Source organism: Bos grunniens, chromosome 23 (genome assembly GCF_055505025.1).
Source record: "Bos grunniens cultivar Pamir isolate PY7600 chromosome 23, Bosgru_T2T1.0, whole genome shotgun sequence".
NCBI classification, from domain to species: Eukaryota; Metazoa; Chordata; class Mammalia; order Artiodactyla; family Bovidae; genus Bos; species Bos grunniens.
The window spans coordinates 19,093,215-19,237,012 of NC_141187.1; the positions used below are offsets into that span (position 1 = coordinate 19,093,215).

General features: G+C 43.7%; 2 protein-coding genes across 18 annotated transcripts; both read left to right on the forward strand.

Moving 5' to 3' along the window:
* Positions 1-22,932: 22,932 nt before the first annotated feature.
* On the forward strand, positions 22,933-45,941 carry SPATS1 (spermatogenesis associated serine rich 1). Of its 17 annotated transcripts, none has more exons than XM_086371901.1 (9): positions 22,933-23,030; positions 23,359-23,481; positions 31,830-31,974; positions 34,966-35,090; positions 36,439-36,600; positions 40,644-40,764; positions 41,795-41,857; positions 45,446-45,561; positions 45,804-45,941. In XM_086371901.1, the coding sequence occupies exons 2-9, from the start codon at positions 23,367-23,369 to the stop codon at positions 45,830-45,832; spliced, it is 876 nt and encodes a 291-aa protein (XP_086228027.1). In that variant the 5' UTR covers positions 22,933-23,030; positions 23,359-23,366; the 3' UTR covers positions 45,833-45,941. The 17 variants fall into 17 exon arrangements, with proteins under 17 accessions (XP_086228027.1, XP_086228028.1, XP_086228031.1 ...); XM_086371902.1 differs by having other exon boundaries at positions 22,933-23,026; XM_086371905.1 differs by lacking the exon at positions 41,795-41,857.
* A 4,781-nt stretch (positions 45,942-50,722) lies between these two features.
* Positions 50,723-91,188, forward strand: CDC5L (cell division cycle 5 like). Its single transcript, XM_086371898.1, has 16 exons — positions 50,723-50,888; positions 53,172-53,275; positions 54,686-54,847; positions 55,433-55,560; positions 56,933-57,032; positions 61,244-61,462; positions 62,859-63,003; positions 64,079-64,267; positions 67,426-67,574; positions 69,461-69,623; positions 71,812-71,976; positions 73,340-73,420; positions 74,227-74,469; positions 77,064-77,261; positions 89,812-90,024; positions 90,767-91,188. Exons 1-16 carry the CDS (start codon positions 50,844-50,846, stop codon positions 90,869-90,871), a joined length of 2,409 nt encoding a protein of 802 aa, XP_086228024.1. The 5' UTR covers positions 50,723-50,843; the 3' UTR covers positions 90,872-91,188.
* The last annotated feature ends 52,610 nt before the right edge of the window (positions 91,189-143,798 follow it).

Here is a 143,798-nt window from a genome sequence, read left to right on the forward strand (position 1 = left end):
TTGGACTTGAGTTTCTATAGTGACAGTGAGTTCTCAACTTTGTATTCTAATGGAATCCAAGACATCTATCCTGTTTCTTCCCTTGCCCCCTGTTTCCTTGCCCACGCAGATGAAAGGTGTTGTTTTGAAAGTGTGTTTTGCCTATGTTGGTTTTTCCAGTGTTTTTGGAACAGGAACCTAAAGCCAGATGGGGATTTCTGTGAGATTCATGATCTTGAGACAAGCCTGTGAAATTCTTCCCCAAATTGAAATGGGAATATTTTGCTAGAGAAATCTAGCTAGGGCTTCTCCTCAGGACTGACGTCAACTTTTTTTTTTTCCCTTCAGATTTTGCCCAGAAAGTCTGCGTTATAGTAGGAACTCCTTATTTTTAGACTATTGTGGATCTAGAGTGGAGCCGCAGATTTTTTTTTTCCAAACAGCTTTAATGAAATATAGTTCACATACCATACAAGTCACCTACTTAAAGTGTACAATTCAAATGGCTTTTAGTACATTCACAGTTGTTAGCTGTTTATATTTTAGAATATCTAGATCATTTTCATCACTTCCAAAAGAAACCCCATACCTTTTACCTGTTAACCCCCAATTACCCCATCCCTCCCAGCCCTAGGCAATCACTAATTACTTTCTGTCTCTAACGATTTGCCTATTCTGAACATTTCCTATAAATTGAATCATACAAAATACATGGTCTTTGTGACTGACTTCTTGCACTTAGCATAATGTTTTCAAGGCTTATCCATGTTGTAGTATGTATCATGGATTTTATTTTGGGTTGTTTTCTGTTTGAAAAACAGTTTTCTCCCCATCTTGTTGTTTTGTCCTTGCCATTAAAAATGCTTTTTTTGAATATCGTATCCTCTGGTAAATCGGTCTCTTTTTAATATTTCCCAATTAAGCCACATGGTTCTTGTAGGATTGGGCTGTGCTTATTCTGATTTGCCACTGTCATCAGATGAGGAAGTTAAATTTATGGTCTGCAGTTTCTCAGGATAGATGAATACGGGAGAGAATGTGCCAGACAGGGAAGTTACTGACCCGGGAACTTCTCTCAGGAGTTCTCATCCACTGCCTTAATACTCATAGGAATTTCACTTCAGGTTTAGAATACAAACGATGTCTGTTTCCTGGGAGCTATTTAGCTGGGTTTGGGTATGGTCTTCCCTGGGGTAGGGATTGCCCTTATGTTTCTGTCTGACTGACCTCGGCAAGGCCAAGGGCGCCTATGTTTGAACCTTCTCTTTCCGCCTTATTCAGGAGAAGCAACGCCCTTATTCTGGGAATGGAAATTGTCCTTCCCGATCTCCCCATTGACCTCGAGAGCAGGAACCTGAGGTCAGTGATGCATTCCATCCTAGACCGATGGTCAGAGGAGACACGAGGGGATTTTCACCCTTACTAAGCATAAGGAACTCGGCTCTGGGAACTTCTGCTTGTAAATCGTAAAGGCTGTGTTTTAGTGTCTAGATTAAAAGTTCAGTTTATAAGAGGTGTTCCTATGTTGATGTATTTTTTTATGGCTTTGCCTTATCTAGATTGTGAAAGCAACACTTCAAACGTTAATATGTGTAGGGATCTCCTGGGATCTTGTTCAACCTGTAGATAATGATTCGGTAGGTCTAGGATGACGTTGAAATTCTGTATTTCTGACAGGTTCCTAAGTAGTGCTATTGCTACCCATGGTCTCCTAGACCACACTTCGAGTAACAGGGGTGTGGTAGAGGACTTGTGGGAATAGTCAGGACAAAGACTTGCTTGGGACTGGGCGTTCTGGGGATCTCCCCTTTCTTCCAAAGCAGGGTGTGTGAGGCTGGCAGCTCTATGTGCGCATACATGCTCGCTCCCCGCCGCCCCTCCGGGAGTCCTAGCGAGGATGAAGTTGTGTCTGCCTGTTGCTAGGAGACGCGGAGGCGGCGCGGACCAGAGGCTGCGGATCTCCGCGGCCACTCAAGGCTCTGGGGAGCTGGCTAGGGCTGGGGTCGCTGATGGCGGGGCTGGAAGGGTCGGAGCCGCCTGGGATCGGGAATCCAAGCTTTCGTGGCGTCCGAATGCTCGCGCTTGTTACGTAAAATGGTTACGTTTTAGATGGTGACGTAAGGACCTTCATAATCTCCGTGATTTTGCCTCTTGGCCAGCAAACTCTAAAAGACTGCCTGGCTCTTTGAAAAAAGTTTGCCAACCCCAGACATTTCTTACCCCAGTCTTGGCATCAGCCGCTTCCAAAACTCATAGTTACTTTTAGTGAGAAATGATAGTTCCGCACTACTAATTAGGTGCTGGGGATGCTCATTGCTACTGGATTGGTCTTTGTTTCTAGGTTTTTTTTATAGAGGACAGAAATGGGGAGAATATATATATATATGTACAGATTAAATGTTCTGTGAGACAGTTTTTAAGCAGAGGAGCAACATGATCTGATTCACACTTAAAAAAAATTATTTGGATGTGTAGGGTCTTAGTTGGGGCAGGAGGCATCTTCGTTGAGTCATGTGGGAACTTCGTGGTGGTGCTCGGACTCTGGTTGTGGCTCGGCTGGCTTGGTTGCCCTGCAGCATGTGGTATCTTAGTTCCCGCACCAGGAATCGAACCTGGGTTCCCTGTGCTGCAAGGTGGACTCTCTACAACTGGACCAGCAGGGAAGTCCCTGATTTACACTTTTGAAAGATCATTGTAATGGGAGAGAATGAACTGTGGGGGCAAAAGAGGAAGCAGGGATACCTGTTAGAATCTTGTTGTTCAGGAAAGAAGTGATGGACAGGAGCTCAAAAGTGGTTGGATTCAGGCTATATGTGGAGATTTTACATATATATATATATATATATTTCTTTTTTCTTTTTTTTTGTTTAGTCGCTAAGTCACTGCCAGGCTCCTCCATCCATGGGATTTCCCAGGCAAGAATACTGGAGTGGGTTGCCATTTTCTCCTCCAGGGGATCTTCCTCATTGAGCCACCAGGGAAAGAAAAGACTAACTTCTAAGTTTCTGACCTGCTGCTAGGTAGCTAGTGTTGCCAATTCACTGACCTCCGAAAGCCTGAGGAAGAAGCAGGTCTGTGGAAGGGAAGTCAAGAGTTTGCTTTGGACATAATAAATTTAAGTTTAGACATCCAAGTAGAGATGTAACTCAGTGGATATAAAAGTCAGAAGTGCAGAAGGAAGATCGGGGCTGTGGCTATAGATTTGGGAGTCATTGGTACGCTGGTGCTCCTGGATAAGTTAAGATCGCCTATTGGAAGAGCAGGATGGAGGAGAAGAGAGGAGAGTCATGTCCTGGCCCTGTATTCCGAGATGCTGGAGGGAAACTTGAGAAAGTGATGAGAGTCAGGAGGAAAACTGGAAGGAGTGAGGTCATACCGAAGCCTGGAGAAGAGAAGATGATATTCCAGTAGGAGGGAGTGGCCGGTTGCATCAAGTGCTGCTGATGGCTGAGCAAGATGAGAGCAGAGACCTAATGAATGGACTGGGCAAAGTGGGAGAACTTTCAGTGGGATGGAGGGATGGAAGGGCCAATTGGAGTGAGTGAGAAGGGGAGACGAGAAGGCAGAGAAAGGAAATAGAGACAACTTGGGAGTGAGTTTGCAGAAAAAGAGAAGCAGAAAAAAAGAGTCTGGAAGGGGTTGTGGGCTCTAGGAATTGTATTTATTTTTAAGAGCAGCAACATTAAGTCTTTGTATGCACATGGGTGTGATCCAGTACAGAGAAGAAACTGACAAAGCAAGAGAATGAGGGTATTATTGTAGCAGCCAAGTTTTTAAGTACTAGAGGGGATTGAAAAGTTCAGTGCAAAGTGTAGCCACAAGCAAGGACACTCCTTCCATCACAGTAAGATGAGGAGATGTGGATACAAATGCAGTGCGTCAGAGGATCTAGGGCTGGAAAGTCTAGAGACGACTCATCCTCAGACATCTATTTCCTCATCAGTATGCAGTGAGGTGAAGAGGTGAAATTGCCACCTGGAAAGAGAGAAGATTTACTAAGGAAGTGTGGTAGGATTAGCTGCAGTGTTGGCTGCTCATTTAAGATTTGAGGTCTTTGATTTAAACGGAGACTGATCAGCACAATGGGATTTTCTCCATCCATGCTTAGCTTCTCAGGTGCGTGCACAGAGCACATAGATTACTGGATGTAGTTAGGGTTGGGATTCTGCCGTCTGAGCGTGATGGAGGGAGGGGGCTGGCATGAGTAAGGTCATTTGCAGGGAAATGGTTGAAATCCTGAAACTTGGGCTGTATTTGAGTTCTAAAGGCAATCCATATAGACCCTTATCTCATCTAATAGTCTTAGTTAGTCTCATGTCTCAAATCTTAAAACACAAACCTTAAACAAAAACATAATGATGTATACATGTGGCCCCCCCTCCGTCCTTTGGAAGCTTGGTATTTTAAGGTGGAGAAAAGAGACAAGAGACCGTTAGCTTGTTGTTTTTCAGTCGCTAAGTCATGTCCGACTCTTTGTGACTCCATGGTCTGTAGCATGCCAGGCTCCTCTGTTCGCCACTATTTCCTGGAGTTTGCTTAAATTCACATCCATTGAGTTGGTGTCTATAATATTTTAAAATTATGTTAGATAGCCACAATAGAAGCCAGAAGACAGTGGAAAGGCATTTTTAAAGTGCTTAAAAAGCAAAACAAAACACCTTGTCAATCCGGAATTCCATATACAACCAGTAAAAATCTTTTTTTCTTTTTTTGATGGAACAGTATTTCAAATAAATATCTTCTAAGGATAAAGACAAAAAGAGAGTGTGGGAATTCCCTGGTGGTCCAGTAGTTAGGACTTGACACTTTAACTGTCAGACTTGATCCCTGGTCCAACTGAGATCCCAAAAGCCATGTGGTTTGGCCAAAAAAAAAAAAAAATTAAAAAAAAAAAAGAACTTCCTTGGTGGTCCAGTGGTTAAGAATCTGTCTGCCAATGCAGGGGACATGGGTTGCATTCCTGGTCCGGAAATATCCCAACTACTGAAGCCCACACTCCCTCGAGCCTGTGCTCAACAACAGAAGCCACTGCAATGAGAAGCCTGCACGAGAGTAGCAGAGAGTAGCCCCCAATCGCCACAACTAGAGAAAGCCTGTGCACGATAATGAAGAGCCAGTGCAGCCGTAAATCAATAAACATCATAAAAATAAGTAAATATGAGTGGCTCACTGTGCCCAGATCATGCTAGCCCTCTTCACACGTGATTAGTACACAAACCAGAATGAGGAGACTTGAAAGTGCCAGATGGATCAGACACTCAGCTGTTGCATTCTGTCTCCCAGAATCATGAGAAACAAATGTCTTCGAAGTGTCTTTGATGAGCAGAACAAGGTAACAAGGGGAGTGTGTGGCTGACATCACTGACTTAGGGTGGCAGATGCATGCCTGCAAACCCAACTGGAATGTTCACCTTGGCCAGGCTTAGCATATACTCTCCCCTGGACAGGGCTGAAGACACACTCTTGCGTTCTTGATCCTTGGTCTTCTCCTTTGCAGACCCCATGCTTCTAGAGTCCATGTGTCTTCTGCTGACAGATCTTTTCTTCATATGACACAATGAATTAGGTTGTGACATCTTGAGTCAGTTTTCCCATGGCTATTTTCCATGACTTCCTATTTTTTAAAAAAATTATTTATTTTTGGCTGTGCTGGGTTTTTGTTGCTGCACAGGCTTTTCTCAAGTTGCAGCGAGCAGGGGTTACTCTCTAGTTTGGTGCTGAGGCTTCTCATTGAAGTGGCTTCTCTTGTTGCAGAGCATCGGATCTAGGGCACTCGGGCTTCAGTAGTTGTGGGTCCCAGGCCCTAGAGTACAGGCTCAGAAGTTGTTGCACAGGGGCTTAGTTGCTCTGCGGCATGTGGGATCTTCCCTGACCAGGGATCAAGCCCGTGTCTCCTGCACTGGCAGACAGATTCTTCACCACTGAGCTACCAGGGAAGCCCTTCCATGACTTCTTAGCCACACCTTTGCATGCCACCTGTAGCAAGAGTCAGAGGTACATAAAATGACCTGTGCTTGGGGGCAGGAGGTGCTAAGAAAGTAGAAAAGGTGATGGTAGAGGTAAACAGCCAGTTAAGCACTCAGACTTTAATTCAGACCCTTTTCAGGGTTTCTGGTTTCTGCGGGTCTGTTTGGGTTTTAATCCTGGGAGTTTTCCACGTCTCCCGTTTGCCCTTCCCAGCTGGACTTCTGATAGCTCAGGGCGTGGCATTTTTCTGTGCACTCTGTCCTACGGTGCATCCTTAAGTGAAAGCAAGACCTCTGATGTTGAGTCTTATGGGCTCTTTGCTCACCGTCTCAGCTGCAGCCCCTAGCAGAGCAGTCTTCACCTGATTGGCGTGTAGAAAAGAGTACAACATCACTATCTTGGCTTACTGAAGTATAGTAAGTGTTTGTCAAAACTCAGGTCAAAACATTTCACGGTGAACAGAAACAGACTCACAGACACAGAGAACACACTTGTGGTTGCATAGAGGGAGGGGGTTAAGGGAGGGGTGGATTGGGGAGGTTGGAATTAGCAGACGCCAACTACTGTATAGAGAATGGATAAACTACATGGCCTTACTGTATAGCACAGGGAACTATATTCAGCATCCTGTGATGAATCGTGATGGAAAAGAATATGAAAAAGAATATATATATGTACAACTGAATCACGTTGCTGTAGAGCAGGAGTTAGCACAACATTGTAAATCGATTTAACTGTGCTTCAGTTAAAAAGTGTATGGTTTATAATAAAAAAAACGAAAGCAATTTGAATCTAGTTGATATGAATACTGAACTGTTGGGGTAAAGTGTTATGATATCTGCAACTGACGGTGAAATGCATCAGAAATAGGATGAGGGAAGTCCCTGGTGGTCCAGTGGTAAGGACTCCATGCTTTCACTGCTAAGGACATGGGTTCAATTGCTGGTCGGGGAAATAAGACCCAGTAAACTGTGAAGCCTGGCAAAAAATAAAAAAAGAATGAATTTAGAGGCATTTATTTTAGACAGTGGGGAAAAGGACTCAAAAGTTGCAGGTCATGTGTAACAGAACACCATCACTGAGATATTGATTTTTTAAAAAGCAGTATTTATTACAGGCTTCTCAGGTGATGCTAGTGGTAAAGAACCTGCCTGCCAATGCAGGAGACATAGAGATGTAGGTTTCATCCCTAGGTCGGGAAGATCCCCTGGAGGAGGACATGGCAACCTACTCCAGTATTCTTGCCTGGAGAATCCCATGGACAGAGGAGCCTGGTGGGCTGCAGTTCATGGGGTCGCAAAGAGGTGGACACAATTGAAGTGACTCAGCAGCAGCAGCAGTATTTAATACACATTTCTCTAATTTTAGAAGAAGAGCATGTATATTGCAAAGCACCTGAAGATTAAGCAGTTTCATTTAAGCGTGGTTATGAATGATAGGGTTGTGTCATGGGCCTGAGATGCCTTGGTGCTCTGTGCAGAGGGAAGAGCAGGTAAGTCATACAGGGAGCATATCAAGGAGCCCAGTCCTGTGACTCGGCAGTGTGCTTGACTAGCCAACAGTGCTTACTGAAGGGAGTGTCTAGGGAGCTTTCCTAAGGGCTGCTCAATTAAGAATCCATTCTCAAGCCAGTCATCTTATGATGGGCACTTGGATTGCTTCCATGTCTTGGCTATTCTAAATATTGCTGCTATGAACATTGGGATGCATGTATCTTTTTGAGTTAGAGTTTTGATCTTTTAGAAGATGTGGTATAGGGACTTCCCTGGTGGTCCAGCAGTTAAGACTCCTCGCTCCTGATGCAGGGGACCTTGGTTCAATCCTTGGTCAGGGAACTAGATCCCACGTGTTGCAACTAAGAGTTCTCAGGCTGCAACTAAAAAAAAATCAAACATGCTGCAAGGAAGATGGAAGATCCCATGCAACACAGCTAAGACCCAGCACAATCAAGAAATAAGGTGTGGTATGTGTACATGAAATGTTATCCATACAAATAATGAAAAATTGCCATTTGCAGTAACATAAGTAGTCCTTGATGGCACCCCACTCCAGTACTCTTGCCTGGAAAATCCCATGGATGGAGGAACCTGGTGGGCTGCAGTCCATGGGGTCGCTGAGGGTCGGACACAACTTAGCAACTTCACTTTCACGCATTGGAGAAGGAAATGGCAACCCACTCCAGTGTTCTTGCCTGGAGAATCCCAGGGATGGGGGAGCCTTGTGGGCTGCCGTCTGTGGGGTCGCACAGAGTTGGACACGACTGAAGTGACTTAGCAGCAGCAGCAGCAGGTAGTCCTTGAGAATATTATACTTAGTGAAGTTAAGTCAGACAAAGAAGGACAAATAATATGTGATATCACTTATGTGGAATCTAAAATATAATACAAATGACTGTAATTTACATACAAAAATAATAATACAAAACAGACACAGACTCACAGAGAAAGCAAACTTAGATAATTACCTTTATAGTTACCAAATGAGAAAGCGGGGGAGGGATTAATAGGAGTATGGGCTTAAAAAAGCTATTATACATAAAATAGATAAACAATAAAGATTTACTGTATAGCACAGGAACTGTATTCAATGTCTTATAATCACCTATAATGGAAAATAATCTAAAAAATACATGTATAACTGAATCACTTTGCTGTACGCCTGAAACTAGCACAATATTGTAAATCAACTGTACTTTGATTTTTTAAAAAAAAGAATCCATTCTCCTATCAGAGTTGACCAAGGCCAGGGGCTCGTGTGTAGTGTTTTTTCCTTCCTTGAGAGAACCTGGAATAAAGAAATTCTGTATGAAATGCTATGAAAAGATCTCCAAAATTGAAAAGAATAGTGTGAGTGTATGCTGTTGCTGTGTACAACAGACGGGAAAGAAACACACATCTGTATTTGCTTGTAGCACTCAGAAAGGGATACAAAAGTAAGAACAGTAGTTTTGCCAGACCAGGTGAGGTGGGCCCGTTCCAGTCATGGGTACAGTGGGAAGGAGGCTTTCCTTGTCTACTTTTAAAATGTATTTATTTTTTTACTTTTGCATGTGCTGAGTCTTTGTCTCTGCACTCGGGCTTTCTCTAGTTGCAACAAGCCCTGTCCAGGGGGGGAGTATATGCTAAGCCTGGCCAAGGTGAACATTCCAGTTGGATTTGCAGGCATGCATCTGCCACCCTAAGTCAGTGATGTCAGCCACACACTCCCCTTGTTACCTTGTTCTGCTCATCAAAGACGCTTCGAAGACATTTGTTTCTCATGATTCTGGGAGACAGAATGCAACAGCTGAGTGTCTGATCCATCTGGCACTTTCAAGTCTCCTCATTCTGGTTTGTGTACTAATCACGTGTGAAGAGGGCTAGCATGATCTGGGCACAGTGGGCCACTCATATTTACTTATTTTTGCAGTGGCTTCTCTTGTTGAGGAGCACGGGCTCTAGAGTGTGGGCTTAGTAGTCGTGGCCCACGGGCTTAGTTGCCCCGTCACATGTGGAATCTTTTTGGATCAGGATCGAACCCATGTCCCCTGCATTAGCAGGCCGATTCTTAACCGCTGGGCCCCCAGGAAAGCCCCTCTTTGTATACTTTTTCAGAGTTCTGATTTGGCAAGCTGTGTGTGCTTAGTTGCACATCGTGTCCGACTCTTTGAGACCCCACGGACTGCAGCCCGCCAGGCTCCTCTGTCCATGGGGATTCTCCAGACAAGAATACTGGAGTGGATTGCCATGCCGTCCTCCAGGGGATCTTCCCAACCTAGGGACTGAACCCAGGTCTCCCACATTGCAAGCGGATTCCTTCCCCATCTGAGCCACCAGGGAAGCCCAAGAATACTGGAGTGGGTAGCCTATCCCACCCAGGAATCAAACTGGGGTCTCCCACTTTGCAGGTGGATTCTTTACCAGCTGAGCTATCTTTTTATGGTGTTTGCAAGTGGTGTAAGTGCATTTCTTACTGAAAAATTAATAACTAAAATGCAAAATAAGAAGCTATAAGATAATATGAGACAATTCAGTCCAGTTCCTTGGAACACATCAAAACAGGAAATTTTAAGGCATTGGCATTCCCTGATTAATCAGAATTTCAAAGACTAGCACTATGCTGTGACAGTTAGAACTCTGTGTCTTAAAAATGCACATGTGTTTTATCACGCACATGACTCTGCCATCAGGGTGCTTTATTCTGATACTACTTTTACTTCTCTTTGCTTTTTAAATTTTATTTAAAATTTTTATTTTGGCTGCCAACTCACAGCTTGCAGGATCTCATTGCCCTGATCGGGGATTGAACCCTGGGCCACAGCAGTGAAAGCACTGAGTCCTAAGCACTAGACTGCCAGAAAACACCTCTCTTTGCTTTGTTTTGTGTTTTATGTGTATTCTAAGGGCTTCCCAGGTGGCGGTAGTGGTAAAGAACCTGCTGGCCAATGCCGGAGACGTAAGAGATGTGGGCTTGATCCCTGGGTCTGGAGGATCCTCTGGAGTAGGAAATGGCAACCCACTGCAGTATTCCTGCCTGGAGAATCCCATGGAGAGAGAAGCCTGGCAGGCTACAGTCCATGGGGTCTCAAAGAGTCGGACACGACTGGAGTGACTTAGCATGCACGGACGTGTGCACATGTATTCTACAGTTAAGTTTGTCATCTTATCTTTCCCCTTTCACAAAGGTATTTGGGTAGACCCTGCCTATGTGTGGGATTTGGGGATGCAAAAGTACGTTGTCTTCAAGAACACATCCTAAAAGACTGGCATCCGTAATGGCTGTGGCTCCTGGCTGCAACGCCACTCATTCACCAGAGCGTCTCAGTGCCCTGTGGCTTCCTTGCTTCTTGTCGTTCAGGCTTTTAGGGACAGAGTTGGTCACTCTGGCTTTGGTCTAGAGACATATGATGAGAAGCCCTTTATGCAATAAGTGTTTAATAAATTAGAACACAGGTTTCCATTATCCCTTCCTGAAATGGGGCCAGCCACTGTCTGTCTGTAAGGATGTCTGCAGAGTGAAAAAGTAAACACAGAATTGGGAATCTTATCGTTAATGCAATTTGCCTTTGCTCTTGGCTTCCTGTGCTCGTCTTTGAGACGCCATTAAAAATGCATGCAGGATGTGAGTGAGATAAAACATATCAAAATTCAAGTTGATTCCAGTTCACCATGACACTCCATTTCTCTGGCCCTCTGGCTTCCAGCGGCTTTAGCCCAGATCCTGGGGATGAGGGACGAGAGCCTCTGAGCAGTGAAAGGTACTGCCCTAAAGCTCATAAAGCTTACTTCAACGGAGAGTTGGGAATTCCCTGGTGGTTTGGGGATTCCCTGGTGGTCTAGTGGTTATTAGGACTTGATGCATTCACTTCAGGGGCCTGCAAGCCAAGCGGCATGACCCAAAAAGAAATAAAAGCAAAAACACCACCACCAACAACAAAGAAACCAAACGAGTGTCTTTGCCACTCGACCTGTGGAATCAGTAACTTACTTCATATTAATAATGATAGCTGTCCCTTCTTGGGCATATGCTGTATACCAGGTAAGCTACTTTATATATAAAAACTTATTTAGTCCTCATAACAGCCCAGTGAAGTAAGTTACTATTGTTATTCCCATTTTACAGATGAAAAAACTGAGAGAGGTTAGGTGACTTGCTTGAGATCACAATGTGAATGGTAGGTCAGGAATCCAAACCCACACGACTGGGCTCCAAGGCCCATCTTACTAACCACATCTGCTCACCTCCCATCTGATGTGTGTGTATGTGTTTAGCACATATAATTCTAAACAGTTGCGGTGGTTGGTTTTCTAACTCTTAGCAGATCAAGAATTAGGGCCACTAGAAGCATGTGTATAATATTGGGAGACAGACTAGGGACCTAGTAGGGTCTGAGGAACCAGTCACCTCCAGCAGTCTGGTCTTTGGTAATGAGTCTTTCTTGCACATTTCAGCTGTCATTTCAGGAACCACAAAGCACAATAGAGGAGCATGATTCCATTTACCAAGATGGTTGTGGCAGACACCGTCCCTAACATTCAATTTCCCCTTCTCTTAGAAATGGAATCCCCAGGTTTTCTATGGACCACACCACTGGGTCTCATACTTCGAGGCTTGGCTGTTGTAGCCCTTGGACTAGGAGCAGAAGTGGGATGTACCAGATCAGCAAGCTCTGCCATTTTGCTGCTCTTCTCATGGGCTGGGATACAGTCTCAGGGGACAGGGAATCACCTAGCGGTTACAGCAAAGGATGTAAAGAGTTTTGATCCCCGACCCTATGGAGTCACCGAGGGCATCCTGGACTATTCATTCCTGCATTGTCACATCGGAGAGAAACCAGCTTTCTTGTTGAAGCTCTTAGTGCAGGCAAACTCACAGCTGATGAATACACCCAGGACATCAAGGAGAGGTTACATTATGTTTGCTGTATTTTGTTAATAAAGCAAGGAAATATTCAGAGCATTTTAGAAATAATTCGATAACAAGTTTTGAGGCCTAATGGGAGCAACTTTAATTATTTGGAAACATCCCCAGAAACTTTCGAAATGCTGGCAGAAAAAAGAACACACTCCTCTTGGTTGATGTGATAAAGAGAGGATGTAAATTCAGTTCAGTTCCACAAATATTTATGGAAAAGCTACTTCATGCCAGGCAAGGCTGATGGCGCCCTTGTCCTCAGGGAGCTGACAGTTGGGCTTGGGGATCAGGGGGCTCGGGAACACGGACCGATGAGTAAGTGGATATAAAAGTGATCAAGCTGATGGGCACACACCCTGCCCTGACTTGAGCATCAGGGAAGGCTCTTAGGAGGAGCAATCAGAAGGTTTGCTGGCTGCTGTTCCAGCTCTTGGCAGGGTTAAGTTTTCCTTAAAGAGACAAGTACTTGTGTCTTATGGAGGTTGGACCTGAAAAGCTTGTTCAAAACTTCTCTGCCTTGAGAGATGTGAGCCAAGAAACTGACACCTTGAGTTTCCCCCTTTCATCTTTTCTTCTTGTTCCAAGCTCCTCGCATCTTTGGGAGAGACTCCAGATAACCTTGGGTGGTCATGGTGCCCTCTTGGGATGTGGATTAGAAAATACTCCCTAGGATATACTTTCCAGGAATCAGAGAGTTTCAGCTGAATGCCTTTTCTTTCATCTTTATTTTTTTCAAATTTTATTTCTAAAAGAGCAAAGACATCCCTTTGCTGGCAAAGATCCGTAAAGTCAAAGCTATGGTCTTTCCAGGAGTCAAGTAGAGATGTGGGAGTTGGACCATAAAGAAGGCTGAGCACTGAAGAATTGATGCTTTCAAACTGTGGTGCTGGAGAAGACTCTTGAGAATCCCCTGGACTGCAAGGAGATCAAACCAGTGAATCCTAAAGGAAACCAACCCTGAATATTCATTGGAAGAACTGATGCTGATGCTGAAGCTCCAATACTTTGGCCACCTGATGGGAACAGCTAACTCATTGGAAAAGACCCTAATGCTGGGAAAGATTGAAGGCAAAAGAGAAGAGGGTGGCAGAGGATGAGATGGTTGGAATTGTATCACCAATTCAATGGACATGAACTTGGGCAAACTCTGGGAGACAGAGAGGGACAGGGAGGTCTGATGTGCTGCAGTCCATGGGATTGCAAAGAGTCAGAGATGACTTAGCTACTAAACAACAACATTTGTTTATTTTTGGCTGTGCTGGGTCTTCATTGCTGCGAGGGCTTTTCTCTAGTTCCGGTGAGTGGGGGCCACACTCTCGTTGCGATCCATGGTCTTCTTAATGCAATGGCCTCTCTTGTTGCAGAGCACGGGCTCTAAAGCATGTGGGCTTTAGCAGTTGCAGCACCTGGGCTCAGTGGTTGCAGCTCCCAGACTTAGTCATTCTGCAGTACGTGGATCTTCCCAGACCAGGGATCGAACCTGTGTCTCCTGCATTGGCAGGCGGTTTCTTCACCACTGAGCCACCAGGGAAGTCCTATTTTTAATGTTTTACTAAAAATTGTATATGGGAGTATAGTCGATTAACATTATTGTGTTACTTTCAGGTGTGCAGCACAGTGATTCAGCTATACCTATACAAGTATCTGTTCTTTCTCAAATTCTTTTCTTTCATCTGCAAATAGTGGTAAAAGCAGAAGTAGCCAGGAGCCTGAGAAGTTGAAACAGTGCCCACAGGAAGCAGGGTCAGCGCCCTGCCCCTCTCTTTCTCTCTCTATCTCTTCCTCATCCTCAGTGACAGGCTGATGGATGATGGGCTAATTATCGAAGTCTGGCTGTCAGTTCTGTGGATGGTGATGTTACTCTTACCCTAGCAAGGGACTGTGAGGATGATAAATTGGAGGTATTAGATGGCACTTGGCAGACAGAGAGAGTCAGTAATTAAAGACTTTGGAGCAGTCTTGCAGAAATATTGATGCCTGACAGACAGCTGATGCTTTCTTTTCCCCAGAGAGTAGAACTGCAGAAAATAGTCCAGATTATGGTAGTTGGGGTGACTAGTAGAACACAGAGGAGAAGCAAGGAAAGGTCGAGCAGGGTGGTCACGAGAACTTTCCCCAAATGGTGGTTTGAAGCTGGCTTCCTCGGAGTCTCACTCCAAACATTTTCCTTACCTCTTCAGTCCCCAAAGTTAAGACCTGGCTTTAATTTTAGCTGATTTTAGTCAAAGCCAAAATCCAGAAGTTTATTCTTATAGAGTTAAAAACATTGTCTTTAATTTTGTTAAGGAAAATTATTTTCTTTCACACACGTGCATACACATACAGAGACATTTATAAATGTATATACACACATATGTACACACACACACACACACATATACATGTGCTGTGCTGTGCTTAGTCTCTTACTCGTGTCTGACACTTTTCAACCCCATGTACTATAGCCCACCAGGCTCCCCTGTCCATGGGATTCTCCAGGCAAGGATACTGAAGTGGGTTGCCATGCCCTCCTCCAGGGGATCTTCCCAACCCAGGGATTGAACCCAGGTATCCTGCATTGCAGCCAGATTCTTTACCGTCTGAGCCACCAGGGAAGCCCAATATATATACATATCAGTATTTTATTTGATTTTTAACAAAGATTGATTGCATTTGTTTTTTATGCAAAACTTTGTGACCAGATTAAAAAAAATACTAACGATGGAATAAATAAAATACCAAAACAAAAATCTCTTGAATTTTGCTAAAATTTTGAATTTCAGTTATAAATGAGAAGGCTCTGATTTATCCTGGATGAGTTAACACTGTCCTCTTTGAAATAATAAATAAATATGTTAAGTAGTAACTATTTGTCATGCTGTAGTAAGTACCTGAATTTTAATCTAATCTCTCCCTAAAATAAAGGTATAAAATTGCTTCCTGAGGTTAATAGGGAATGAAATCCACAGCATAGCCTAGCAGGTGCCATGTCCTGAGCTCTGCCTCGCCCTCCTTCACGCTCTTTTGTTTTACTTGATTTAATTGTCTTTGCAGCACTTCTTCTTTTTTTTTTTTTTTAAACTTTATTTTGTATGAGGCGTCTCTGGTGACTCAGGTGGTAAAAAATCTGCTTGCATTGCAGGATACCCTAGTTTGATCCCTGGGACAGGAAGATCCCCTGGAGAAGGGAATGACTACCCACTCAGTATTCTTGCCTGGAGAATACCATGGACAGAGGAGCCTGGTAGGCTGCAGTCCACGGGGTTGCACAGACTCGACTGAGAGACTAACAGTACTATAGCCAGTTAACAATGTTCTGATGGTTTCAGGTGAACATCGAAGGGACTCAGCCCTACATATACATGGGTCCATCCTCCCCCAAATTACCCTCCCATCCAGGCTGCCACTGAGCAGAGTTTCCTGTGTTATACTGTAGGTCCTTGTTGGTTATCCATTTTAAATACAGCAGTGCCTACAGGCAACTGTAAGTTCGCACAGCACTTATTTCTGTCTCTCATTTCGTAGTTATTTCTTTGTTGTTTAAAAAGGTCATTGAAGGGAATTCCTTTGCAATCCAGTGGTTAGGAGTTGACACCTCCATTGCTGTGGTGTGGGTTCAATTCCTGGTCGGGGATCCAAGATCCCATGAGCTGTGCAGTGCAGCCTTTGAAGATATAGACTCTAAACTAGTGGTTACCAGTGAGGAGGTAGAAGAGGGGCAATATGGGGGTGGGGGAGTAGAAGGTACAAAAGGGTATAAGATAGGCTCAAGGATGCATTGTGCAACGTGGAGAATATAGCCAGTATTTTGTAGTAACTGTAAATTAACCTTTACAAATTGTGTCGACAATTAAAAAAAATTTTTAAGTCATTGAAATACAACATAGGTGTAGAAAAGTCCACTTAGGTGAACTGCTAGGTAGATTTTTCCGGTGGTCACCAACTTTAAAAACATGTTTATTGTAAAATATACATAACATTTGTTATTTTAGCCATTCTTAAGTATAGTATATGATTCACTGGCATTAAGTTCAGTTACATTGTTGTGCAACCATCACCCCTGTCTGTCTCCAGAACTTTTCCATCATCCCAAACTGAAACTCTGTACCCATTAAAGAACAACGCCCTGTCCCCCACTCCAGTCCTGGTGACCACCGTTCTTCCTTCTGTCTCTATAAACTTGGCCACTCCAGGGACCTCCTGTATGGCTGTGGACTTTCAATATGAAGTGGACTGGCTGTGGTCCCGAGACCAGACACCACGTGTCACCCATTCCTTTTTATGCAGGGTAAGTTTATTAATGTCCACCTGTGTGATGGCAGTCCCCAGCTAGCCATGGTGCCTTGAAGACTGTTCTCATGGATTTTTCTCTTATTTTCTGTCATCCCCATGAGAAGCTGCTAGGCAACTAATGTCTCAGTGTCAGACCACAGCCTCCAGTGTGAGTAACAGGAGCTGCCAAGTTCACAGTTAACTTCCCGTGCCCGTCACAGTAATAAGTGGGTTGCTTCCCCCTAAGTGCATTCGGTTAAGTGCTCAGCGGTGATGCAAATGCCATCTTTTAGAATAAATCTAAGCCCTGTTTGAAGGATGCTGCTTCCAATCATGATGATTTCTGAACGTTTCTTCCTCTGCTCTGAAAGACTCTTTTGAATCTGAGGGCTTTGTATCCAACAGTGTCTGTTTAAAATCAAAATGTGTTAAGTATGCAGTCCTGCCTCTTTCTGACCTGACCCCTTCCCTGAATCTGAGTCCTGTCTAGATGAGGAAGGAACATCTGGAAGTCATCAAGGCCTGTTTCATCCAGGAGAAAGGCACATCTAATTTAGAATATTTCTGGTAAATGAAAAAGCCGAATAGGAATTTGAAAAGATTGGAGTGTGCTGGAAGGACATGTCCATGCCTTACTCTAGAGCATGAACATCACAAGGCCGTTTGGTGTGGAGGAAGCAGGGAGTCCTGCAGCCAAGGCCTTACTCTTGCCAAAGCCCCATTTCATGAACCAGTGAGCAGTGCAGGCATCAGAAAAATGGACTACGGTTTGTTATAGGAGCTGGAGATGACTGAAGAGGAAGATATTGTGTACGGTAACGAGGACAAATAGCCTCCTACCCCCATGGATGTTTTGGAGGAACGGTTGATGCACATGAAACTCATTGGATGAAATGATTGTTCTCAGTTCACCAGGCTCTCCCTGTACTTGGATTACACATCCACACCCTGTACCATAGGACTCTGTATTATCCCCCACTGGATGTGGATGGAGTACACGTCCTCAATTCAATGATTTTGAGTTTCCCCACATAATTTGCTTTGGCCAAGAGAATATGGGTGGAAGGGGCGGTGTGCTAATTCATACCCCCTCTCGTGCTTATGCCATTTCATACGAGAAGAACATGTCTTGTGTGGACTTCCCTGGTGGTCCCGTGGCTCGGACTCCAAGCTCCCAATGCAGGGGACCTGGGTTCAATCCCTAGTCAGGGAACTAGTTCCCACAAGCCACCGCTAAGAGTTCGACTGCTGCAGCTGAAGATTCTGCACGCCACAGTGAAGATCTCGCATGCTGCAACCATGACCCAGTATAGCCAAATAAATAAGTTAAAAATAAATACTAAAAAAACAAGAACATTATTTGGGGAGCTACGGGCCCCAGGAGAGTGACACAAAACCTGAGGAATGAAGCTGAATCTCAGGGACACCCTGGAGCCAGTCTGACCTGCAGCCTGAAGAAGATTGATGTTAGCTTACCTCTAGACTCATGAGTGATAAGAATATACGCTTGTCGTAGGTCACTGAGTTTGGGGGAAGTTTGTTACAGAACAGTACTGTGGCAATAGCTGACTCATACAAAGACCAAAATGTGGAAGCAGAGAGAAAAAGGGCAAGTGAAGTAGGTGGCTGACATATGAGTAAGGAAGGAAGTGGTGGTGGGGTCTGAGGAGAGAGCAGGTAGGGAAAGGCCCCTGAGAAGAAGAATGAGTGGACAAGAGGTAAAGGCATGCGGCAGCTGCAGTGCCCTCGGGTGCTGGGATACAGGCGGTGGGACAGCAGGAGTGCATGCACGCACGTGTGCACACATGCACACGCATATCCCCTGTGCCTCTGATGAGCACTGCACCTTTTTGCTGTCTTTGCTCATTGTTGCCAAAGTCTGAGAGGTTTCCAGGGAGTACTGGTTTGATTCCTAACCTGTCTAGACTTCCAGTTTGGGGCTCTACCTTGGCTTATGGTCACATTGTGTCAATGGAGCAATAAATGAATCTAAAAAGTACCAACTAGTGAATATAAAAAAAAGAAGCAGACTCACAGATAGAGACAGCAAACTAGTGGTTACCAGCGGTGAGAGACGGGGAGGTACAAGCTCTTGGGTGTAAGATAAGCTACAAGGGTGTACTGTAATCTCCGGGGAGTATAGCCAGTAGTAATGTAATAACACCAAATGGAGTGTAGCCTTTAAAAACTGTATAAAAAATAAAACCAGCAAAAAAGAATAATAAAAATATGAGTGATCTAAGGACAGAACGTTCCTGAGTACGTCTTTAAAAAAAGAATTATTTATATATTTGGCTATGACAGGTCCTAGTTGAGGCACTCAGGATCTTTGATCTTCACTGTGGAATGATGTTTTAGTTTCGGCATGCAAACTCTTAGCTGTGGCATGTGAAGTCTTTAGTTTCGATATGTGAGATCGTTTCCTGACCAGGGACCAAACCCCGCACCCCTTGCATTGGGAGCTCAGAGTCTTAGCCACTGGACCACCAGGGAAGCTCTTCAACAACTTGCAAAAGTGAAAATCACATCTACTGTTTTCTCTCTTCGCCCTTCTCTAACAAAACAGGCCAGATGCTGTTCAGCTCCCCTTGCTCCAGATTTGAGTTGGCGCTTAGAGAAAGCAGTCACAGAAGGAAGTGCTCTTAACAAAAGTGCACTTATTGGCTTCTTACCCTGTGCAGGGTGTGCTAAGTGCTTTACATGTGTTTATTCATTAATCCTCTTAATCACCTTGTGAGAGCACACACAAAGAAGGACCTGGGGACTTCCTGGTGGTCCCATGGCTAAGACTTCACGATCCCAATGTAGGGGATCTGGCTTAGATCCCAGGTCAGGAACTAGATTCCACATACTGCAGCAAAGATCCTAGATCCCACATGAGGCAACTAAGAACTGGAGCAGCCAAATAAATACATAAATACATTTTTTTTTTAGAAAGAAGGTTCACAGTAGTGAGGGCCCCAGCTCTGAATCTAGACAGACCTGGTTTAAACTCCAATTTTGCCAGTTACTAGTGGGCTTCCCAGATGGCGCTAGTGGTAAGGAACCTGCCTGCCAATGTAGGAGACTTGAGACATGGATTCGATCCCTGGATCAGGAAGATCGCCTGGAGGAGGTCATGGCAACCCACGTTAATATTCTTGCCTGGAGAATCCCATGGACTGAGGAGCCTGATGGGCCACAGTCCATAGGGTCGCAGAGTCGGACGCAACTGCAGTGACTTAGCATGCATGCAGTGGGACTAGTATTTTACCCCCCTGAGTCTGTTTTTCATCATCTGTAAAATGGGGATGATTCTTATAGCGCTTTGCCATTGTGAGAGTTAAGTGGGATAATGAATGTAAAGAGATGGGCACATCATAGGCGCTCAGTTGGAGAAGGGACTGGGTTTTACTCACTTTTGAATTCCTGTCCCCAGCACAGTGCCTTGCACACGGGAGGTGCTTGGAAGCTGTTTCCTGACCTGACCTGATGGGAAGTCCTTGAGGCTTTGGGAGCTGCTGGTGGTAGCAGGTTCTGAGGTACAAATGCTCCCTCCCGGCCACCTTTGCCAGGCCCCCTCTGTTTACCACTGAAAGTTTTCAAAGGCAACGGTGCATCAGTAATCCACCCCACACCCATTTCCCCAGCGCCCTCTTTGTAGGAGGCTCTGTGATTTTTTTTCTCATGTCCTGGTTTACACTGCCCTCTGGTGTGTGTTTATGGGACATGCATGTCAGGTGGGTTTGTGGTGACTTTTTCTTGACATTGGAGAAAAGAGGTTCCCGTATATGCACTGTTTGCCATGCAGCTGCGGGGAGAGTTAATGATTAAGGACCCCTCCCCAATTTAGATGGAAACTCTTGAGGTTTACCAGACACGAGAAGCATTTTACCATGTCTCTGACCGCTTGACTAGCACACAATGCCATCCTTCTGGAATCAGGCTTCTTCCCTGTGTTCTGCTAAAGACCCCAGAGGAGCAGGGGTAGAGTTTATTTGATTCCCCCTCTGCTGTCTGGCTTCCTGTAATTCCCTAGGCACCTAGTTCTTGGGCTGCCCAGGTGGCACTAGTGGTAAAGAACTCGCCTGCCAATGCAGGAGATGTAAGAGATGAGGGTTCAATCCCTAGGTCAGGAAGATCCCCTGGAGGAGGACATGGCAACCCACTCCAGTATTCTTGCCTGGAGAATCCCATGGACAGAGGAGTGTGGCGGGCCACAGTCCATAGAGTTGCAAAGAGTCAGACATGACTGAAGTGACTTAGTATGCACCCACCTAGTTCTTATCACTGCCTCACTATTTGTTCTAGAGGGTCTGGATTCAGAGCAGGCCAAGCAAAAGCCAGAACTGGCCCTCCCTAACCAGTGTCTAAACATCTGCCCGGTTTACCTCTTCCCACCAACTGCCTCGCTCTGCTGTCTCCTCTCAGAGCTGAGCCCCCAGTGAGTGACTGTAAAGTGAGGTTCTGCGGGGCAGAGGGGTTGGTGGAGCTAAGGTCTAGCTCACCTTCCTTCCACCTTGCCATGTAACCTCCCAGAAGCATTTGCCTTTTATGGTTAGGCTGGATCATGAAAATGTTGATATACAACAACTTATGACCCACAAAAACATGGATTAAAAAAAAACCTTATTTAGGCACTAGACCCTATATGTGCTAGTGATGGCCCTGGGATCCCAACCCCACGCATTTGGGACCCCTCCTCCCTCCCCCAGCTCATGGCATGGCAGGATCCCAGACTGCAGAGCTGCAAGGAGGGCCCTACAGCCCTCGAGAAGGTTGATTTCAGGGCCCAAGATCAGCCCGCTTTCTGCATCAACCCTCTGTTTCCATGTGGGTTCTGCGGTGACCTCTGTGCCAGGCTTGGTTTGGGGGGATGCAGCCAAGAGAGAGGATAAGCCCTTTTTGCTGGATGGCCTATACACACAGACTTTTCTGGGAGCTTCAGGAGGCCTTGGGCTTCTTGATACACCGAGCGTCCAAACCCTCACCTCTACTGCTGAATCGAGGCAGTCAGGCAGCTTCTGGAGCTCCACTGCCCCCAGGAACTCCTTAGGGTGACTCCCATGCCCTGCCAGACCTCAGCCCAGGGTGAGGGGCATCTAAAACTTGCCCAGGGGATGACCGCAAAGTGGCCCAGGAGGCTTTAAAGCTGCAGAGTAAGGGAAAGTTTAGGAGTTACAGTACGCAGGGCTTGTCTAGGATGAGAGTTTTGGCTGCTGTCTGTCCTGATGTCTTGAAACTTGATGGTGCAGGTTAGAGACTTGGTCTCTTTCCAGAAGGATGAAAACAGAAGAGGGAGTAGCTCAGCTCGGGCCATTTAAATCCATAATCCATTCACCCATTTATTTGTTAAACAGTGATTATTGAGTGCCTATATGTGCTAGGCACTGTGCTAAGTGCTTGGTGTATAGCAGTGAACAAAACAGACGAAAATCTCTGCCTTCCTGGCATCGCAGCATCTTAATGTTAGCTGGGCAACAATACTTTTAAATTTTTTTTCAAGGTTTCTAGAATGACTACTTTTTTGTTTTATAATCGGTAAAAATTTTATTAAAATAAAAACACAGTCTAATTTTTTTCCACTTCACCAAGGGAAAAAATGCATCAGAATTTGAACTGAGGGACTTAAACTAGAGTCGGAGAGAAGGTTTCCTTGCAAAATTGACTAGTTGCTGATAAGAGTTAAGTAAGATAATTTAAGTTGGTATGATGGACAGAGTGGTAGATTTGGAGTGAGAAAGCTTGGAAATGAATCTCAGTTTTCTGGGTGACCTTGAGCAAGCCCTTGCTCAAACTCAGCTTTCTATTTTGAAAAATGCAGCTGGCTGCTTAAGGAAGATAACATCCACCAGGCGCCTGGCCCAGAAAATACGCTCTGAAGTGTTAGGTGATCTTGTCCAATCAATGCCAGTTATAAGACAGCATCTGCAAGCTTTGTGGAGGGCTCATCATTCACTGCCACCAGAGGCTACAGTCCTGATAATGAAAATTGCCTGGAGAAGAATCACAATTAAAAAAAAGTATTTGTTTACTTGGCTGCACCGGCTTTTAGTTGCCTCTCACAGGGTAGTTCCCTGATCAGGGATGGAACCCAGGCTCCCTGCATTGGGAGCGCGGGAGTGAGTCAGCCATTCGACCACCAGGGAAGTCCCCACAGTTCTTGAAAAAAAAGAAAAAAAAATCAGGAACACAAAGCCACTTTTCCATTGGTCCTTGCCCACATTGGTTTTGCTCCTTCAAAAGACTCCATCACGTGCGGCGGCCCAGAAGTCGGGGGAAGCCTAGAGGGCCCGGAAGCACCGCCTGGTGGGAGGCGGCGGCTCGCGTTGCTGGGCTGGTGTCCTGGCAACCCCGGAACGCGCCTCCGCGGGTGAAGCAGGTGGCCGCGGCGTCCCTCTTGCCCTTGGCTCCCGGATCCTCGGCCTGCAGTTCGGCAGTTCGGCTGCCGGTTGAGGTTGGTGAGTTGATGTCGGCCGTATCCTCCTTGGAGGCCTCGGAGCGTAGAGCCAGGCCTCCCTTGGGGGAAGAGGTGGACCACCCAGCGGAGGAAGGGAAGGAGCATCTCAGTGGGCGGGTGAGGGCCCAGGGAGCTCGGCGGGCATCCGAACCCGGAAACGCCCAATCAGAGAAAGCGAGGGAAGCTTTGATCAAGAGGCCAGCCCTGCCCTCTAGACTTTCCGTGGCCCCTGAAGTTTCTGTTTCCTTTGATTGATGCCTTTTTTTTAAACAAAGGTCTTTTCTTTGTCTCCGGCTCGCTTTTTAATATTTAAATCAACATCTGCATAGCTGAGTCCATGGACGCTGGAAGCGGTCCTCCGGGCTCTCATCTCCGCCTCCTCTACAGCAGAGACCTGAAGAAGGTTCAAGAGAAAGGAGACTCTGACATCACCACGGGAGAGAAGAGATACAGTTGAGTTTAAAAAAATCAGGAGGGCTGACTGAGATTTGGTTGCCCCAGCCAAGTACACTGAACCAGAAGGCATCTTTTGACGTTTAAAAGAAGGCTAGTTTGGGACCCCGTAATAGGGACTATTTGTATTGATACTGTCTGTATTAATCCAAGGTCTGGTAAGGCAGAGAGCAGCATCGAGGCAGGCGTTCTCATAAATGACCTCCCTGGATCTCCTAATATATCTCACGGAGAGGTATATTACAAAGAATGAAGGAGGACATAGGTTTGACCTGCCCAGTGCGTCAGTCAATAAATGATAAAGCTGGGATTTGACATGAGTCTTCCAGTCTCCAAACCCAGGCCCCCACTTCTTTTTTCTCTGTGCTAATATATCAGATTTGTGGCACTGTTCATCGGATGGGACAGCTCAGGTAGAAATTAGGAACACTTTAGTGAAAGGTTTAAATTAAACAGTGGATGGGAGCTCTGTGATTGATTTTTATGGCTGAAGAGAATGTTTAGGGGTACATTTGCCTTTAGAGAACAGTGCTGTGGAGAACAGCTACAGTCTCTCAGAAAACCCCCAAGTGAGTACATGTAAGTGGGTAGCCTTCATGCCACAAAAAGAGATTGTAGAACGTTCCATCTCTGCCCATTAGAGCTTGGTCTTTGGTCTTCTGCATTCCAGGTGCATTTACAAGTGCAGGGAGAGGGTGGAGGTATGATTTACTACCTACCTACAACTGGGGCTTCCCTGGTGGGTTTGACAGTAAAGAATTTGCCCTCAATGACTGGGGTTCAATCCCTAGGTCAGGAAGATCTCCTGGAGAAGAGAATGACAACACACTCCAGTATTCTTGCCTGGAGAATCCCATGGACAGAGGAGCTTGGCGTGCTACAATCCATGGGGTCGCAAAGAGTCGGACACCACTGAGTGACTCAGACTTTCACTTTTCCTTACAAGCAGGGGCCAGTGGAGCAATAGAAATTAGAGCCACTAATTGCCCAAGGTGGCTAGTTCAGCAAGCAGAAAAAGGTTCTGGGACTCTAGCTTTAAGCTCCAGAATGTTCTGCAGTTTTCAGGTTGATCAGGCCTAAAGAAGGGTGCTGCTGTTTTAAGGGTGGGTCGGAGAAGGCGATGGCACCCCACTCCAGTACTCTTGCCTGGAAAATCCCAGGGACGGAGGAGCCTGGTAGGCTGCAGTCCATGGGGTCGCGAAGAGTTGGACATGACTAATCGACTTCACTTTGACTTTTCACTTTCATGCATTGGAGAAGGAAATGGCAACCCACTCCAGTGTTCTTGCCTGGAGAATCCCAGGGACGGGGGAGCCTGGTGGGCTGCCGTCTTTGGGGTCGCACAGAGTCGGACACGACTGAAGTGACTTAGCAGCAGCAGCAAAAGGGTTTCAGGTTTCTAGGTTAGGGCTCCTGGAAGAACACCAGACCCTGAGATTGCCACGCCACATTAACCAAAGACCCATGGCTTCCTTTTCTGCTGGAGAGGTGTATCCACTCAGGAGACCACATCTGAGCTCAGCTTCATATGGAGTCCACAGGTTTCAGTAAGGAAAGGAGCTCCATGAACCAGCAAAGGCTGAGTGCACAACTCTGGATGTGTATGCATTTTTTCCAGCAGAGAGGACCCAGGACTTTCTTTATTTCTTGGAGGGAGTCTGTGATTCAAAAAAGGGTTAAAAACCACTGTCCTAGATCTTTTGTTTGTTTGCTGAGCAGATAAACAGGGATTGGAAACCAAGTGTTTGGTTAAAGAGTATCCACAAGAAGCTAACTTGGCTTGCTGTACTATTTTCTCCCCGCCAGACAGTGCTATTGTGTAACTCAGCTGAGATGACAGCATGTGAAAGTGCCTTGGTTATGTAAGGTGTTATTCCTGCCTAACGGAAATGGAAATAATTATTGTGAATTTCACAGATGGTACCAGAGAAACAGACTTTCTTCTGAAACAGATTTTCCCCCCCTCAATTCCTTTCTAGTCATCAGAACTTTCTCTTAGGTTGGACCATCTTTTTTTTTGTCTCGAAGTGTTTTGATTTAGGATTTTCAAGATCATGGCTCACTGGATATCTTTTGCATTTGCGTAACAATGAACATGATAATGGTGACCCTTTCAAGAAGGATGTTCCTTAACTTAGCATGTCTTGCCTCAGGCTACAGTGCTAGATAGAGAGGTGGGGCAGGCATTGTGAGCTGGGCAAAACAGGTCACTGACTTGCTGAAAGTAACTTGATGTTACTCTACGCAGTGGAGGCATCAATATCAGAATGTTAGAGTTTGGACTTGGATTTCCAGCCCTTTTCTCCCACCTGAGGAGACGTGGAGAGGCAGCCTGGGGTCAGGCTTAAGTGTCTCCAGAGCATGTTTGAAGCTGAGTTTCTTTTAGGAATTCCCGGAACTCAGCCGAGTCTGGAGAAAGTGCCAGTTGAGCAGGCAGACCCCTCTTCCAGCCCTTGCTGGTCAATCTGCAGAGTCTGCTGTTACGGCAGCTGCAGGCTGCTGTCTAGAATGTTGCCATCACAAAACTTCTTAAGTAAACAGGGAAATAGGCTAAATTTGTAGATGTGATTTCACTGGCTCGTTGCTTAGGGCTGCATAATATATTTACATTTTACCTCTCAAAAAAAAAAAAAAAAGAAACCCCAAAACTTGTGAGGGGGGCCCCCTCTGATACCATCCTTAGCAAACAATCCTTGCTTTGGTGAATTCGCCAGTCCCCCTAGTGGCCGAATACAATATACAATGTGAACTATTTAGAAAAGGCAGTCCCTGTTAAAACCTATGGGCAAGTATTGTCATAAGTAAATGCTATGATAAGTAACTCAGAACTGACGTTGAGTCTCAACCCAGAAGACATCTCTGCTCTTAATTTTATTTTTTTCTTTACATATGTGGGTCCTTTCTGCATCTTTGTATATACATTTCATACCCTTTTCATAGATGTTACTGAAAGTAGGGCCTTGGAATGAAAGAGCATTTCTCATAGGTTTTGGAGGACATAAATGGCCAAATTACTCTTCAGTAAGATGGAGGTTTTTTTCAGCAGCAGTGTACAAAAATGTCATTCCTCCAAGCTGTGCCAGCCTTAGGTATTTGTAAACGGATAGCAAATAATATCTTATTTTAAGTTCAACTCTTTCACTAATGTAAGGATGAATTTTTTTCCCCAAACATATATTGCCTATATATGTGTGTTTAGTGAATTACCTAATCATGTCTTTTGCTCATTTATTTTCCTTTGGGTATAAGATTTTCATCTTATAAATTTTTAAAAACTCATGCTTTGTCATGATTATTAGCTCTTTTTAATTTATTTTTTATTTTTTTTTCAGTGTTACAGCTCTATTTTATTTAGAAGATAGCAGGAGAGAGAGTGAGAGAGAGAGAGAGAAAGAAAAGAGCGCACGCACGCGGGAGAGAGAGTCCGTGAGAAAGCGCTTTGGCTCCTCCTTTTATATGTTTTTTCCTCCACCTGGGCCTGCCCTATGCAAATTGGGCTTAGCCAGGAGTGCTGTTTGTTCTGCCTGAAGTCTTCACTCTGGTCCTCGGACCTTCTTTGACCTTCCTTGTCTTCTAGTCACCGCCATTTGGACTCCTTTTCTCTATTCTACCTACCTAACATTCCCCCCTCAAGAGATGGGAGGCCCAATTCTTTGGGAATAGGGGCGTCGAGGTCTTTCTGGCTACTTCCTGCTGAACTGGGACGGCGAGGGGTATTGGGCCTCCCCCTCTTGCTAGTCTCAATCCTCAGAGTCCTTATAGCGGTGTCCAAGGGTGTGTGATATTTTCCGTGGTCAGCTGTAGTTTTATATCTTTGTTGAACTGGCACTGCATGTTGTAGCTGGTTGACCTTAACTGGAGGTCTTCTGGAATCTGAGACTGGGCTGCGTGAGCTTTCTGCTAAGTTCGTTTTTCGCTGTCCCGGTTTCCAGCACAATGGGCCTTCCCCTGCACTGGGTTTCTTCGCCTTCCGCTTCTAGCGTGGGAGCTTCGCTGAGTTGGGCTCCTGCTGTGCTTGGCCTCTTCCGCACGGAGGTTGTTTCAGCCAGGTTATATCTGAGTCACGGCACCATAGATATCACGCGAGTGTATGTTCCTCGGTTCTTTGTCTTGTCACAACAAAGATTTGGAGCGACGGACATTAAAGCCCTTGGCACATCACAGCTCTTGGGTCCTAGACAAACCGTGCTACAGCTCTTAGGCAAATCAGTGTTACAGCTCTATTTTATTTAGAAGATAGCAGGAGAGTCCAAGACTTGAAGAGAAGAGAGTGGAGGAGTGCATGGGGAGGGAGGGAGGGAGGGAGAGTGAGAGAGAGAGAGAGTGAAAGAGAGAAAGAGAGAGAGAGCGCATGCACGAGGGAGAGAGAGTCCCTATTAGCTCTCTTTTAAATCCTGTATGTTATGAATCTATTTATAGTTTGCTATGAAAGTTTCAAGTGTGTGTGTATTCAAATCTACGCCTCTTTTCTTTTGCTTGTATTTTATACCTTTCTTAGAAATAACTTCCCCACTCTAACATTATTTAAACATTCACTTGTTATTTTTTCAGATACATCTTTTAATTTTTGCATTCACATTTGTAATTCATTTGAAATTTATTTGGGGATAAGGGAGGTTTAATTTTATTTTCATTCCAAATGGTTAATTAGCTGTTCCAGAAATATTTTTTTGAATGATCCAGTCTTTCTTCACTGCGATAAAATGCCGCTATTATCACATAACATTTTATTCTAGCTACATTTGCTGTTTTGTTCTGTTGATTTATCTGTCAGGGTTTGTGTCAGTTCCATCATAATTATTGTAACATTAAATTACATTTTTTGTTGTTTTGTTTTTTTGGCTGCACTGTGTAGTATGTGGGGATCTTGGTTCCCCAACCAAGAATCAAACCCACGCCCCTTGCAATGGAAGCTCAGAGTCTTAACTACTGGACTGCCAGGGAAGACCCTAAACTACATGCTATGAGTTATACTCCATTGCTCTGTAACCTCGTACAAGTTATTTGATATTTCTAGTACTCGGTTTCTTTATGGGTAAGATTACTTCTGTTTTATTTGTAATTGTGGCCTCTTTTCCATTTCTTATACTGTTTACTTACATTAAAATTTTTTTCTTGAACTCTATCTACATTTTTAATTTTTTCCATGAACCGCTAATTCTGTTAATCATCTTTATTTCATTCATTTCTGCTTTTATTTTATGATTTCTTATCATTTTGAGGCATTTGTCTTTTTCCTCTTATATCTTGAATTGAAAGTTTAGGTCATTAATTTTAGAATCTTTGTTTTCTGACACTATAGCCTGTCACTTGTAAGATGGACATTTTTCACAGTTTGGGTCTCTGAAGTTGGATGGGTCTTACCAGTACCATGGGCCCACTAACCCCTGTGAAGTAGTTGATATAACTTTGCTGGATGAGCACTGAATAACGCAGAGGTGTGTCTGTGGTTTGGAAGAAAATTCCAGAGGCACTTAAGAAATGCTCCGTCACCTACATTCTTGTTGCATTGAGATCAATTTTGGTGGAAAATGTGGGCATCAGGGATTGAGGTGAAAAGTGATTCAATAATCAGACTTTTGAATGTGTGTAAGGTTTAAGAATGCCTCGTGCTCAGTCGCTCAATCTTGTCCGACTCCTTTCCTCTGTCCATGGATTTTTCCAGGTAAGGATACTGGAGTGGGTTGCCACTTCCTACTCCAGGGAATCTTCCTGACCTAGGGATCAAACTCGAGTCTCTTGCGTATCCTGTGTTGACAGGCAATTTTTTACCACTAGCACCACCTGGAAAGCCCCACGAGTGCCTTTAGCCATTTAATTTTGCTTTTATTTTCCTTCTTTAAATACGTACAGGATTAAAATCTATATCTAAGTAAGTCTAAAAGGATTCTTCAATGAATATAAAAGTCCAAAATGATAAAGCACGTGTCATAATTTAATTGGCCTCCTCTGTTCTTTGTGGTCCATAAAATAATGTTTTTACAACTGATGGTGTCTTACATTCAGTAAAATACAGTGTATGCATTTAAGGCTCTAGGTTCTAGTCACTGCTTTATTTGAATCCACAAGTTTTGATATATTGTATTTATGTCATTGATCATTAAGTACCTCATGAGTCACATTATGCTTTCTTCTATTATGTGAAATGTTTGGAGATGTGGTTTGAGTTTCCAAGCTTATGGGTGTTTTTTGGCTGTCTTTTTATTATTGATTTTTAATAGTATTGTGTGTGGTCAGAGAGTGTGGTCTGTATTATGTTCTTGATACCACATTTGCGGTTCCATATCTGGCGCTGCTGGAGACCTGTGCTCTTTCTTCACAGCTCTGCCCTCCACTGGGTTCCACTCCATCCCAATTACTCACTCCTCAAGCAAATAGTTGGCCCTTGTGTATGGAGGGCTGCCCTAGGCTGCATGACATGTTGTGCTTAGTCGCTCAGTCATGTCCGACTCTTTGCGACCCTGTGGACTGCAGCCTGCCAGGCTCCTCTGTTCGTTGGGATTCTCCCGGCAAGAATACTGGAGTGGGCTGCCATGCCCTCCTCGAAGGCGTGGCTCAGGGCCTTGTGCCAAAACAGCTCTTCCCACACTTGGCTGGCTCTGAGAATCACCCGAGGTGCTTCTTAAACATACAGATTTCCGGGTTGCTGCCCCCTCCCTGTAAGTTGGCTTGGAGCCCTGGAATCTGCATGTTGAACAAGTGTCCCATGGTGATTCTCATCACTGGATGCGTGTGGAGAATCAGGAGGAGGGGCAGGATAGAATGAGTGCAGTGATGGAACTGGGCTTGAAGAGGAGGAATTTCACTGCCAAGCATGAGCCTAAGAACTACTGAGGGAGTGAGGCTTCTGCAAAATGTGGATTCCCAGGCTTCACTGACCAAGATTCCAGTTTGATGGATCTGTAATGGGATTTGGGAATCGGTATTTTTGAATTATTTCTTATTTTTTAATGTTTTATGTTGTTTTTTCTTCCACCACCCCATTTAATTTTTTTTTTTATTTTATATTGGCGTGTAGTTGATGAACAGTGTTGTATTAGTTTCAGGTGTACAGCAAAGTGATTCAGTTATACGCAGACACGTCTTTACTCTTTTTGAAATTCTTCTCCCATTTCAGTTATTACAGAGTATTGAGCAGAGTTCCCTGTACTTTACAGCAGGTCCTTGTTGGTTATCTATTTTAGCACCCTCTTTTTTCCATTGATTCTGGTAAGCTGTATTTTTTTTCTTTTTTGAAAAAACTTTTAATTTTATATTGCAGTAGGGCCAATTAACAATGTGATATTTCCAGGTGGACAGCAAAGGGACTCAGCCATACAAATATATGTATCTATTCTAAACTCACCTCCCATCCCAGGCTGCCACATATCATTGAGCAGTGTTTCCTGTGCTATACAGTAGGTCCTTGTTGGTTATCCATTTTAAATATAGCAGTGTCCATCCCAAACTCCCTAATGATCCCATCCCCCATCTTGCCCTGCTGCTGCTGCTGCTAAGTCACTTCAGTCGTGTCCGACTCTGTGCGACCCCAGAGACTGCAGCCTACCAGGCTCCCCCGTCCCTGGGATTTTCCAGGCAAGAACACTGGAGTGGGTTGCCATTTCCTTCTCCATAGCAACCATAAATTTGTTCTCTAAGTCTGTACGTCTGTTTCTGTTTTGTAAATAAGTTCATTTGTATCATTCTTTTTTTAGATTCCACATTTTTATAAGGGATGTCTGACTTCACTCATATGACCATCTCCAGGCCCATCCATGTTGCTGCAAATGATGTTGTTTCATTTTTTCTAATGGCTTGAGTAATATTCCATTGTGTATATGTATCACATCTTCTTCATCCTGGGAATCTGTATTTTTAACAGGCCTCTCAGGTAACTCTGATGCAACAGTTCTTACCCTGAGAAACCCCAGGATGAGGGTATTGTGAGAGGACAGATTAGGTAGAATTTAAAAACTTTGTAGAGTCACAGGCAAGTCCTCTTAAGAGTCAAGTGTTTGGTAATAGAGTTGGGTCTTGACAGGTGTGGGAAGGATATGATTCACCTGATAGATGAATTTGAGAGGGAGTTGATAGGAAATGAATAAAACCTGGCTAAGGGGTAGTCCCATTGATGGATGGTGGGAATTTGCAGAGGTGCCCAGGAGATGCCACACACATGTGAATCATTAAATGGTAGGTGGAACAGCAGTCATTCTAAAAATGTACTCCAGCGTCAGAGAAGTCTGACTCTTATTTCTGAGAATTTTCTTATAGTTTTTTAAAAAGAAATTATTTACCATCTGGGAAAAAGATCAAGTGGGAGGTATTTTCATGAATGTAACCCAGTGGTGATATCTATGTGTTGCAGGTACCAAGCGCAAAGATCTTCTGGAATCTAAGGGATGCTTTGCCAGCGTAATATCACCTGGCAGAAGGGTCAGCCCCTCATCTACTGAAACAGGTCTAAGTGTCGGTGGGCCTCTCAGCCCTGGCAGAGGCTTTGTCCACCTAGAGTAAGTAAGGGTCCAGGGAAGAGCCGTAAACATTGGGGTCAATTCTAAGCAGGGGACCAACAGTCTGAGAGGGAGTGTGACATGTTTACAAGACCATGGATTCCGGAGCCAGACTGGGTTCAAATCTCACTCTGTCACTCGGTATCTGTGTGAATTTGGGCAAATTACTTCACCTCCCTGGGCCTCAGCTTTCTTATCTGCAAAAAGTGGGGGCAGGTGGTGGTAATACTTCAGGAGATTGTTGTGAGGATGAAATGAGGTAATGCATATAAAGTGATTCGAAGACTCCTTGGCATAAAACACAGGCTGTGCAAGGGCTCGCTATTATGAAGGTGAAATTAAACTATGTATTTTTGGGAATACAAATATACACACACAGGTGGTAAATCTTTTAAAAAATATTCATTTATGTCTTTTTTGGTTTTGGCTGCACTGTGTCTCAGTTGTGGCACATGGGTGTTCGTTGTGGCGTGTGGGATCTTAGTTTCCTGACCAGGGATCAAACCTGTGTTCCCTGCGTTGGAAGGCAGGTTCTTAACCCCTGGACCACCAAGGAAGTCCTGGTGGTAGACTCGTAAAGAACAGCAAAGAAATGGTTGCCATGACACTCAGAGTCAGGATTGTAGTTCCCTCTCTGGGAAAGGGACACAGATGGTTTCTGGGGAGTGGGAGGAAAGGGCTGGCCATGTGTTATTTCTTGTCTTGGATGTTGGCTTTATAAGTATTTGTAAAACTGCACTGTTTTATATACTTTGCTCTGTTTGATTTCTTATGATAAAAAGTCTTAAAAAGCTTTTTCTAACAGTTTTTGTTGTAATGAAAGTAATTTAGCGGTTTCCATGGTGGCTCAGTGGTGAAGAATCCTCCTATCAATGCAAGGGACATGGGTTCAATCCCTGGTCCAGGAAGATCCTACATACCAGGGAGTGACTAAACCCTTGCACTATAACTTTTGAGTCCACGTGCTCTAGAGCCCGGGAACTGCAAGTACTGAGCCCTTGAGCCTGTGCTGTGCAACAAGAGAAGTCACCTCAATGAAGAAGCCACAGCTAGAGAAAAACATGTGTAGCAGCGAATACCCAGCACAGCCATAAATACATAATTGAATTAAAAAATAAAGTTATTTAAGTTCATTATAGGAATTTTGAAAATATAAAAAACAACCACCATGGTAATCTTATCTCTTAGAGAATTGGTGTTAACTTTTTTTATATGCATGAAAGAAAATCTATTTCTTATGCATGGAAATATGTAATTATTTTTCACAATTAAGATCATAGGGTCACTAAGAGTCGGACACGACTGAGCGACTTCACTTTCAGTTTTCACTTTCATGCATTGGAGAAGGAAATGGAACCCACTCCAGTGTTCTTGCCTGGAGAATCCCAGGGGCGGGGGAGCCTGGTGGGCTGCCATCTATGGGTCTCTCAGGGTCGGACACGACTGAACCGACTTAGCAGCAGCAGCAGCTGCAGCATACTACTTTTTTGCAAAACCTGCTTTTTCCAACTTTGCATTTACCCACTCTTTCACAGTCACCTGTTTATCTGTCCATGTCCTCTTCCCCTTGACCCTAAGCTCCTGAGAGCAGGGACTGTTTGGATCCCCAGTGTCTAGACCAATGCTTTCCACAAAATGTACTCAGATATGTATTTGTTGAGTGAAGCAAGTAGGTAGATGGTCCTAAAGTTTTTTTGGAACATTTCCTTTATCTTGGCAATGTTTTCTATGCAGTTAATTCAGCAAACACAAATATATAAAAAGTATTTAGGAGAGACATATATCACCCAGTGTCAAAGTTATCATACATTTGGAACTGGGAGGGTGGACTCTGAGTTGTTGGCTTTTTTGCTTTATCTGCACACTACGGAAGTTCAAAGACATTAGTATGGGTATCTTTACTTAAAACTGATGTTGGGCTATGCAAGACTGTGAGTTATGGACCCAGGGTTCTTTATGATTTTTAGGTAACATAGTCTAGAGTTAACCTGCAGATCCAGCTCGGCCCCTCTCTAGGGTGTGTGTTGTTAGTTTCTTTGAGGGCTCATTTCCTTTGCAAATGGAAATGATTCTACTGGCCCCACCTATAATAACAGGATTTTTTGTCAGGAGCAAACAAAATGATCAACATGAAGTTGGTTTGAAATGATTCCAATATCAGGGTGGCATAATATTTTGAAAAAAGATCCTATGACTTGATAACAGATAACTCTACCTGAAAGCATTGTCCAAGGCCATCTATCAAATGCTAGACCACTAAGACCAGAAGTGATGGCTTTTTCTGTTGATGCCCACAATAGCTCATTGCAGGCATTTGTAACTACCAGGAAGTTCTGTACTAAACATAGTGCTCTGTTATTATAGCCATTTCAGTCGAGGCTTGTTTTTGATTATTTCTTTCTCTTTTCTTTATACTGATTGATTTTTTATTTCCGTTTAATGATTTTATTGAACATGCATTTTCTGGGTAGCAGTTTTAGTTGAAGCATAATTCATATACCATGTAATTCACCAGTTTAATAATGCAACCATTATCACAATCCATTTTAGGACATTTTTATTGCCTCCTTAAAGAAACCTGTCACCCTCATGTCCCCTATCCCTCCAGCCCTGGATAACCATTAATTTTATCTCTATGGATTTACCTGTTCTGGATATTTCATATAAATGGAATTACCAATATTTGGTCTTTGGTGTCTGGCTTATTTTATTCAGCCTGATGTTTAGATGTATGCCAGGAGTAGAATTGCTGGCTTATATGATAATTCTATATTTAACTTTTGCACACCAAACTGCCTTTAAGCATGCATCTTTTGAATATATTTCAATCCCCTCAATTACAAATAAATAAATTATATGCTCATGGACTTTTATTGAAGAGTAGTCCTAGTTTTCATACGTGAGGGCAATTCTAGTGTAAGAGATGTAAGATCAGGTTGTAACTTCCAATTTAAGCACATCGACATTTTCATCCTTCTGCTTCCTTTCCAGCCCTGCTGCAGAGTTGGATCTGAAATCCTCCTCCTCACATTCTGATCACTCCTCTGAAACTTCACTGCCTGAAGTCCAAAAGGATAAATATCCCCAGGAATTCAGCCTGCTCAAGTTGCAGACAAGTGAGTAGGTTACAGGTCCTCCTCCATGTGCCTCCATGCCCAGGGTCTTTGCAGAAGGCTGCCATACTGTTGGGTGCCATTCGCTGAAGACCCACTAGGTGCCTGGCATTCAACATGCTTCATATCTAATTCTCACAACTCTGTGGGGTAGCTACTGTTATATGTTTTTCAAAATTAAAATGCCTTATAAACATAAAAGTACTATAATAAAATATTAAAATAATAAAGAAGCATGTAGAATATGAAAACCCCTTCCCCAATATTTTCTAATCATCCCCCTATTCTGCTCCATAGCTGTGAAGAGTTTGATATCTATTCTTCGAGAATTTTGAACTGTAAATGTATATGTATTTGAAATATATATGTATATGTATAAACATATATATGCTTAATATATGTATGTTTAGATATATATATATATTTATGGATTGTAATATACCACCATATTTTCACTGATAGAAAATAGTACAAAATTATTTTCAAAGTATTGTTTTCACTCAAAGTATAAGTAGATCATGGATTCTTTCTGTGTCAATACATATAGACCTGTGTGGCTGATACAGACCTACCTGTTTTACACAGATGGAAACTGAGGCTGGAGAGATTCATTCACCCACACAAGCACACATAGTTAGGAAGTGAAGGGATGGGATTACAATTCAAACACGCCTGCCTCCAAAGCCTCTGGTCGTTCACAGCCACCAAGGAGACAAGAGTTTCTTAAGCAACCCTAGAGCTGTCAGACCTTTCACCATTCAAAATCACTTGAGCAGTTTTATAGGAAAAGGGTCAGATGAAGAAACAGAGACCCTGAGAAGTCCATCAACTAGCCTAAGGTCTCAGAGCAGCCCTTCTCCTTGGTCCTAATCACATTGCATCTCTCTTTGTTTCTGCAGCCTGAGCATGTGCCACTGTTGGCTGCCAACACCATATGCCATCTGGTTAAGATGCCATGGGTGTTCTAGCCCTTCCTCTGATGGGCTTTCTATTCCTATACATTTATTAGAGTGAAGATTGGCTCACAGATGCTTGTAAAGCTGTCTCTGAGCTTCCTAACCCATACATCACTTCCAACCATAAAACTGGCTTTATTTTTGAAAGAGAGGGTAAAAAGGAAAAAGAGAAGAGCCCTCTTAGATAGCTTTCTTTCTACTTCCCTTCTTTTGTGCCTAGTCCCATAGAGGTTAACACTGCCCCTGATGTAGAATTACGGAAATACACACATTGATAACAGGTCATACAGCCAGATGGTGCCGGGGGTGGGGGTGGGGCTTCACACCATTTTGTTATCCAGCTCCACTGTGAGGCTGGGAGCAGTGCTGATGGAAGCATTTCTGATGTCTTGCAGAAGATGGGCAGCGTCCTGAGTGGACATTTTACCCAAGGTTTAGCAGCAACATCCACACCTACCATGTTGGAAAGCAGTGTTTCTTTAACGGGGTCTTCCTCGGCAATAGGAGGTCTCTATCAGAGAGGATAGTGGACAAGAGCCTTGGGAGAAAGAAATGTGGTAATGTTTTCCTCCTGAATGTTCATTGTGCAATGCCCCAGAATACTCGTGAGTTGTCATTCCAGCGGCCCAGCCTTGTGTGGCTGGGGCAGACCTAGGGGGTCACTGTGTCATCCAGGTGCAGCCAGAAAAATAGGAAAGACAAGGGGATGGTTGGCAGGCTGCACTTTTTGGCAAAGAACTCACACCATATGCTGATCCACATTTTTGTTTTTCTCTGAGTTTCATAAAATGCTAATGTGATATTTAAGTCATCAGATAAGATCTATCAGATACTTATTAATAGAAATCTCCATTGAAGTCCGAGGAAAAGAATTCATGTTTCAATTAGATGTTGCTTGTCATATGCGTTTAAATCGTGCTTTTGATTCTTTACAAGGAAAACATCCTTTAAACCTTAGCTTCAGTGTGTGTTGTTGTTTTGTAGCTGATTTAATGAAAGGTAGATGTGATGAGGAAGTGTATATATGTATCTCCTCAGCTTGTGACTTGGTGAGTTCTCTGTTCCAACTTAGCCATCATAAATTTATTGAAAGACCCTAAAGAGTTTCTGAATACCAAGGGGACCATTTATGGCACACGCTTCCATAGAAGTACCTGTATAGGAGTCAGCAAGTGCTTCAGGGAAGAATAAGATGGCTGTAGTAGGAATACAGGGCTTCCCTGGTAGCTCAGTTGGTAAAGAATCTGCATGCAATGCAGGAGACCCCAGTTCAGTTCCTGGGAAGATCCGCTGGAGAAGGGACAGGCTACCCACTCCAGTATTCTTGGCCTTCCCTGGTGGCTCAGCTGGTAAAGAATCCACCTGCAGTGCGGGAGACCTGGGTTTGATCCCTGGGTTGGGAAGAGCCCCTGGAGAAGGGAAAGGCTACGCACGCCAGTATACAGAGAGAAAGAAATAGAAACTTCTACTCAGAGCAGAGACAGGTAGTTTTGAAAACCAAGGCTTTTCCTTGGGTAGGTTAGTTGCTAAGTCATGTCAAACTCTTGTCCAACCCTATGGACTGTAGCTCTCTAGTCTCCTCTGTCCATGGATTTTTTAGGCAAGAATACTGGAGTGGGTTGCCATTTCCTCCTCCAGGGGATCTTCCTGACCCAGGGATCGAACGCATGTCTCCTGCATTGACAGATTCTTTACCACTGAGCCACCAGGGAAGCCCTTGCATGGATAGAGAATACACCAAAAGCCAGACTAGAGGAGGTGAGAAAGTAGTCACTGATATGGGGACTTTGAGGAGTCCTGTGTCCTACCCAACTCCTGAGATCAAAATCTAGTGGCTGAGGGGACGTGAGTCTAGCCGGGGCTTCTGCCTCACAGGGTGGCTGGGGGAAGACCTTGAGCTTCCAGATGAAGTGGCATCTCACCGGACTGTGCACAGAGAGCAATGATAACTCTGGGCAGTGTTTGGGGAGAAAGCCCGCTGAGGGTCTCATCCACCCAGGAGATGTGGACGAATAGCAGCATTTCTGTGCCTTGTAAAGACTGTGGAGCTTAGGACAGAGAGAAAGAGAGAGAGAGAGAGAGAGCAAGCGAGCAAGCCAGGGGAGCTGGTTGTACGGCTGGAATGCTGGCAGGGCACCGTATGGTGTACTGTTGACCACCAAGCCAGGGGTCATATGGGAATAAATGTGTGTTTCACCTGATACACGGCAGACAGGGATAGCTTCAGAGGATCAGACTAGATGGCCCATTTTAGTAGACAACAGAAAATAGATACCAGCTCTCAGAGAGCAGCAGGTACCTGTGTGGTTTGCAGATGGTGACCCAGGACCCAAAGCCTTCTCATAGATCCTGATGTCATGTAAGCCTGCTGTACACACTCTTGACTTCTAACTCCTGAGATGCAGTCCTAGGGAGGAAGAGCAAGTATTTATTTAACTGGTTTAAATCTGGAACAACTGAGAAAAACAAAGAAGGGACTAAGTTTAGCTGTCTATTACTTAGGCATGCTTTTGGCCACAAGTAAGAGAAAAATCAAATTATCAGAGACTTAAATTGTAAGATATTTATTAAGTAATTAACAAGAAGCTTTGGTGTCTAAGTGACCTATATGGTCTGGTTGCCCAATGATCTCATCAAAGACAGGCTCATTTTGGGTTTTTTGATGTATTACCATTCTTCATAATGTTGGATTTTTTTGGTCTAGATGCTTGTCCCCTTATGGTTATAAGATAACTGTTGTAGTTTTAAGCATCATATTTGTATTCAAGACATAAAAAAGGAAAATCTCCTGTTGCCTTCCCCTTTTAGAAGGAAGGAAAGTTTTCCCATATGGTCCTTGGGGGACTTCCTTGTCTCACTGGCCAGAACAGGGACAACTGCAAGTATATATTAAAAGTAAATGAGGAGGACTTCCTTGGTCGCTTAGTGGTAAAGAATCCGCCTACTAATGCAGGAGACATGGGTTCCATCCCTGGCCTGGGAAGATCCCACATGCTGCGGAGCAACTTAGCGACTAAGCCCGTGTGCCACAGCTATTGAGCTGCAGAGCCCAGGAGCTGAAACAACAGAAGCCCGAGCACTGTAACTAGAGAAAAGCCTGCACAGCCACCAAGACCCAGCACAGCCAAAAAGCAAAGTAAATGAGGGACTTTCCTCGTGTTCCCAAAGCAGGAGCTGGGGTTCAATCCCTGGTCAGGAAACTAGATCACACATTCTGCAAAAAAGAGTGAAGATTCCCAAGTGCCATGGCCAAGACCTGGCCCAGCCAAATAAATACAAACATAAAGAAAAAACTTTTAAAATAAGTAAAACATTTAAAAAGAGTCCTGTCTGTTGGGTGTGAGCAAAGAAGGAGGTTGTGTCCCCAGCTGCATGTCCCTGCTTCTAGTCCCAAGGTACTCTTGCAAGCCAGGATTATTTCCTTGGGAGAGGCATCCGGCGTTGGAGGTGCAGGTTTAAATGGCCATCCTGTGCCAGCCTCACTCCATGGGAACTCATGTGGTTGGTTTCTTGTTCCTGGGGCATTGGAAGGGGCTGGGTCGGGTGTCAGAGCCTGGGCTGAGTAAGCAGTGTTTACTCAGCATCAGTAGACTTTTTCCTGACTCCTCTTCACCATGAAGGCCACCTCCCACTGCTGCGCCACCTCATTCTTCTTCTTTTTTTTTTTTTAATTAATTTATTTATTTTTGGCTGTGCTGGGTCTTTATTGCTGCATGAGCTTATCCCTAGTTTCAGTGAGAAGGGGCTACTCTCTAGTTGCAGTGCCCAGGCTTCTCATTCGGGTGGCTTCTCTTGTGGAGTATGGGCTCTAGGGCTTAAACAGTTGTAGCACATGGGCTCAGTAGTTGTGGCCCCCAGGCTCTAGAGCACAGAATCAATAGTTGTGGCACACGGATTTGGTTGCTCCACAGCACGTGGAATCTTCCTGGACCATAGATCGAACCTATGTCCCCTGCATTGGTAGGCAGATTTTATCCACTGCGCCACCAGGGAAACCCCTGTCCCGGTCTTTGAGACAGAAGGAGGAGCCAGAACCCTTATTAGTTGAGATCCAATCAGAGAGGCAGAGCCCCAATTAAAATGGCCTCTAATCCCTGAGGAATTCAGGGATTCAAAGTGCACTAATGCTTAGGAATGAAAAGATTTCAAGTCAGAGTTTATGCTCATGATTGCAGATAACTTTTGATTGACCATTCATTTTAAACCAAACCATCCCATCAAACCTCAGTTATTGTTCTTTCTCAGGGTAAAGTAATCATAACACCTTTTAAAAAATGTGTCAAACATAGGCTCACACTTTAAAAAAGTTTTTTAATCTGTTTTTTAAATTTATTTTTTACTTTCATTTTATTTCAGGCTCACACTTTTCATCTCCTCAAGGTGAAACAATCATAAACAGAACATTTAAGAAACCTATATGTACCTAATGATAAAACACTGAATTATCCTATTTCCATTGTCATGTCCATGACATGACATGACAAAACCACTAATTTGAAAACATTCATGCGCCCCGATGTTTATAGCAGCATTATTTAGAGCAAATCTGTGGACCATCTTCAGCTCTTTTTATGATTTCGTTTTTAAACACCATTCACAGTTCTTGACCCCAGGAATGGCATCCCAAAGTTAACTCCAGGAGATAATCCATATATGTATCCAGAACAGAGTAAAGGCTTCCACAAAGCAGGATCAACTCTCCCTCCGGTGAATTTTTCAATGTAAGTGTATGTTAATACTAGCATTATTTAGTGAACTTTAAAGGAATTATATTTCTCTCTGTTACATATAAATTATATTTTGCAAGGGGTGAATCTCAACAAGACATAGTTGGTGAAAATTTCTAAAAAAGTCCACGTCTTTCCTTAGTGTATGTATATATGCCTGTGTGTAACTGAGATCATACACAGGATCTTGACTACTAAAAGGTAGTTGCTAATTTTGTTCCTGTTATTATTACTACAAATATCAAGGCTTCCATTTTCATTCTGAATCACATTGTTGGATAGTAGGGTTGACTTACACTCGGAACTAAGCATTGATGAGAAAGGGAGTGTCACTAAATTAAAAGAAAAATAGTTGATGTGGTACATTAAAAATATTTTAGAAAATTAATCACGTTCTGAAGAAAACAAAACCACTAATTTGAAAACATTCATGCACCCCAATGTTTATAGCAGCATTATTTACAATAGCCAAGATACGGAAACAACCTCAGCAGATGAATAGATAAACAAGATGTGTGTGTGTGTGTGTGTGTGTATATCTTCCCTGGTGGCTCAGATGGTAAAGCGTCTGCCTATAATACAGGAGACCTGGGTTCAATCCTTGGGTCAGGAAGATCTCCTGGAGAAGGAAATAGCAACCCACTCCAGTACTCTTGCCTAGAAAATCTCATGGACGGAGGAGCCTGGTAGGCTGCAGTCCTTGGGGTCACTAAGAGTCGGACACGACTGAGCGACTTCATTTTGACTTTTCACTTTCATGCATTGGAGAAGGAAATGGCAACCCACTCCAGTGTTCTTGCCTGGAGAATCCCAGGGACGGTGGAGCCTGGTGGGCTGCTGTCTATGGGGTCGCACAGAGTCGGACACGGCTAAAGCGACTTAGCAGCATGGCCCTTAATGGTTTTGAAGCCCATACATGGCAATTAAAACAAGAAAATAAGACATTGTATTGAACACAATGAAGTATTGATATCTTTGCCATAGAAGCCATACCAATCTGATGGTTGTCTTTTCTGATTTTCAGAGTGCCTTATGAAAAGAAATTTGATACATTTATTCCACTTGAGCCTCTTCCACAAATCCCCAAGTGAGTTATCTCAACATATTTCATATTATCCTACCTTTATGAAAATATCAATTATTTATTTTCTCCTATGGAAGAGCTCATAGACACCTGAGGCATAGGGACCTTTTGAATCCCGGCAGTTGGGTGAGGCAGTTTGAATGGAAGGTTCCTGGTTTTGAAGGTCAAGTGTCTATGGAGTCTAGCTGCTGGGCTGCTTACATCTTCAGCAGATATAATTGACAGACTGCCAGATGCCACATGTTATTATAGGCATGCACCATGACAGGTTTTATGTGGAGAAACAGTCAGGGTCCTTGCTTTCCAAAACACAAGAGTTTGTTGGGAAAGAAAGACATATACTTGAATAAATGCAGCCAGGGAGGATGGTTAGAGTTTGAAGAGGCAGAGTAAGTTTGAAGAGGCAGAGTAAGCTAGTACTTCTGTATTTCAGGAAAGTATTATTCCTCTGATCTTTTCTTTTCTTTTTAAAAAATATTTGTTTTTATTTATTTGGCTGTGCTGAATCTTTTAGTTACAGCACGCGGGATCTTTAGTTGCTACATGCAAACTCTTAGTTCCAGTTTGTGAAATCTAGTTCCCGGAATCCCTGGTTCAATTCCCAGGGACTGAACCTGGGATCCCCTGCATTCAGAAGGTGGAGTCCCAGTCACTGGACCACCAGGGAAGTTCTCATTCTTCTGACCTAATAGTTTAGCTCTGCTCCATTCTGAACCAAAATATTTTGATATGTGGGTTATCTTTATTTTTTGAAGAATTCTGTCGTTCCCACTGATAGTTCTCTTTTGACTAAAAAATTCCTTAATAGGGAGATTTTCTAGATAGGAGAGCTTTTTGGCTTTTATTGTGTAATTCATTCTTACTTGTATTACCTTGTGATCAGAAAATATTGTTTTTATTATTTTTATTTTATGGAACTTATCAAAGTTTTCTTGTGAGCTAATATATATTCAGTTTTGGGACTCTTTCCATTTGCATTTGAAAGTGCATTCTAGGGACTTTCTGGGTGGTCCACTGGTTAAGAATCCACCTTGCAGTGTAGGAGATGTGGGTTTGATGTCTGGTTGGGGAACTAAGATCCCGTGTAATGTGGAGCAGCTAAGCCCATGAGCTGCAACTAAGACTCAATTCAGCCAAATAAATAAATAAGTAAATATATATTAAAAAAAAGAAAGTACATTCTATTTTATCAGGATGAAAATTTAGATACATACCCAGAAGATTTATCTTATTGTTTATTGTTTAGTCCCTATTTTTTCTTACCCATTTTTGTCCCCTTGACCGCTCATTTGGTCCACTTGGACTAAGAGTTGGTGTGTTAAAATGTCCAAATGTTAGTGTGTTTCTCTTTATTACTAGTAGCTTTTAGCATTGCAAAAATATCTTTCTTTTTTCTCATTTAATGCATTTTGTCCTGTGTTATACCGAGCCAGATATTAAGATTACAACTCTTACTTTGCTTTGTTTGCATTTGACTAATATGCTTTTGCCCATTCTTAGACTTTCAAATTACTGTGTTTTACGTCTTTCTCTCAGAAATAGAACTGGATTTTTCTCCATGAGTCAATTTGAAAAGTAGTTTCTCTAAGAGGTGATTTAGGGTCACTTGCATTTATTGATTTGACAGATTTGATTTAAATTCTGTCAGAATAGTTTGTTGCATGTGTTATGTACATTATATTTACCCTGAGTCTTTCACCATTTTATTTCAACAAAAGTTAAACAATTATTTCTTTGGATGTTTAGGAATGCTTGTGTTTTTTGTTCTATTGGTTCTTTATGCTGATATCTTCCTATATTGCTTTTTGCCCTGATTTTTTTAGCTGGGCTTCTAGTGGGTTGGCCAAAAAGTTTGTTTGGATTTTTACACAAGATGCTATGAAAAACCTGAACAAACTTTTTGGCCAACCCAATATTATTGTGTTGTCAGCTTTAAATGATATCCCGTCTATTCCTGACTTCCCTGGTGGCTCAGACGGTAAAGCGTCTGCCTACAGTGCGGGAGACCCGGGTTCAATTCCTGGGTCAGGAAGATCTCCTGGAGAAGGGAATGGCAACCCATTCCAGTATTCATGCCCCATCCCAAAAAAGGGGCTCAAAGAAATATAAAAAGCTTTCCTCATAGCTCAGTGGGTAAAGAATCCACCTGCGATGCAGGAGACCCTGGTTCGATTCCTGGGTTGGGAAGACCAGCTGGAGAAGGGATAGGCTGCCCATTCCAGTGTTCTTGGGCTTCCCTTGTGACTCAGCTGGTGAAGAATCCACCTGCAATGTGGGAGACCTGGATTCGATCCCTGGGTTGGGAATATCCCCTGGAGAAGGAAATGGCAACCCACTCCAGTATTCTTGCCTGGAGAATCCCATGGACAGAGGAGCCTAACAGGCTATAGTCCGTGGGATTGCAAGAGTCAGACACGACATAGCGACTAAACCACCACCACCATCTATTCCCACGTGTGGTAATCCTCCTGTCTTCTTACAGGGGCTTCCTTACCTTCAGCAGGTTTATCAGGGTGTTTTCTCAATCATAATGCATTTCTCCCCCCAAGTATGAAAATTCTAGCGGCCAAAAGATGAAAGCATTCTTCATCTTCCTGTTCTGACTCATCCCAGGAGCCAGACTTCCCAAGACCTCTTGGATCACACACAGCACAGCCCAACATGTGCCCTTTCAAATCTCAACAGACCTGGGAGGATGCCAGGTGTCTGTATTAGCTGAGGTCTCAGGAGAAAGCAGAAGGCATACTTTTCTGTGATTCTGAAGACAGTTTAATGAAACGACTGTTTACCAATGAGTGAGCAGGTTGAGGGAACTCACATGGGAGGGTGAAGCACCCAGGGACTCCCACCAGTGGGAAGCTCTTAATAACGTCTAGGTCTGAACAGCAGAAGAACTCCTGGTTCACAGGGCAGTGAGAGAATGGAGAAGGGCTGTTGTAAAGGAGCTGTGGCCGTGGACAATACAGCCACTCCAGAACTGGGGTACCTCAGGAGACAGGGTGGGAGTCAAGGAGCTCAATAAGACACAGCTCAGTCTCTGTCTTGGCACCTTCTGATCTCCTGTGGGTGCTTCCCACTAGCCAAGCCCAACTCAAAGGTGGGGGCAGGGAGGAGCCAAGGTGCTGCAGGGTACAGGGCTCAGATTCCTGGGCAAAGAGGGACACAAAAGAGACATGGGTTTGGGGAAGGGACAATGACGACAACTAATATGATGGGTTTTTAAAAAAGTATTAATTTGGCTGCATCAGATCTTAGTTGCGGCATGCAAGATCTTTTATTGCGGAGCTCAAGCTTCCCTCCAGTTATGGCACGCAGCTTCCAGAGCACACAGGCTCAGTAGTTGTGGCTCGCTAGCTTAGCTGCAAGGCAGCTTAGTTCTCTGACCTGGATTAGCCCACGTCCCACGTATTGGAAGACAGATTCTTAACTGCCGGACCACCAGGGAAGTCCCAATACGGTGACTTTACGTTGACACCTGGTCTCCAGCATTGGAGGCCTTCTTACTTTTGGAAGATGGAGTACCTTGTCTCCTGAAGGTGTTCGCAAATTTTGCGTCAGGCGGACTGAAATGGTGTTGTTCTCTTCCCACAGCTTGCCTTTCTGGGTGAAGGAAAAGGCCAACATGCTGAAGAGCGAGATAAGAGAAGTTGAAGAGCTTGACGACTGGCAGCCAGCGGTCTCCTTGCTGCACAGTTTGCTACCTGCTGGTGGGTCAAAGGACTTGCAAAAAATAGCATAACAGCTGGAGGCAAGCCCGGAAGAGCAGACATTTGAGAGGCTTCACAATGGAGAGGAGAGAGGCAGAGCCTCTCCCAGAGTGGATGGTATCCTTTGCCCCGAGGTGGCCCCTGGGCAGATGTCACGGCTGTGGGTCGCTGTTAAGTGTATGCTCGAGAACTGGTAGTCTTGAGATGGAGCACAGCCTTTAACTCTGCGCCTCTATCCGCAGGTTCTTTGGACTTTCCAAGACAGTCCTGAACAGAAGGTCCAGGAAGCAGGCCCTGACTGGCCCCTGGAGAGCCTTTTCCTGTTGAGTGCTTTTGTTAGTGCAACTGTTCTAAATCAAATGCTTGACTTGGACGCAAAATCACTGTGTCTTGCCTTTTTAAACGTTGTTATTATTTTTTGGCCGTGCCATGCCATTCGTGGGATCTTAGTTCCCCGACCAGGGACTGAACTCCGGCCCTCGGCAGTGAAAGCTCAGAGTTCTAACCACTGGACCACCAGGGAATTCCCTTCACTGTATTTTGAAAACTTTACTGATAGAAAAGTTTCGAGAATCGTACAACAAACATCTACATATTCTTTACTTAGAATCTACAGTAGTTAACATTTGTCCAAAGGTGTACACATTCTTTTTCTCATATTATTCCTATTGTTATTTTGCTCAGTTATCTGAAAGTAACAGGGATCATAACTCTTTACTCCTACATACCTATTATACTTTAGTATGGTCAATGGTAATTGACTTCTTAATGCTTCTCCTAAGGTCAAGGGTAATCTGGTGGTTCACAAGAACCAGCTAACTGTGCAGGGGTGACGTCTGGGAGCAGCCTCTGAGTGCAGGGCACCCAAGTCCTGGGCCAAGCCCCTGAGAAGAGCAGGGCTGCTGCCTCCATGGAATCTTTGGAGGCAGGCTCACTCCTCTCTCCCTTGACCTTCTCCCTTGACTCATCCCTTCTCCCTTTGTTCCCCTGCCTTGGCCCCTCTCACATCTTTTTGTCCTGAGACCTTTCTTCCCATTTGGGCCTGAAATGCACTCAAGGAACCCCCTGGCCCCCACATCCCTTGTAGTTAGAAGTTCTGAGGCTGATTTAGTGCATCTACTGGCCAAGTTCGAGTGGACTCTGGGGAAAGACTGGGAGCCCACTTGAGATGTCTCATGTTCTTCCAACACCAGGGAATTCCACAGGGGTTATGGCCTGAGCCTCCCCAGGGGGTGGGGTGGCCACTACTGACTTGAGGCTCCCAAGTCTGGACTTTGTAAGAAATCCATGGAAACTAAACATTTTGTGGTGCACATGGAGAGAGCCAGCCTCATATCAAATAAGAAGCCCCAAATCCCAATGGCTTGTTTTCTGAAGAAATGTGTCTGAGTCCAGCAAATACAGAGAGGGTGTGGGAACAGCTTCTAGTGGTGATGGTGTGAGCATGGGTGTGACCATCTGGCTAGAAATGTGTTCTCTTGGCTGAGCGGAGTGTGGGCTGGAGGAAAAAGCTAAGGTTCTCTTGGAAAGAGAGGACAGAAGGAAGGCATGGGGCATAATTATACTAAAAATCACTTACTGTCTATTTGAAATTCAAATTTAACTGGGAACTCTGTATTTTTATTTGCTCTATCTGGAAACACAGAGCAGAGGTGGCACATAGGAGAGGAACTGGAGGGCTGCCTAGAAGATGAAAATGGCAAGACTCTGCGATGACTTGGATACGAGTGGGAGGAAAGTATGACAGAAGGGAAAGTGGCAACAGGTAGATGGTGGTGCTGTTGCCAGGGCAACGTGTGGTGTTCTGACCATATAGTGTCTTCACTCACCTAGAGAGAGATGCTCTCCTGATGGACACGGTCCCGTGGATGCACTACTCGGTGGGCAGTGTGCAAATTAGATTTTAGCCTCTATGTGTCCCTTATGCAATGAACCACTAACACGACCATACATGCCAGCCCTGTGCTATCTCCTAAAATAAGGAATACTGGAGAAGTATAGGTTTTCTAGAAGGAGCTCAATTTTTTTTTTTTTTTTTTTGGCTCCACCATGCAGCTTGCGGGATCTTAGTTCCTGGATTGAACCCAGGCCCTCGGCAGTGAAAGCAGGGAGTCCTAACCACTGGACCACCAGGGCTTTCACAGGAGCTCAGTTTTTGGAAGTTGAATTTGAGAAACCTGTGGAAACCTGTGAATTTGAGAAACGCCCAAGTAGAACTGTTCAGGATGTAATTGGGCATATGAGTTTGGGATCTGGTATATGAGTGTGGGGAAAAAAAACAGTCTCCTGTGAGACATGTAAATCTGAAGCCTATGCCTTGTGGATGCAGGGTTAGATGTAAATTATCTGATTGGAATATTAATCCCAAACTGGGAAATGAGCTCAAAAAGACTCTTGAACCTCTGGGGACTGAGAATGAGAGTATTCTCTTTGGGAACATTTCCCCACCCCAGGGCACCCCAGAAATAACAATCATGAAGATGGGTAGCTGAGAAAAAAATTACAAGCTACAACTGATACACCACAAGGGAGTATTGGTAGGTGAAACTCAAGCCAATTTAGATTATTAACCATGGTTAACATTATGGTATGGATTACTAGCATTTGGGGTGCATGGAATTCCATTTTGTAGTAAGTGGACACCCAGGGAGGAGCTTATGGGTGGCAATCTGGTAGATGGAGGGCAGGGCTGGAGGACCTGTCTTGAAATTACATTTGCAAAGCATCAGAGTATTTCTACTTAAATTCCATGTCCTTATTTGGGGAGATGATGAAGATGATGAGGGTGGCTACCCCTAGCCTCTTGCCATGCCTTGGTGTTGTCACAGGCTTTTGACCCTAATTTTAGCCCTTTCTTACACAGTTTCTTGATGGTAAAAAAGGGGGTATTAGAATTTCACTGGGACATACATGCACTCAAGGGTGAGTTGGGGAACTTTTAATAGGGCTTCTCTGTCCTGGTGGGCAGGTTGTACAACACATGTCCCTAAGGGGGTACAATTTGTGTCACAGACGTGGACGATCTAATTTTCTTATCGAAAGTGTCCTGTTCTCCAAACATCAGTAGTTTGTTGACAGTTTTCCACCAGGTGTCAATTAAAGTGCCTGCAGGAAGGGGAACCTTTTTCTAGTTGGTAAAAAGCTGACATAGAGGGTAAAGGTGGTCCTGAGTGGGAAGGAGAAGGCTCTTGTGATGTTAGATCTGAAATGGCTTTTGAGAGAGGATAGGTTCAACTCTGGATATGCTAGGAATCTGGCTTATAAATAACAGAAACCCAACTATAACTGGCTAAAGCCAAAAGGGGTAGTAATCATTAGAAGTCAAGGGCAGGGATGCACCGCGGACTAAGGGACAGGTTGCACCCAGGAACAGCAGCCCAGCCAAGACCTACCTCTGTCTTTCTGTACTCTCCTCTCTGCTTCTCTCAATGCACCTGGGACCCACTTTCCCCCCTTCTTAGTCTACATTGTACAAAACATGGTGGCAGACAACTCCAGGGTATCACATGTTAGAGGTTCATTGGCCAGCAGCGAGACCCGGCTCTTCTAGGTTCATGTGGAAATTCCTTGGGGAGGAGACTTAACTGGCTCGGCTTTGATCAAACCAATCGGCCAATGTGTCTGTGTGAGAGAGAGACAAACTGTAACCACTGCAACTGAGTGGATATTGGGGCTGGGGTGGGCAGGAAGTAATGGTCACGCATCCTACAGAAGAGCCCTGCAAACAGAGGTCTAGAGGCAGAAAATGGTTTGTCACCACACAGCCAGCTGACAGCAGAGACAGGAGTGGACTGACATCTTACACCGCAAACAGCAAAGTCTGTGTGTTCTTCATAATCTGACACTGTGTCCTCTTAACAAAGTAGTGATTTTATTAATACAATTTCCCATTTCATGGCAAAAAAATATAATCAGAAAGTTCTGTGGCTTTTTCAGAAGAGGCAAAGGGAAAAATGAAGAAATATAAAGAGAAACACGTTAGTTAAATACTTAGGGTGTACCCCAGTCCCCTGAATATTTTCGTCCCTTCCAGGACTAGCTCCAAAGAGATGTTTTTGAATGGAGAAGGAAACCAAGTGAGTTGGAATTGCAGTCTGGCAATCCCTATCTTACTGGGTTTTTGGTCTCAACTAATTTTCCCTTCAGATTTATGAGATACGAACTGTTAACTCCACTTTTCAAATCAGAATACTGAGATTCAGTATGATTATTACTCAAGCTGATGAGGGAACCAAGATTTCAACCCCGATCAAGTTTGCCTAATATCAGCGCCTATCAACAGTAGCTCTCTGCTATTAATATTAACCCACGTAGACTTAAGACCAATAAATGGAAAACTCTGACATGACTGTTTCTGGGACAATCTCTGATCACTTGGGCTTGCGCTTCTCGTAGTAACAGTTGCCATTTTTGTGAGCACTTCTTTTGTATCAGATACTACGATGGATTTACTATCTCTTTTAATCCTTGGTAGTTGCTCAGTCGTGTTCCACTCTGAGACCCCATGGACTATACCCCACCAGGCTCCTCTGTCTACGGAATTCTCCAGCCAAGAATACTGGAGTGGGTGGCCATTTCCTTCTCCACAGGATCTTTTCCTTTCAGGGATCGAACCCGGGTCTCCCGCATTGCAGGCAGATTCTTTCACCATCTGAGCCTGCAGGGAAACCCCTATTTAAATCCTTAGGACAACTCTATGAAGTTGGGACTATTATTATCTCTATTTTGCAGGTTAGGATATTTAGGCTTAAATAAGCTATTGCCTTTCCCTGAATATTTTTGAATAAATTCCTGTTCGTTAAATGCTTAATAAAGTGCTAAATTAATAAATTATCAACGCTATTTTTAGACCAGCTGAGCTTAAACCCCACAGGCGAGACGTTCCCATTCTTTGCCACACGTGACGTCACGACCAATCCCATGACTGCATTCCCAGTCAAGAGCCTCCGCCGATATCTCGCGAAAGCCGTGGCTTCTTCCAACCTATTTTGGGCATGCGCGCGGCTTCGAGTACTTCGGCTAGAGTGGTTTGATGGTTTTCCGTCAGTCTTCCTAGAGTAGAGCTTTACCATTGAGGCACTTACTTCCTTCCAGTCACTCCAGTTCTCGCGAGACTTGCTACTCCTGCTCTTTCCCCACCCCGCCCCTGCGCTTGCGCAGAGATCTTCAAAGCAGAAGGTCGCGCTTGGAGGAAGTGGCGGCTTTGGGTCCCGTGGCCGCTGCGCCGTTACTACTTCTCGGAAGCTCCGCTCGGCCGCTTGCCGAGACACCCCGCCGCCAAGATGCCTCGAATTATGATCAAGGGGGGCGTGTGGAGGAATACCGAGGTAAGTCCCCTTTTCCCGCCGTCCGCTGCCCTCCGCCCCTCCGGCTGCGGGTGCGCACGCGCGCAGAGGTCCGGGAGGCGGAGAGGATGCCTTCGGGGTTTGCGTGGGGGTTGGTGCGGGGCCTTTACCGTGTGCCTGGTCCTCAGTTATCTGACCATCTCAAGGACAGGGACCGTGATTTAACCGCTTGATTACCTGCTGGGCACTCGTTAGGCCCTCAGTGAACATTTGTTGAACTGACGCGTCCTCCGCCGTGGTGGAACTCACAGTGGGAGGGGGACACAGGACAATCGCGATAGTCGGTCTTCTCAACCACCCGCCCCCCGCCCCCGTTCCTCATCCCAGGCACCGCGAGTCTCTCTGCTATTCAAAAATGAAGAGGTGCTGTGGCCACAACTTTGTTCTTTCCTTGACTTCCTTGCAAAGGGGAAGCAGTTTGAGTGCCAGGTTGTGTCCGCGTCCCCGCGGTCATCTGTTACCACGGCGTAACTTGTCCGCCCTCCCGTCACCCAAGGCCTGTCTCTTCCGCTTCATCTTGGATAGAAGCCAGATAGGCCTACCGTAGTCTCTTTTGCTTCCAGAAATGTAGTGGATCGTGCCTTTGGCGAACCAAGGAACAGTAGAGGAGTGAAATAGAAACAAGGTTTTAGTGCAGTTTCTGTTTATAGTGCACTGAACTTGTCAGTTTCCCTAGCACACTCTGTCTTTTTACATCTTACACCTTCTTGGAATATCCTCCTCCTGCTTTGCATCTTTCTGACCTTCCTTCAAAAACAGTTTAGAAACTTCTGGAATTTTTGCCTGGTCGTCCGGTAAAAAGTAGTTGCACCCTCAGTGGTCCCTGGACACCTCTTTCATCCATTTGTTATGGTTTGCTTTTTTTTTGCAAGCATCACATCCTGTGTGATGCTGGGATTGTTAACGTCTCAGAGACTCAGTTTTCTAATGGGGATGATAATACTACTTATCTCTCGGAATTAAATGAGTCACTACATTTGGAATATTTAGAACAGAGTCTGGCACATAGTAATCTTTCCGAAAGTACTAGCTGTTGTTTCTTTTCCCCAGTAGACAGCACTGCAAGTGGGCAGGATCAGATATTGCTATCTTTAGAACCCCGGACAGTGCCAAAGTTTGCTTGGGAAATTTCGCTGAATGGATCTAGCAGGTTGGATAACTGTAGTGTATACTTAGTTGAAGATGTGATTAAGTATAGCAGTACTGCAACAAAGTTACAAATTAAGTGAGTGAGAACCTTGCCTCACAGCTTGCATAGAGGGGACCAGGATGTTTCAGTTGGAGAAGAGATGACTTCTGAGGGAGAGACAGATGTACCAAATCAAGTAACAGCAGGATTCTTATGCTGTGGCCAAAGCCCTGCAGTCCTTGAGTCTCAGATGTTAGGGGTGTGGAGTGGCGGGGAGTGGCTAACATATGAGGCATATAGCTCAAGTTCATTGTGGGGAAAAAAGCCTAAAAGTAAAATGCTCTGAGTGTATGGCTCTGATATCCCTGGTGTCTTTGGTTTAGCCTGACAGGCTCCCTTGAGATTGGCGAATTCCTTATTGGAATGGGTGCCCTGGTGAAATATGAAATAGTATCTAGAGACTGGGGGAAACTAGAGGCAGAGTTGATTGGTGACTTAGGGGAGACATACTTAATTCTTAGGTTAGACCTGAGATATGGATTCTTAGGTCAGAGTGGGGCCTGTGGGACTGGAAAGAAAATGCTGTTCATAAAGTGGGAAGCCTGAATTGGAAATTGGATTCACTTGAGTCTTGACTTTTTGAGGGCTGAATGTGTCCTGTTTTATCTTGTTTCCTCAAGTATTGATACACAAGACCTGATACAAGGCTGGTGTTTGGGCAGTATTTTTTGAGTGAATCAGTAAATGAATGAGCCATAATCTTTTTAAGAGACTAACATCCACACAGAGGAGAATCCTTTTAAAAATCTCTTTCAAGTAGGGTTTCTCACATTGGGCTGTACCACTTTTTGGACGGGATTGGTGGAGGGGTTGTGTGTAAGGGAGGGTAGGATGTCCTTCTAAGGGAGTTCTTAATTTCTTTCATTTTGTTGATTCTGGGTTGCTGTTTTTTTTTTTTTTTTTTTAATTTTTATTATTGTAATGAAGTTTTATACTTTCGTTTTAAATTTAGGATATATGTGCCTGTTTATATCTCTTTCTCCCTAGCACAACCCAGTTAGAGTTAATTTAAATCTTGTCTTTTCTCACTTGGAGTTTTGTGAATGAATACATTGTTTTTCTTTGAAAAATTTTAGGATGAAATTCTGAAAGCAGCGGTGATGAAATATGGGAAAAACCAGTGGTCTAGGATTGCCTCACTGCTGCATAGAAAGTCAGCAAAGCAGTGCAAAGCCAGATGGTATGTATCAGCTAATGAGTGGAAAACACAAAATGACCTTCATTATGATGAGGAAAATGTCATTTCTTTGAACCTTACCAAAGGAAAGCAGGCACTGTGATGTAACAGAAAGTAGGGAGTGGGAGTTGGGAATTTCAGTGTAAGAATTAGCTGTCTTTTGCTTCCTGTGTGGTCTTAGGCAAGCCATTTTCTGTCCCCTCTCTCCTGCCATTATTGTCTTCCAGTGGTATGACTCTTGGCCCTAACTCATGGAGATGTGAGGCTCAAATGAGTTAATGTTGTTTGAGAATGCTTTGTGAAGCATGAAATACAACTAATTTTGGGTACAGATGGACCCCAGCTTATAAAAGGATTGTATTCCAAAACTTTGTAAATTTATTGTCTTAGAACTTTCTTTCCCAAAGAAATACATGAGAAATGTTGGTTATTTTTCTAGGCAAGCTTTCAGTAGTTGAGTTTCCTCATTAATGGTTGAAATATTACATATTTGGTTCCCCAGAATATAATATACCCCAACATTACATCTGTGGTTAAAGGGCAGTGGACACATTAAGTTCTTTACATGTGTTTTTGGCATGAGTGACCTGGCCTCAGCACTGACCCATGTGGTACTAGGATCATATTTTGGATTGTATAAGGTGACCTAATTTCCTGGGCACCTGCGTAGGGGAAAGGATCAGAACATAGAGATTGGCCCACAATGAGGAAGATGGTCCTTAGCCTGTGTAAGTGGTTCTGATTTTTGCTTCTCTTAAGTGGAGCTAAGCTCCAGCTCCTACCCCCATGTTTGGTGGGTATATATATTGTTTGCAGGCTTATATATTGTTTGCAGGCTTCTCCAGCTAAGTAGACTGGATGGAAATGTTGGGTAAGGGGGGGCATTGGGAAAGACAGCTATGACAATAGTGGTTTTACTTAAACTCACCACACAAAAACATACAGTGTTGAAAAGTGTTTAGTGAGTATAAGTCAAATGCTTCAGAAATAAGCGAAGGTGTTGTGAGAAATCAAAACATGAGAAAGTACTATAAACACTGGAAGCACTATGAAAATATGAGGTAATTTTATCTTATTTGCAAATAATTTCAATACCTCTAATAAAGTGTAAGGTGAATGACAGCAGTTGATAATTGAGAAGGAAGGCATATTATCATGTTTCAGTCAGGTTACCTTTTTAAAGCATTACTGACCTTGCATAGTTAAAATATAGTAGAATTTAGTGAAATAGGGTATTTGGAATGGAATAAGTTTAACCAAATAGGGAATAGTCTGTTGTAAATAAGAACAGCTTTTGTGATTGAAGGATGAGCGTTAGCTTGCATTTTTTGAATGCCAGAAGTTAGTATGCCTAAAATGTAAATATTCATGCTGGGTGACTGATTAAGGTATGAGGTGATGTTTTTTAAATAGGTATGAGTGGCTGGATCCAAGCATTAAGAAAACAGAATGGTCCAGAGAAGAAGAGGAAAAACTCTTGCACTTGGCCAAGTTGATGCCGACTCAGTGGAGGACCATCGCTCCAATCATTGGCAGAACAGCCGCCCAGTGTTTGGAACACTATGAATTTCTTCTGTAAGTGAACCTCCAAAAATGGTACTAAAATGTGTATATCTTCTGAATGAGGCTGAATAAACTTTTAGCATTTTCTATCTTTAAACATTAGCTGAAGATCTGAATAAAGCCAGAGGAGCTAAAGCTATTGGATAGTATATTCCAGATCTCATGTGGTTGGTCAAGATTATGTCTCCAGTTATATACTTTTTAAAAGAATAATTTAAACATATTACACAAATCATACATGTTCATAGAAAATAGGGGAAAAAAATAAAAAAGCAAATAAAAATCACCCATAATTACACTGCTGAGAGTTAACCATTGGAACATGTGAGTTGTTCTACTAAAAGCTTTTTTGTGTAGCTCTGCTGCATTTGTGATTTAGGAAACCTCTTTGAAACAGCTATTTCATGGTGAATGGAACCACTGAAATTAGAAATTTAAAACCATCTCTTTTAGGTGAAGCAACAGTAAGAAATGCTTTATTTTGTTATGCCTATCCATTGGGTTTTTGAAAGAAAGAGTGCTAGCACTAGGGAACCTGGTATTTCTAAGACTGAAATGGTGTGGTGGTGTGGTTAATTACTCTGGGTTCACTTCTAGGGATAAAGCTGCCCAGAGAGACAATGAAGAGGAAACAACAGATGATCCACGAAAGCTTAAGCCTGGAGAAATAGATCCAAATCCAGAAACAAAGCCAGCACGGCCTGATCCGATTGACATGGATGAGGGCAAGTGTACTTTTGTGAGGAATTTATTTCTTTGGTAACTATAGACTCCTTGGGCTTTCTTTTACCTCGAGTTCTTTTCCAAACTTCTCTGACTTTTTAGAACTGAGGTTCTGTCTGCAGTTGTTACTCTCAGTCTCCTTCCAAATGCGTCCAGCCTTCTGTTGTAGGGTAATTGCTTTTTTTGGACGCTGTCCCTTTATCTTTAATGTTTCAGTTCACTTAGTTAAGCAGTGTGGTATTCCTGGACATTTCCTGGTGGCCAGAGGTGAACTCTTTAGGACTGCGTTGTCTTTCCTCTTCTGAGGGATGAGAAGTCTGGATTCGGGGATCCAGTGCTCCTATTAACTGCTTTTTTGACTTTGGACAAGTAGTTTGAGTTTCGTGAAAAGGCAGCACTGTAGTGCCATGAGGGAGACTTAAGATGACTTTTTGAGACATTGAATCAGGAATCAGAGAAACTAGACTTTAGCTTAGTGCTATGTCTGCCAAGTATTAAGCTGTTTGGGTGAGTCATATAATCTCTCTGAACTTTGGTTCTGTTTCCTGTCAGATGTAGAGTAATAGTGTCTATCTTACTTCCCAGGGTAGTTGTGAGCGTTCAGTGAATATTTGTTGAGTTTTTAATTTAAAAACTTGAAGGTGGTGGTTCCCAAAGGTAGACTGGGGCTGGGCTGGCTGCATCACTGTCAGATGGTGAACATTAAAAAATGCAGGTACCAGGGCCTCCCCAGGAGATCTGACTCAGTAAACTGGGGAAGGGGAATGGAGGGTAGGGTAATCCTGGAATCTGAGATTTTCTTTTTTTTAAAGTTCCCTTGTGATTTCATTGGACACCCTTGTATAGGAATTGCTCCAAGGGATCAGTAATGAACTCTATTCTACTCTGGGGAACTATGGAAAATGTACTGGAGAAGAGAAATAGTTCTGAGGGAGAAAAATCAAGGAAAAATGATAATGAAGATTATCAGTCTCCTTGAAATTAAATAATAGCTCTTATAATATTTCACGATTTGTGCTGTGCCAGATAGTTGATGATAATGAAGGACATGATAATTATAGCCATTATTCGATGAATATTTGCTGGATGCTTTACCTAGTTCATTTTGGTTAGTTCTTCTCAACATCTCTGTGAAGCAGGAATTGTTATTCCCATTTTGTAAATGGTGAGATGTTGTTATCTCAGAGTCACATAACCATGAGTCATGGGCATGATTTTTAACTTAGATACCTCTGACTTCAAAACCCAAGCTGTTTCCTTTATGCTGCACCATATAATGATTATATTGCTGGGTTTTCTCATCTTAAGCACTAGGCTACATCTCTCACCTTGCTTCTGTTGGAGAAGAAGTTAATTTTCTCTTTATTTTTGCAGATGAATTGGAGATGCTTTCTGAAGCTAGAGCCCGCCTGGCTAACACTCAGGGAAAGAAAGCCAAGAGGAAAGCAAGAGAGAAACAGCTGGAAGAAGCAAGGTATGGTTGTTTCCATCCATAGTTGTCCAGTCAGTCTGTGCCTCCTTAGGTCCAGTGAAACTTCATCAGCCCTGTTTGGTGAATGGCAATTGGAGTTGTCTCATTCCAGTTTTGGTAATAGTGCTTAACTTCCTTATTACTTTGGAAGAGTCTTTTATATCTTTCTAACCATTTGAGAGTAGTTATAGAAAAAATACATTTAAAAAATCAGTTATTTTTAATTTTGGCTGCTCTGGGTCTTCGCTGCTGCGAGGGCTTTTCTCTAGTTGTGGTGAGCGGGGGCTACTCTAGTTGCCGCGCACAGGCTTCTCATTGCAGTGGCTTCTGTTGTGGAGCACAGGCTCTAGGGCGTGTGGGCTTCAGGAGCTGTGGCTCCCAGGCTCTAAAGCACAGGTTCAGTACTTGTGGCACATGGGCTTAGTTGCTCCGTGGCATGTGGAGTCCTGCCGGACCAGGGATCATACCTGTGTCTCCTGCATTGGCAGGCAGATTCTTTACTACTGAGCCCCCAGGGAAGCCCCAAAATACATGTTTAAAAAAAATTTTATAAGATGTGGCAGAAGTAATGCCCAGGTATAGACATACATATATGTCTTGTGGTGGTGTATTCTGTTAGCATAAGAGAGCTTCATTTGTTGTAGCCATCTTGGTGTCAGATGGCTGGCGGTCACACTGTGCTCTGTGACTTTGGCATGACTGCCGTTAGTTACTCTCATTGATTAGTGTTGGGAAGGCACCGGCTGTGAAATAGGAAGCCCATCTGAACATGGAGGGAGTAAATGAGCCTTGAACCACGTTTTAGGCTGTCATAGGAATTTTTATGTAAAAAATGAGTGAAATTAAATACTGCCCTCTGCTAAAGGTTTTCTCCACTTTCCTCTTCTTTTTGGTTAGATCCATTATTGACTTCATTCCTAATGGTCTAGAAGCCAAGATGAAGTGGTTAAAGGGAAAAACCTGAACTTTATGGAAGCGTATTAGATTTGGGAATTCAGGCATTGAAGTAACCTCCCCAGCCTCCATACTGCCTTTTTGGTCCTTAAGCTGGGAACTACTTCCTGACCTGGTGACTAGCATTGTGCTGATGGTTTCCTTAGCAATGACCGTGAAGTATCGGGTCCTGGGATGAAGGATTCTTTCCTGCCAGAGGATGCTTTTTGGCATAGCTGACCAAGCACTGGCCCAGAGTAGTGATTTGTGATGGGAGTATGATTGACCTGGGACAGTAAACGGAAAATGAGAGGAGGTGCTACGTTTTCTGCCCAGTCTCAGTCACCTTTCTATTTTGCTTACCATTTAGGGATGAGTAATGTGAGTGAGGTTACAAAAAATTAATTTTCTGTTTTTGTCCGTGGTGGTCTGGGGACTAAGTTTTTTAAGCCTTTTAACCTTGTGAGTTCGACCACCATGTGAGTTGGATCACCTTGTGAATTGTCCACTGGACAACCAGCAAAAGGCACCCCCCACCCCCATCCACTCTCGTGACTACTTGTTTACTCATTAGTGACTAGCAGGCAGGTGTATTGTAGGGAAGTCTGTTCTCCCCTTTCCTCCCCCAGAAATGTGAAGCCTTTGATGGTGGTCTTTGTGGGGGCAGTCTTGGGTGTGGCCATAGTCGCCTGGGGGTGAGGTGATTTTGACCAGACTTGCTTTGACAGTTTTCCCTGGGTACACCCAGCTGTTAGACTGTACTGACTGCCAGCTTATTGCTGTATTGTTTTCAGCAATGTCTTGAGGCATAAATTGCTCCACAAACTGATCCAAGTAAACTTTGGCTCCTTTGAAGGGATGGTTTCTGAGGTCAGTGTTTGATATTTGTTCTCATCCCAGGAAGGCTTCTCCTACTTTTCAAAAGGGATTGATTCTGGCAGACTATAGTAGGCCTGCAGTACAGCTGTATCTCCAAAGAATCTATCAGATATCAGTTGCCTTTTCATCACAACTTGTACTGTTTTTGAGAGTGCCCTGAGGCCTGAGCCTCTCCATTTCCTGTTGCAAATGAAAGGCAGTTTCTTTGGGGAGAGCTTGGAATTCTCTATTCTGTCCCATAGGCTCTGATGTACTTGTTCCTGCATGACGCCCACTTTAGAAGCTGGGTGCTCAGTGTCAGGGGTGGGGTGGGCAGCCGCCCCAGATCTCCTTGGCTTGCCTCCCCTGTCGTGGAACCCTCATGCCACAGGCCCAGGCAAGGACTCTTGTGGCGCCAGTATTCTCAGCAACGCTGGGCCCAAGGTAGAGCCTGTGGGCAGAAGGAAGCCTCTCCTTGTCAGTGACTGTGTCTGGACTTAGCCTCTGCAGTGGTTCCCTGGAGGCAGGGAACACTTAGTGACTGAATAACAACAATTTATTAGGTATGCAGAAATGGTACTTGATTTAATTTGATTCTTTAATTTTTAAAGTACACTTTGTCATTTTCAGTTCAGTCCAGTCGCTCAGTCGTGTGCGACTCTTTGTGATCCCATGAACCACAGCACGGCAGGCCTCCCTGTCCATCACAAACTCTGGGAATCCACCTAAACCCATGTCCATTGAGTTGGTGATGCCATCCAACCATCTCATCCTGTGTCGTCCCCTTCTCCTCCTGCCCCCAATCTTTCCCAGCATCAGGGTCTTTTCAAATAAGTCAGCTCTTTGCCTCAGGTGGCCACAGTATTGGAGTTTCAGCTTCAACATCAGTCCTTCCAGTGAACACCCAGGACTGATCTCCTTTAGGATGGACTGGACTGGTTTGATCTCCTTGCAGTCCAAGAGACTCTCAAGAGTCTTCTCCAACACCACAGTTCAAAAGCGCCAATTCTTTGGCGCTCAGCTTTCTTTATAGTCTAATTCTCACATCCATACATGACCACTGGAAAAACCATAGCCTTGACTAGATGGACCTTTGTCAGCAAAGTAATGTCTCTGCTTTTTAATATGCTGTCCAGGTTGGTCATAACTTTCCTCCAAGGAGTAAGTGTCTTTTAATTTCATGGGTGCAATCACCATCTGCAGCGATTTTGGAGCCCAGAAAAAAAAAAGTCAGCCACTGTTTCCCCATCTATTTGCCATGAAGTGATGGGACTGGATGCCGTGATCTTAGTTTTCTGAATGTTGAGCTTTAAGCCAACTTTTTCATTCTCCTCTTTCACTTTCATCAAGAGGCTCTTTAGTTCTTCTTCACTTTCTGCCATAAGAGTGGTATCATCTGCATATCTGAGGTTATTGATATTTCTCCCCGCAATCTTGATTCCAGCTTGTGCTTCCTCCAGCCCAGCGTTTCTCATGATGTACTCTGCATAGAAGTTAAATAAGCAGGGTGACAACATACAGCCTTGACGTACTCCTTTTCCTATTTGGAACCAGTCCATTGTTCCATGTCCAGTTCTAACTGTTGCTTCCTGACCTGCATACAGGTTTCTCAAGAGGCAGGTCAGGTGGTCTGGTATTCCCATCTCTTTCAGAATTTTCCACAGTTTATTGTGATCCACACAGTCAGAGGCTTTGGCATAGTCAATAAAGCAGAAATAGTTGTTTTTCTGAAACTCTTGCTTTTTCGATGATCCAGCGGATGTTGGCAATCTGATCTCTGGTTCTTCTGCCTTTTCTAAAACCAGCTTGAGCATCTGGAAGTTCACGGTTCATGTATTGCTGAAGCCTGGCTTGGAGAATTTTGAGCATTACTTTACTAGCGTGTGAGATGAGTGCAATTGTGCGGTAGTTTGAGCATTTGTTATTTTAGCTGTTTGCATTTTTTCCTTAGTGAACTGTCTTTCCTTCTGCTTTATTCCCTTGAGATGCATTTTAAAAAAACTTGCCTGGATTCTTTATATCTAACCATTCCTAATACTAATTGCAAATTTTTTTCCTACTATTTACCTTTTGATACTGTTTTATGATTTTAAAAATGGTGCTACAGAGATATAAAATTTAAAATTCAAAGCTATTGATTTTTTTCTTTGCCCATCATTTCATTGATATTAAGTGAGTATATTCCCATCCAGAGATTAGATACATATTTACTTATAGTTCTTTCTGGTTTTTCTCTTTGCTCTAGTATATATATGTACCTTTAAATCAAAACTGGAGTTGATTTTGGTGCATGGTGTGAGGTGAGGATTTAAGTAAATATTTCTTCCCCAAATGACTGGACAGCTTTCTTAGCTCTGTTGGATGAGCCATCCCTTCCCCATGGTGTATGATTTTCAAGGTGATCTTTTGTTCTTTTGCTTCAGGCGTCTTGCTGCCCTCCAAAAGAGAAGAGAACTTCGAGCAGCCGGCATAGAAATTCAGAAGAAAAGAAAAAAGAAAAGAGGAGTTGATTATAATGCTGAAATTCCATTTGAAAAAAAGCCTGCTCTTGGTTTCTATGATACTTCTGAGGAAAACTACCAGACTCTCGATGCTGATTTCAGAAAGTTAAGACAACAGGATCTTGATGGGGAGCTGAGATCGTAAGTTGCCTTTCTGGTTTTTTTTTTCCTTTCTGGTTTTAAAAATGGAAAAGTGTAGTAGGAATTTTATGGAGGGCCAGATATTATCCTTGTCAGAGCCAGATTTTTCTTAGTCAGCACAATGTGGCTTACATAATGCTTTTACTTATTTAATGGATTCACCTTTCTGAGAAAACCAGTGACCCTCGCTGTAATGTTTTTAGCACAGAATACTGTTTGCATTTCTTGAAATGTCAGCATTTGGCTGTTAGTGAACTGTCTATTCATTGAATCACAGACTTAACATTTGGAAACAAGTTAGTTATTTCACTAATGGCCTGAAGGATTATGTCAAAAATTTGGTCTGCTTTTTTTTTTCCTTAGTGAAAATTTTATCTTGTTTTTCTTAAAATGAAATTAAAAGGAAGAAATGACCATTACCAGTTCATTCTTAAATCTTTTCATCTAATGGGGATCAGTGTGTATTTTTATCAGATGCCTTAGGATGCAAAGGTTTTTGCTTATTTATAGGGATTTTTAGAGTTTCTTTAAATCTTATATCTGAATGTTGTGGAAAAAACCTTTTATGCTTATCAAAGATTTTTAGTTTTCCACTCCCCCAGTGGCCTTCTATATTTCTGTTGACATGAATTGTTAGTAAACAACAGATGTCAGCCAGTGTGGATCAGCATTTTCTTGAATGTACTCCGTTGTATTTGTTTTTCAGATTAGAACCTTGTTTTAGGTAGCCTCTACAGATAAAAAGATTGAAGAAAAAAAAAGTCATTTGGATGGAGTACACTAGGTAGAGGAGAAGGGTGACATGCAGAGGGGAAGGAAGCATTCCTGGTCCTTTAGAAAATGACCTTGGGCCTGGCACTAGAGCCTAACAACTCTGGGATGTCATTCATGAGAACTTAACTATCCTTAAAAAAAAATGATGTCAAACAATTGAAGATTAGTTTTAAAGGAAAATTTAAAACCAGTGTTTTAATTTTGTTCCCTTCGTTTGTTTCCCTTTTTGTATACTTTATCATTTTCCTAGTACGGACACGTATTTTTGTATGAATGTAGTCATGATATAGGAGTAGTTTTATGGTTTTCTTTTCATGTTATATGTAACATTTTGCTTCTCATCGTAGTCTTTATAGTTACATAGTTTTAATACTTAGTACTTAAATTACTTAGTGTATCTTATTTTCTTAATAATTCTATTGCTATTCTATATTCCTTTTGAACATAGTAGTTAATGTATAGGAAAAGGAAACAGCTTAATGTATATAGTTTTGTCTTTTTATTAGTACTTTTCTTAAGAAGGGATTATTTTGTTCAGAGTATATGACTATTTATATGGCTTTTAACGTTATTGCCTATAAGTAACTTTGAAAAATTTGTTCTCCACCTTGATTCATGACAGTGAAAAAGAAGGACGAGATAGGAAAAAAGACAAGCAGCATTTGAAAAGGAAAAAAGAATCTGATTTACCATCAGCTATTCTTCAAACTAGTGGTGTTTCTGAATTTACTAAAAAGAGGAGCAAACTAGTACTTCCTGCCCCTCAGGTAATCTGATGAAAGTAGGTTTTTCACTGTGTGAACTCACATGCTTTTATACATTTTTTCAGCAAATGTTTGCGGGTCTATGTGCCAGGCTTTCTTTTAGGTGCTTGGTACTCCTAAGAAATATTAGGCCTTGAACTTCTCATGTGATGGTTTAGTAATTAATTGCAGCAATTTGTCAGTAGACTGGGGCTCCAGGCCTCTTTTTTTTGTAGCTGGTAGTGGTGGTATTTGGCCTTGTGGACTTCAGGTGACTGTCTTTTAGGGAATGTTTGGTGGTGTCGTTCTTCTATTTTTGAGACAGTAACTGTGAGAATCAATGTGGGAGTTGTGGAGAAGAAAAAATTCATTCAGCTCATTGTAGGCTCTGTTCCTATGGCTGAATTGTGGTTGGTCAGAAACATGGGGATTTTGAATAAGCTTCTCTTGCATTTTGATGAGTACAGCTCTGTAGAATTGGACAGTTTAATGGAGCAGAGGGACTGGATTTAGGAGGTTTGAACAACTTTAGCCAAATGAATGCCCTGGCTACATTAATATAAAATTCTTGGGTATAAACATAAAATAGTTTTGTCAGATGCTATCATTTGTACTGGTGATATTTCTTAAATTGGAATTTTGCCTGTAACTTTTTTTTTTTTTTAATAGTTCTTAGGATATTTATTTTGGTAAAATTACAAAAATAACACCTTTTGATTTTCTTAGGGATTTTTGTGGCTCAGTGGACTCTGTGATATTTTAATTTATTTTTAGTATGCCCCCCCAATTGATAAATGGTTTTGTACAAACACTATTAATTTATAGTCTTGATTTATTAATATATTGTTTTGAGACAATTTCAGTATGGAAATAGAAGAATACAGTTTGATACTGTATCATGTATGGAATTTCCCCCGTACTTTATATAGGGAATGCTTTAAAAAACTATTAATATTATGGAAATTTTCAAACCCACAAAATAAAGAGTAGTACAGTGAACCTCTGTGTACCCAAGCAGTTCATCTTTCTAGAATGTGGACGTTTTAAGCTGTGTTATTCTCTGGTTAAATATTGCTACTATGATAACTGTTATCTTCAGATTTCAGATGCAGAACTCCAAGAAGTTGTAAAAGTAGGCCAAGCAAGTGAAATTGCACGTCAGACTGCTGAGGAATCTGGCATAACAAACTCTGCTTCCAGTACTCTCTTGTCTGAGTACAATGTCACCAACAACAGCATTGCTCTGAGAACACCGCGGACGCCAGCTTCCCAGGACAGAATTCTGCAGGTAGGCTGCCATGGGGCAGAATGAGCCTTTCACTTTGCCTCCTGTCCTTGAAAGTGGTATAAAGGAGAAGACTAAATGGTTTGGTTTTGTGTCTCTTAGCATAAGCAGTTTAAAACAGTCCTGAATGCATAGCTGCTAGAGATTTCCATGGTAGGGAAGCTAAATCTTGTCAGTAAAGCACAGCATTTAAAAATTACACATCGCCTAGCAGTCCTGGAAAAAAAAATCATACGTGTGTAGTTAGTAATTGTATTTATTTGGCTGTGCTTGGGTCCTGCTTGCAGCACACAGGATCTTTCATTGCAGCACACCGATTGTCTAGTTGTGTCCATGGGCTCCGTAGTTGGGGTGAGCAGGCTTGCTTGCTCTCTGGCCCATGGGATCCTAGTTCCCCCAACCAGGGATTAAACCTGTGTACTCTGCATTGCAAGGTGGATTCTTAACCACTGGGCCACCAGGAGAGTTCCCTGTAGTCAGTAATTTTTTTTTTTTTACAGTGATTTTTAAAACTTCCTTGTGATTCTATACTTAGCATGGCATAGACGGCCTTCAGTACTATTTCCTTCTCGCTCCTTAGCGTATAAGGTGTACAGCTCTGAGTGTTCCTAGGGTGTTAGCATGCTAGGTAATAGACAGACCTCACAGAATACTATTGAGTCTTTCAGCACTCCTTACATCTCAGTTTTCTAAGAGTCAAATATAATTTTAAGGTCTTGATTCAGGAGTCAAACAGTCCTATAAGGCTTTGTAAGAAAACAGTGCCCCTCACTGTCTGCTTTCTAGAGTTATGAGTGACAGCTCTTTGTTTTCACCACTGTAATGCTAAGACACTTGTTTCATGATGGTTTTATTTTCAGTTTAAAGCATTTTTTTTTCCACTTAGAATTTAAACATTTGGCTCTCTCGTGCCCTCTGCCTCTACTGTGCATCCACACTCTTTCCATTTTCCCGTCTTCCACTGTAGTTAATCATAATTTTGGTTAGCTCTATATTTATGGTTTACTTTATGACTCTGTGGGGCTTCCCTGGTGGCTCATATGGTAAAGAATCTGCCTGCAATGCAGGAGACTCAGATTCTGTCCCTGGGCCAGGAAGATCCCCTGGAGGAGGGCATAGCAACTCACTCCAGGATTCTTGCCTGGAGAATCCCATGGACAGAGGAGTCTGGCTGGCTACAGTCCATGGGGTTGCAGAGAGTCAGATACGACTGAGCAACTGTCACAATCACTTGTGACTATGCAAACTGCGTTCACTGCTGACCTACAAGTACCTTATGATTATTCTACTGCACAGTGTTTTGTTGTTCTTTGGATTAATACTTGTCTTACTTAGTTGCTAAGATTTTTGATTACTTGGCACAAATTCATTTCTGGATCTGGACTTTATAAACTGTCAGTCTCCTGTAATCTGGTCAAATTTTAGGTATTCTTATCTTTTTCAGCACTTGAAGTCTTTCCCAGAATTTCTGAATGTTCTAGTCTGGACTGGATTACTCCTTAGATCTTGTTTATGGCTTGTTCTCTTGCTCTCCCTTCACTGTCACCCTGGAAAGTTTTCCCTTGGGTCTCCTCTTTGCTGGCTCCCATGTCTCTTGCTTTTTTGGTTGGCTCCCTAAAGTGAGGCATATCTGTCGGTAGCTTTCTGAGGAAGGTTTCGTGGGAGATGGAATTTTTAAGTCTTGAATATCTGTAAATTACTGTTTTACTCTCTTAATTTGCTTGTACAACTGGGTATAGAATTCCAGATTGAAAGGGTTTTTGTTGATAGCTTTGAAGGCGGTGTTCCAGGGGCTTCTGACTTGTGCATTTAAGGTTAATAGGAAACCTGGTTTTTTCCTTTGGAAGCTTATATGACCTCTTTTTCACATGCATATTTCTTGATGTGGGTTTATTTTTAACCACTGTACTAGGTACTTGGTGAGTTTTTTCATTCTGTAGACTCATGACCTTCAATTCTGGGAAGTTATTCTGAAAATTAGAAAAATTTCCTCCCCTTCATTGCTTTATTTCGCTATTCCTCTCTGGTTTTCTGTCTTAAGTGACTTTTTTGATTCACTGCTAGATTTTCTGAATTTTACCTTCATACAGTTTTTAAATTTCTACTGTCATATTTTAAATTTCTGAGCTCTCTCTTTTTTAATTAGACGGGTATATGCATGCTAAGTCTCTTCAGTTGTGTCTGACTCTTTGCAAACCCATGGACTGTAGCCCACCAGGCTCCTCTGTCCATGGAATTTACCAGGCAGAAATACTGGAGTGGGTTGCCATTTCCTTCTCCAGGAAATCTTCTCAACCCAGGGATAGAACCCATGTCTCCTGCATTGTAGGCAGTTTCTTTACTGTCTGAGGCACCAGGGAAGCATGTGTGTGTGTGTGTGTGTGTGTGTGTGTATATAAATATATATATATATTTTTAAGATGCAATTTATCCTTTTATAATGTACAGTTCAGTGGTTGGAGTATCAGTGTTGGATTGTAAGAAGAGCATGTGAGATGAGAATTACTTGGCTGTGACTCTATGGAAAATGTAGCCTGCCACAGACCCTGAATTGGGGATTAGAAGTTGTGGGTGCTGTGTTAGTAATGAGTGCAGGGTTATAGTAGAGGGTTATACTATAAAGAGAGCATGTCAGTCCAACCTGAAAAGGTCAAGCAAGACTTCAGAAAGTAATCTGTCTTCTTGAGTTTTCTTATGAAGTAGATAGACCAGTTGGTAATACCTTAACCTCACAGTGGAAGAAACTGAGACTCAGAGAGTCTAATGAAGATTGGATCAAGAATTCGTGATAAAGCCAGACTGGGTGTTCTGATGTTTAGCTTAAGCTCATGTTGGGAAAGTTGAATTCTTAGTTCTTCATGTAAAGAGGCTTGGCATGGGAAATAGGAAAAGTTCTTGGGTAATGGTTTTCGTATTTGAGGCCACAATCACATATACATTTCTTGACATATAAAACTATTTCAAAACTTCTGACATGTTAATGTCAGAAAGAATGGAAGTATTGAATTCTTCCATGGTTCAATGTTCTTTTTCTCTCTTGGTTTTCATTGAGAAAATATGTAAGAATTGTGCCTGCTTTTTGTGTAGTAGGGCGATAAGAGAGGGGTTTGCTAAGCTGTCTAAACTATTAAAACATGCTTGTTTACTATCTTTTTAATCAGGAAGCGCAAAACCTCATGGCTCTGACCAATGTGGACACCCCATTAAAAGGTGGACTCAACACCCCTTTGCATGAGAGCGACTTCTCAGGTGTGACACCACAGCGGCAGGTTGTACAGACTCCAAACACAGTTCTTTCTACCCCATTCAGGTATTGTAAATAAACAACTGATTTCTGCTTTAGAAAAACCTGAATCCGAGGACTTGGACAATGTGTTTGCTTTAGAAATGTTGACAGAAAATGGAAATTAGTGTTTAACTTGCTTTTAGAGTTCCCCTCATTCATAGAAGCAAATAACATTATAGTATTTAGGAACTAGTCAAATACTACATGAACCTTCCTTCTTTTTTTAGAGTTTCTGGTGCTGTCACCCTGTTTGTGAATACTTTTAATCTGATTTAAGAAGTAGATCCATCCATTATTAATGATGATTGGTGACTTTTATAAAAATTGTAATCCCTTTTATGCATGTATTACTGTTGCTTGTTCCCCAACATTTTATCATGAAAATGTATAACATTTAAAGAGGTTGAAAGAATGGTAAAGCAAACATCCATATACTCACTACTTGATTCCATGGTTTAGGTTTTATTGTGTTTGCTTTATCATGTATCCATCCAGCCATCAGCCTATCTTACATTTAAATACATATCAAAGCAAGTTGCAGGTATTAGTACATTTCACTCTAAACACTTCTTTGTCATATAAATCATTGACTGGAGTTCAGTATTTGTTTATACTTCTTTTTTTTTTAAACTTCTTTTGTTTTAAGCTACTGTTTTTAAAGAATTTTTAAGATACAAATATTATAGAAACAACGTGTATTAAAATAGAATTTGAGCTTTTAAGGTTAGAAATAGTTGGGGTTTACTATTAATTTTAAAATTTGTCCTCTTACTGGTTAAGTATGTGAAGCATTTCTGACTGTTATAGCTGTGCATGACAGCAGGATCAAGAACATTGGCAGCGAAAACCTTATGTGACATAATACTTAGGCAAGGCTTGCAAGAGAGCCTAATCCCTCTTTCTCCCGTGTATGTCTTGTTTCTCAACTAGATTGTGAGCTCCTTGGGGGCAGGAATCACGTCTTATATGGTAGCACCTCACCTCTGGGAACGCTCTCTGGCAGCATCACCTGTCTGGAACACAGCCAGGATTCAGGAAGTAATCAAAAAAAAAAAGTCTTTGAACATATAAAAAGAAAATTATTTATTTTTGGCTACATTGGGTCTTCATTGATATGCGAGGGCTTTCTCTAGTTGTGGCAGTTGGGGCTTCTCTCTAATTGTGGTGCACGGGCTTCTCACTGTGGTAGCTTCTCTTGTGGTGGTGCACGGGCTCAGTGACCCCAAGCATGTGGGATTCTCCTGGACCAGGGATGGACCAGGGATTGCACCTGTGTCCCCTGCCTTGGCAGGCAGATTCTGAACTACTGGAATACCAGAGAAGCCCGAAGCTTTGGACGTTTAAACTGTATGGTATGAAGTTTAGGGCTTTTATTTCTGAGAGTTTCTAGGACCTAACTCAGAACAATTCATATTTAGATGTGATCCTAAAAGTCTGGTGTTTGGTTTCCAAACAAACTTGAAGTATGCATACCTGTGATGAGAATGTGATGGCCAACAGCTATAGGCAGGGAGGAGACAAATGATAAGTTGAAGATACTGAACTCAATGAGAGTCGTTTGGGGTCTTAAGTGTGGTGGCCAACCTCCCTGACTACTGTGTGTTCTTAGCCACCCTGATGTGTTAAGAAAAGGTTGAAAAATGTTTTATGGACCTAGTTAATAAGGTGAAAAAATACTAGCTATCATGACTTTATTTCAAGTATTAAAATAAATACACTGCGTGTAAATGCTGAGTTAGCTGAACCAAACCTTTATTTTAACCGAGAGGTCTAACTTAAAACCAGATAGGGAGACAAAATTTTAGGAATCTTTATTTCTTTTCTTATAAAATAATTTATGTGAAAAATATTTGGAAGCACAATTCAAATAAAGTTGGCACTTTCATTAACTAGAATTTCTGTCTTTCTAGGACTCCTTCTCATGGATCTGAAGGGCTGACTCCCCGGAGTGGGACGACTCCCAAACCAGTTATTAACTCCACCCCGGGTAGAACTCCTCTTCGAGACAAGTTAAACATTAATCCTGAGGATGGAATGGCAGACTACAGTGATCCCTCTTATGTGAAGCAGATGGTCTGTGTCAATTCTCTTTTAGTACTTTTTAAAAAAAGTTAAAACCTCAAGGGTACCAAAATAAAAATTTTCCCCTTGTCAGTGCGTATTTCATATGCCTTCAGATTCTGTAACCTGCAGACACTAGAAAAGGAACATGATTTGTAGGACTTGAGAAGGGAAACCTTTTGGTCTTATTAGCCTACTTTTTCTTATTCTTATTTTTCAGTATTGATTATGCTGATAGTAACGCTCCTTGTATCTTTTGTGATTTTTAATTTTTATTATTTACTAATTAATAGTTTAGCTTCTTGAATGGTACACTGATTTTTTTTCCTATTAAAATAAGGTATGAATTTCAAATGCCTCATAAATTAGATTTTGAACTTTGATTCCTCTGTTTGCCTCTGTACTTTTAGAAGGACAAAGTATCAGAGCCAAGTTAATTTGATGTTCATTGCCGACCTTAATGAAGTTTTTCTTCTGTATGTTTTGCAAGGTGATATAGAAAGCTAATTATAAAAGTTACAGTTTTATTTTTGATCATGTTATTGCTTTTATTACATTACTACTGAGCCTTTTATTTATACCATGAAAGATCATTGTGAGATTTTAAAAAATGAATTAAAAGACGCTTACTCCTTGGAAGGAAAGTTATGACCAACCTAGATAGCATATTCAAAAGCAGAGACGTTACTTTGCCAACAAAGGTTCGTCTAGTCAAGGCTATGGTTTTTCCAGTGGTCATGTATGGATGTGAGAGTTGGACTGTGAAGAAAGCTGAGCGCCGAAGAATTGATGCTTTAACCGTGGTGTTGGGAGAAGACTCTTGAGAGTCCCTTGGACTGCAAGGAGATCCAACCAGTCCATTCTGAAGGAGATCAGCCCTGGGTGTTCATTGGAAGGACTGATGCTAAAGCTGAAACTCCAGTACTTTGGCCACCTCATGTGAAGAGTTGACTCATTGGAGAAGACTCTGATGCTGGGAGGGATTGGGGGCAGGAGGAGAAGGGGACGACAGAGGATGAGATGGCTGGATGGCATCACTGACTCGATGGACATGAGTCTGAGTGAACTCCAGGAGTTGGTGATGGACAGGGAGGCCTGGCATACTGCGATTCATGGGGTCACAAAGAGTTGGACACGACTGAGTGACTGGACTGAACTGAACTGAATGGTGGTTTGCATCTATTTTACAAATTAATTCTAACTTCATGTATAGATTTGGTTAGTTGAGAATTTTTTTAAATGTTTGGATTGATACCATGTAATGCTGACTCTGAATGGCTACATAGGGATTAAACAAGTGAAGAATCTAATGTGTGTAAAAGCACAGATCTGGACACTTCATGGGATTGAAAGTTGAGTAAAGATGTCCCTTGTCTTAAAGAATAGTTTATGCTCTGGAGAGATTGGCAGTACTAAACCAAATCCAAAAATAATTATAATATAAGAACAAAATAAAGCCCTTTGAGTAAAACCAACATGCTAAGGGTGGCCAAAGAAAGGAATAAATCACATTTGCTGGGTGGGTACTAGGAACGCCTTCCTTGAAGGAGGTATGCTCGGAAGTAGGGTGGGGGGCTGTCCCATGTGGAGATCACAACATGAGTAAGCATGGAGCATGTTCTGGACGTAGCAGCTCACCTGGTCTTCCCTTCTTGCATATATGTGACGGACCAGTAGGGAATGAGACAGACAGGTGAGCTGAGGATGGACTGGGGAAGACTTTGGGTACTAGGCACTTTGAGGAAGTATGAGCTGTTTTCTTTGGCTTGCATATGACCTGTTTTGCATGAAAAAGAATCATACACACAAATTCAGCTGCCTTTTCAGATTAGGTTTTATTTATCCAAGGACAAATTTACTTTTGAATTTGTTCTTTCATTTCCCATTAAATTTCAGAAATCCTTAAAAGGAAATCCTAAAGGACTTCTTGTTTTTTTGCCCTCCAGAGGTATAATTCTCAAACCTGCTATTAGACTATCCCAGAGTAAATTCATTGACCACAAATCTAAGTTTTTATGATTGGTCTTAATGTAGGGAAGAAGTAGAGATAAAAATTAAACAAAATTTTGTCTTAACCCTTAAGTTAGGGATCATTTTTCTAGAATTAAAATTAGGCTAATTGTGTTTTAGAAACTCTTACACAATATTAGTTGAGTATTTTAATGTGTATAAATTGAGAAAGACTAATTTTTTTCTACAGGAAAGAGAATCTCGTGAACACCTACGTTTAGGATTGTTGGGTCTTCCTGCTCCTAAGAATGACTTTGAAATTGTTCTACCAGAAAATGCTGAGAAGGAACTGGAAGAGCGTGAAATAGATGATACTTACATTGAAGATGCTGCTGATGTGGATGCACGGAAGCAGGTGGGTGACGACTGTTAACATGTCCCAGGATCTCTACTTAGTGTTTTTTTCAGTATTGAAAAAAATTGCACTAAAGGAAAGTACTTAGATCAATCTTGATAGGTGTTCTTAAAATGTATAATCATACACGTTGCAGTTTAAATATCCTCTGTCAAATTCATTATGCTCCTTTAAAATATGTGTAAGTAGTCTATTAGATATTGCTTTCACTCTTGCCAAGACCAGTCTTAAAACAAGTACATCTTATTGATTGATTTGTTGGTTGGTTGATTTTTCTTCGTCAGTGTAAACTAATGGGAAGTTTCGGGTAACACAGGGAGCTCAACACGGTGCTCTGTGACAAGCTAGAGGGGTGGTATGGGCTGGGAGGTGGGGGGGCGGTTCCAGAGGGAGGGAACATATGTGTATTTATGGCTGATTCAAGTTGTATGGCAGACGCCAACACAGTATTGTAAAGCAGTTATCCTCCAATGAAAAAGAAAATTTAAAAAATGTGGATTTGGAAATTCAGAGTGCATCAGAATAAAATTAGTAACACCTTGTACTAATATAGTTTCTAGTTAATTATTTTTCGTATGTACATAACGACCAGGTGATATAAGTAGGATAGGTATCAGGTTTATTTTAGGAATGAGGAAACTCAGGTGAATTAAGTTAACTGTCCCAGGTCTTATGTCTTGAAAGTGGTAAAACGAGCTAAAACTGAGATCATGTGATCCCCTTCAGGACTTCTTGTTGCAGCCTATTTTGGGATATTTTTAGAAATTGAATCACTTCTAGGGATTGGAGTGATGGAAGTCGTGCTTTAGAGAGAAACCACATGAATGTGCTTTTTGGTGGGGGATGTATGATAATACTTTATGAATTTAGTTCTCTTCCCTATTTTGAGCTACATTTATTCTAAAAAATGGTTTAAAGTTTTCTTGTGTCAACCCACATTATTCATAATTTAAGAGTCATAAAACTGCACCCTTGCTGGCTGGGTTTTTAAATAAAAAATCAATAGCTTCTGAGGTGGAAGGGAAAGGTTGTATTGCAGGAGGGATAATTGGAAGCATCCCCTCTAAGTTTAGGACTTGGTCTTTTAGACAAGAAAAGAATGATTATCTGATTAAGGGAGCCATGCAAATCTGGAGAATGCTTCTAGTAGCTGTTGGAAGTTCTTAGTTTGTGCTGTAACATGAGAATGAATAGACTGGCTAATTTCAGTGGCGTTATATTGCCTTTCTACAAACTTACACAGATTACTACAGCTTTAGTTCTTGAACATACATGTTCTTATAGATGAAAGTGTTTTCACCTTTACTGAAATGTGTCAGATACTGTATAGCTGTAAAAATGGTTATAAAAATAATTTTTCTAGGCCATACGAGATGCAGAGCGTGTAAAGGAAATGAAACGAATGCACAAAGCTGTCCAGAAGGATCTGCCAAGACCATCAGAAGTAAGTATTAGAATTTCTGCCTTAGGAAGTTTTAAGTTTCTTTTTATGTGATTGATGTATTTTATATTATTCATAAAGTCTGTAAAACAACATTTCATCTACTTTCTGGAATATAGTAAAGCAGTTCCCAGATCCAGTCTTTTAAATGCTTCACTGGTACAAATAAGAATTTTGAAAGAAAAAAATAATTTCTTTTGAAAATGTTAAACTGCTTTAGGTATACCTTGGAGATACTGCAGCTGGGTTCCAGGCTACTGCAGTGAAATGCACGTCACTCAGTCAAGTGCGGATTGTTCTGTTTCCTTGTGTGTATAGAAGTTACATTTATACTAAATGATAGTTTTTTAAGTGTGCAGTAGTGGTATGTCTAAAAAAAGTACATACCTTAATGTACTTAATGTACATAACTTGATTAAAAGCTACTTTATAGCTAAAAAAGTGCTAATTATCGTCTAAGCTTCTGACCCTGAGTCATAATCTTTTTGCAGTAGTAGCATTAATGATCACAGCTCACCATAGCAGATAGAGTAGTAATGAAAAAAATGTTTGAAATATTGCAAGAATTGCCAGTGTGACATAGACAAAATGAGCAGATGTTGTTGAAAAAATGGTGCCAATAGATTTGCTCAATTCAGGGTTGCCACGAACTTTCAGTTTGTGAAAAAAAACACCTTGTCTGCAAATTGCAGTTACGGGAAGCACAGTAAAACAAGGTGTGCTTGTATTTAATTCATTGCTGGAAGAAGTAGTAATAGTAGTATGTTGCAGTACTATGTTTAATAATTGTACTTGTTTTAAAATTTTAGGTAAATGAAACAATTCTAAGACCGTTAAATGTAGAACCACCTCTAACAGATTTACAGAAAAGTGAAGAACTGATCAAAAAGGAAATGATCACAATGCTTCATTATGACCTTCTACATCACCCTTATGAGCCATCTGGAAATAAAAAAGGAAAAACTGTAGGATTTGGTACCAATAATGCAGAGCACATTGCCTATCTGGAACATAACCCTTATGAAAAATTCTCCAAGGAAGAGCTGAAAAAGGTATCATTGAGTATTTTTGTCTCAGGATTTAAGTATTTGTTAGATACTGTGTATCATGGACAAACATGAACATATTTTCCTATATGGATGTTCATAAACAACAGAAATATATGGTTAAGAGAGAAATTTCATGTTAAATGTTATGCAGACATCCTCCCTTCTCCCCTCCCCTCTCCACAATGTTCAATGATAGACCTTTATCAGAGAGACACTGGCTTTGATGACAGGGTGTTTTTGTCTCATGGGTGTGTGCCTCATTTATCGTTCCTACAGTTGTCATTTTCTGGGTTTAATTTTGCTGTCTCTGAATAGGGTGGGATTGCCTTTAATACTTAAACCTCACTTACCTAGAATACTATGAAAAAACAAGAATGTATTAAAATATTTACAGATTAAACCTTTCATCCATTCACAGAAAGGAAATACCGTTTACTGCATGTATTTCCCTGACATGGTTTCCCCCTGCCCTTGTGGATAAGGAAATAAAGAAATGTTTTCTGTATGATATAACGTCTGTCCTGCCTCTTCCTCCATATGCATTTTATTCTTTCTGCTTTGACAGAGCAAACAGCTGTGATTGTGCCTAGAAATCTGTACAGTGATACAGGAAAAGAGAGTTGGTGTCATGGTTGGAAGAGGAGTGGTCTTTTGCTGAAGTCTTCTTTCTTTAGTCTTTCATTCTGCGGGGCAGTGAAGTACCTGTCCATTAGAATGGGCGGACTTAGGAGGAAACCAGATTCTTCTCTTTTCCCTCTTGTACTCGCCTTCTCTCTTTCCTACTTTCCCTTTTTCGTACTGTATAAGTGATACATGTCTATTATAGAATATTTAGAAAATAGAGGAAGAAGGGTTTAGATTTCTGTTTCAGTTTGCTTCTGAGTAACTGAGTTGCTGTCTTCTAGTAAGTGCCATGGAAGCTACCCTCTGTTAAGAATGAGATAATGACCTCATTGCTTGAACAGTTTCCTCTTGTTAGAGTGAAAATATGAGAAGATGGATTTGAGGAAATCAGGCTTCCTGAATTTATTGTATATATGGAAACCTGAAACAAAGATCACATTGTTACTAATAGAAGTTCTGTAAGGGACAGATTCTAATGCATGCTTTGAAAATAATTATAAGTAGTGCTTTAGAATTTTATATGAAACCATTACAAAGTAGTTCATCCTCCTGTATTTTATGACCTGTTTGTAGTCCCCTGTGTTCTGAAAAATTTGAAGCACCTATTTACTTAGCAGATTCTTTAGGCACAGTTTCAGTGGAACTTAGCTGTACTTTCTCCTAATCATTGTAAGAGCTAAATTTGTCAATTTTTACCATGTACCGTTTCAGAGTTAAATACCATTTCACTGATAATAAAGAGCCCAGTTGTCATTAAGTGTGTTAAAATTGGTTTGTTTCCATTATTTCCTCTAAGAGGTATCATTTAAAAGGATCCATTCTTTATATTCTGTAGACTTGATCCACCTCTTTTTTTTTTTGTTTAAATTTTTTCATATGCTTGTTATTTATCTTGATTTTTCTTATGTTTTGGTCTGTGTTTATTTTCTGATGTTCCTGGAATGATTGAGAGCTTTCTATAAAGCACAAAAAGTAATTGTTGGTTTTTCATGAGCCATGAAGCAAAGGGCTGGAAAGAGTTCATGTGGTATGCTGATGGAGTCTGTGTGTCTGCTGCTGGGCTGGCTCTTTGTGTCTTGCTGTATCACTTAATCCTCATAACAAACATGTTAGGTATTATCTCCCCTCTCCAGATGAGAAACGGGCTCACAGAAGTTCAGCAAGTTCAGATAGCTATTTAAATGCTAAAACTGTGATTGGACTCCACTTGTCCAATTCCATCCTCATTCTATCATCTTAAACCGAATCTTTTCTAGTGACCAGCAATTGGTCTGTGATCTGTCATTATTTGATCTGTGCTTCCAGTCCTATTCTCTGGTAATGTCAGGGACATTCTTTCAGATGAAAAAAAAAAGGCATGTGTCAAAAAAAAAAACCCTGCCTAATTCCCCTTCACTGCACTGGGAAGTCGGAAGTGTCGGGGTTGGTGGTAAGCGGAAGGAGCACCCCCACGCACTGGTCACCTTTGGTTGGGGTGTGAGCCTGTCTCTTCTGCTTCCTAGTGTTGTGTTTTTGAACAAATTGTTTAACCTCTCTGAGCCTTTGCTTCGTGAACTGTAATGAGGTTAATGACCTTAATGAGCTTCATGAACTTCAGTGAGGTTAATGTTGACTGCTCTGTAAGAGTGGTATGCTGTTTGGAGATAAAATAGGTAAAACTTTTCAGTCCAGTTCCTGGCACATAGTAGACGCCTGAGAAATGGTAGCTGCTGTTTTAATGAGTGAAGGCGAAGAATGTTTATATTATTGGGCGTAATACATGGATGCTTGACTCTTCAGATCAATCTGCATTGACTTCTAGGCTTCTTAATTTGTTTCACTTAGATATTTATAACCCCCTTCCAAAAAACCGTCAGTCAACCAAAGCTCATTGCTTTTGCCCAGGGAGGGAAAGACCAGTCTTTTAAAACTTTCTATTGATGGCAAGTGTCTCTCTCTAGTCCTCAAGCTTACTGAAATTATTATTGTGACAGGCTCAGGATGTTCTGGTACAGGAGATGGAAGTGGTCAAACAAGGTATGAGCCACGGAGAACTCTCAAGTGAAGCTTATAACCAGGTGTGGGAAGAGTGCTACAGTCAAGTTTTGTATCTTCCCGGGCAGAGCCGCTACACCCGGGCCAACCTGGCTAGCAAAAAGGACAGAATTGAGTCGCTGGAAAAGAGGCTTGAGGTTGGTATCCTTTTAATATTCAACCTTAAATGTGTACTTTGATTGAAATGATGAATCAAACTCATACCTCTGATGAATGAAACTCATACAACTTCAGAAAAATAGATGTAATTGTTTTTGAATTTCTTGAGAAAAACTGCACTGCACTGAAGTGTTTGATCTGCATTGGTTTTTCAGGATGGCTGGGCTTTGTGATAAAGAGAGCTCTAAGTTGACCACAGGTCAATCAGAACCTTCTACACGTGGGAGCAAGGAGCCAAAAAGTGAACACTGGTCGCTCAGAACAGTGTAGATGCGTGCTGAAATAGCAATTTTCTCTAAGGAGGGAGATCAGTGGACCAGGGAGCTTTCTTTCTGTAACCAAGAGGGCACACTTAAAAAACTTCAGTACCTTTCTGCTCACTCTCTGATTCCTGTGAGTTTGCTACAGGGAGAGCGCTGAGCTGGATTACCTAGACAGTGGCTTCCATGATTTTTCACGTCTGTGAAAACATTGAAAGGTACTCGATGGGAATTTCATAGCATGTGGTTTCTTAATATAGTCTGCATGTTTTGAATTCCAGAATCTGTGTAGGAATTTTGCCAGTGGTATGTAAATTGTGGTTCATGGACTGCTAGGCTGCCTTGTGAATTCTTAACGGTGGTCTTCAGGGGTGTTTCTGAGGCCAAGGTATCTTGGGATGGGAAGTATAAAGGGGTGCTTCAGGCAGTCACGTGCAGAAAGTGGCTTCAAGTTCCTCTTACGTGATTACCATAAGTAAAGTAGATTTGAATATATTTTATTTAGGGTTAAAATAAAAAACAGTGAAGTCATTTGGAGTGGTTGGGGCTGTGTGGAGCTAGGGAAATGAGCTGGAAAAAGCAGTAAACTTTAGTTAATTTTTAATTTTACCTTTAAGGTCACATGTCTAGGCACCTAATGGTAATGCTCGTGAACTTCTTTTCTCATTTGGTGGGAAATCAGAGTTTCTTCCTGAAGTGATTTTCATCTTGGGTAAAATTTTAACAGTCCATTGCTACTGGTTACTCTAGCTGTGTTACTGACTTCCAGCAGGGTGTGCTGTTGCTCCGTGTTTTAACTCACAAGTCAGGGAAAGTAAAAAGAACATCAGTGGTTAAATTTAAGTTATATTTTCTGTTGTGTAGGCTTCATTTCTGATAAGTGGTAGTTAGCAGTGTAATTCTGTTCTAAGGTCAGCATCATAATTGATTGGAAAGCTATTTGGAAAGCTTCCTTGTAACCTTTATATATAAATGCTTAGGTCTCTCACTTGGTTTGAAAATCTCATTTGAGGTGGGCAAACTCTTTATTGCTCAAATGGTAAGGACATTTTGTGCTGTTTAAAATATAAAAAAAAGTTTTTCCCCCAAATCTCATTTACTTTGTTGAGGCACTAACTTTCATGACAGCAAATAAATGTGTCACAAAGTGAGTGGTGCCATAAAGTACAGTAATTTTTATTTCTATGTTGAATTGGTCTTGTGAGTTTTGAAGGGAAAAATACAGAGAGAACCACTGCTGTTCTTTTGGAGATTTATTTGGGTCGTTTATGAGCAACCATTAGAAACATGTGGTTCTCTTTGTTCAGTTCAGTACCAGGAACCGAAATCTTCCGTTGAACTATTTTTGCTGAAGGATTGGTGATTTTGGAAGAATATTCATAAAACAGTCTGAAGTAATTTTTCTTTTCTTGACTCCTGGATAACTTGCTTTAATGTTTACTCAGCTAGTTACTTTTAAAGAACACGTAATCAAATCCTTTAATTTAGTAAACTCTGCTTATTTCAAATGAAAGTTCATTAAATCTTTAAAAAGAAGAAAAGAGACTCAAAAACACAAATAAACAAATCCCTCATTTTATTTGTATCCATCCCTAATTCAGAACTAGATTTGTCTTAGCTTATTTGAGTTTTTGAAGACACAGTTCTCCTGATTTGAAATACATAAATATTTTATTTCAATTGTGGTAATTCTTTCATCATTTCAGTTGATTGCTAAATTATAAACATTATTCAGAGTTTGTTGTGGGGAAGGAACTCTAGTTGTATTATATAAACTTAAGGCTGTACTGAAATTATCCGTGCACTCTTAGGTTCAGGGAGACGTGCCGTGCTGTACTGAGCACAGTTCCCGACTGCCAGTGTGCTTGAGTTCTGCTGCGTGAGCTCTGGAACAGTGAATCTAAATTAGGGCCCCATCACACCGTATCAAGCAAGATGAAATCCAGCTTTGTCGTGCTTGGTGTCTCCTAAATGGATTAAAAAAATATGCCCTGAGGTTTATTTTGGAGCTAGTCTTCAAGCCATTACTCATGATTAGTATTTGAAACTTAGAACTTAAATTAAAATCCTTAGGATTCTCATTTAAAACTAGTTAGAACCATCTCAGGTTTTATGTAGAATGTTTTGGCTGGTACAAGGAGTCCTTTAAGTAAATAGAATCAGAAGATAGTCACAGGTCAGAAGCAAGTGGGAAAGACTAACCAAGTCCACATACTTTATTCTGCTTAGGAGATAGAATTAATTTTGGAACCTTACCAGACATCTGTGTGTAAACAGTGGCAGCACCTGCAAGCAGAAGTGACGGCTAATATCAGGAAAGGAAAAGTTATGAAAACACAGCATGTTGAGGCCATTTAAATATGGTGGCAAAAGGCCATGTTATTTGAATAGCTTCTGAGGGCATTATAGGTGTCTTAGGTAGGAGTGTAGCATGTTTGCCGTTCATGAGGATACTCCAATTAATAAGAAAAACTTAATTTCTGTTCAGTGTCATGTTTTTATAAAACAGAAAAAGAAGGATGGCCATTGTAGAAGAATTTTCATCAAATGGTTGAAACCGTAGGCCTTTATTTAATCACACATTCAGTGTGTTACTGAGCATCAGCTGTGACCAGCCCCTGCTCTAGGCCCTGGGGACACAGCAGGGACTCAGGCGGATGAGCTTTCTGCTCCTCCAGACTTCATTTATCTGGAAAACACCTAACGTGGAGAACCTTCTTTTCCGATGATGCCAGATAAATGAGTCATTACTGTATTTGGGAAGTGCAAATAGAATTTGAAGTGTTCTAATTTGTTTCCACTTTAAGTGGAAATAGGAAATCGTCTGAAGACATAATTATTTTGAGTGAAATAATTTCCAGTAGGTGCAAAAGTGAAATGAGAAGTCTGAATTTAGGCCTGCCATTAAATTTAATAGTATTTGAAATTGTATCTAAACTGCTGTGTTGAGGAAGTTTGGCTGAAAAGTAGATTTTGTCATGTTAGCTGTAAAAATGGAAAGGCTTTCCTTAGAGGTGGGAACTAGGTCCAGAAGTAATACTTCTCCCTGTGTTTTACTGGCACAGCCAATTTAGTCAAGAAATACCGTGTGACATTGACTTCTTGGAAATAAAGTAACTTAACACAGATAACACATTTAAAATCCTTCTCAGTGTGTTTGTAGAACTCATTTGGGGACCCCTGACTTTTTTGGATGGTTATATTTCAGCAAAATTAGCTGCACGATGGATCCTGTTTTCTCAGTGATCATCATTTATTTTTACACAAGATAAAACTTCCCTTAAAACCTAGGGTAAGGATTAAGTTGGTGTGCACTTGAGGGTGGAGGGATGGTATGTTGTTGTATCTCAGCAGGTTTACACTTGGGCTCTTGTGTGGGTGGGAGGGTATGTGTGGGGTGGTGTGCGGTGACAGGCGAGAAGTCCTCAGTACTTGGAACATTCTCAGTTCTCAAGTTCTGCTCTCTGCCATCACCCTTAAAGGCATTAACAGATTTCTTGGTTGTTTCTAGTAGCAACTCTGGAAGCTAGACCAGAGATCTCTTGTGATAACAACAGTGTTGCTTTCGTTATTCCTCAGCGTTAAGTTGAATTTGTTTCTTGTAGTTGTTGGGTTTCATTTCCTAACTTATGCAAAAGTAAAATGCTCTTGGCATTGTATTATTGGTACTTTTCTGTTCTTGGAACTGCGTCTAGTAAGGTTTTGCCTTATTGCTTTAGCTTGCTTTTTAGGGAGGCAGTCTGATGGTTGCTAACTGATAGATGCTGGCTAATAATCACTTAATTGGACCTGCATCTCATCAATATTGAGATGGCTCACTGCTAAAACAATGCTAATGAGCAGTATAGAGATTAAAGGAGTATCACTCATGGGCTCTTGTTTGCAAACATTTCGATGGTTGAATCACATCTTTACTACTATAGGATCATGTTGACTAGGAAGTGGAGCTGCCGTTAACTTTATATTTATTTTAGGTATTCTGAAACCTGTTTTTCCAGGGGTATAAGGTTATTATCTGGGTCCCCGAGCAAGAATTTCAGTGAGGGATGCTCTTAATGTTTCTGAACCTCACTGTAACAGACTTTAACTGAGGACAGTATTGGAGACCCAAGGATAATGTGTTTATTTTGGAATTACTTAAGCTTAGTAACTTTAACAAACTTAGTGAGTTTGAGAGTAACAATTACACTTTTATAAGTCCCATACAGCTCCCTTTTGTAATGACCCGAGGAAACACTTACGGTTCCACTGATTCATCTCCTGGGGACCATCAGTTTTCCATTGGTCTCTGGCCAGTCTTTTTTAGACAGTTTCTCTTCTATGCATTTAAAAAATAACATTTGTAGGCGTTTTTTCTAAAAATAATACCAGTAGTTTGTAGAAAATTTTAAATTAAAAAAAATAGAAAAGCCTACCATTCAAGTGTAATCACATTAAACATCTTGGGATGTGTATATATAAGATTAAATATGATAGAAAAAGATTTAATATATGTACAGCCACACATATCAGTGTGTGGATAAAGGTCTTTAAAACTAAATTGGGATCACCATGTACTACTCCATTTGTTTAATAGTATATTATAAGTACCATTCAACAAAACAAAAGAAAACCCTGATCACTTGTACTCTTTCAAAGCCTGTGGCAAAAGATTAGCTTTGGTGAAGTCTCTGATAATTCTAGTTATATTCTGCCCAGCTTCTCAAAAAGTTGTTAAAATAAACTTTTTTTTTCCCATAAAATTCTTCTGAGAGATGTTTTTCCTATAGTTTTGTAGCTTGTTAAGAATAAAAGAACTTGGAATTAAAAAATGTAAGCTGGGGAAATTGAAAGCTTTTTTCCAGTGTCAAATAAAATTCTTACAAGTAGCTACGTACAGGTTAATGCCTAAATCAGGGAAGGAGTGATGGGCAAGTTCATTAATTGAGATCTTGTTTGTGTGTGTCTGGAATGATTTTTCAGTGAACTGTCTGGTGGCATTAAGCCATCCAGCGCCGCAGCTTGAATTTCTTCAGGCAAGTTTGCATGTCACGGGCTGAGGCCGGGAGGACATCTGGCTGAGCTGCAGTGTGCCCTAGTGTTGGACTCCAAGTAGACGCAGTGGCAGAACTTCATCTCTTGGTGACTGTGTGTGTAGCCTAGGGCAAGTTACTTAACGTCTCTGAGTCTCAGATGTTTCTTACTTGTAAAATTTGGGTGGTAGTTTTTATCTCATGGAAGTGAGAGCTTGAAATAATGTAAGATGAAATAAGATAGTGTGTGCCTTACAGTTGGTAAGTTTTACTGGATAGGAATCCTCTCCCAGGTCTCTCAGGTTCATATCATCACTCTTTTTCAGTCGCTACCTTGTGTCGGACTCTTGTGACCTCATGGACTGTAGCCCACAAGGCTGCTCTGTCCATGGATTTCTCAGGCAGGAACACTGGAGTGGGTTGCCATGTCCTCCAGGGGATCTTCCTGACAGGGACTGAACCCAGGTCTCCTGCATGGCAGGTGGATTCTTTACTGCTGAGCCACCAGGCAAAGTGGCTCATTATCACTCTTGGTGTTAGCTTAATTAGATTTGATAGTGTAAGGTACCAAGAAGTAACTACCTTGAGTAAGACGGTGGCTAAGTTTTTGCTGTTTAAATTTTGATGAATGTCTGAAATACGAGACATGGGTCAATTTTAGGAGAGAGATTTGAATAATACTTAAAGGCTCAGATTTTGTTTCGTAGAAATGAATTTTACATAACTGGATTTTAACATTTCATTTGTACATTTTGGCATGTTGAGACAGTTGACATACTTTTACATTTTAATGTTTACATTATATTGATGTTTCATGGTTTGTGGTGTATAGTCTTAACAAAATAGTTATCCTTTGGAGTAGACACTGAATTTTAAAAAAACTTTTATTATGGGAATTTTTAAATACACCCTCAAGTAGACTGGAGTAATGAGTCCTAGTGTGTCGTCACCCAGCTGTGACAGCCATCAGCTCGTAGCCACTCTTATTTCATGTCATTTCCCCTTCCCCGCTGTTTGAAACAAATTCCAGACATCATATCGTAAAACAGAATTATGATGCATGAAATTCGTCAGCTTGGTCCCCCTATACATTTATATGTAGATATATATTCATTCATCTCTTCTTGAATTGAATTTTACACTTTCATTTTGGATGTAGTCAGCTTTAATTATATCCAGTGTTGTCTTACTTTAAAATGCTAATAGTTATAGTGAACTTTATGTAAAATCATTAGAAATTTTGTGCTGATACATATTTAAGCACAAACTTCCATTATAACCATATTTGGGAGGCTTGTCTGGTGACAAGTGAACAAAGCATTTAATCCTAATTCCGTTACTAAGTTTGTTAGTTGTTTTAAGAAGACTTTAAAGTATGTCTCTAAGTGCAGTTAAGGATTTGAAAAAAAACTTTTGACAACTTTTGGTAAATGAACTGTAAATGCAGTGGTTTGAAATCAGATTTTGGAAGAACTTTTGGTAAATCACCTATAGGAAGTAATATAAGCTCCCTGAACCAGTACTTTTCTGTTGAAAATAAGTTGTCCTTCAGGGCAGTTGCTAGCGCTTAGTTGTATTTTTTAAAAGGGCTTAAAATATTAATCTGGTTAAGTCAGAGCCTGGTTCTTCTTGATTCTGTGTAATTTTTAAAAAAGTTTTTATGCTCTGTTGGACTTTAATGTTGTTTCTGTGTATGAGTGTGGGGTGAGGGAGCTGGGGCTGATTCAAGGTAGATGTGTTCCATGTATGCGTGTGTGGTTCATGCTTGAGATTTACTGGCTAGAAAAAGGCCAGACTTTATAGGTTAGTTTTTTTCCCCTCCTAAAATGTATTGAGCAGTCATAGGTCGAGCATTTTATGATATGTGGATATCATCCTTTACATTTTAATGATCAGATGGCAGATGTAAGATAAGCTAGAATTGAATATTAAAAGCTATATTCCTTTCTTTACATTTAAGGTATATTTACATATACTTTATATATTTCTTCTTTATATTTTTGTACTAACATATAATTATTTGGGGTTTCCATGGTGGCTCAGACAGTAAAGAATCTGCATGCACTGCAGGAGACCCGGGTTCCATCTCTGGGTCAGGAAGATCCCTGGAGAAAGGAATGGCTACCCACTCCAGCATTTTTGCCTGGAGAATTCCATGGACAAAGGAGCCTGAAGGGTACAGTCCATAGGGCTGCAAACTGATGCGACTGACACTTTCATATAGTTAATTGACTAAATTTTTTTTTCTGTACTTTAATTTTTTGTATAATTTATTTCCATATTTGCTTGAAATCTTAGCACAGTATTTGAGCCAGAAGACTTTAATAAAGTTTGAGCTAAATTAAATAAAATTGTTCACATTAAATGGAAGCTTTGCAGTTTTAAAATCTTTGGTATTTTGGGAATAATAAATGACTCAACTGTGTGAGGTGAGGTAATTCCCAGATGTAAGTCATACTAAATGTGCCTTGATGACTAATTAAACACTTTCTGAGCCTAAGTGTTATGTTGTTACACCAAATTGGAAATTGAATTTCCATGGCGTGCAGTGTATAGCTAATTGAATTATCTTAGCCGATGAAAATGATAATTTGTGTGACTAATTTTTTTAAAAAGCACTGCATATATTAATTTGAAATTCTTTGCTGTTAAGGTTTTTGGAATGTGTATTTGAATCCACATGTGACTGGAGTGTCTAATGTTGCTATGTTTGGAACACACTGAATTATAGTATCAGGAACTTGCTGCAACTAACTTATGGATTTAGTTCACTTATTATTGGAAATGAGGACATTTTGGTAGGCCTAGCTAAGAGAAAACAGCTGACACCTAGCTTCAGTAATGACATTGGCTGAAACAGAATTCTCCATCCTGATTGCCTCCTGCCATCTAGGGGCTTTAAAAATACAGTAGTCTGAGACCATATAAATAAGAGTCTCTGCAGTGATAGATTTTTAAAACTCTACAGTTAACTTCTTAAATTTACATACATACATATGTCACTCAGTCATGTCTGGCTCTGCAGTCGTGTGGATTATACAGTCCATGGAATTGTCCAGGTCCGAATACTGGAGTGGGTAGTCTTTCCCTTCTTTAGGGGATCTTCCCAACCCAGGGATCAAACCCAGGTCTCCCGCTTTGTAGGCTGATTCTTCACCAGCTGAGCCACCCGGGAAGCCCAAGAATACTGGAGTGGGTAGCCTATCCCTTCCCCAGGGGATCTTCCTGGCCCAGGAATTGAACTGGGGTCTCCTGCATTGTCAGCAGATTCTTAACCAGCAGAGCTATCAGGGAAGCCCCTTTTAAGTTTAGCTGGGGTTGAAGAGCATTGGCTTAAAAAGATGTACTCTAGTACCTGTTACTTGGTGTGGTGGTCCTAAAGAGGCAGACTGCTCACTTAAGAAACAGCTGTCTTTTCCTTGCTTTATTTCCAGGAAGAGATCTCTGTCATTTTTAAAATTAAAGTTGAAATTTAAAAGAGGGTTTTAAACTGTCATCCATAGTCCCTTGGTCCATTAGAGAGGAGAGCAAAATGGTTAACCTCTTAGTACCTATAATAATTGGAATCAGAGCTAACATTTGTTGACTGCTTGCTTTGTGCCAGATATTACTGGGTGGCTAACGGCTTTTCTGTACTTTATATAGTAACTTTTAGTGATAACTGCCATTTTATTGATGGAGAAGTGGAAATACAGAGGTTAAATAACCTACATTAACTCAAAACAGCTGAGTGACTCACTTCACTCCACGGCACTACTGACTTGTTCCAGTATTTCCTGACTCTTAGTAGATGTATCTTTGCTGTGGAACTCACTTTAATTTGTTTATCTGTTTGAGGAAAATGGCTCTTTTATAAAGGACATTATTTATTAATGGATTTAGTCTTTAAGTGCATTGCAGAGGAATAAAAGCTTATTTTAACTTTTATAAAATGTTGAAGATAGGAATGGCTTTAAATAAGCTTTATGTTAATTTTCGATCCATCTCATATTCTTAAGGGACACATAAAACATGTCCCTTCCCTGCCACCCCCTGTGCCCTGGGCTTATTTGACTTTGGCTTCAATAAAGTAACCTGGAGATGGATAGGTATGAAGTACTACTTTTCCAGTAGAAGTGTACTTTATATTTTGGGGAACATGGCATTTTTTGCTCTTCTTACATATTCTAAAAAAAAAGAAAGCATTGAGATTGACATGTTTATTTTTATATCAGACGTAATGCTTTGAAGTGAATGTTTAATGGAAAGCTATATATTTGTTTTGGTGATTATATCGTTTCTAAGTATTGAAGGAAACATCCTATGAACAATTTTCTAATCAGTGTTGTCTATTTGACAGTGTTTTCCCATGGTACCACTTCTACTTATTTACCGCCTCTCACCCTCACATTTAGTATTTCAGAAAAAAAATTGTCACACTGTCTCCCTTGTTACAGGGCACTCTCAATTATATTATTGTGAATTACAGAGTGTCATTTGGGTATATGTTATCCGGAAACTACTTGGCTTTGATTGCTTTTAGAAGTCACTTGATGGAATCAGTTTGGAGGGTGGTAGGAGAGAGGAAAGAAGTTGCAAGGAGAAATGGACACAAAGAAATTTATACAGATTTAATAATTATTCCTGAGGCTTTGACCTCACAGTTACAAGTGTTGTTTGTTGGAAACAAGTGTTTGCAGATCATGGTGAAGTGAGGACATTGTTGGATGTAGAATGTACACCCAGAGAAGGCGTTATACTGATGGAATTCTGCGTCACAGCCTGCTGCCTCTCAACTTTTCCTTGTACCCTCTAAACTGAGGCTTTCTTGTAGCAGCTCTAGAATTTTGTTGAAACCTTCTGCTAAGTGTCCCTCTCCAGTTCTTTTTGAATGTATATATTAAAAATTTTTTTCACCTAATTTTAGAATCATCTGAGAGGCAACTCACTTGTGCTCACTGTACATATTTAATAGGAAAATTGTTATTTCTCTTAATTTTATGGAGTCTTTTTGCTCCTCAAAAGTTAAAAACATTTTTGTTGTTGTTGCCAAATGTGATATTCTCTCCTTTATGGGTTTTATGCCAAGTTTACGATTATAACTTTATAAAAATAATCTAGTAATTTTGTACTTTTGAGGGGATTGTTTTGATCACAGCTGTGGTATATTAATTGAGTATTATTCAGTTATTTTAAATGTGCTTGATGTATAATATATAGAAGTGCATTTTTGAGATACAGATGGTGGAGATATATCGCTGCCAGCCCCCAAAACTGCCAGCCTCAGGATTAATGATACCAGGAGTTATTTTTGGAGGTAGAAATTAGTTTTCCCCATACTGTGAAATTCAAGCCTGCTTTGAGTTTGGATCATGGGTGAAGTTATTATGAATGACTTATTTGGGATTAAACTGTAAAACTGTTCAAGTGTAAGAGAAACCCTTCCTTAAGCCTAATTTTGTATTATGGTAGTTGAAGTATAAGAATAATGTACTTTTTTTTTTCCTTTTCCATTGTGGTTTATAACAGGTATTGAATATAGCTCCCTGTGCTATAGAGTATGATCTTGTTGTTTGTCCATTCTATACATAGTATTTCATATCTGCTAACCCGACACTCCCAGTCCGTCCTTCTTCTACCCCCTCCCCCTTGGCAGCCACACGTCTGTTCTTTATGTCTGTGAGTCTGTTTCTCTTTCATAGGTAAGTTCATGTGTGTCATATTTTAGATTCCACCTAAAAGTGGGATCATATGAAAGCGGTATTCTTTGCTCACTGTGATAGTCTCTAGGTCCGTGCATGTTGCTGCAGATGGCATCATTTCACTCTTTAGTGGCTGAGGGGTACTGCGTCGTGTGTGTGTGTGTGTGTGTATAGATACAGATGTACGATATTGTCTTATCCGTTGATGTGTCAGTGGACATTTGGGTTGCTCCCACGTCTTGGTTGCTGTGCATCGTGCTGCTGTGAGCGTAAGGGTGCGTGTGTCTTTTTGAATCCGGATTCTGTCACGGATGTGTGCCCGGGAGTGGGGTTGCTAGATCGCATGGCGCCTCTGTGTTCAGCTTTTGCAGAACCTTCATCCTGTTTCCATAGCGCTGCATCAGCGTGCATTCCCACGAACAGTGTAGGAGGAGGGCTCTCTTCCTCCACACCCTCTTCAGCATGTTATTTGTAGACATTTTAGTGATGGCCATTTTGACCAGCTGGTACCTCATTGTAGGTTTGATTTGCATTTCTTTAATAATTAGTGATGATGAGTGTTTTTATGTGCCCCTCAGCCACCTGTAAGTCTGTTTTGGAGAAATGTCTGTTTGGGTCTTCTGCTTATTTTTTAATTTTTTATTTGTTTTGCTATTAAGTTATGTGAGCCGCTTGCATATTTTGGAAATTAAGCCCTTGACAGTCACATCATTTGCAAATATTTTCTCCCAGTCCTTAGTTTGTCTTTTCATTTTGCTTATGGTTTCTTTTGCTCTATAAAGGCTTAAAAGTTTGATTTGGTCCCATTTGCTTATTTTTGCTTTTGTTTCTATTGCCTTGGGAGACTGACCTAAGAAAACATTGGTATGATTTATGTCAGAGAGTGTTTTACCTGTGTTCTCTTCTAGGAGTTTTATGGTATCATGTCTTATCTTTAAGTCTTTTAAGCTATTTCGAGCTTATTTTTGTATAAGGCATGAGGGTGTTTTCTGATTTCACTCAGAAAACTTACTTGTGGCTGACTTACTTGTGGCTGTGCAACTTTCCCAGGACCGCTTGCCAAAGCGACCATCTTTGCCTTATTGTATATTCTTGCCACCTTTGTCGAAGGTTAACTGTAGGTGTTTGGGCTTGTTTCTGGGCTCTCTGTTCTGTTTCATTGATCCATTTGTGTTTTTGTGCCAATACCAGTGCTCTTTTGGTTATTGTAGCTTTCTAATATTGCCAAGTCTGAGAGGGTCATGCCTCCTGCTTTGTTCTTTATCCTCAGGATTGCTTTGGCATTCTGGGTCTGGCATATATGGTTCCATATAGATTTTAGGATTCTTTGCTCTGTGTGCATGCTAAGTTGCTTCAGTCATGTCCGACTCTTTGCAACTCTATGGACTGTAGCCCTTCAAGCTCCTGGGAAGGCCAGGTGGCTTTGCTCTGGTTGTGTGAAAAATGTCATAGGTGATAAGATGGGGATCGCATCTGCTGTACTTTTGCTTTGAGGCAGTAGATGAGCGGTCGTGCCTTTTTTGTGCTGTTATTGAGCCTGCTTTTCTCATGATACGATCTCCCCCTGGCCCCCAGATAAACAGGGGCCACATGACAACAGAAGCCAAGAGAGCCGCGAAGATGGAAAAGAAGATGAAAATTCTGCTTGGGGGTTACCAGTCTCGCGCGATGGGGCTCATGAAACAGTTGAATGACTTATGGGACCAGATTGAGCAGGCTTACTTGGAGTTACGCACTTTTGAAGAACTCAAGAAACATGAAGATTCTGCTATTCCCCGGAGGCTAGAGGTACCATTATTGCCTTGCAGCCCTACTTAGCTCTGAAGAATAATCAGGGTTTCCCTCTTTTCCCTGCCTGTGGAGGCTATCGTTTGCATGTGACATTGTCTGGCTTTTTTTCAACGAAAGCCTACAATTTTTGACTTATCTAGAGTGACCTGTGTGTAGATGGATAGGCCAGGCCATTGTGGATACAGAGGCTTTTCCTTTACTAATTTTTTGTTTTCCATGTAGAAACACTATGAAATAAGTAACCCTATGATTTCCCCCCCTGAAACTTAATTGCATCCCATTCATACAGCTCTCTGAGGTAATTAAACCGATGTCTTTTTGTTTTGTAATTTAGAATGCTGAGAATATAATATGGCTAGTCATCCCAAAGCATCAAATTCCTTTGGCCGGATTTGGTTTAACTTTATTTGCCAAATGTGCATGAAAGTCCATGCCCAGATAAATGGCAGCCAGGGCTTATTTAAGTGCATGGTGGGTGTTATAGGACAGTGATGGCTTATTTATTTGAGATAGCAGAGATTTTACAAATGCTGGTACATGTATGACCAAATCAAAGAGTGGCCACAGCACTGGGTTTTTTAGCAAAAGTAGTTGCTATTTTTATTTCTCTTTGGGGAATACTTAACTGTTGAGAGTGTTGACCTAACTCAGCTGTTTGTAAGATTATAAAGTACCATAAGATATTTTTAATTTTCAGTGCGCTTACCTATGAAATAATTAATGTTTTTATTTCTTCAAGTGTCTAAAAGAAGATGTTCAGCGACAGCAGGAAAGAGAAAAGGAACTTCAGCATAGATATGCTGATTTGCTGTTGGAAAAAGAGACTTTAAAGGCCAAATTCTGAAGCATATTCTCTCACAAGCTGAATTAATTGCTGGTGTTCAGACCCTGGAAGGCTGAAACTGCTGTTTATCTTCATTGACAAATTTGCCCACCATCTGTGGTTTTTTGATTGTTTATTTTAAATGATACCAATCTTATGCATTTATGTGTAAAAACTTTAACTCCACAGGACATTTTAGGGTTTAAATTATTAAGACGATCATTCTTTTAGCAGTGTCTTATTTGCAAATTTTTTTAGTTTTGACCTTTAATTTTAAAAGCCTGATTTTAAAGTGCTGCCTGTGAGTAAACTCTTGAATAAAAACAAAATATAAACAATTGAGAATGTAGCCTTTGTTTGAAGTAGATACTTTGAGTGCCCACAAAGCAGCAGATACATACTATGTGTCATAATTAAGGAGTAACTCTTGGATAATAAAAATGGCAGTCCAGTGTCTTAATTTAAATCCGTAAGAGGCAGTCCTTTTGTGGCTTTATTAGTTTTGACCATTTTTGCATAGGATGATCATTTCTCTATACACTGACAAGAAAGGTTAACTTTTTAATACCTCAGTTTTGTTTTTTCCCCCAGTATAACTATCGGCAGGTCTCTTCTCTGTCCAGCTACTTACACAGAAAGGACTAGATTAGGACTCAAAAGATTTAATTTTTCTTGACTTGTTATTGTCTTGTAAATAGTTTTTTTGACAAAGGTATTTTAAAGATTAATTCCAACCATACTATCAAATTTTATTAAAGCTCAATGTATATCTTAACAAGTCAATCACACAAGTGTAGAGTTTGGGGAGTGTGTAGAGGTAGAAAGATCTAACTAATAATTCATATGAAATCATTATTTGGCTACAAGTTCAAAATAAACCAGTGATATCTTGGACTCACCAAAAAAGTTTGCTTAATCTTAGACTGCTAGGGATTAAAGGGAGCAGATGAGGGATTCATTCATCAGATATTGTTAACTGTCTAGCCAGTGTCTGAGTCCTGGAGATAGCCTTCCGGTTTTGTGGAGTTTACAGTCTATTGAGAATGACTGACAGTGAAAATGCAGGGAAGAAGAATGCTCTTCTTACACACCAGGACTTTTTTAGAGATGACGTGTTATTAAGACAGAGTTCTTGCTCTCACAGAGGTGACGTTAATGGCAATAAGTACCAAACGGGCAAGTATCAAATCATGAACTTTAGATTCAATGGAGAGAGTTAAAATAGGGTGACGGGACACAGTGACTGAGTGGCTACTCTAGGAAGATCAAATGAGCTGTATTTGGCATCTTAAAAGGAGCCATCTTTGTGAGGTTCCAGGGAAGAGCGATACCAGCAGAGTGAAGCGCCCGCACAAAGCGCCTTTGGTGTGTTTGAGGAGCAGAAAGGAAGACAGTGAGACTTGAGTGTTAACAATGGCATTTGTATGGGATACCTGGCTGGATAGGGCCACTCAGGAGGCAGTGGTAAGGAACTTGGATCTTACTCCGTGATGAGAAGCTAGGAGAAGATTCTATGCAAAGGAACGACACAATCAGGTTTATTCTGTGGATATACGATATGTCTCACCAGGCTGGAGATAAGGAAGCTGGTTAAACATAGGAGCCTGGTGCAGTAATCCAGGCAAACAACAATAGGGACTCAAACTAGGGTGGGGCCCGTCCTGATGGAGACAGGTTGGAAGAATTTGAGCAGTAATGATTCTGTAGTCTTTATAAATATATTTGTATTTTCTTCATATCTAGTCACTTCTTTGACTTTTTTTAGTTACCTCATATTCTAGTGCTTTTTTCAAGAACTTCACGTTTTGTTTTAGGAAATATTTTGACATCTTCTATGGATAATGATAATGTTGTTTCTTCTAATAGTTCTAATTTTTATTGCACGTTTTGGTGGCTGAAATGTTCAATAATCATGATGATGGTGGTGGTAGACATTATATTTCTGGTTTTAATGGGTATGTCCATGGTGTTTTACCTTTAGGTTGGCTGTTTTGAGTCAGATATTATTTTCTTTAGAAAGGAAACACCCTCTTTTTAGATTTTAAAGAATTAGAAATAGCTCTGAAATTTTGTCAAATACACATTTTAGGTATCTCTTAAGATCATACAGTTGAGTTTTTTTTTTTTTTTTCCATTTGATTTGTTGATGATGCTTTGATAGATTTTCTAACCATCTTTGAACTCCTGGACTTAGGTCAGTTAAGTAAAGAAGATTTTTTTTTTAAAGATTAGTTTACTTCTTACGTGAGCTTGAGTTACATGGTTTAAAAATAACTGATCAAATAATAGTTACTTTGTTCTCAAAATTTGAAGTAATGCACGTACTTGTACCCTAAAAAGTGACCAAGAATTGCATCATTTCGAAGCTGGCAGTTCAGCTCTGTCGGCTGCTCATGGTTTTGGCCCTTAGCAGTGCAGCCTTGGCTGTTCATAGTAAGCAGACGCGCCGGTGTCTTTTGTTACTGTCCCATAATGCCTGGGATTCTTTACCAACATCTCTGAGGGCAGTGTTGGGTGGCTGTTTTAACATTCACTTTTATTGTATTCTCTTAAACATGCGATCATTTGGTGGTGGTGTTAAAACTAGTGATCAAAAGCATGTTCAAGTTTCAGTAACTTTGGCACAGAAATGAAAGTGATGAAGACCCAAAAGAAACCACCACTATGAGTGAGAGCCCTCTTTGAAATATTAGAAATAATGGTGAGATAAGAAAAAGCAGTCTCAAAGAAAAAAAATTACACTACAGTGATTGTAGACTTACACTCACCAACCATGCATCCTCTATCTTTACATTAGTTTCCCTGGGAAGACTAGCGTTGAAATATGGGATGTCCTTCAGAATCCATTTCTTCTAAAATGTGACTGCCCTATTGCTACTATAGAATTTGATTGGCTAATATTTTATTTAGGAAAATTGCCTTTTTACATGAGAGTTTGGGCTTTTGGGCTAGCGTCTAGGTTTTGAGTTAGGCATTTTGCTAGCTCCATAAAGTGAATAGGATACCTGTATATATTTTACTGTATATTAAGCTGTTACATTATAGCATGAGAGTGATTTGTTTCATGAAAAATTGAAGGACTGTGCTTATAAAACTTTTGAGTTCAGACATTTTTTAGGAAATAAATTATTCATAACTCCAGTTTCTTTTGTGGCTATTAGTATGTTTTTAAAATTAAAAAAGTTTTTTGTTTTAAAATGTATTTCTTCTTTTGCATTTATTAATCTACTAAATTTAAGTATTTTATACTTTCCCAGAAAACTTTTCATTTTGTTGAAATTTAACACATTCGATACTTTTAATAGAGAATAAAAAAGTCTCTTTTCTATTAAACTTGATACTTGTAAGAAATTTATCTTTTCTTAGTTCTACCATTTTCTTTTCCTTGATTAGACTTTCTAAAGGTATCTTTTTTCTCTTAAAAAAGAAAACTGGATTTGTTTATCAATTATGACTTTGTTTTAAAATGTATTACTTTCTCATTTTGTGTTTATTATTTCCTTTGTTTGCTCTAGATTTTTTTCCCTGTAACTTTTTAAGTCTGGTACTTTTTTGTTTATATACAGTTGAATATGTTCAAAGCTTTTCCTTATCTCCAATTTCAAGTATGTTCACATCCCAGCTATAATTATGTGTTTTGCTTTCTAAGTAGTTTATCTTTGTGTTTTGGTTTAATAGCTAAGAGTATTTTAAAATTTCTATGTGATTTGCCTTTTTAAAAAAAAAAAAAATTTTTTTTTGCTACTTGTAGAATATTTACCTTGACAGTAAATATGGCTTATTTGGTTTCATTTTTAAAGAATTTATTGAGACTTGGGGCCTAGCATTTTTGAAGAGTGTTCTGTGGGTGTCTTGAATGAAAGTTTATTCAATTTGTGTGTGACAGAGGTGAATGTGTATCTGTTCAACTACTTTAAGTCAATTTTCATTTTCTTATTTTTTTAATAAACTACCATAGACTAATAATATTGTCTTAGAGTCTCCTATTACAGTTATTTCTCTGTTTCGTCTTGTCTAGCTTTTGCTTTGTGTATTTTGATAACTGTTACTTAGTATATAAATACCTGTGTCTGTTAGGTACAATTCATAGGGAAGACTTACTAATGTTATTCTTTGTGTCCTACTTAAGCTTTTTGTCTCGACTTTTACTTTCTTTGATATTAGAATATTTATCCTCTTTGCTTATATTTGCTTGATAAATTGTTACCTATCCTCTTATATTTAGCTTTCATATAATTTCTAGTTGTGTCTTAAACAACGTGTCTTATTGGATTTTATATTTCAACTCATTTGTAGAGTCTCTGCATTTTAATAGGAAATCTAATCCATTTGCTTTTATGTTAGTTACTGACTTGGGTGTTCTGTGATCCTATTTTGTGCTTTCTCACTGATTCCTTTAATTTCCTAAATGAGCTGTAATTTCCTGGTTTTAATTTTCTTAGCAATTTAAAAAATATATATCCTCCAAAAAAAAAGAAAAAGAATTTACATCCTCTTGTAAATTTTACTGATGATTGTGTTATCATTTAAGGTTCAGGATCATTCAGAAGAAGGAAATACCAGTAATTTGAAATACCAATAATTTGAACAGGGAACATTCAATGTGAAGAATTATTAACTACAGGTGGCTCAGTGGTGAAGAATCCACCTGCCAATGCAGGAGACGTGGGCTCAGTCCCTGGGTTGAGAAGATCCCCTGGAGGAGGAAAGGGCTGTCCACTTCAGTATTTTTGCCTAGAACGTCCCATGGATGGAGAAGCCTAGCAGGCTCCAGTCCATGGGGTTGCAAAGAGTTGACACGACTGAACACAGCCTGCAGCACAGCTAATGGGATTACCCACTAAGAGAGGCTGATATCTCTAAAGAATCCCTGAATAGCAGATGTAGGGAGCAGCCATTACTGGTAGACTGAGAGAGCCCCCGAGGAAGGAACAGACTTGTGAAAGAGCCCTTTCCCTCCTCCCCCAAAGCTGAGATTCAGAAGACAGTGTGGTGTGGCTCACTGGGTAGAGAAATTTGCTTGAAGTGCCACAGTTTAAAATGGCAGGCAGGGTGTTGGGGAAACTCGCTAGGAAGTCACTTGCTGGGATGCCTGTGATGATTGGAGCGAGGCTGCCTCTTGAGTGGCTGGCTGAATTCTGGAGAGTGTGTGCCACTGGCCAAGAAGCCTCCTGCTGGCAAGAAAGCCACATGCTGACAATGATAGGAACAAGGAGGAAAAGCAGCAGAACCGGGGTGAAGCCACTTGCACTTCCAGCACCCCGCCGGTGTCGCTGCTGAAGGAGGAATGTTCATAGGCCGCAACTCCAGTGTCACACTCAGTGCAAACGGGTGGATTTGGAGCTGGCTCAATAGCCCATTGTTTTTCAGGCTTTTCTACTCAAGCCTGTATTTATCTTAGCAGCTGAGTAAAGAGTGAAGCTGTTGTCTGAACCACTTTTAATTCCATTAACAACATCTTTATGTCTCTGGGGAATCTCGTGTATGTGTCCTATTTCACTATTCAGAGCTATTTTATTTCATCTTCTTGTCCCTGATGGATAATCTTTAGATTTGAATCCAAGATTTTTATCTCTGCCTGGCCCCTTGGGTTTAGGGTATTTGTTCGAAGTGTTACCTTGATTCCTTCTTCTTCCTCCTTCACTCCTGCATCCTTTTTTGTCCTCTTTACTCCACATTTGCAAACCTAGACAGCATATTAAAAAGCAGAGACATTATTTTGCCAACAAAGGTTCATCTAGTCAAAGCTATGGTTTTTCCCATAGTCATGTATGGATGTGAGAGTTGGACCGTAAAGAAAGCTGAGTGCCGAAGAATTGATGCTTTTGAACTGTGGTGTTGGAGAGGACTTGAGAGTCCAAGGAGATCAAACAAGTCAGTCCTAAAGGAAATCAGTCCTAAAAATTCATTACAAGGACTGATGCTGAAGCTGAAGCTCCAATACTTTGGCCACCTGATGTGAAGAACTGACTCATTGATAAAGACCCTGATCCTGGGCAGGCCTGAAGGCAGGAGGAGAACGGGACAACAGAGGATGAGTTGGTTGGATGGCATCACTGACTCGATGGACGTGAGTTTGAGCAAGCTCTGGGAGTTGGTAATGGACAGGGAAGCCTGGCGTGCTGCAGTCCATGGGGTCACAAAGAATTGGGCACGACTGAACTGAACTCTACATTTGCACCCGGAAATGAAGCCAAGAGAGGAGTTCAGACAATACTCTATCCTTAAAATTTTTGTTTTTATCGGTAATAGATGCATGTGTTTAGAATATCACATTCTGGAATGGTGGATTATTTTTTATATTTTTGAATTGTTTTACTCTCCACATAAAAATGTAGCAGCCCCAAGCCTCTGGATAACACTTTCAATATGACGAGATGACAAGCTATCCCAATGGACTCCAGACTGTGAGTGGGTGGAGTTAAACCACCAGGAGGCAAATGACCTGTTTGCTTTGTGTCTGTGCAGGGAAAATAAAAGGGAGGCAGTGGGGCATCTGACAGACCTAAGAACAGGAGAACCCCAAAGTAGCCAACCAGGTATTCAAGGAATGAATGGTGGATCAATCTGAGATTGACGGCTGAAATTGGGAGGCGTTTTGCCCACTGGGGTAGTGGGTGAGTGAGACAGTAAAAGTTTAAAGACAAATTGGCAACCTCAATGATTGATGTGTTACTATTGTTAAGATAGGCCTAAATGCCGAAGAATTGATGCTTTTGAACTGTGGTGTTGGAGAAGACTCTTGAGAGTCCCTTGGACTGCAAGGAGATCCAACCAGTCCATCCTAAAGGAAATCAGCCCTGGGTGTTCTTTGGAAGGACTGATGCTGAAGCTGAAACTCCGATACTTTGGCCACCTCATGCGAAGAGTTGACTCATTGGAAAAGACTCTGATGCTGGGAGGCATTGGGGGCAGGAGGAGAAGGGGACGACAGAGGATGAGATGGCTGGATGGCATCACCGACTCGATGGACATGAGTTTGAGTGAACTCCGGGAGTTGGTGATGGACAGGGAGGCCTGATGTGCTGCGATTCATGGGGTTGCAAAGAGTTGAACAGGACTGAGCAACTGAACTGAACTGAAATGTTTCAAGAGTCTGTTTCAAGGCAAGATTTTTTTCCTTTGGGTATGGGGGCGTAGGGGAGGAGTACAGTAACATTATGGGGCTTCCCAGGTGGTGCTAGTGGTAAAGAACCTGCCTGCCAATCCAGGAAAGACAGATTTCAAGCCCTGGGTCGGGAAGATCCTCTGGAGGAGGGCATGGCAAGCCACTCCAGTATTCTTGCCTGGAGAATGCCGTGGACAATAACTTACTACAGATGGGTATTAAAATTACCAGCCCTGGGTCTTCCCTGGTGGTTACGACTTGCCCTTCCAGTGTAGGGGGTACAGGTTTGATTCCTGGTCGGGGAGCTAAGATTCTACATGCTTGATGGCCAAAAACCAAAACATAAAACAGAAACAATACTGCAACAAATTCACTAAAGACTTTAAAAATGGTCTGCATTAAAAAAAGTCTTTTTAAAAAATTATAATACCAGCTCTAATATATTTGTTAACTTACCCTGTAGAGTTGTGCTGTCTAGTATGGTAGCCACTAGCCAAATGTGACTTGAGTACTTGAGATGTGCCTGGTTTAAATTGAGTTGTGCTCTAAGTAACTTACTGGATTTTGAACACTTAGTATGGAAAAAATATAAACTATCTCAACTTTTAAATATTGCTTACATGTTGAAATGCGAATATTTTTGATAGAGTGGGTTAAATAAAACATTATTAGAATTAAGTCCACCTGTTTTTACTTTTTAAAATGTGGCTAGTAGAAAATTTAAAATTACATGTGTGGCTTGCATTATATTTCTACTGCTAAGCACTGTTCTAATTCTTTTGTTATTGATTTATAATTTAATTCCATTGTGGTTTGAGAACATACTCTGAATGATTTCAATCCTTTTAGATTTATTAAAGCTTGTTTTATAGCCCACCACATGGTCTGGGTGAATGTTCCCTGTTCACTTGAAAATAATGTGTATTCTGCAGGCTGTAATGTTCTATAAATGCCAGTTAGGTCGCGTTCATCGGTGGAGCTCAAGTTTCCTAAATCCTTAATTGCTTTTTTCTCTCCACTTCTTCTATAAGTTGCTGAGAGAGATATGTTGAAATCGCAACTATAATTGTGGGTTTGCGCCTCCTTTTAGTTGCGTCCGTTTTTGCCTTTTTCTGCATTCACATTTAGGATTATTATGTCTTGTTGAATTGTCTCTCTTGAATTGTCATTGTGAAATGTCCTTTATATGGGGCAGCGTTGTCCTGGAGCCTGTTTTGTCAGATACTGTGTCATTGTGTGTCTTTTCCTGTCTTTTTGCCTTTAACCTCTCTATCCTTACAGTTGGAGAAGGCAATGGCACCCCACTCCAGTACCTCTTGCTTGGAAAATTCCATGGACAGAGGAGCCTGGTAGGCTGCAGTCCAGGGGGTCGCTAAGAGTCGGACATGACTGAGCGACTTCACTTTCACTTTTCACTTTCATGCATTGGAGAAGGAAATGGCAACCCACTCCAGTGTTCTTGCCTGGAGAATCCCAGGGACGGGGGAGCCTGGTGGGCTGCCGTCTATGGGGTCACACAGAGTCGGACACAACTGAAGTGACTTAGCTTAGCATCCTTACAGTTAGGGTAGTTTCCAACATGTTGGTTGTGGCAGGCATGTCTCTCAGACGTCTTGGTACTCCACAGATCACTGAGGTTCTGTTCTTTTTAAAAACTTCTTTTCTTCTCTGTTCTTCCTCTTATATAAATCATATTGCTGTTTTTCAAGTTCACTGATCTTTTTTCTGCAGTATTTTTTTTTTTAATTAATATTCCTTTCCAGTTAATTTTCATTTCAGATATTTCATTTGTCTTTAGTGGTTTTATTTTGTTCTTTATGTCCTTTCTCTCACAGTATTTGTATTTCCTTTACATTCTTTAGCATAAAGAGCATGTTTATAATAGCTTTTATTTATTTATTTTTTTATAAAGTTTTATTAAAGTATAAAGGAGATAGAGAAAGCTTCTGACATAGGCATCAGAAGGGGGCAGAAAGAGTACCCTATAATAGCTTTTAGTTTAAAAATTTTTAATATATGTGATTCTCATTGACGTACAGTTGATTTACTATATTAGTTTCAGCTGTACAGCATAGTAAGTCAATATTTTTGTAGCTTATACTCCATTAAAAATTTATAATAGCTTTTTTGTGTGTTGGGAGATGCATCATTAATTTATTATTTTTATTTTTCATTGAAGGATAATTGATTTACAGTGTTGTGTTAATTTTTGCTGTACAGCAAAGTGACTCAGTTACACATTCTTTTTTATAATCCTTTCCATTATGGTTTATCTCAGGACACTGAATACGGTTTCCTGTCTATACAGTAGGGCCTTGTCCATCCATTCTGTATGTAATTGTTTACTATAAATAGCTTTCAAAATGTCCTTATCTACTAATTCCATCATTTGTCATTTCTGGGTCAACTTCTACTCAATGATTTTTCTCTTAGAAGGCCATTTTCCAATTCTTTGTAGGTCTAGTACCTACTACAAAGGATGGCATACATTTTGAATGTTATATTGCTGGCTTTTGCTTTCTTTATTTTGGCCTTTATTCTAGCAGATAGTTAATATACTTTCAGATCAGTTTAATCCTTTGAGGCTTGTTTTTAAAGCAGACTATGGCCCATACCTGTTTTTGTAAATAAAATTTTATTGGAACACATGAATCTACCTTTTAAAAATTATATTCACTTATTTATTTTGGCTGTGCTGGGTCTTTGTTGCTACGTGCGGGCTCTCTCTAGTCGCGGCAAGTCAGGGCTGCTGTCTAGTAGTACGTTGGCTTCCCACTGTGGTGGCTTCTCTTGCTGCAGAGCATGATCTCGAGGACACGTCAGCTCAGTCGTGGTGCACAAGTTCAGTGGCCCCACAGCCTGTGAAATCTTCCTGAACCAGGGGTCAAACCCATGTGCCCTGCATTGGCAGGAGCTGAATCTACCTTTTTGATTCATGAATAATTCTAGAGGTTCTTTCTATGTCTTGGGAGTATATCTTGTACTGATACCCTTTGAAATCAAATTCATGGAAAAGCAGTTTTCATCCTTTTCTACCAGAAATCACTTGATGTTCTGTCTCTGCCCAACCCCGCTCCCCCTGAGAATGTTCGGTTGAATGCACTCAAAGATTGTCGTGCAGTAATGACGTGGTTAAAAAGCAGAAGCTGGACCCGATTTTAAAAGCCAAGCATGTGGCTTGCCTCTAGGAGGTGTATGATGGATTATTGGAAGACTAAACATTTAGTTTTAATCTTTAATCATGCCCCCTGGAGAAGGGCATGGCAACCCACTTCAGTTGTTCTTGCCTGGAGAATTCCATGGACAGAGGAGCCTGACAGGCTACAGTCTATGGGGTCACAAAGAGTCGGACACGACTGAGTAACTAACAAACATATAATTTACTTTCTGCTTCCAGAGTAGCCATTGCAGAGAAACTTAATATCTGACTGAGAGTAGAACTGTTGAAAATATGTGGGTGTGGACTTTCCCAGTGGTCCAGTGGCTGGGAGTCTGCCTGCCAATGCAGGGGACATAGGTTCGATCTCTGGTCCGGGAAGATCCCACATGCCATGGAGCAACTAAGCCTCCATGTCCTGAAGCCTGCGCTCCACAACAAGAGCAACCACTGCACTGAGAAGCCCACACGCTCAGTGAAGGGCAGCCCCCGCTGTCTGTAACTAGAGAAGTCCGTGCACATCAACGAAGACCCGGCACAGCCAAAACGAAACACATGTATTTAAAAAACAAAACCAAAAAAATGTGGGTGATGGTTATTCAATTAGCCCGAAAGAGAACTTCAAACAGAAATGGTCAGGCTTGCTAACTGTAGTTCTGTGGTTCAAACCTTTTACCTGAGGAAGGAGAAGTGCAGAAAACCTGTCCAGGTGTAGCACTTGCTTGCTTGAGAAATCTAGACTAGAAGTTGTTAACCTCTGTAGAGGTGTTCAGTGTCTGCCCCCAAAGTTCAGAATTGATCGGTAAGATTGTGGGGGAGGAGAGTGGCAGCCATGTTTGACTCGGCTTTGGTCTGGCAGGAGTGAGCTGTTTCTCTGCTTGGTGGGTTAGGCGGAACCTCCATGGATGAACTTGCTTTGATTGCACTTTGGAGAATTGAGCTTGGAGGGGAGATGGGGATCTTAGCAGTGGTGAGCCTGCAGATACAAACAGGCAATAAACTAGAGGGCTTTGGGGACATTTAGCCTGGCAGAAGCCATCATTTTCAGAAGAGGATGGGATGGGACTAGAGAATGAGTCTAGGGGAATCATGACTTATTAGACTCTTGGGTGGACTCATTTTCCTAGTCACCTGTTTGGTTTTATTTTCCACTGTTGCCTTGATGGTTAATCAAGTATTGGGTTGACCAAAAGATTCATTCATTTTTTCCCATAGTATCTTATGGAAAAACCCGAAAGAACTTTTGGGCCAACCCAATATTTTGTTCTTGCCTTTAATAGGAATCAGTCCTGAAGTGACATGCGGTTATGGTTGGTTAAGGAAGTGGTGGCATACCTCTTCCAAATTCCAACTGACTCTGTCAGGGCCCATGGAGTGTGGTCTGAAATTTGAGCTGGTTGGCTCAGCATGCCAGGGGCCAAATGCCATCTACTGGTTAAATGGAGGAGTTGCTTATAACTGAGGGACCATCAAATCTGAGAAATAGAACACGTTCATTCTCAGATGTCATCATGATTTTCAAGTGCACTTGCTTCTTTGAGAATCCTTGCTTTGAACCAGCCTGTATGAGCTCTGTCCTGTCCGACTCTTTGTGACCCTGCTTGTCAGGCTCCTTTTGTCAATGGGATTCTCCAGGCAAAAATACTGGAGTGGGTTGCCATGCCCTCCTTCAGGGGATCTTCAGGACCCAGGGATTGAACCTATGTCTCCTGCATTGCAGGCGGATTCTTTAACTGCTGAACTTGGAACTAGATGGATTCCAAGATAATACTAGGTCCTAACATTCCTATTGGGACTTCCCTAGTAACTCAGTGGTAAAGAATCCACCTGCAATACAGAAGACAAGGAGATGTGGGTTTGATCCCTGGGTTGGGAAGATCCCCTGGAGAAGAAAATGGCAACCCACTCCAGTATTCTTGCCTGGAGAATCCCACAGACAAGGGAGCCTGGTGGGCTATAATCCATGGGGGTCCCAAAAGAGTAGGACAAGACTTAGTGACTAAACAACAACATCCCTAGCTGATAATGAGGAAATAATAGCAACAGTTTTGCCTAATGACAAAACCACAGCAAACACGTAGAGGAAAAACCCTGAACAAAACCAGTGCTCTTTGAGAAATAGGTTCATCCACCCTGAGACTGAAATCTCCCTCGATAGACTGAGCAGCTATAGGACGCTCCCCGAGAGTGGATGAGGAAGTGAAGATCGGCGTCTCTAACTACCTGTGATGTGGCTGTAAAGTACCACAGTGATTGTGGAACAATTTCATCAACATCAGGATATGTGTGAGGCCTTTCCCCAAGTATTTGCCTAAGAAGTCATGCCCCTTTTCCAACAGTGCTGCCACTGCTTAAAACAGTTCCTGGAACTGCTTATTGGGGTTGTTGTGAAACCTCCGTCGTTGGTTTGGAAAGACCGACTTGGAGACAGTTCACGTCATGGGGCTGGAAAGGACAGAGGCAAAGGCAGAAAGATTGATGAGAAGATATTGATGGCAGGAGTCCAAGAACAGGTGACAAGGTATGAGCAGTGGAGACAGAAGAGGGTGGATTCAGAGGCTTTGAGAAGTCAGAACTGAAAGGTGTAATGCTTGGATATGGAGGCAAAGAATGGTGGTGGGTCAGTTGTCTCTGAGAGGGACAAGTTGTCTCTGATGACATGGCAAATGAATTTTCTCCAATATTTGAAGAAAAGATGAAAGGGTTGCTTCTGGTGGAGATGTCAAGCGGGCATTGGGTCTGGAGGTTGAGAAGGAGATTGTTACTGGAGACCGATCGTTACTTATTCATGGAACAAACATCATAAAATACCTATAGTAACAGCTGGTGGTTAGTAAGCACCTGTCGTGCTGTGGACAGTGCTGAACCCCTCTGTGTGCTAACTTATCCTCACAAAACTGGAAAGTGTGCGTGCTTTCATCACCTGCATGTTGTAGATGGAGATAAATGGTTTGAAAGGGCAGATTGTACCAATCTTCATCCCCAGTTAAGGCTGAATTAAGCGAACGATAGTAGGGAGCAAGAAGAAATAAATGAAAACATCAATGTTATTATCGATGAAACCAGAATGCAATATGGAGGTTAGATTTGGGCTCACAGGTGCTCCCCTGACCCTCAGGCCTTAGAGCAGTGTCTCTCATGGGCTGGTCTGAATTTGTGGAGCAGTCACATTCACCTAGACTGCTGCCTCCCACTGGTTTCTCAGGGCTCTGGTCCTAATACGTTTGGTCCTGTATGATGGCTTCTGACGACTTTGAAAAGGTCTTTTGATCTCTGGTTGCCGAAGGTGAGTTTACAAAGCAGGATTGAATTCCTCGGAGACAGGCTCCAAGCCGATCATTTCAAGAGAAACAAGCCCTTGGCAGGCAGGAGTGGGCTGGGAGTCAGGGTTCTGGCGGCCAACTGCCAGATGTTCGGAGTGGACCTCAGGAGCTTCGAGACCTAGAGGCTCCCTGTGCAAAGTGTGGTCTCTGCACCCACATCTTCAGTATCACCGGCACCCCCTCCCCCTGCTGCTAAGTGTGAACCTGCATTTTAACAGGGCTCCCCACGTGGTGGCCTGCATGCACATTAAAGTTTGGGAAGCGCTGCTGGAACTGTACCCAGGGGCTGCCTTATACATGAAGGAGAAGCTTGTTTTTCTCCTGGTTGCCCCCTGGTCTCGGGAAACGTTGATTAATATTCTCCTCCCTGCAGAGGCCTTCCTGCTCTAAAGGCTGCCAACCAGCCCTTCCTTCGATCACTCATTATATCAACAATTTGTCCGTTATTTGGGAGCCGGGAGAAAAAAACCTTCTCAAAACATGCCCTGAAGCTCATGGGGCATATGTGATAACTTACTTAAACCAACCTGATACTTATTTCATTTCCCTGCATCATCCACTCCAAAGAGTTTTTTTAAAAGTAATTTCTGAAACCTTTGGATAGGCCATTTGTTTTGCTCTAAGACTTTCTCCCCAGAGAGATCTGTGATTATAACTGGAGTGAGAGAACTCTGTTATTAGAAATAATATTTGGTCCTGGAAGCCCCTAGAGGACTTGGGTGGAAGGGGGAATGGTAGCAAGGGCAGAGGGAGTTAGGGGTGAGCATGGGGAGAACAAGGGCTCTTGCTGTATCCTTAGTTCCCAAGTTGGTACTTTGAGAAAGAGGTAGACAAATCCAAGGAAGAATGAAGGTTCAGAATGTGCTCGTTCTCCTAGAACCGTGCTGTCTGACATGGACACTTGCTACATACAGCAGTTAAAACGAACATTTTGATCAAATTTACATAAATCTAAGCAAAATTATGTGAATTTACATTCACTTGCCCTAGCTACATTTCAGGTGTTCAGTAGCTACATTTCCACCATCAGGAGAGTTCTGTTGTGCCATGCTATACTTGAAAGTCATGTGGACTTGAAAGGCATGTCAGCTGCTAAGATGCAGTAATTTATTTTTAATTCACAACTGAACTGCACAGGAAGGGGCCTGAGGGTATGCATGGTTTTCCCTAAGCCTAGGTGGTTGTACCTTTTGACTCTGTGATGCTTTAAAAGATAGAAAGTAAAACAAGGGTTGGACTTCCCCAGTGGTCCAGTGATTAAGACTCTGGACCAGTGCAGGGAGCGTGGGTTCGATCCCTGATCAGGGAACTAAAATTCCACATGCTGTGCGGTGCAGCCGAAAAAAAAAAAAAAGGCAAAAAAGAAAGTGAACAAAGATATCTGTGTCCATTTCCTCTTGAAGTGGCAAGAAGCTGCGGGCCATGTACTGAGTCTGGGGCCAGAAGACCCAGTATCGCTGTCTGCTCTGTGTCCTACGGGACAAGTGCTAACACGACATACTGGAGAAGTGCTAACACCAGTGGTCTCTTTATGCAAGGACGGTGTCTGTCTCTGACCGGCAGGCAGTGTGCTTGTGTGTTGGAAAGGGCGACAGTGAATTCCGAATTGCATATGGGACTTGGAAGACGGAACACTTCATGACTGCTCATTTAGTTAAAGCAGCGACAAAATTAAACAACAACATCGACAGCAAAAAATGCACTCATCTCCCTGCACTTCCCATAATCTGTGTATTATTCCCTTTAGAAGAGGACTCAGGGGTGAACATGGCATCAGTGAGCTTTTTTAATGGTATCAAAATATGATGCCATAAAGTTTAGTGTTGCTAAACTTAAAAGTATTGCTTTTTAACAGGTCTGAAATAAACCCTGATGCTGGCTGTTTTGCATAACAAAACCTTAGTTTGGCAATTCAGCAAAATGATATTTTAAGACACAATGGTATTTGCATTCTTGTATAGCTCAACATTTAATGTAAGGATTTGCACATATAAAGTGTGTCTGATTTCCTGCCTAAAATTCAAAGCACCTTGTCCTGTGGTTTTTCTCTGTCACTAAGGGGAAGTTTTTTCTTGTTACTTGTTAGTCAGCACTGTTGATTGGTTCTCCTTGTGTGTAAGTAAAACAGTGTCTAAGAAATAACCCTATGTCCGTGGGCTGGTCTTTTTAATATACATAACACAAAATTTATCATTTCAACCATTTTCAAGTGTACGGTTCAGTAGTGTTTGGTGTGTATTCATGTTGCGCAATATGCAAGATGAACTTTTAAAAAAAATCCTCACTTTACATTTTTTTTTAAGTATGTATTTTTGGCTGTTCTCGTCTTCATTGCTGCACATGGGCTCTCCCTAGTTGTGGCGAGCAGGGCCATTCTCTAGTTGCAGCGTGCAGGCTTCCCGTTGCGGTGGCTTCTCTTGCTGGGGAGCACAGGCTTTAGGGTGCCCGGGCTTCAGCAGTTGTAGCGCTCGGGTTTAGTTGCTCTGCATGTGGAATCTTTCTGGACCAGGGATCAAACCTGTGGCCCCTGCATTGGCAGGCAAATTCTTATCCGCTGTACCATCAGGAAAGTTCGATGAACTTCATTTTGCAAAACTGTAGCTCTAAAACCAATAAACAACAACTCCCCAATCCCCACTCCTCCCAGCTCCTGGAAACAATGATTCCTCGATTAATCTGGCCACTTTGATGCCTCGGGTAAGTGGAATCATATGGTGTTTGCTTTTTGGTGACTGGCATATTTCACTTTACAAAATGTCTTCAAGGTTCATACATGTAGCATGTGTCAGAATTTTATTCCTTTTCCAAGGCTGAATAATATTCCACCTGGGAGTAGTTTTTGTCTAATTTTGAACTTTGTTCAGTTTCTGTTTCTGCTGTTACTTTCTAGTTCTAATGCATTGTGATTAGAGTTACCTGTACTCATTCTGCTTTTTGAAATGTATTGAGTTTTGTTTGTTTTTGTGGCCTTACCTCTGGTCATTTAAAAAATTAATGTACATTGGCTTTTAATAGCCTATCTCAATGTACTTCAAACTCAGCTGAGCTCACATTTTGTAGATGCTGTGAACACAGGTACACACTTCTGAGTGACACTGAAGTAGATGAGAAAAGGGATGCACAAGTCAGGCTCAACAGTGAAAGGTTAGGATTGCAATACGTTTAAGAGGCAGTCACAATCCAGCCCCCATCTGTGACTTATCAGTTCCCAGTCTGACACCTGCTTAACCCCCTTAGGCCTGGGGAGGTGGAGGTCACTTCTGGAGGACAGTGTCTTCCCATACCCTTCTAAGTAAGCCCTGCAAATACCGATCCATCTGAAAACCTGGATGTTTTCCCAAAGCACATACAGGAGAGAGTGGTTGTTCACTATAGTTGAGTCAGTGTGGAATTTACAGCTCTGGTTCACTTTGAAAGCTTAGAATATGCTTATAAACCTTCATTTCCCTACATTTCCTCAAATACACGATCAGGGTACAAATGACCTTGTCCCTGAGCTGGGGAGAAGCAGAAGAGCAGCTCTGAAGCTGTCTTCCTTCTGGGAAGCCCCTGTCTTCCTAGGAGGTTTATATGACAATGCAACGGAAATCTACTACATATTGCTCAAGTGAAAGACCGGGAACAACCTAGACGTCCATCCACGGATTCTATCCATCCTGGCAACACCTACGCCTTGGGGTACGGTGTGCCCCGCACCCAGCGTGGAGGGTCCTCCCCTGCTCACCCTGCTGCAGGCTGGTCGTCCGTCCATCTTCCTACCAGGCTCCGTCCAAACCCAGCCAGGCCGGCTCCAGCCTACCCTCCCCACTCAGCCCTCCTCTGTCACCCACGGTGCCGATGTGTGCTTGGTCTCATGTATTTTCCACCTCCTTGCCGATTTCTTCCTGTGTCTTGTTTTTGCCCCTTAGCCAGAATCTAGACTTCTTGAACCATGTCTTCCGCCCAGAATGAAGACTGCTTCCTCAATCTGTTTCTGTCTCTCTCTGTGTTTCTCTCTTCCCCTCTCATCTCTAGCTGCCTGTGGACCACAAACCCCAGCTCCCCACGCCTGGCACCCACACCGGCAGGATGAGCCTTCACTCTGGAAATGACCGCCTGATAGCCGGGTATGGGAAAGGGGAGGCATTGGGGAGGACCTTCCAGGGAACAGGATCACACCCTGTTCTCAGAATCCAAAGTTCTGGGTTTAAGTCTTGCCTCTGTTGTATTTAGGCTGTGTGACTTAGGGCAAGTTACTTGATGTCTCTGAACTTAACTTCTGTTGTTGAAAGGCAGCTGTGCCTGCTCTCCTGAAGGACCACAGCGAGAGTCAGGTTGGTGTGGTTGGTGAGCTGCCCAGCGCCCACACCTGCAAAGCTTTCCTGCTCCCTGGGCTCTTCACGACCTCTTGACTGGAGCTTATGGAGAAGGAACCTAGAGAGAGCCTCACATCAGATTCGGAGCTGCAGCGAGGTCTGTGGAGGGGGAGGCACTGGCTGGGAAGGCCCCGAGTGCCTGCGGACCCACTGTCCCTGGTGACTTGACCTACATGTCCTTGGCATCGGCTTCTATCTGAGTCAGTGGATGTGCTGATTAGTTGTACTTGGTGAGCCAGAGGCGCAATCAAAATATGTTGCACTGTGGGATTTAAACAAATTAACAGAGCTCTGTGGTGATGAGTGTGGAAACACGTTTTGGTTTTAGTTTTCAACCATTAACACATATGCTCTGAAAGCCAGTCTGGGAAAATGTGCTTGTCGATGGCATGGAAGCTGGGTGTTGTCCCTCCTTCTTAGTGCTGATGGGGGAGACAGGAGGGTGGCAGCTGTCATCCCCTGGGGGGCAGGCAGTGGGTGGAAAGGGCTTTGGATTCATGAAGGTTTGACCTCAAAGGAGCTGCGTGACCTTGGGCAACTTACTTACCTTCTCTGAGCTTCAGTCTCTCACCTGTAAAGTGGGGGAGCTCCTTTACAGGGTCTTGTGAAGTTTAAATCAAAGTATCTGGGACCTCACCCGGTACACAGTGGGCCTCCAGTCAGTAAAACCTGTCATTTCATACAGTCAGGCTGCTGCTGCTGCTGCTAAGTCGCTTCAGTCGTGTCCGACTCTGTGCGACCCCATAGACGGCAGCCCACTAGGCTCCCCTATCCCTGGGATTCTCCAGGCAATAACACTGAAGTGGGTTGCCATTTCCTTCTCCAATGCATGAAAGTGAAAAGTCAAAGTGAAGTTGCTCAGTCGTGTCTGACTCTTAGCGACCCCATGGACTGCAGCCTACCAGGCTCCTCCATCCATGGGACTTTCCAGGCAAGAGTACTGGAGTGGGGTGCCGTTGCCTTCTCCGATACAGTCAGGAATGGGATACAAAACGAAATCACTGTTAACGCTGGGGTTTTCTGTTACAGCTGAACTTAATCCCAGCTAATGCACTTGTCTTACAAATAAATTCCCCACATTGCTTAGAAAAGGAATCCAAAGTTACAAACCCCTAACTTCCTACACATGGCCTAGCCTCTAAGCCTGTTTTGCATTTTTCTGAAATAACTACCACTCTCTCAGTGAACATTCTCAGCACTCTTTAACAGTCAGTTTTCAAAGCCCTTATAAAAAAAGCTATGTCTCTCAGTTTTGGCCAGAGGGGCAGAAGCAGAAATGTTAGACATGTTCTTAAAATGAGAGGGGGTGTCCATCACTCTTTCTGCACTGTTTATACTTACATTTATGGCGCCAAATATGTAGTTTTCTCCCTGCCAAGCCAGCCAGTTCTCTAATTCTCCAGACACCCACTGGGTGTCCTACAATTTAGCTCAGTTCTGACACTGACTGTTTGGAGTTTTTATTTGTATTCAAAAATTATGCAGTGAAAGGACTTCCCTGGTGGTCCAGTGGTTAAGACTCTGCACTTCTAGTGTGAGGGGCATGGGTTCGATCCCTGGCTGGGAAACTAAGATCCCACATTGCTGTGTAGAATGGGCAAGAAAATACTAAAAAATTAAACAGTGTAACAGTGCAGATGGTGAGTTGTAATATTTATGTTTGACATATGCAAATGTTAGATCAATCAATGTTTTAATACGTAAAAAGTTTTTGTTGTTAAGTCACTGCAGTTGTGTCCGACTCTTTGCGGCCCTATGGAATATAGCTTGCCAGGCTCCTCTGTCCAAGGGATTCTCCAGGCAAGAATACTGGAGTGGGTTGTCATTTCCTCTTCCAGAGGATCTTCCTGACCCAGGGATCAAACCCATGTCTCTTATGTCTCCTGCACTGGCAGGAGGGCTCTTTACCATTAGTGCCACCTGGGAAGCCTGTGATTCACTGTGGATATCAAATATGCTGAGTGAGGAGAGGTGCTCGAAATAGTTGAGAAATCAGGGGAAACTGGGCTGTCGCAGGCCAACTGGCCATCTCATTAATGAGCAAAGGTCAAGGATGAATCTTAGGGAGCAGTTCTTCTTTTCCCAGAGGCTAGAAAAGACCAATCGTGGGATAGGGTGGAGGCGAAAGGAAACACTGGTCGGGGATAAGGACCACCGGAGGCAGGAGGAGCCTAAGGATGACCTGATACATTCTTCAAAAATGTGCATATCATTTAGTAAAAGTGCAATACTAATGTATGTGCAATTTGTCATTGGCTTTAAAAATGTATAATACAGTGAATCTTTTCGTGCCATTACTTTTTCCTTTACTGTTATTATTTTTAATATTTATTTATTTATTTGGCTGCATACGGTCTTAGCTGTGGCACCTGGGCTTCTCTAGGTGCAGCATGAGGCTTCTCTCTAGTTGTGGCACATCGGTTTTAGGGTGCAAGCTGAGTAGTTGTGGTTCGTGGGCTTCGTTGCTCTGTGACATGTGGGATCTTAGTTCCCTGACCAGGGATCGAACCCGAGTCCCCCGCCTTGGAAGGTGGATTCTTACTTACTGGACCTCCAGGGAAACCCCTGTAATGTTATTTTTGGTGGCTGTGATCCTGTCTCCTAAAGCCCCTTCTCCTTGGCTTGTGTCCCTTCCCAACACCACTCACAAAAATAAATTCCAGATGCCATAAGAAGTTAACTTGAAAAATAGGTCCTGAAACTATTAGAAAAAAATAGAAAATTATCTTCAAGAAGTTAGGTATGGAAGCTGCTTTTAGTTACTGCCCAACTGTCCAACCATGAAGAAAAAGAACAATTTGATGTCATTTTCAGGGTGGCCAGAGATGACACATAAAGCTGAAAAGACAAGGAACAACTTTGTAAGCTACATATAAAGCAAAGGAGGGTAACCAGACTCCAATTAAAGTAAAGAAAAAGACAAATGACTTAATAGAAAAAAAGATATGAACTGGTTACAGAAGAAGCCCTCTCACTGGCTAATACACAGGAAAGATGCCTAACCACACCAGTAATTAGGGAAATTAAAACAACACTAGGATACCACTTTCACTCATTAGACTGAAAAGATTAGTCTAACCGTATCAAGTATTGAGGATACAAAGAAAAATAATAATCTCAGACACTGATGGAGGGAGAGACTCAACAGAACGCGGTAAAATAGAAAATTGTGTATCTTGCTGCTCAAGAATTCTATGTCTACATTTATACCCAGGGGAAACTCTTCAGCTTGTGTACAGGGGAGCAACCTGAACGTCTATGAGTAGGGGAAATGCATGGGATGTGGGAAGGTCTCAAGTGGAATTGCTGTGCAACAACTGAAAGAAGTTGCTGAGAAAAATGGGATGCAGAGTCATACATTTAGCAAGACAGCATTTGTGAAAATCTAACCCACTTGTTTGTTGGGTAGGACTAGGAGTTGATGCCAGAGAAGGCAATGGCACCCCACTCCAGTACTCTTGCCTGGAAAATCCCATGGACGGAGGAGCCTGGAAGGCTGCAGTCCATGGGGTCGCTGAGGGTTGGACACGACTGAGAGACTTCACTTTCACTTTTCACTTTCATGCATTGGAGAAGGAAATGGCAACCCACTCCAGTGTTCTTGCCTGGAGAATCCCAGGGATGGGGGAGCCTGGTGGGCTGCCGTCTATGGGGTCACACAGAGTCGGACACGACTGAAGTGACTTAGCAGCAGCAGCAGCAGCAGCAGGAGTTGATACAAGCACACACATACACACAGTAAAAAAAAAAAAAAAATGCAATTCAGTTAGCAAATTTGTTATTTTCTGACCAAATTATACTTTAAAAAACAGATTCATGGATACAGAAAACAAACTAGTGGTTAGCAGAGGGGAGAGGGGTAGGGAGTAGGGTGAAGTAGATGAAGGGGATTCAAAGATACAGATTTTCCACTGTAAAATAAATAAATTGGGCTTCTCTGGTGGTTCATGTGTAAAGAATCTGCCTGCTGATGCAGGAGATGCAGGTTTCATCCCTGACCTGGGAGGATCCCGCATGCCTTGGAGCAACTAAGCCTGTGTGCCACAACTATTGAGCCTGTGTTGTAGAGCCTGGGAGCCACAACTACGGAAGCCTGCTCGCCCTAGAGCCTGTGCTCCCCAACGAGAGAAGCCACCGCAGTGAGACGCCTGAGCACCACAACTAGAGAATAGCCTCCGCTTGCTGCAACTAGAGAAAGCCCACACAGCAAAGACCCAGCACAGCCAAAAATAAATAAATAAATTAAAAATTTTAATAATAAAAAATACGTTGCTGACGTGTAACGTACAACATAGGGAATATAGTCAGTACTATTATAATAACGTGGTGACAGATGGCAACTAGACTTATCATGTTGATCATTTTGTAATGTATCGAATCACAATGATGTGTGCCTGAAACAGATGCATGGAAAATGAAGATGTATATATACACATGGAATACTACTCAGTCATAAAAAGAATGAAATTCTGCCAGTTGCAGCAACACTGATGGATCTAGAGAATATTATGCGTAGGGAAGTAAGTCAGAGAAAGACAAATACTGTATGATATCACGTATATGTGGAATCTGAAAAGTCATACAAACAAATGTATATAGCAGAACAGAAGCAGACTCAGATACAGAAAGCACACTAGTGGTCTCCAGTTGGGGAAAGGAAAGTGGAGAGGGGCAAAATAGGGGTAGGGGATTAAGAGGTACAAACTACTATGTATAAAATAAAAAAGCAACAAGGACATATTACATAGTACAGAGAATTATAGTCATTATCTTACAATAACTTTGAACAGAGAATAATCTGTAAAAATACTGAATGACTGCTCTACACTTGAAACTAATCTAATGTTGTAGATCAACTGTCCTTCAAAAAAACTGTGTATTTCCTGCTTGAGGAAATGAACAGCTAGTGCCTCGTTTCAGGTGCAGACACTGCAGTTGGACAGAGCACTTGGGCAGGGCTCCTCCCAGGATGGGTCAGACTGTACTGGGTGGACAAGGTCCCGGAGCCCATAACCCAGCATCAGGGCTGCAGCAGACCAGTAGAGGGGACGGTCTGGGAGGCGGGCAGTGGGCAGGTGCTGGGGTCCTCGAGGGAAGCACAGGGCAGGCGTGCAGTTGGAGGGGCATGACCTTCACGTCGGCTCCCCTTCTGGACCTTGTTCATGCTGGAACTCCGATGGTACCTGTAGACACCCAGGCCGGGGGACAGGAGGCTCCTGCAGTCCTTGCACCAGAGGGGGCATTTTCTAGATGTCTGGGGGGCTCAGGTGCCCCAAAACTTGCCTGGGGGAAATCTCTTTGCCACTGGCCCTGATAAGGGAGATGCGCTGCTTTGCAGCTTGGTTTTCTGACACGTCGCCTTTGGCTCCCTCTGTCTGGCATCACCACCTCCTTTCCTCTTCCTGACAGTCTCCCGGAGACCCTCCAAGGTCATCCTTTCCTGGAGCATTTCTATTTCCAAAGGAGACAGTGGGGCAGCAGGAGAGGGCAGTGCTTTAACCCAGAGAATGCAATAAAAACCAGGCTGTAAGGGGCACCTCCGGACTGTCAGGAACTTGCAGACCGTCACTTCATTTCAGCTCTGCAACAACCCTGGAAGGTTCCCGCCCTGCCCCGCCGCCCCGCCCCCGCCCCGCCCCTCGCCAAACTAACAGATGGGGAAGTGGAGGTTTGGGGGCTTAGAAGGTGCAGTCACTGGGTCAAGGGCACAGAACTGGCGCTTCTCAGTCGGGCTGCCCTTGAAAGCACTTTGGGTAGAGCCTCAGCACCCCACCTTTCCTCAAGACGGCATCCCTTCCTCTCCCTGCCCTGCGCCTCCCTCAGGCCCCTGGCCTCCAGAGCCCACCCGGGAGCCAGCCCCCTCGCCCCTTGCCCAGGCGCCTGGGCTGCGGTGGGTGGCGGAGGAAGGGCTTGCTGGTCCCGGCTGCCCTTCTGTGGCTTGAACAGGAAAGAGACAAAGGTCCCATTTTCGGGCCGCTGTCTGTTTCCATGTCTCTAGTTGCTCAACCACCGGGAGGAAAAGCATTTGAGGTATTTCCATGGGAAATGGTAGCCAACAAAAGCGCCGTTGGGTGGTATTCTAGTTAATTGCAGGAAGGCGGGCAGCCCTCCAGGATATTACCTTTCTTGGGCTGGAAAGTGTTTCTTTGAAAAACGTTTTGGTTCAGCCGAGGCCTCCTAAGTTTTCGCAGATTTGCTTGTTCATAACTACGAAGTCACCAAGTCGGTCCTTGGCGGGGGCTGGGAGGGGCTGAGGCGGGAGGGAACCATTCCGATGACAACTCTTTGCTAAATGATGGCTGGAAAACACTGGATTCTATTTCCCAGCCGGTATAAATTCCTAACGGGGGCCATTCCCCCGAGGCCTTCCTCCCCCAGACGGAAACAGAATCTGCAACTCTGAATGAAACGTCTCTGCCCCTTCGAAGGGGAGAGGGCAGGAAATGAGGAGAGGTGATCACTCTTCTTAAACACACTTTAAAAAAAAATAATGAAAAGAAAAGCATTTGCAAAGGTGCATGAAGCCAAGCGTGTTACTCCTGACACGTTGGGTTTACATGTGCTTTTGCTGTTTCAGAATGTTTCCAATTCACCGCAGCCCCAGGAAGCGAACAAGACCTCCATCAATCCTTGCCCTGAGAGAAGAGGGCTCTGCAGTTAATGACACTCAGCCCAGGTCACCCCGCTGGTGACAGAGAGCTGGCATGTTCCATCTGTCACCATTGCGTATTTGCCAGCCAACACTCTTATGCCCAGCGCTGGGCTGTTGGCAAGGACTTTGAGGTGGCCACTGTCTGGCCAAGGATAACCACACGCCTGGTTGAAGTGGAACCATCCAGAACAGTCCAACCTGAGCTCCGTTCCTCGCCCCTGGAGCTCTGAGCAGGGAGGGATGAGGGAGGTGGGAATACAGGCAGACCTCTTTAGGGAGGTGACCCTCCTTCTCCTATGTCTCTTCCATCAAGCTCACTGAATTTTTTTTTTTTTGGTTTGTTTTGGCTATAAACCAAAGTGACTATAAAACAACCATTTCCCAACCAGGGATAGAATCTGTGCCCCCGCAGTGGAAGCACAAAGTCTTAACTACTGGACCACCAGGGAAGTCTCAAGCTCACTGAATTCTGTAAGCAGTTCCCCAAATGCAACATTTTACTTATTGTTGGTGGTTATCTGTTTTATCTTTGGCTGCCGCTGTTGCTGTTTAGTAGCTAAGTTGTGTCTGACTCTTTGAAACTCCATGGACTGTAGCCCCTCTAGGCTCTTCTGTCTATGGGATTTCCCAAGCAAGGATACTGGAGCAGGTTGCCATTTCCTTTCCAGAGGATCTTCCCAACCCAGGGATTGAACTTGCATCTTCTGCTTGGCAGGCAGATTCTTTACCACTGAGCCACCTGGGAAGCCCTTTATATATGGCAGTTATAAATTCAGATACAGCAACATAGGAAGTAAAAGGTCAAAATGTCATTTCCCCTACATCCTGTAATTCCAGCTCCCTCCCCCAGTAATAAACACTTGTAACACTTTATCATGTTGCTGGGTATCCTTTTGGACATTTTCACATGTGTTCAACCTGTGTGGGTCTCTTCCTGGGTGCTCCCCCAGACCCACTGCCCCCTGCCCTGATAGATGCTCTGCCTCTGCAGGGGATGGGTATGGCCACTGGGATGTTTATCTCCTGGCTGGCTCTCTCTCCCTGGCAGGTCAAACACTGGCTGCAGCCCTCGGCTGGCTGCACTGGGGGGCAGAACTCCCATCAGGAGCTTCTCCCCTCGGATTCCCATAACTGCCTCCTCCCTCACCCTTCATCCTTGGAAATGGCTGCTGCTACTGCTGCTAAGTCGCTTCACTCGTGTCCGACTCTGTGCGACCCCATAGACGGCAGCCCACCAGGTTCCCCCGTCCCTGGGATTCTCCAGGCAAGAACACTGGAGTGGGTTGCCATTTCCTTATCCAATGGAAATGGCTACTGGCTCCCATATGCATCATCATCCTTTACACCCCATCAGTTCAGTTCAGTTCAGTTCGGTCGCTCAGTCGTGTCTGACTCTTTGCGACCCCATGGACTGCAGTATGCCAGGCCTCCCTGTCCGTCACCAACTCCCGGAGTTTACCCAAAGTCATGTAACACCCCATAAAGACGCTCCTTTATTATTATTATTTTTTCGACTCTTTGCGACCCCATGGACTGTAGCCCGCCAGGCTCCTCTGTCCATGGAATTCTCTAGGCAAGAATACCAGAGTGCGTTGCCATTTCCTTCTCCACAGGATCTTCCCAACCCAGGGATCCAACCTGGGTCTCCTGGGTCTCGAACATTGCAGGCCGACTCTTTACTGTCTGAACCACCAGGGAAGCTGAGAATAAATATCCCATCGACCATGCCCCATAAAGAAACTCTTTTATTAAATACTCCTCAAATCACCCCCGTCTGGTTTTGCAGGACCTTGACTGATAATAATATATTGTTTTGTAAATCACTGCAGATGGTGATTGCAGCCATGAAATTAAAAGACGCTTACTCCTTGGAAGGAAAGTTATGACCAACCTAGATAGCGTATTGAAAAGCAGAGATATTATTTTGCCAACAAAGGTCTGTCTAGTCAAGGCTATGGTTTTTCCAGTGGTCATGTATGGATGTGAGAGTTGGACTGTGAAGAAGGCTGAGTGCCGAAGAACTGATGCTTTTGAACTGTGGTGTTGGAGAAGACTCTTGAGAGTCCCTTGGACTGCAAGGAGATCCAACCAGTCCATCCTAAAGATCAGTCCTGGGTGTTCTTTGGAAGGACTGATGCTGAAGCTGAAACTCCAATACTTTGGCCACCTCATGCGAAGAGTTGACTCATTGGAAGAGACCCTGATGCTGGGAGGGATTGGGGGCAGGAGGAGAAGGGGACGACAGATGATGAGATGACTGGATGGCATCACTGACTCGATGGACATGAGTTTAAGTGAACTCCGGGAGTTGGTGATGGACAGGGAGGACTGGTGTGCTGTGATTCATGGGGTCGCAAAGAGTCAGACATGACTGAGCGACTGAACTGAACTGAATCTGCATATATATGTGTATGTGTGTGTAAAAAGTAGTAGCGTAAATTTATGTAAATCTACTTGCGGAATCTCAGTTCCTTGACCAGAGACTGAACCCAGGCCATGGCAGTCAAGTGTTGAGTCCTAACTACTGGACCACCAGGAAATTCTCTAAATATACTTTTTAAGATGAGCATAGTATTCTATAGTATCCCACTGAGTGGATATGCATTATTTATGTAGCTAGCCCCCCTACTGATGAATATTTAAAGTTGTGCTCAGTTTTTCTTTTTGATGTCTTGGCATTCTGAGTCATATCTATGACTTCTTCCAGGAGCCTAAAGCATAACATTGAACAGTGGAAATGAGCTGTGAGGTCCTGGCCTAGGCGCTTCACTGTCCTAAGCCTCAGTTTCCCCATCTGTCCAATGGGAATAGCATCCTCTATCGATCATTCATCTCAGAGGCACAGGGTGGCCTGTGATATTGCTGAGGCCTCACCTTTTAAAGAATGTTTATTTATTTTTATTTTTGGCTGTGCTGGGTCTTTGTTGCTGCCTGTGGGCTTTCTTTAGTTGCAGAGAGTGGGGGCTGCTCTTCGTCATGGTGCATGGGCTTCTCATTGCGGTGGCTTCCTGTTGCGGAGCACAACGGGCTTCAGTAGTTGCAGCTCGCGGGCTCTGTAGTTGCGGCTCGCAGGCTCTAGAGCACTGGCTCAGTGGTTGTGGTACACAGGCTTAGTTGCCCCACAGCATGTGGAATCTTCCCAGACCAGGGACTGAGCCTGTGTCTCCTGCACTGGCAGGCCGATTCCTATCCACTGTACCACCAGCGAAGTCCGAGGCCTCATCTTTGAACAGCTGCTGTTGGGAGGCTGGAGTGCGGGCAGTGGCCAGCTAGCCACCTGGGGAGGCAGCGGATGGCCAGTGTCCCCACCTCAACACGGCCTTGTGATTGCACACAGAAGCACCCTCCCGGCACACTCATGAACAGCCAAAATGGTAATTTCTGGAGGAAGCCCTGAGAAGAAAAACAGCCATGAGGGCTAGAACTGGGACACAGAGAAAATGAAGATTCAGGGACAGTGCAGGTTCTTTGTCACAGGAAGTGTCCTGGGAGAATGACAGGGTCTAGGGTCACTGGGAGAGCTTTGAAGAGGAAATGGGTGAATAGTGGGGAGGGTGTTTGCAGCTGCAAGGCTGTGGGAGACCCAGCCCCCTAGAGCTGGACTCCCCAGACCCGGACTCCCCAGACCGCTGGTCCTTCCTTCCCCAAGGCTGCAAGGCCGGCTCTGTGAGCATCTGTAGCCTAGTTGCCTGACCCAGGCGCCCTCAACCCAGGGGCTGTGGGCCCTGACGCTGTCCCAGGGCCGGGACTCAGGCGGGCTCGGCCTCCCCTCTGTGGCCAGTGAGGATCCAAGGGAGGCTCACTGGGGTAACAAACAGTGGCCCTCAGAAAATTCCGAGAGGGCTGCATCAGGCAGACCCAGCCGGCAGCCACTGCGGCCCCGGCCAGCAGGTGTCACTGCTGCCCCAGCGGAGGGCTGGGCGCGCAGGCTCAAAGCCGTTCTGTGCCCGCCTCACGGGGTTTGCTTCTAAAAGGACCGGGTTAGAAACCTGTGCCCCACCGCTGGCATTCCCAGTCCCACCCCCACAATTTCTGCCTAAGCAAAGGAGGGAAATGCCCTCTCCTCTTTCCCTTGAAAGGCTGGGAAGGTGCAGGTAGAGGAGGGCTTCATGCAGACTGGTCAGCGCGTGCGGCATCACTCTGGGGCTGGTCCCCAGGGCGCCTCTGCCTGCTCTGCCCTGGGAGCTGCCTGGAGGGGGAGTGGTGCCCAGAAGAAGGGGCACAGGGCACCACTCTTCTGGACTTGATAATCCAGCAGGCAGATGGATAAGGAAGGGGAGTTAGCAAGTGTAACAAAGAAAGGGCCCAGCCAAGTTCTGGTGGGTAGAGTCCATCTCCTTTACAGTCTCCAGAGGTGGTTCCCAGGGTCTGGCTCAGGTTTTCAGTCATTCCTCTGAATATTAGGAGAAAAGGACGCGGCTCACCTGAATGGGGTTATAGGGTGACCTCCTGTCCCATTTGTCCAGTACAGGAGGGGTTCCTAGGACGCAAGACTTTGACTCTAAAACCCGGAAACCCCAGGGCAGTGGGAGCAACTCCATCATCCTAACTGGGTACCAGCTACTTTTCAGGCAGTATTTCTTTTACTCTACATCGGTGGTCATATTATCATCCCCACTGTACAGAAGAAGGTCAGAGAGGCCAAACAAGCTGCCCCAAGCCTCAGATGGGAAGGGAGCAACTGGTGTTTGAAGGCAGGTCCACTTGATGGGCATGTTTCTCTGCACCCCCTGCTTCCTGATGCCTCTAAGGTGGGGAGCCAAGCAGCAGCTTTCACTGGCCAGTCTGTGAGGCCCAGACGGTAGGCAGCTGTGTGTCGTGGGCACAGATAATTACACCGTGCGCGACAGTGGTTGCCTGAGCTGGGGCAGCAGCCCAGGAGCTCCTCAAGGGCCTGGAGTTCTGGGGAGGCAGCCTGTTTGGAACCTGGCTGGAGATGGGACTTGGGTGGTTCTGGAAGGCAGGGCACAGGCAGCAGAAAAGCACACGTGGAGCCAGGCTGAGGAAGCACGTTTGGGCTGACAAGGCTCGACACCACCAGATGGAGAGAGGCCAGGCCACATCTCCGAGAAGGCCCTGGAGACTTCCTCTACCCTCCCTGGGGCCCAGACATTTATCTAGAATACCTTCTAGTACAAGAATAAAAGCCCCAAGCTCGGTGAGCTCAGGCCCTGGGTAGGGGAACCCAGGGCCTCCGGCTCCCCCTGTCTGGCTGTGCTGGCAAGGGCGGGGTGGGCAGGAAGGAGCAGACCCTGATGGAAGCTCACTGTGGTCTCCCTTTCTGGGCAGACTGGGGCGGCCTCGGCCACCTTCACAGCTCATCTTGAAATGCTATCAGATTCTGACAGAGAAGCTGCAGAAACACTCAATCTGAGCATGAAAACCCAAATGAAGTGATTTACACAGTCCTAGATAATGGCAAGCCACTCCAGTACTCTTGCCTGGAAAATCCCATGGACGGAGGAGCCTGGTAGGCTGCAGTCCATGGGGTCGAAAAGAGTCAGACATGACTGAGCGACTTCACTTTCACTTTTCACTTTCATGCATTGGAGAAGGAAATGGCAACCCACTCCAGGATTCTTGCCTGGAGAATCCCAAGGATGGCAGAGCCTGGTGGGCTTCCGTCGATGGGGTCGCACAGAGTTGGACACGACTGAAGTGACTTAGCAGCAGCAGCAGATTCATTCGGTAGAACCGACTCTTGTGAGCCAGGCTGAGTGCAGGGTTCCGGACAGTGCTACACAGATAAGCCCTAGCTCTCTCGTTCTCTCGCAAGTCACTGCCCCCAGGATGAGCGACAAACTTATCAAGCCAGTTGCTCAAGGTGTCAACTCTCCACTCCTGGGATCTGCATATGTCTGCTGAACAAAGCTGCTGCTGCCTTTTCAGGCAAGAGTTAGAGAAAAGCGTCCCCTCTGGGTGGGCACAGCTCTCAGCAGCACAGTTTGCAAGTGGAGGAATCTCTTTGTGCAGTGCACAAACTGTGCAACTGTACATGGCGGTCTTGCCAACAGAAGCCTGTTTGTGTCAGGGATGGAGAAGCCCTTTGGGAGAGAATTCATCAGAAAGGAGGAGAGTGCTGGGCATGAGTGGGCCTAGGAGTGAAGCTGGAAGTATCTGAGCCCTGGTGATGCTCTCTGGAAGTATCTGAGCCCTGGATCAGCTTTGCCTGGGAAGCACCCAGGAGAAGTTACTCAGGAAGATAAAGAGGAGGAAGGGCCTCCTGGACAGAGGAATAGCAAATGCACAGAGGCACGAAAGCCCCAGGATGCCTAGGGAGTAGTGAGCAAGGTAGAGACAGTGGGGGATGAGGTGAGCAGGGGCTAGAGGTAGAAAGTAGGGGCCTGGGCTTCTGGGCTTTGTTCTGTGGTTGGAGCCTGGATGGGATGAGCCAGGTTGGAGAAAAGAGGGCAGGTGGAGAGATGGCCCTTGTCTTTGTAGCTCCCCTGATATTTATTCCCATAGCACTGACAAGCATCCCTGGAGACCTCCACCAGTGTTGTGAGCTCTGTCTTCTGCGTGTTGTGTTTGTTCCTGCTGAGCACCTTAGAAACAGAATTTGGGAGCCTTCCTCTCAAGCAAAAAATGCTAAGTCTGAAGAAGAAAGCCCTGACCCTACGTGTGTGTCTGTTGGGACTTACAGAGTTCAGAGGGTGCGGTAGGGGTTTTGGAAGGAGCCAGTCCCCATGGTTGGGGTGATCTGGCAGACTTCTCCTACCTGCCTGCTGTGTGTGTGGACCTGGGGGAGCCACATATTTTGCCCTGGGTTCTGCCACCTGCAAGAAGGCACAGCAGCTCCCACCCAGCCAGAGGACATAAACTGCTTGGATGTCATGATTATTTTTTTCTTCCTCCGGCTGGGTGGCAGCGTCTCAGGGGCCAGGTCCCACCTCTTGCCCATGTTTGCATGTGTGCCGGAGTGTGGACCAAGTTCGATTTTACAGAGCCAACAACTTTTGCTATTTTCTTTTTCTCTTCAGTTCTAGTTTCACTTTTTTTGGAAGGCTCAGCAAGGAGGCTGGAAAGGACTTCTTTGACCAATGCTGATCTGGAACGGCTGAAGTTGTGTGGACAATGGCTAGTGGGCCAGGCTGGCCATGTCCCAGGGGCTGAGCCCCACACTGGGCTGTTCCAACAAGAACTTCAACTGAACCGAACCATGACCCCGAATTGGAAAAACACTGCCTTGATTCACCGAACCCAAATCTGAATCCAAATATTATTATTTTTTGACTGAACTCTGAATTGAACTAATGTTTTTTTTTTTTCTTAAATACCGACCAAGCCAGTTGGAACTAGACACAAACATATGTGTTTTCTGAAACTATTGAACCTGAACTTCAAAATAAGCTATCTGAGGGCGAAGTGAGACTTTATTTGCTTGAGATTGTCCTGTTCACAGAAGGCTAGTAGTGCTCCCTTGATGGTAGCTTTCATTTGTCCAGTTTTGCTTCTCATCTTGAAAAATTGGGGTATAATTTACGTGTAGTGGGATGCACAGATCTTCAATGTACATTTTGATCAATTTTGACAAATGCATGTACTCAGGGAGCTCCCCTGATCCATCAAAATACAGGGCATTTGTCCCAAAGACTTCCCTCTGTCCCTTCCCAACCCATCCCCACCCTCCTCCCCCACAACCACTGTTCTCATATCTATTCCCCTTTGCTTCTTGCTTGAGGTTTCTAAACAACCCTCCTCCCCAACTCTTGAAAGGAGGACAAATATGATAATACCCATTTTGTGGATGAGAGAACTGAGGATCAGAGAAACGTACAAACTTCCTTGAACTCATAGAACCAGGCAGTCACCAGGTTAGAACAACCTAGCTTTCTCATCTCCCAGCCACGTGCTCAACAATAGATTTAATTCTATAGGCTTCCTTAGGGAATGTACCCACCTATGGCTTCCAGGGCCCAGTGGGATTTGCTCACCCCACAAGCACGGCGGTTGCACCTATGTTTAAAGATTTGGCAAAGAGGATGTGTCTGGGTCCCAGGCCCCTGCAAGGGGGGACCCTCTCTTGGGCCCTCTGTGCGCCCCATGGTGGCAGCCTGCACCAGGGCGCCTGTCCCCTGTCTCCGGCCCGCCTGTGTGTGGCTGTCTGTTGGTGTCTCTGGCCGCCTGCGTGTAGACAAACTGCGTCTGACCCCCGCGGAGCAGTGTCTGTCTCCCTGAGCAGCCCAGCTAGAGAACATTGACCAGGTTCCCAAGCTGGTTCTCCTGGGGAAACATTTTCCAGGGCCTACAACAATGTTGCATTTGATTTGATTTCTTTCCCCCCTTTGCAGGCGATTGTGTGGTTTGGGGTGTTTTGCTCCTAGTTATAATCCAATAAAGGCCAGCTGCTGAGATTTTTCCAAGAGTGCCGCTTTCAACCGCCCTCGTTGAAAACGCTCTAATTTATTTCAGTCGCTTGTGGGAAAACCAGCCTCAGCTCAAAACAAAGGCGTCCTGTGCTGATGTAATTGCCCCCTGAGTCGCTCCTCAGGGCTCCGGGTCTGCTGGTGTTCACACAGGCGGCCCCCGAAGCAGCATCCTTTCTTAATGGCGGAAGTCATCCTGAAGGACTTCACTGTCTTCCCAACCTCTCGGGGGAACACAGGCGTCTCAGCTCCCAGGGAGGATCGGAGGCCAAGACGTTCTCCACGGCTCGTGCATTTCCTGTGGCTCACAGGGGTCAGTCCACTGGTTCGTCACCTTCAGGTGAATTCATCTAACCACTTTCTGTTTAGCAGGTTGTTGAGTCCTTCCCATTGAGGGGCTAGAAGTTGGGGTGACAAGATTGATTTAGAAAGAGGGAATTTTGGACTTCCCTGGTGGTCCAGTGGTTAAGAATCTGCCTGCCAACACAGGGGATGTTTGTTGGATCCCTGGTCCAGAAAGATCCCACATGTTGAGGAGCAACTAAACCCTGGTGCTGCAACCACTGAGCCTGTGCTCTAGGGTCCGTGGTCCACAACAAGAGAAGCCAATGCAATGAGAAGTCTGAGCACCGAAACTAGAGAAGGCCCATGTAGCAACGAAGACCCAGCACAGCCAAAAAGAAGTAAATAAATAAAATTAAAAAAAAAAAAAGGGCATTTGACTAAAACAGATCTTTGATAGGGCCCAGATGTGGTGGAACCTTCAGGAGGAGGTTCTGGGCACTTTGGGGAAGGAGGGAGCCGGGGGAGAGAGAGAAGCAGGGAAGAGACACCAAAGTGGGAGGAGACCTGCTGGGTCAAACCTGCTCTCAGGCATCCAAGCTGGTCGCTTCCGCCTCCCGTTCAGTCTGAGTGCCACTAGACCCCTGGCTAACGTGATTCCTGACCTAATCATCGACTTGGTATCATGGTGTCCAGGCGGCTTTCCTCTTCTGAAGCACAAGGACGTCCTGGACTGATGTCCAAAATGGCGTCCAAAATCCAAAATGGCGTCCAAAATCCAAAATGGCGGCCCTATGACCCAGCGACGTGTGAATTGTAGAGAAGATTCTGACTGAGCTACAATAGGGGTGGTGCCACCTGTTTGGCTATAATTGTGTTTCCAAATGAGGGGCTTCAGGGATGTGCTGTGGGGCTGGCTGCTTCTGAGGCCTTGGTTTTCATTTCATTTGCAAAGTGATTTCCATAGAGCCACAGAGCTCTGTTTTCTTTCCAGTCAGAGGAAGTCACATGCTGGTGAGCATTTGCCTGAGGTGCACTTCCTCGCCCTCGGGCTCCCCTCTCTGCCCAGCCATTCCTTCCTTAGAACCACCTGGAGGTAGTTGGAGTCAGGTGGCTGGAGTCTTGCACAGGTAGGAGCGGGACCTCTTCTGGCCTGGGTTGTTCAGTTCAGTTCAGTTCATTGCTCAGTCATGTCCAACTCTTTGCGACCCCATGGACTGCAGCACTCCAGGCTTTCCTGTCCATCACCAACTCCTGGAGCTTGCTCAGACTCATGTCCATGGAGTAGATAATGCCATCCAACCATCTCATCCTCTGTCATCCCCTTCTCCTCTTGCCTTCCATCTTTCCCAGAATCAGGGTCTTTCCCAATGAGTCAGTTCTTTGCATTAGGTGGACAAAGTACTGAAGCTTCAGCTTCAGCATCAGTCCTTCCAATGAATATTCAGGACTGATTTCCTTTAGGATGGACTGGTTGGATCTCCTAACTGTCCATTAGTGAAGATTTAAAGCACTGGTGAGGTGTAGGCATGGAGGACACCCAAATGCTTTATAAGTCTGGATTTCTGGGATTCACAGCCTTCAGAGATTCTTGTTCAGTCTGAGGTGGGATTCAAGTATCTTTTTTTCTTTTTGGCCTCACCACAAGGCATATGGGGCCTCCATTCCCTGACCAGGGATTGAACCTATGTCCCCTGCATTGGAAGCTGCGAGTCTTAACCTCTGGACTGCTAGGGAAGTCCCAACAAGCATATTTATTTTTATTTCAAAAAATCTTGAAGGCTGCATGTTCATTGAGATCCTTTAGAGAATTAAGAAAGTATCAACCATAATGGTTTCTCCCTCCCCAAATCACACGGAACATTTCTGCACAACTCTAATCTTTAGCATTATACATACATTCCTTTCTGGAACAGTAACAGTAACACACACTCACTTTGGTGTCCTTTTCCTTTTGAGCATCATGAGCATTTTCTCGTGACATTCAATATTTTTTGAAAGCATGGTTTGTACAGGCTGTACATAAAGGAATCTTTGTCTGCATGTCTGATTGCTTCCTTGAGCTGGGTTCCCGGGTGTGTGAAAAAGCTCCAGAGGAGACTTTGAAATAGTTCATTCCCTTGCGCTGGGTTCCACTTCCCCAAACCCACCCACCTCCTGCCCCTGACTAGATGGAGTGCATTTGCTCATTTATCTCCTTTGTTTTAAAAACCACAAAAGTGGGAATTCCCTGGCCATCCAGTGATTGAGACTCTGCGCTGCCAGTGCAGGGGGTAAGGGTTGATCCCTGGTCGGGGAACTAAGGTTCCCGCATGCCCCATGGCACAGACAAAAAGCAAAAAAATTAAAAAAAATCACAAAAGCAGGGCATTCCCAAGGAGAATCAGTCAGACAGTTTGAAGGTGTGTGAGACAAAAACACAGCCTTCCTGTTTCCCTTTAAGGCCCCACCATTGGTTTGGGTGCATCCCTGTCTCTTCCATCTCATTCTTATTTTTAGTAAGTTCTGTGCTGGGGCAGATGAGGAGTTATTGGTGTGGGGAAAGAACAGGCTGGAATCTGAAACCCAAGGTCCTGTCCGAACTCTGTCACTCACCGGCTCTGGGAGTGTGGGCACAGTGGAAAGTCCCAGACTTCTCTTTCCTCTCAGCAGTCTAGGGATAATGACATATTCACTGCTTGCTCATCTAAAGGTTGTTCTGGGTTTAGATTAGCCAGATTTAGCAAGCAAACAAAACGACATAAAACCAAACAGGATGCCTGGTTACATTTGTGTTTCAAATGAACATCCTCATGGCAGCCTCCCCCTGGGATCACAGTGCGCAAGACCCCACTTCTTTGTGTGTGCATGTGCCATGGGGATTGTGTTAAAATGGGGGAGTCCTATCTAGTCCGTCTGGGATGGGTACCTGAGATTCTGCATTTCTAACGAGCTCTCAGGTGGTGCCCATGCTATGGTTTGGACCACGCCTGAGCAGCAAGATTTCCTTAGTTAGCAGCATGAGTGTCTGGAGGCTTTTTAAGGAGAATGGGAGGAGTCAAGGGGACACAGTTGCAGTGTGTCCATCACTGACCTCCCGTCTGGTGGGCACTTTGACCATAATCACTGTAAGCATCAGACATGCCCACAGCACACCCAATGTCAGAGCTAGGAGGGCTGCCAGAGGCCAGCTGGTTCAGGACACTGAGGCTCAGAGCGGGAACCAGGGTGAGCCAGATGCCATGATGCTGCAGCCCACTCAGGCCTTTCCATGTGGGTGGGTCCAGGGAGGCTGGGGCCTGGCTGTCCCAGGAGGCCAGTGGCTGCTGAACCGCCATCCCCACCCCTGTCCGAGTTCCTTCTTCCTATGTCTTCCTGTGTCTCACCATTGTGACTGCAGAGCTTGATTTGGAGAGCGGACTGGGAAAGATGACTGAGGCCTCGGACAGCAAAGGTGCCCCTTACTGTGCAAAGAGGCCTTGGGAAAGAGATTGATATGGATTTAATGGCAAATATTCATATTGGTTTCCAAACAGATTGCTGATCAAAGATTTTATCTGGGTTCAACTGCCAGGCCTTGTCTGCTGTGGGCCTGACTATTCATTGGCTTTGGCAGCCAATGCTTCTTTGTCTTCTGCCTGGCAGCATGCAGTCTCCCAGCTGAGGGGCCACTGACTCCCTCCCTCATCCATCCAGCCATCCACCCATCCATCCACCCATCCATCCACCCGTTCATCCACCCACCCGTCCATCTATCCATCCATCCAGCAAATATCTTTTGGAATGGCCCTAGAAGTTGTAGGGGGATGCAAAGATGAAGGAATAAGGAGGGTCCTTACCCTGAAGAGGAAGAGATAGCTCAAGATGCCAGTCACGTTCACATCTTCCATTTCATCTAGTCTTCAAAGTCAGAGATTGGACTCTTGGGAGAGATGGTGGTTGAGCTGAGTGACCTGCATCCAGATGACCACTTTGTTCTCTTCCATCATTTTCTGGGAGTGGTCTGTGAGGGGAGATGTTAAAGGCATTGAGTGGATGGGTACCTGGGAGGGAGGAGTGACACAGGGGCCCTGGAAGCCACGGCAGAGCTCCCATGGGGAGCTCATGTAGCGGGAGCCTCAGAGCCTAGGTGATTCAGGATCTGAGGTATGTGGGGCTGGCGGGGGAACAGCCTCTCAGCAACCTGCTAGTCCCTCCTGGGCAAGGAAAGGAGCCTGGGGCTCACACTGGGGAGATACTTGCCCGAAGTCCTGCTGCCAGTGAAGGCAGGGCTGGGGCTGGGGCCTGCTTTCCCCTGAGGGCCGCTTCCCTGCCCCATTCAAAGCCTGAGTACTGACCTCCAGCTGCGGATTGCTGTCCCTGCTGGATTCTGCCTGCTCCACTCATCTCTCCCACTGGTTCCCACTGTCCAGCTCTCCATCTAGAGCCGAAATGCTTTTTTAAAGTTGTGGCTTTGGGGTAATAACCTTGAATTAGGCAGGTAAAAGGTCAGTCCCTTACTAAGCTGGAGCTTACTCCAGTCACTGATGGATTGTGAGGGCTGCTGAGGGCTCCGTGAAGTGCAGGTGGATGTCCAGGCAGCTGGGTGGCCTGGAGTTTCCAGATGGGTGTGTTGAGGGGAAGGGCAACTGTTTAAATGGAGTGTGAGATGTCGTGGGCACGAAAGGAGTGAAGGTCAACCTCACTCACCTCACGGGTGCCCCCCACGACCTTTGCATCTGAGCTTGATCATGTGGGCTCGTCCAGCAGCTTTGGTGGGAGCTAGTGGTGGGGAGTGGTTTTGTTGGCATCAATGCCCCACCTCCCACCCCAACCTGCGGGAGCTGGGGTGGCTGTGAGGGTTATGGCTGTGCTCCTGTGCCTCTGATTCTTGGAAGTGAGGCTTCCTGGCAAAACTTTGAGGCCTAGCTGCTGCTGCTAAGTCGCTTCAGTCATGTCCGACTCTGTGCGACCCCACAGACGGAAGCCCACCAGGCTCCTCCGTCCCTGGGATTCTCCAGGCAAGAACACTGGAGTGGGTTGCCATTTCCTTCTCCAATGCATGAAAGTGAAAAGTGAAAGTGAAGTCGTTCAGTCGTGTCCGACTCTTAGCGACCTCATGGACTGCAGTCTACCAGGCTCCTCCGTCCATGGGATTTTCCAGGCAAGAGTACTGGAGTGGGGTGCCATTGCCTTCTCCGTTGAGGCCTAGAGCACTATTTAATAAAAATCAACACTCAGCAGACCCCAGCCTTTACCTGTGCCTCTGGGCCCAGGTGTCAGGAGTTGCAGAGGAGTCTGAAATATTTCTGCTTTGCCAACAGCCCTTTGGGAGCATCTCCTGGGTCCACATACACGCATGTGCTGAGGCCTTCACTTTACCTACCCTCTGATGCTCCTATTTCACAGATGAGGCCGGGGGAGGCCAAGGAATGCATCTGCTTCCACAACCACAAGAGGCTGACAGGGATCCAGCAGATCTGCTGACCCCAGAATTCAGCTTCCTCCACTTTGAATTTGCAGGATTTAGGTTATATGTGAATTTGAGCAAGCTCCAGGAGATAGTGAAGGACAGGGAAGCCTGGTGTGCTGCAGTCCATGGGGTTGCAAAGAGTTAGAAACGACTGAGTGACTGAACAACAGCAATAAGGGTAGTCATTGGAAGAATATTTTCCTACGCTGATGGGTCTGGTTCTGTGCTGGTCTTGGCAGCTGTTGTTTGGTGTAAACTGAGATTCTCTCACTTGTCAATCACTTGGGTCAAGGAGGAAAGTGGGAGATGCAAAGTTGGGGTCTCTGGGCTCTGCCTTTGCTTCTGTCTCAGTATTTCTTTTTCACTGAACCAGCAGCCCCCAACCTTTTTGGCACCAGGGAACGATTTCAGGGAAGACAATTTTTCCATGGACTGGGGGTGAGAAAGATGGCTTTGGGATGCTTCAAGTGCATCACATTCATTGTGTGCTTTATTTCTAATCTAATGGCATCACTGATCTGACAGGAGGTAGCAGTGCGAGGCCTGGAGTTTGGGGACCCCCGCACTAAACCTCAGATTCCTGGAAGGGAGGAAAGAGGGTGCCACCTGGAGTCACTTCCTCCTGCTGCCTTTTTACATTTTGGGAAAACCGGGGCGTGGAAGGGGGCGTTGGCCCCCAGGCAACTTCCAGGAGGGGCTTCCCTGGTGACTTAGCGGTAAAGAATCTGCCTGCAATGCAGGAGACTTGGGTTCGATACTTGGGTTGCAAAGATCCCCTGAAGAAGGAAATGGCAAGCCATTGTAAATGGGCATAATTATACACATGTGTGTAAGGCACCTGGGGACTCCGCCATCTTGACTTGAGGGGTGCGTATCTTTTGGGGCAGGTGATAGGCCTTGGGGATGAACAGTTCTTGGGAACAAGAACCAAGCTCTGAAGTTTTCTGGTCTCTGTCATGGTCTGAAAACAGGAGCATGTGCTGTACTCCATAGGGGCATCAGAGCACGTGTGTGATATTAGGTTTTCTGAATGCCCATAACTTAGTGCACTTGGAGAACAGGATGTTGGCCGCGTGTAAGCACTTTAGAGACTGTGCAACTCCAGACCTCCAGGTGCCCCTGCAAAGTGAATGTTTTAGGGAAAGAAGAAGGTGAAAGTGTTAGGTGCTTAGTCATGTCCGACTCTTTGCGACCCCATGGACTGTAGCCTGCCAGGTTCCACAGGCCATGGGATTATCCCAGCAAGAATACTGGAGTGGGTAGCCATTCCCTTTTCCAGGGGATCTTCCCCACCCAGGGATCAAACCTACGTCTTTTGCATTGCAGGCAGATTCTTTACCGTCTGAGCCACCAGGGAAGCCCATGTTTTAGGGGGCAGACCTCTAAAGTGACCTCTGAAGGAGACATCTGAAAACTGCTTATCTTAAAATGAGAGGCACCTCAACCACAATAGAGCTTCTTATTACTGGGAGTGGGCGGGGGGAGGAGTGGACTGCAGTGAATCAGGGGTCCTGGGTTTGGGGCTGTGACAGTCTTTAACTTGGATGAGCCGTGTCACTCTGGGCCTCAGGCACCTCCTCTGACATGAGGAGTGAGGCTATCTCATCTCAGATTTTGCTGTGCATACGAATCCCCTGGGTGTCTTGACAAAGTGCTGGTTCTCATTCAGTAGGTTCGAGGAGGCGCTTCAGAGTCTGTTTCTGACCAGCAACAGGTGATGCTAATGCTGGTCCATGGACCACACCTGGAGAAGCAAAGTTCTAGAAATTACCGAGAGCCCTTTTAATAAGAACGTCATGGGCTGCAGTTTTCCTAAAAAGTACTTATGTGGCTGTGCCAGCTCTTAGCTGGGGCACACTTGAGACCTGTGTTGCGCCATGCGGGGTTTTCAGTTGCGGCTTGTAAACGCCTAGTTGCGGCATGTGGGATCTAGTTCCCCGACCAGGGTTCAAACCCAGGCCCCCTGCGTTGGGAGCACAGAGTCTTAGCCACTGGACTACCAGGGATGTCTTCTGGCTGCAGTTTTGAGAGGAGAGCATGGAAGCTGGGCTTCCTCAAACTAACAGCCCTGGGCCCAGAGTTCACATACGTATACCACCAGGGTAGGCAGAGAAAGCAGACAGTGGGTACCATTCAGCCAGGAACAGACACAGTGAGGGATGCTGTGAATGGGGAAAATACAGGAAGAGAGGCCTGGGGACAGAGAGGGAGGCAGGGAGATAGCTGAGGAGAGGAATAATGGAGGCAAAGGGAAAAAGGAGGGGGTCCCAACCCTGCCTCCATCGGGATGGAGTGTGCAGAGGGTAGCCCTGCCTTCTTGGCATCTTGGTCCCCCCAGGAGGGGGCGGTGACTCTGCCTCCAGCTTTAATCAGGTCTGCTTCAAGCCCTGAGGGGCCCCATTATTTTATTTCTCATGTTTATATTAGAAAAAAGAGAATCTCCCCTTCCCCCCTCTCCCCTCCCCATCACTGGACTCTCACCAGCATCCCTGCCCCGAGAGGAAGGACAGACGCCCCGCCCCCGTTAATCAGAGCCCGCGAGTAATGGCAGTGAGTGAGGGGCGGGAAGCTACTGTCTGATTGAACATTAGTCATGCCGCACGCTATAGTCTCTAATGAGAAAATTATTCCAAATTGCCCCAAGGGATGGTTGTGATTAAACTATTTGCCTTGACTTCCTTTGCTAAATTGAACGTGTGTGTGTGTGTGTGTGTGTGTGTGCATGGACACACACACACACACATGCATGCACGCTCACAGTCATCCCCACCTAAGCTGCTCATCCAAAGCCTTGGAACATACTCTCCGTTCCAAGGGTTTGGTTCAGCCTCAGAATTCCAGACGGTTTATTCCCAACCTGTTCACAGCTTGCCTTTTCCTGCTTCATTTTGAAGTCATCTAGGCTTTGAGGAGGGAGGGGGAGGCTGTCAGCGGAGCCATAGGAAGCCCTGTCAAGCTACCCTCCCACCCTCCCACGACCTTAATTCTATATTCCCAAGGGGGCTCAGCTTCTATGGATGAATGTCTCCTGGGTGTCAGATGTCTGTCTTTTAAAAGGAGAATCGTTTTGCAGGCAACAATCTGGAACTCTTTTCAGATCCCTCTCTGTTTTCTCGGCTCTGAAACTCCACTTTTATTTGGACCTTCTTGCCCTGCCTGGGTTGGACCAAGCCGTTCATACACTGCCCCTGTTTGTGGTTACAGGTTTTTGAAGTGTATTTCAAGAGAGAACCAAAGCATACTATAAAACAAGGATTTGTAGGAACTAAAAAGCTTTTCTGCACAAGTTATAACATAAAAAAAGAACCCAGGTATCCGTGGTCTTGATTATTAGGACGTTTTCACCCCACATCCCCCCATGCCTCTTCCTTCATTATTTATTAAAATTATTAAAAAGTATTTATTTATTTGGTGAGTTGGGTCTTAGTTTCAGCACACGGGGTCTTTCATTGCAGCATATGGGTGCACAGGCTTAGTTGCCCCAAGGTATGTGGAATCTTAGTTCCCCTGCCAGGGATTGAACCCAAGTTCCCTGCATTACAAGTCAGATTCTTAACCACTGGTCCACCAGGGAGGTCCTGCTTCTTCTTTAAATTCTGGCCAGACTTCAAGGTTTAGAACAAATGTTTCCTTCTCTGGGGCTCCTTTCTGACCATCACCTCAAACATACTTGGAAAAAAAAAGTGAAAGTGTTAGTCATTCAGTCGTGTCCCACTCTTTGCAACCCCATTGACTGTAGCCCACCAGGCTCCTCTGTTCATGGAATTCTCCAGGCAAGAGTATTGGAGTGGTTATCCATTCCCTTCTCCAGGGGATCTTCCCCACCCAGGGATCAAAACCGGGTGTCCTGCATTGGGAGGTAGATTCTTTACCATCTGAGCCACCAATTGAATCCTATCAACTTGAGAGAAATTGATGAGAGCCCAGGATTTACGACACCACCCTTATGGCAGAAAGGGAAGAGGAACTAAAAAGCCTCTTGATGAAAGTGAAAGGAGAGTGAAAAAGTTGATTTAAAGCTCAACATTCAGAAAACGAAGATCATGGCATCCCGTCCCATCACTTCATGGGAAATAGATGGGGAAACAGTGGAAACAGTGTCAGACTTTATATTTTTGGGCTCCAAAATCACTGCAGATGGTGACTGCAGCCATGAATTTAAAAGACGCTTACTCCTTGGAAGGAAAGTTATGACCAACCTAGATAGCATATTCAAAAGCAGAGACATTACTTTGCCAACAAAGGTTTGTCTAGTCAAGGCTATGGTTTTTCCTGTGGTCATGTATGGATGTGAGAGTTGGACTGTGAAGAAGACTGAGCACTGAAGAATTGATGCTTTTGAACTGTGGTGTTGGAGAAGACTCTTGAGAGTCCCTTGGACTGCAAGGAGATCCAACCAGTCCATTCTGAAGGAGATCAGCCCTGGGATTTCTTTGGGAGGACTGATGCTAAAGCTGAAACTCCAGTACTTTGGCCACCTCATGCGAAGAGTTGACTCATTGGAAAAGACTCTGATGCTGGGAGGGATTGGGGGCAGGAGGAGAAGGGGACGACAGAGGATGAGATGGCTGGGTGGCATCACTGACTCGATGGATGTGAGGCTGGGTGAACTCCGGGAGTTGGTGATGGACAGGGAGGCCTGGCATGCTGTGATTCATGGGGTCGCAAAGAGTTGGACACGACTGAGCGACTGAACTGAACTGAACTGAAGTATGATTACACCTCCAATTGATGAGTGCCCAGAATTGGGGGTGCAGTTGTATTTAAGCATTCCCAATTCTGGGCTCTCATCGATTTGAGTCAAGTTGGTAGGATTCAGTGAACATTCATTCAGTCTCCTATCAGTCAGCTTTTGCCAGGTTATGCTACGTTAACGAACACCCCACCACCCCAGTGGTATACAGTAATAGCTTCCATGTCAGCAGCAGGTTGGCTGTGACACTGTCTATTCCTCTGGGATCCAGGCTGAAGGAGCAGCCTCCGTGTGGGACCTGCTCTTCCCACCGTGTTGGGGGTGGGAAGAGAACGCTGGGGGCCCCCTTGTGGCTCTCACACTTTTGCTCAGATGTGGCACATACGACTCTGTCTACATCCTATTGGCCGAAGCCGGTCAGGAGCCTGATGGTCAATGGGGTGGGGAAGAATAATCCTGTTGCCAGAAAGTTCAGTCTCAGCATCTCCACTCATGTGTGTGATATGTCCTGGGTGTGTATACAAAGTGCCTTCAGGCTCACCAGCCAGAGCCGTTGCGTGTCTTTTCTTCTCACTCTGCCTTAAGGCTCTCAACGTGTTCATTGGGGTCTTTGCAGTCACCATATCTAATAATTCTTTTTTTTTTTTAAGGCAAACTGCATGCAGCTTAATATCTTGGCAGCATAAGATTCAACAACTCTCTCCTCTCGGCTTCTAGAACAGAGATTTCCCATGGTGCTTTCTACTCAAGTCACCTTATTTCATGTCTTTGGGTCCATCTTTACTTTTTTTAAGAAAATATATTTCATTTAAAAATATTTATTTTATTTTTGGCTGCACTGGCTCTTCATTGCTGAGTGTGGGTTTTCTCCAGTTGTGGAGGGCAGGGGCTGCTCTCCAGTGGTGGTGTGCAGGCTTCTTGCTGCAGTGGCCGTGGGTTGCGGCTTGTGGACCAGCAGTTGCGGCTCGCGGGCTCTAGAGCACAGGCTCCGTAGCAGTGGCGCATGGGCTTAGTTGCTCCACAGCATGTTGAATCTTCCCAGACCAGGGATCGAACTGGTGTCCCCTGAATTGCAAGGAGGATTCCCAACCCCTGGGCCACCAGGGAGGCCCTTCTATCTTTTCAATTCCTTTAAGTGTTGTGGTTCCCTTTGGGTTGGGAGTTCTCTTCCTCTGAGTTAATTTTAATTTCTCTTCTGTTCTCTATGACCATAAACTTGTTTTCTCTGCTAAACTTGGCCCCCCCTTTTTTACAGCAGGTTTGGTATGGCCATACCTCCTTTGCAGCTTCTATCCAGGGTGGAATCTAGCTCCCCTTCTCTGAATCTGGGCTGGCCTTGGGGCTTGCTTTGATGGATAGAATGTGACAGAGTTGACTGTGAGAGTTCTGAAGCCTAGGCTTTAAGAAAAGCCAGCTGCCATGCGAGGAAGCCAGTCCAGCCTGTTGGAGGATGAGAGGAGCTGAGAACTGAGGTGCCCTGACTGAAAGCCAGTGCCCATTGCCAGGCTCACAAGTGAGGCCAGCTTGAATGTGCCAGCCCAATTGACCCTCCAGCTGAAGGCAGCCCAGCCAGTGAGCCCAGATCCAGGCAGCAAAGGAAGCATCCAGCTAACCCTCCAAATCCTGAGCAATAATGAATCTGTGCTGTTTTAAGTCACTAAGTTTTGGGATGGTTTATGAGCGATAGATAACGGAAGTATCCTATGCATCTGGAAGTGGTTAATGGCACCACCATCTCACCAGTCTACTAACCCCCAAATCTGGGAGTCACCCCTTGCTCCTCCCTCCTCCTTAGCCCCACAATCTGGTAAATCAACAAGTCTTATCAAAGTGATCTGAGGGAGGAATGGGGAGTTGTCATTCAATGGGTATTTGTTGTTCAGTCACTAAGTGTGTGTCCAGCTCTTTGCGACCTCATGGACCGAAGCACTCCAGGCTTCCCTGTTCTTCACTATCTCCCGGAGTTTGCTCAAACTCATGTCCACTGAATCAGTGATGCCATCTAACTATCTCATTGTCTGTCTCCCCGCTTTCCTCCTGCCCTCAATCTTTCCCAGCATCAGGGTCTTTTCCAATGAGTTGGCTCTTCGCATCAGGTGGCCAAAGTATTGGAATTTCAGCATCAGTCCTTCCAATGAATATTCAGGGTTGATTTCCTTTAGGATTGGCTGGTTGATCAATGGGTATAGAGTTTTAGTTTTTCAAGATGACAAAGTTCTGGAGATGTGTTGTACAGTAATGTGAATAGACCAACTGCACTGCACTGCACTGAACCAGTACTGAACCGCACACTAAAAACACCTAAGACGGTAAGTTTTATATGCCTATTTTACTGCTAAGTTGCTTCAGTCGTGTCCGACTCTGTGCGACCCCATAGACGGCAGTCCACCAGGCTCCCCCGTCCCTGGGATTCTCCAGGCAAGAACACTGGAGTGGGTTGCCATTTCCTTCTCCAATGCATGAAAGTGAAAAGTGAAAGGGAAGTTGCTCAGTCGTGTCCTACCCTCAGCGATCCCATGGACCGCAGCCTTCCAGGCTCCTCCATCCATGGGATTTTCCAGGCAAGAGTACTTGAGTGGGGTGCCATTGCCTTCTCTATGCCTATGTTACCACACTAAAAAAAGTGACTTAAGCATCTCCTGATCCTGCCCCCTGCTCTCAGTCTTCACCTACCACCCTGTTTTCTTTCTAAGATGCAGCTCTGGTCCTGACACTTATTTGAAAACCCAGAATCTCTCCCACTGCTTTCAGGGGAAAATCCAAACTCCATACCAGGAAATCAACCCTGAATATTCATTGGAAGGACTGATGCTGAAGTAGAGGTTCCAATACTTTGGCCACCTGATGCAAAGAACCAACTCATTGAAAAAGACCCTGATGCTGGGAGAGATTGAAGGCAAAAGGAGGAGGGGATGGCAGAAGATGAGATAGTTAAATAGAATCACTGACTCAATGGACATGATTTTGAGCAAACTCTGGGAGATAGTGGAAGACAGAGGAGCCTGGTGTGCTGCAGTCCGTGGGGTTGCAAGGAGTTGGACATGACTTAGCAACTGAACAACAGCAACACCTATCCACCCTTGTATCCATCAGCTTCTGCTCTGACTAATGTTCTTCCCCTGTTTCTGTGTGTTTCGGGCCCTTTCTTGCCTCCATGTCTCCAAGCCCTTGCAAAAGAAATTCTTTTTTTTTTTTTGGTCATGCCTTGAGGCATGTGAGATCTTAATTCTTCTGACTGAGGATGGAACTCGTACCTCCAGCGGTGGAAGTATGGAATCTTAACCACTGGACTTGTAGGGAAGTCCCTACACAAGAAATTCTTTCCACTAGAATATCCCCACTGCTTCCTTTGTTTTCTTTGCATTAAAAAATTTTTTTATTGGAATATAGTTGATTTACAGTGCTGTGTTAGTTCCTGCTGCACAGCAAAGTGAATTAGTTATATCTATATCCACCCTTTCTCGCTGTTTTTTATTCAACATTGGCAACATCCACTGGGTTTTCAAAGGTTCCTATTTTTTAATACAATTTAACCAATATGTTCAAACCCTTATTTTTTTCCTTCATTCCTAATAGTTGGCCTACTGATTTTAATTCTGAAAATCTAACCCGGACAATAACTGTTAGTGTTCAGTTGCTTAGTCGTGTCCCACTCCTTGCAACCCCAGGAACTGTAGCATGCCAGGCTTCCCTGTCCTTCACTATCTCCCGGAGTTTGCTCAAATTCAAGTCCACTGAGTCAGTGACACTATCTAACCATCTCATCCTCTGCCTCCCCCTTCTCCTTTTGCCAAAAATAACACCAGTGCCCAACAATCGACAGGCACTTTGGGGTTAATGGTTGGGAGTGGACGAGAGGGCAGGGCAGTGAACACCATGGTTTATCCTGACAAGCCTTTCCTATCACAGGAGATCAACACCTGAGCACATTTTGCCCTCTGCAGTGTCTACTATGTGGTGGACACTTTCTGTCAACATCTCTAATCCTTGCCACACTTCCATAAAGCAAGAGGTGTTTATTTCTATCCCTAGATGAGGAAATTGAGGAGCAGGTAGAAAAGGTATTTGAAAAAAATTGACTTTTAATAGAAGTATAACATACATATAGAGAACACATTCTATGGAGAGAGTTCTGCCTCAAAAACTGGGAGATGAGATCGGTTGACACTCATGTGCTGCCAGATATCAAGTAGCATGCTGCTGCTGCTGCTAAGTCACTGCAATCGTGTCCGACTCTGTGCGACCCCATAGACGGCAGCCCACCAGGCTCCCCTATCCCTGGGATTCTCCGGGCAAGAACACTGGAGTGGGTTGCCATTTCCTTCTCCAATACATGAAAGTGAAAAGTGAAAGTGAAGTCGCTCAGTCGTGTCTGACTCTTAGCGACCCCATGGACTGCAGCCCACCAGGCTCCTCCGTCCATGGGATTTTCCAGGCAAGAGTACTAGAGTGGGGTGCCATTGCCTTCTCCGAAGTAGCATGCTACTTGTCTAAAAGTAATTGAGTCACTAGATTTGGTCAAAGATATTGATAGATTAGCACAAAGTGAACACCTCTGACGACCACCACCCAGAAGATGTGGAACATCACCAGTGTCCCAGGAATGCCCCCTCGTGCCCCTTCTGGGCACTGCCGCACCCTCCTTCCCCAAGCTAATCATCATCCTGGCTTCTAACAAACAGGTGAGACAGTTTGCCTGAAGTTACATCTTGGGTGGGCTTCCCTGGTGGCTCAGCAATAAAGAACCTGCCTGCCAATACAGGAGACAAGGGTTGGATCTCTGGGTAAGGAAGATGCCCTGGAGAAGGAAATGCCAACCCATTCCAGTATTCTTGCCTGGGAAATCCCATGGACAAAGGATCCTGGTGGACTACAGTCCATGGGGTCGCAAAGGAGTCGGACACAACTTAGCGACTTAACAGCAACAATAACACATCCTGGGTAAAGGGGCTGATGCTTTCTCTACCACTGGAATATGAGCCCTTAGAAAGGGCAGTGTTTCTCTGAGGGCAGTGACAGGAGAGGTGGGGCTGACTTCATAATTTGCCTCTGTCCTGGCCCTGACTTCAATAAGGGTAGGCTGGACATCTGTGTGTCTGGGGCTATGCATTCTCAGTAAATGGAGAAAGGCCTTTCAAGGAACCAATTCTCTTTTATCTATCCCAGCCAGGCCTTAAGGCATGTCGATGCATTCATCCACACACATGCACACACACACACCTCTCCCCATGATCCATCTACCATTTAAAGTCTGGTTCTAACTGCAAGCTTCCTAATAAATCTCCCATCTCTCCCAGAAAGCTGTTGTGAACTCAGTGGAAGGAAAGCTTTTAAAGTGACCCTCCATTTAAGCCTGGTGTCAAAGCCTGTGTGTTTTCCTTCCTTTTCTTAACTGGAAGGTTATGTGTTTCTTAGCTACTGGTCAGACTGGATGAGACTGCCAAAAAGCTTTCAGGGAATTTCCTCACCATGTAACAAATTTATGAGTCATATGAGAAACTGGGAAATGCTTCAACCAGCTGCCTCTCATTGACTCTGAGCCTTTTTTTTTTTTTTTTCTTTTTTTACAACACCTTGGTGCTGGGGCCTTGGATGGAGCCAGCAGAAAGGTTTATTATAACTACGAAGGGCCTGACATTGCCTGGGAAGAAGCTGTCTTGGTCTCTGTTTTCATCTCCATCTCTTGTCCTCCCCAGCAGAAAGTTCTGTGAAACTGCCCAACCACTAAAAGGTCAAAAGTTGTTCCCCAAAGGACTGGCAGATGGATGGGTGGCTGGGAGGGTGGGTAAAGGCAGGTGTGGGGCTTTAGCCTCCATCTCTGCCTAGCTAACCAACGGGAACCTCAAACTCAATGTGTCTAAAGCTGAGCTCTTGTGTCCTCATCTGTATGGGCTTTCCTGGTGGATCCGTGGGTAAAGAATCTGCCTGCTAATGCAGGAGGTGAGGGTTCTATCCTTGGGTTGGGAAGATCCCCTGGAGAAGGAAATGGCAACCCACTCCGGTATTCTTGCCTGGGGAATCCCACAGACAGCAGAGTCTGGTGAGCTACAGTCCATGGGGTCGCAAAAGAGTTGGACATGACTTAGCAACTAAATAGCAACAACTCCTCACCTGTACTTCCCTCCTTGTCTTAGAAAATGCTAACGTCATCTGTGCCAGATTACATTTTCCAAAGATGATTGCAGTGATATCTACCATTCCATGTGTTCTTCTGGAGTGTGATCTTCATTAAGAAGTAGAGTTAGGGACTTCCCTGATGGCCCAGAGGTTAAGACTCTGTGCTGCCAATGCAGGAAGGGCGGGTTCGATCCCTGGCTGGGGATCACACATGCTGCCTGCCCCGCAAAAGACTAGAGTTAATTTTTCATCTGCTTGAAATGGACCAGGCCCTGTGACCCCTTTGAGTAATAGAATAGGGTGGGAGGGACACCAGTTTGGGGCATAGCCCTTAATTAGCCTTGTGCAGTTCACAACCCATGGAAGGGAGCTACCATGTAAGAGGTGTGATTCCCCAGGGTCTACCATGCTTTGTGTGTGTGTGTGTGTGTGTGTGTGTGTGTGTATGTGTGAGAGAGAAACAGACAGACAGACAGACAGACCAAGGAGCCGTCAGCATGACTGAAGCAGCCATCTGAGATGTGGTGCCATTTCCCAGCCTCCCAGCTGGACCGCGTGGAGCAGAGACAAACCACCCAACCAGCTTTTTCTGAACTCCTGACTCACAGACCCACAAGCAGCACAAGTGGTTGTTTCGTGCCACTGAATTTGGGGTTGTTTGTCTCATAGCAGTGGGTAGCTGAGACACCCTCTTCCCAATTGCCAGACCCAAACCTCCTCACTCATTCCTGACTTTGCTCTTTCTCTCACACTCACATCCAGTCTGTATGCACGTCCTGTTGCATCTGTCTTTAGACTGCATCCAGCGTCCGACCACTTTGCATCGCTTCCCCCGCCGGCACTCAGCCCCGCCAGGACCTTCATTTCTCTCCCGGGTTACTGCAGCAGCCTCCTAGGTGCCCCCTTCCATCTGCTCTCACAGAGCCGCCCAGGGATCCTGAAAAGCCCAAGCTGGACCTTGTTAGACCTGGTAGCTCCTCCGCTCGGGGACCCTCCAAGGGCGCCACCCCGCTCTGGCCCCTGTACCTCTGACCTCGTTTCCTAGTTCCCTCTTTTGTTCACTCTGGCCCTGACACACTGACTTCCCTGTGGCTCCTCCACCGGCCTCAGGCCCTGCATTTCTGGCTCCTGATTGCTGGGATGCTCTTGCCCAGAGGGCTGCATGGCTTGCACACTCACCTCCGCACCATCTGGATTCAGTCGGCACCACTGAAGCCATTCTCTTGCTGCACTCACCCCACTCCGGGCACATCCAGTCTGTGCCCCTTGCTTGCCGCTCCGGATGCCTTTTCATAACAGGCACCAGCCAAGGGGGCCACACTGTCCAGCTGTTTAGTCCTTGTCCCTCATTCACTGCAGTGTGGATTCCGTGGGGGCGGGGCTTGCTCAGCTTTGTCCACAGACATGAAGAACCACGCTGCGCACACCGGAGGAGCTCAACAACCTCTTGCGGCCTCCCCTCTCTCTGAGCCTCAGACTCTGGACTCCACAATGAGGGAGATTATTGTCACTTTCAGGGGGTTGTGAAGACTAAATAATAACACGTACAACACGTGGCATCGAACCTGGAGCAGAGCAGTGCTTGGTAAACCTGAGGGTCTTTCCCACACACCCACTCACTTCTAGCAACTGGCTGCTTGGAGAATCTATTCTGGAAAGTCTGGGGACAAATTGTATAGATTATACATACCAGTTATATACATAAATAGAATTATATAATGAAGAAAATAATAACATATTAAAATATAATGTATTTTAAAATTAAATATGTATTTTATTCTTTATAAAAGGACATGGGTAAAATCTAAACTATTTCTAGTAAATGATCCTGGCTCTATCTAACATTTTGTCTTGCATTATAGTTTTTGTCTTTTTTTGGAGTTATTTATTTAAAATTTTATTTATTTTTACATTTTTAAACAAATTGCAGTATAGTGAATTACACTGTCATGTTAATCTCTGCTGTTCAGCAAAGTGATTCATTTATATATATATACACATTATTTTTCATATTTTTTCCATTATAGTTTATCCTAGGGTATTGAATATAGTTTTCCTGTACTACACAGTAGAACCTTGTTGTCTATCCATTCTTTATGTAACAGTTTGCATCTGCTAATCCCTAACTCTCAACACATCCCTCCTCCTATGTTTTTGGTCTTTATCCCCTTCCAGAGTGATCACTTTAATAAGTTTACAACCGAGGTGATAAGAGTGCATACTATCAGATCTGTTGGTTACTGCCTGTCTCATCAGCTGGGTCTCCAATTCCTAGTTGGAGATGGAGTAAATACGACTGGCCCCCTTGGGTCAGTTGTCCGTGCCTGGTCCAGGGGTGGGCAGGGCAGGGTTGCACAGCCAAACGTGCCCCCTTAGGCCATCTGCAGCTGATGTCACGGGGGAGGGGCAGGTCCGAGGGCAGGGGTCTGTCTGCATGACATTTCCTCATATTGGTCACAGACCCATGTTCTGCTGATGGAAACCTTCCCCTTGATCTCATGGTTCAGGGTCTCGGGAGCAGGTCTGTGACCCCCAGGATCAGCCCTTTCTAGCTCAGCAGACCCTCATGATGTCTCCCACCTGCCCCTCTAACCCCTTCACCCCAGGCCAGGAGGCCCTTCTCTTTAGTCAGGGCATCATCTGCATCATCGGTGGCCTTTCCCCACATTCCCACAGGAAACCAGCGGCAGGCTAAGAATAGGACATGAGAGGAGGGTTTCTGTGCGGAGGTGTGGGTGTAGGGGATTGTGTTAGGACAGCCCAGCTGTTGCCACTGGGGGCCCCAAACCTCACTCTCTCCTGTGCTCTAGGCTCCTGCCTGGGGCCTCTCGTGGCTGGACCCAACCAGAGGCCAGAGGGCATGTGGGCATGGAGGTAGCCCAGGGGTGGTTCCCTGGGTCCTGGGGCATGGGGAGGGGGCAGAGTGCATGGGATGCAGTAAAGGAAGGCCCGCAGCCCTCCTCTGCTCACTCTCCATCTCCCTCCAAGCACACCCCCGACGGGCGCTTGGGCCAGGAGAGCTTAAATTTCCAGTATCCCTTCAAATGAAGTCTGCCTTTTGGGGCAAAGAACATATTGACCACTATTGTTGGGAATTCTTGAGTCATAACTTACGGTTAACATAGAATCTGCAAGACACAGAGTTTGGTCATTTTCCCCAAATACAGATCCTTATACTTGCTCCTCTGAAAACCCAACTGTGCACTCATCTGGTGGCTTCTTCCTGATTGTGGATGGTTGTGAATTGACATAGCATTAGGATTTGTTTTCTAAAGACTTAAATTTTTTTTTTTGGCTGTACCATGTGGCGTGTGGGATCTTAATTCCCTGACCAGGGATCGAACCCCTGCCCCCTGCATTGGAAGTGTGGAGTCTTAACCACTGGGCCACCAGGGAAGTCAGGGCTTATTTTCTGATAGTCCAGCTCTATCAGTCTACTATTAAGAAAGCAGAAGCCTGGGGAG

What these genes read in the sequence shown, in the direction of transcription:
- SPATS1 (XM_086371899.1), top strand. Translation starts at nt 23,367, where the DNA reads ATGGACGCTGGAAGCGGTCCTCCGGGCTCTCATCTCCGCCTCCTCTAC. An exon ending in AGAGGCTTTGTCCACCTAGA is followed by an intron (nt 31,975 to 34,965) that starts GTAAGTAAGGGT and finishes CTTCCTTTCCAG; the next exon opens with CCCTGCTGCAGAGTTGGATC. An exon ending in CCTCTTCCACAAATCCCCAA is followed by an intron (nt 41,858 to 45,445) that starts GTGAGTTATCTC and finishes CTCTTCCCACAG; the next exon opens with CTTGCCTTTCTGGGTGAAGG.
- CDC5L (XM_086371898.1), top strand. Translation starts at nt 50,844, where the DNA reads ATGCCTCGAATTATGATCAAGGGGGGCGTGTGGAGGAATACCGAG. An exon ending in AAGCAGTGCAAAGCCAGATG is followed by an intron (nt 53,276 to 54,685) that starts GTATGTATCAGC and finishes TTTTTTAAATAG; the next exon opens with GTATGAGTGGCTGGATCCAA. An exon ending in CCCAGGACAGAATTCTGCAG is followed by an intron (nt 64,268 to 67,425) that starts GTAGGCTGCCAT and finishes CTTTTTAATCAG; the next exon opens with GAAGCGCAAAACCTCATGGC.